The following is a 141,127-nucleotide window of genomic DNA, read 5'->3' on the forward strand; positions in this document are numbered from 1 at the left end:
GTCTGCGCAGGCTCCAGCCCCGGTCTGCGCAGGCTCCAACGCCCCGGTCTGCGCAGGCTCCAACGCCCCGGTCTGCGCAGGCTCCTGCCCCGGTCTGCGCAGGCTCCAGCCCCGGTCTGCGCAGGCTCCAGCCCCGGTCTGCGCAGTCTCCAGCGTCCCGGTCTGCGCAGGCTCCAGCCCCGGTCTGCGCAGACTCCAGCGCCCCGGTCTGCGCAGGCTCCAGCCCGGGTCTGCGCAGGTTCCAGCCCCGGTCTGCGCAGACTCCAGCGCCCTGGTCTGCGCAGACTCCAGCGCCCCGGTCTGCGCAGGCTCCTGCGCCCCGGTCTGCGCAGGCTCCAGCGCCGCGGTCTGCGCAGGCTCCAGCCCCGGTCTGCGCAGGCTCCAACGCCCCGGTCTGCGCAGGCTCCAACGCCCCGGTCTGCGCAGGCTCCTGCCCCGGTCTGCGCAGGATCCAGCCCCGGTCTGCGCAGGTTCCAGCCCCGGTCTGCGCAGACTCCAGCGCCCTGGTCTGCGCAGACTCCAGCCCCGGTCTGCGCAGGCTCCTGCGCCCCGGTCTGCGCAGGCTCCAGCGCCGCGGTCTGCGCAGGCTCCAGCCCCGGTCTGCGCAGGCTCCTGCGCCCCGGTCTGCGCAGGCTCCAGCCCCGGTCTGCGCAGGCTCCTGCGCCCCGGTCTGCGCAGGCTCCAGCGCCGCGGTCTGCGCAGGCTCCAGCGCCGCGGTCTGCGCAGGCTCCAGCCCCGGTCTGCGCAGGCTCCAACGCCCCGGTCTGCGCAGGCTCCAACGCCCCGGTCTGCGCAGGCTCCTGCCCCGGTCTGCGCAGGCTCCAGCTCCCCGGTCTGTGCAGGCTCCAGCGCCCCGGTCTGCGCAAGCTCCAGCCCCGGTCTGCGCAGGCTCCAGCCCCGGTCTGCGCAGGCTCCAGCGCCCCGGTCTGCGCAGGCTCCTGCCCCGGTCTGCGCATTCTCCAGCGCCCCGGTCTGCGCAGTCTCCAGCGCCCCGGTCTGCGCAGGCTCCAGCCCCGGTCTGCGCAGGCTCCAGCCCCGGTCTGCGCAGGCTCCAGCCCCGGTCTGCGCAGTCTCCAGCCCCGGTCTGCGCAGGCTCCAGCCCCGGTCTGCGCAGGCTCCAGCCCCGGTCTGCGCAGGCTCCAGCGCCCCGGTCTGCGCAGGCTCCAGCGCCCCGGTCTGCGCAGTCTCCTGCGTCCCGGTCTGCGCAGGCTCCAGCCCTGGTCTGCGCCGGCTCCAGCGCCCCGGTCTGCGCAGTCTCCAGCCCCGGTCTGCGCAGGCTCCAGACCCGGTCTGCGCAGGCTCCAGCCCCGGTCTGCGCAGGCTCCAGCCCCGGTCTGCGCAGACGCCAGCGCCCCGGTCTGCGCAGGCTCCTGCGCCCCGGTCTGCGCAGGCTCCAGCGCCGCGGTCTGCGCAGGCTCCAGCCCCGGTCTGCGCAGGCTCCAACGCCCCGGTCTGCGCAGGCTCCAACGCCCCGGTCTGCGCAGGCTCCTGCCCCGGTCTGCGCAGGCTCCAGCTCCCCGGTCTGTGCAGGCTCCAGCGCCCCGGTCTGCGCAGGCTCCTGCCCCGGTCTGCGCAGGATCCAGCCCCGGTCTGCGCAGGTTCCAGCCCCGGTCTGCGCAGACTCCAGCGCCCTGGTCTGCGCAGACTCCAGCCCCGGTCTGCGCAGGCTCCTGCGCCCCGGTCTGCGCAGGCTCCAGCGCCGCGGTCTGCGCAGGCTCCAGCCCCGGTCTGCGCAGGCTCCTGCGCCCCGGTCTGCGCAGGCTCCAGCCCCGGTCTGCGCAGGCTCCTGCGCCCCGGTCTGCGCAGGCTCCAGCGCCGCGGTCTGCGCAGGCTCCAGCGCCGCGGTCTGCGCAGGCTCCAGCCCCGGTCTGCGCAGGCTCCAACGCCCCGGTCTGCGCAGGCTCCAACGCCCCGGTCTGCGCAGGCTCCTGCCCCGGTCTGCGCAGGCTCCAGCTCCCCGGTCTGTGCAGGCTCCAGCGCCCCGGTCTGCGCAAGCTCCAGCCCCGGTCTGCGCAGGCTCCAGCCCCGGTCTGCGCAGGCTCCAGCGCCCCGGTCTGCGCAGGCTCCTGCCCCGGTCTGCGCATTCTCCAGCGCCCCGGTCTGCGCAGTCTCCAGCGCCCCGGTCTGCGCAGGCTCCAGCCCCGGTCTGCGCAGGCTCCAGCCCCGGTCTGCGCAGGCTCCAGCCCCGGTCTGCGCAGTCTCCAGCCCCGGTCTGCGCAGGCTCCAGCCCCGGTCTGCGCAGGCTCCAGCCCCGGTCTGCGCAGGCTCCAGCGCCCCGGTCTGCGCAGGCTCCAGCGCCCCGGTCTGCGCAGTCTCCTGCGTCCCGGTCTGCGCAGGCTCCAGCCCTGGTCTGCGCCGGCTCCAGCGCCCCCGGTCTGCGCAGTCTCCAGCCCCGGTCTGCGCAGGCTCCAGACCCGGTCTGCGCAGGCTCCAGCCCCGGTCTGCGCAGGCTCCAGCCCCGGTCTGCGCAGACTCCAGCGCCCCGGTCTGCGCAGGCTCCTGCGCCCCGGTCTGCGCAGGCTCCAGCGCCGCGGTCTGCGCAGGCTCCAGCCCCGGTCTGCGCAGGCTCCAACGCCCCGGTCTGCGCAGGCTCCAACGCCCCGGTCTGCGCAGGCTCCTGCCCCGGTCTGCGCAGGCTCCAGCTCCCCGGTCTGTGCAGGCTCCAGCGCCCCGGTCTGCGCAAGCTCCAGCCCAGGTCTGCGCAGGCTCCAGCCCCGGTCTGCGCAGGCTCCAGCGCCCCGGTCTGCGCAGGCTCCTGCCCCGGTCTGCGCAGTCTCCAGCGCCCCGGTCTGCGCAGGCTCCAGCGCCCCGGTCTGCGCAGTCTCCAGCGCCCCGGTCTGCGCAGGCTCCAGCCCCGGTCTGCGCAGGCTCCAGCCCCGGTCTGCGCAGGCTCCAGCCACGCTCTGCGCAGGCTCCAGCCACGCTCTGCGCAGGCTCCAGCGTCCCGGTCTGCGCAGGCTCCAGCCCCGGTCTGCGCAGTCTCCAGCGTCCCGGTCTGCGCAGGCTCCAGCCCCGGTCTGCGCAGACTCCAGCGCCCCGGTCTGCGCAGGCTCCAGCCCCGGTCTGCGCAGTCTCCAGCCCCGGTCTGCGCAGGCTTCAGCGCCCTGGTCTGCGCAGGCTCCAGCCCCGGTCTGCGCAGACTCCAGCGCCCCGGTCTGCGCAGGCTCCAGCCCCGGTCTGCGCAGGCTCCAGCGCCCCGGTCTGCGCAGGCTCCAGCTCCCCGGTCTGCGCAGGCTCCAGCCCCGGTCTGCGCAGGCTCCAGCGTCCCTGTCTGCGCAGGTTCCAGCCCCGGTCTGCGCAGGCTCCAGCCCCGGTCTGCGCAGGCTCCAGCCCCGGTCTGCGCAGGCTCCAGCCCCGGTCTGCGCAGTCTCCAGCCCCGGTCTGCGCAGGCTCCAGCCCCGGTCTGCGCAGGCTCCAGCGCCCCGGTCTGCGCAGGCTCCAGCGCCCCAGTCTGCGCAGTCTCCAGCGTCCCGGTCTGCGCAGGCTCCAGCCCTGGTCTGCGCCGGCTCCAGCGCCCCGGTCTGCGCAGTCTCCAGCCCCGGTCTGCGCAGGCTCCAGACCCGGTCTGCGCAGGCTCCAGCCCCGGTCTGCGCAGGCTCCAGCCCCGGTCTGCGCAGACTCCAGCGCCCCGGTCGGCGCAGGCACCAGCCCCGTTCTGCGCAGTCTCCAGCGCCCCGGTCTGCGCAGGCTCCAGTCCCGCTCTGCGCAGACTCCAGCGCCCCGGTCTGCGCAGGCTCCAGCCCCGGTCTGCGCAGGCTCCAGCGCCCCGGTCTGCGCAAGCTCCAGCCCCGGTCTGCGCAGTCTCCAGCCCCTGTCTGCGCAGGCTCCAGCCCCGGTCTGCGCAGGTTCCAGCCCCGGTCTGCGCAGGCTCCAGCCCCGGTCTGCGCAGGCTCCAGCTCCCCGGTCTGTGCAGGCTCCAGCGCCCCGGTCTGCGCAAGCTCCAGCCCCGGTCTGCGCAGGCTCCAGCCCCGGTCTGCGCAGGCTCCAGCCCCGGTCTGCGCAGGCTCCAGCGCCCCGGTCTGCGCAGGCTCCTGCCCCGGTCTGCGCAGTCTCCAGCGTCCCGGTCTGCGCAGGCTCCAGCGCCCCGGTCTGCGCAGTCTCCAGCGCCCCGGTCTGCGCAGGCTCCAGCCCCAGTCTGCGCAGGCTTCAGCCCCGGTCTGCGCAGGCTCCAGCCACGCTCTGCGCAGGCTCCAGCGTCCCGGTCTGCGCAGGCTCCAGCCCGGGTCTGCGCAGGTTCCAGCCACGGTCTGCGCAGACTCCAGCGCCCTGGTCTGCGCAGACTCCAGCGCCCCGGTCTGCGCAGGCTCCTGCGCCCCGGTCTGCGCAGGCTCCAGCGCCGCGGTCTGCGCAGGCTCCAGCCCCGGTCTGCGCAGGCTCCAGCGCCCCGGTCTGCGCAGGCTCCAACGCCCCGGTCTGCGCAGGCTCCTGCCCCGGTCTGCGCAGGCTCCAGCCCCGGTCTGCGCAGGCTCCAGCCCCGGTCTGCGCAGTCTCCAGCGTCCCGGTCTGCGCAGGCTCCAGCCCCGGTCTGCGCAGACTCCAGCGCCCCGGTCTGCGCAGGCTCCAGCCCGGGTCTGCGCAGGTTCCAGCCCCGGTCTGCGCAGACTCCAGCGCCCTGGTCTGCGCAGACTCCAGCGCCCCGGTCTGCGCAGGCTCCTGCGCCCCGGTCTGCGCAGGCTCCAGCGCCGCGGTCTGCGCAGGCTCCAGCCCCGGTCTGCGCAGGCTCCAACGCCCCGGTCTGCGCAGGCTCCAACGCCCCGGTCTGCGCAGGCTCCTGCCCCGGTCTGCGCAGGATCCAGCCCCGGTCTGCGCAGGTTCCAGCCCCGGTCTGCGCAGACTCCAGCGCCCTGGTCTGCGCAGACTCCAGCCCCGGTCTGCGCAGGCTCCTGCGCCCCGGTCTGCGCAGGCTCCAGCGCCGCGGTCTGCGCAGGCTCCAGCCCCGGTCTGCGCAGGCTCCTGCGCCCCGGTCTGCGCAGGCTCCAGCCCCGGTCTGCGCAGGCTCCTGCGCCCCGGTCTGCGCAGGCTCCAGCGCCGTGGTCTGCGCAGGCTCCAGCGCCGCGGTCTGCGCAGGCTCCAGCCCCGGTCTGCGCAGGCTCCAACGCCCCGGTCTGCGCAGGCTCCAACGCCCCGGTCTGCGCAGGCTCCTGCCCCGGTCTGCGCAGGCTCCAGCTCCCCGGTCTGTGCAGGCTCCAGCGCCCCGGTCTGCGCAAGCTCCAGCCCCGGTCTGCGCAGGCTCCAGCCCCGGTCTGCGCAGGCTCCAGCGCCCCGGTCTGCGCAGGCTCCTGCCCCGGTCTGCGCATTCTCCAGCGCCCCGGTCTGCGCAGTCTCCAGCGCCCCGGTCTGCGCAGGCTCCAGCCCCGGTCTGCGCAGGCTCCAGCCCCGGTCTGCGCAGGCTCCAGCCCCGGTCTGCGCAGTCTCCAGCCCCGGTCTGCGCAGGCTCCAGCCCCGGTCTGCGCAGGCTCCAGCCCCGGTCTGCGCAGGCTCCAGCGCCCCGGTCTGCGCAGGCTCCAGCGTCCCGGTCTGCGCAGTCTCCTGCGTCCCGGTCTGCGCAGGCTCCAGCCCTGGTCTGCGCCGGCTCCAGCGCCCCGGTCTGCGCAGTCTCCAGCCCCGGTCTGCGCAGGCTCCAGACCCGGTCTGCGCAGGCTCCAGCCCCGGTCTGCGCAGGCTCCAGCCCCGGTCTGCGCAGACTCCAGCGCCCCGGTCGGCGCAGGCTCCAGCCCCGTTCTGCGCAGTCTCCAGCGCCCCGGTCTGCGCAGGCTCCAGCCCCGCTCTGCGCAGACTCCAGCGCCCCGGTCTGCGCAGGCTCCAGCCCCGTTCTGCGCAGGCTCCAGCGCCCCGGTCTGCGCAAGCTCCAGCCCCGGTCTGCGCAGTCTCCAGCCACGGTCTGCGCAGGCTCCAGCCCCGGTCTGCGCAGGTTCCAGCCCCGGTCTGCGCAGGCTCCAGCCCCGGTCTGCGCAGGCTCCAGCTCCCCGGTCTGTGCAGGCTCCAGCGCCCCGGTCTGCGCAGGCTCCAGCGCCCCGGTCTGCGCAGGTTCCAGCCCCGGTCTGCGCAGGCTCCAGCGCCCCGGTCTGCGCAGGCTCCTGCCCCGGTCTGCGCAGGCTCCAGCCCCGGTCTGCGCAGGCTCCTGCCCCGGTCTGCGCAGGCTCCAGCGCCCCGGTCTGCGCAGGCACCAGCCCCAGTCTGCGCAGTCTCCAGCGTCCCAGTCTGCGCAGTCTCCAGCGTCCCAGTCTGCGCAGTCTCCAGCGCCCCGGTCCGCGCAGTCTCCAGCCCCGGTCTGCGCAGACTCCAGCGCCCCGGTCTGCGCAGGCTCCAGACCCGGTCTGCGCAGACTCCAGCGCCTCGGTCTGCGCAGGCTCCTGCGCCACGGTCTGCGCAGGCTCCTGCGCCCCGGTCTGCGCAGGCTCCAGCCCCGGTCTGCGCAGGCTCCAGCGCCCCGTTCTGTGCAGACACCATCGCCCCGGACTGCGCAGGCTCCAGCGCCCCGGTCTGCGCAGGCTCCAGCGTCCCGGTCTGCGCAGGCTCCAGCCCCGGTCTGCGCAGGCTCCAGCGCCCCGGTCTGCGCAGGCTCCAGCGCCCCGGGCTGCGCAGTCTCCAGCATCCCGTTCTGCGCAGGCTCCAGCCCCGGTCTGCGCAGGCTCCAGCGCCCCGGTCTGCGCAGGCTCCAGCCCCGGTCTGCGCAGGCTCCAGCGCCCCGGTCTGCGCAGGCTCCAGCCCCGGTCTGCGCAGGCTCCAGCGCCCCGGTCTGCGCAGGCTCCAGCCCCGGTCTGCGCAGGCTCCAGCCCCGGTCTGCGCAGGCCCCGGTCTGCGCAGGCTCCAGCGCCCCGGTCGGCGCAGGATCCAGCGCCCCGGTCTGCGCAGTCTCCAGCGCCCCGGTCTGCGCAGGCTCCAGCCCCGGTCTGCGCAGGCTCCAGCCCCGGTCTGCGCAGGCTCCAGCCCCGGTCTGCGCAGTCTCCAGCCCCGGTCTGCGCAGGCTCCAGCCCCGGTCTGCGCAGGCTCCAGCCCCGGTCTGCGCAGGCTCCAGCGCCCCGGTCTGCGCAGGCTCCAGCGCCCCGGTCTGCGCAGTCTCCAGCGTCCCGGTCTGCGCAGGCTCCAGCCCTGGTCTGCGCCGGCTCCAGCGCCCCGGTCTGCGCAGTCTCCAGCCCCGGTCTGCGCAGGCTCCAGACCCGGTCTGCGCAGGCTCCAGCCCCGGTCTGCGCAGGCTCCAGCCCCGGTCTGCGCAGACTCCAGCGCCCCGGTCGGCGCAGGCTCCAGCCCCATTCTGCGCAGTCTCCAGCGCCCCGGTCTGCGCAGGCTCCAGCCCCGCTCTGCGCAGACTCCAGCGCCCCGGTCTGCGCAGGCTCCAGCCCCGTTCTGCGCAGGCTCCAGCGCCCCGGTCTGCGCAAGCTCCAGCCCCGGTCTGCGCAGTCTCCAGCCCCGGTCTGCGCAGGCTCCAGCCCCGGTCTGCGCAGGTTCCAGCCCCGGTCTGCGCAGGCTCCAGCCCCGGTCTGCGCAGGCTCCAGCTCCCCGGTCTGTGCAGGCTCCAGCGCCCCGGTCTGCGCAGGCTCCAGCGCCCCGGTCTGCGCAGGTTCCAGCCCCGGTCTGCGCAGGCTCCAGCGCCCCGGTCTGCGCAGGCTCCTGCCCCGGTCTGCGCAGGCTCCAGCCCCGGTCTGCGCAGGCTCCTGCCCCGGTCTGCGCAGGCTCCAGCGCCCCGGTCTGCGCAGGCTCCAGCCCCGGTCTGCGCAGGCTCCAGCGCCCCGGTCTGCGCAGGCTCCTGCCCCGGTCTGCGCAGTCTCCAGCGCCCCGGTCTGCGCAGGCTCCAGCGCCCCGGTCTGCGCAGTCTCCAGCGCCCCGGTCTGCGCAGGCTCCAGACCCGGTCTGCGCGGACTCCAGCGCCCCGGTCTGCGCAGGCTCCTGCGCCCCGGTCTGCGCAGGCTCCTGCGCCCCGGTCTGCGCAGGCTCCAGCCCCGGTCTGCGCAGGCTCCAGCGCCCCGTTCTGCGCAGACACCATCGCCCCGGACTGCGCAGGCTCCAGCGCCCCGGTCTGCGCAGGCTCCAGCGCCCCGGTCTGCGCAGGCTCCAGCCCCGGTCTGCGCAGGCTCCAGCGCCCCGGTCTGCGCAGGCTCCAGCGCCCCGGGCTGCGCAGTCTCCTGCATCCCGTTCTGCGCAGGCTCCAGCCCCGGTCTGTGCAGGCTCCAGCGCCCCGGTCTGCGCAGGCTCCAGCCCCGGTCTGCGCAGGCTCCAGCGCCCCGGTCTGCGCAGGCTCCAGCCCCGGTCTGCGCAGGCTCCAGCCCCGGTCTGCGCAGGCTCCTGCCCCGGTCTGCGCAGGCTCCAGCCCCGGTCTGCGCAGGCTCCAGCGCCCCGGTCGGCGCAGGATCCAGCGCCCCGGTCTGCGCAGTCTCCAGCGCCCCGGTCTGCGCAGGCTCCAGCCCCGGTCTGCGCAGGCTCCAGCCCCGGTCTGCGCAGGCTCCAGCCCCGGTCTGCGCAGTCTCCAGCCCCGGTCTGCGCAGGCTCCAGCCCCGGTCTGCGCAGGCTCCAGCCCCGGTCTGCGCAGGCTCCAGCGCCCCGGTCTGCGCAGGCTCCAGCGCCCCAGTCTGCGCAGTCTCCTGCGTCCCGGTCTGCGCAGGCTCCAGCCCTGGTCTGCGCCGGCTCCAGCGCCCCGGTCTGCGCAGTCTCCAGCCCCGGTCTGCGCAGGCTCCAGACCCGGTCTGCGCAGGCTCCAGCCCCGGTCTGCGCAGGCTCCAGCCCCGGTCTGCGCAGACTCCAGCGCCCCGGTCGGCGCAGGCTCCAGCCCCGTTCTGCGCAGTCTCCAGCGCCCCGGTCTGCGTAGGCTCCAGCCCCGCTCTGCGCAGACTCCAGCGCCCCGGTCTGCGCAGGCTCCAGCCCCGTTCTGCGCAGGCTCCAGCGCCCCGGTCTGCGCAAGCTCCAGCCCCGGTCTGCGCAGTCTCCAGCCACGGTCTGCGCAGGCTCCAGCCCCGGTCTGCGCAGGTTCCAGCCCCGGTCTGCGCAGGCTCCAGCCCCGGTCTGCGCAGGCTCCAGCTCCCCGGTCTGTGCAGGCTCCAGCGCCCCGTTCTGCGCAGGCTCCAGCGCCCCGGTCGGCGCAGGCTCCAGCCCCGTTCTGCGCAGTCTCCAGCGCCCCGGTCTGCGCAGGCTCCAGCCCCGCTCTGCGCAGACTCCAGCGCCCCGGTCTGCGCAGGCTCCAGCCCCGTTCTGCGCAGGCTCCAGCGCCCCGGTCTGCGCAAGCTCCAGCCCCGGTCTGCGCAGTCTCCAGCCACGGTCTGCGCAGGCTCCAGCCCCGGTCTGCGCAGGTTCCAGCCCCGGTCTGCGCAGGCTCCAGCCCCGGTCTGCGCAGGCTCCAGCTCCCCGGTCTGTGCAGGCTCCAGCGCCCCGGTCTGCGCAGGCTCCAGCGCCCCGGTCTGCGCAGGTTCCAGCCCCGGTCTGCGCAAGCTCCAGCGCCCCGGTCTGCGCAGGCTCCTGCCCCGGTCTGCGCAGGCTCCAGCCCCGGTCTGCGCAGGCTCCTGCCCCGGTCTGCGCAGGCTCCAGCGCCCCGGTCTGCGCAGGCTCCAGCCCCAGTCTGCGCAGTCTCCAGCGTCCCAGTCTGCGCAGTCTCCAGCGTCCCAGTCTGCGCAGTCTCCAGCGCCCCGGTCCGCGCAGTCTCCAGCCCCGGTCTGCGCAGACTCCAGCGCCCCGGTCTGCGCAGGCTCCAGACCCGGTCTGCGCAGACTCCAGCGCCTCGGTCTGCGCAGGCTCCTGCGCCCCGGTCTGCGCAGGCTCCTGCGCCCCGGTCTGCGCAGGCTCCAGCCCCGGTCTGCGCAGGCTCCAGCGCCCCGTTCTGTGCAGACACCATCGCCCCGGACTGCGCAGGCTCCAGCGCCCCGGTCTGCGCAGGCTCCAGCGTCCCGGTCTGCGCAGGCTCCAGCCCCGGTCTGCGCAGGCTCCAGCGCCCCGGTCTGCGCAGGCTCCAGCGCCCCGGGCTGCGCAGTCTCCAGCATCCCGTTCTGCGCAGGCTCCAGCCCCGGTCTGCGCAGGCTCCAGCGCCCCGGTCTGCGCAGGCTCCAGCCCCGGTCTGCGCAGGCTCCAGCGCCCCGGTCTGCGCAGGCTCCAGCCCCGGTCTGCGCAGGCTCCAGCCCCGGTCTGCGCAGGCCCCGGTCTGCGCAGGCTCCAGCGCCCCGGTCGGCGCAGGATCCAGCGCCCCGGTCTGCGCAGTCTCCAGCGCCCCGGTCTGCGCAGGCTCCAGCCCCGGTCTGCGCAGGCTCCAGCCCCGGTCTGCGCAGGCTCCAGCCCCGGTCTGCGCAGTCTCCAGCCCCGGTCTGCGCAGGCTCCAGCCCCGGTCTGCGCAGGCTCCAGCCCCGGTCTGCGCAGGCTCCAGCGCCCCGGTCTGCGCAGGCTCCAGCGCCCCAGTCTGCGCAGTCTCCAGCGTCCCGGTCTGCGCAGGCTCCAGCCCTGGTCTGCGCCGGCTCCAGCGCCCCGGTCTGCGCAGTCTCCAGCCCCGGTCTGCGCAGGCTCCAGACCCGGTCTGCGCAAGCTCCAGCCCCGGTCTGCGCAGGCTCCAGCCCCGGTCTGCGCAGGTTCCAGCCCCGGTCTGCGCAGGCTCCAGCGCCCCGGTCTGCGCAGGCTCCTGCCCCGGTCTGCGCAGGCTCCAGCCCCGGTCTGCGCAGGCTCCTGCCCCGGTCTGCGCAGGCTCCAGCGCCCCGGTCTGCGCAGGCTCCAGCCCCGGTCTGCGCAGGCTCCAGCGCCCCGGTCTGCGCAGGCTCCTGCCCCGGTCTGCGCAGTCTCCAGCGCCCCGGTCTTCGCAGGCTCCAGCGCCCCGGTCTGCGCAGTCTCCAGCGCCCCGGTCTGCGCAGGCTTCAGCCCAGGTCTGCGCAGGCTCCAGCCCCGCTCTGCGCAGGCTCCAGCCACGCTCTGCGCAGTCTCCAGCCACGGTCTGCGCAGGCTCCAGCCCCGGTCTGCGCAGGTTCCAGCCCCGGTCTGCGCAGGCTCCAGCCCCGGTCTGCGCAGGCTCCAGCTCCCCGGTCTGTGCAGGCTCCAGCGCCCCGGTCTGCGCAGTCTCCAGCCCCGGTCTGCGCAGGCTCCAGACCCGGTCTGCGCAAGCTCCAGCCCCGGTCTGCGCAGGCTCCAGCCCCGGTCTGCGCAGGTTCCAGCCCCGGTCTGCGCAAGCTCCAGCGCCCCGGTCTGCGCAGGCTCCTGCCCCGGTCTGCGCAGGCTCCAGCCCCGGTCTGCGCAGGCTCCTGCCCCGGTCTGCGCAGGCTCCAGCGCCCCGGTCTGCGCAGGCTCCAGCCCCAGTCTGCGCAGTCTCCAGCGTCCCAGTCTGCGCAGTCTCCAGCGTCCCAGTCTGCGCAGTCTCCAGCGCCCCGGTCCGCGCAGTCTCCAGCCCCGGTCTGCGCAGACTCCAGCGCCCCGGTCTGCGCAGGCTCCAGACCCGGTCTGCGCAGACTCCAGCGCCTCGGTCTGCGCAGGCTCCTGCGCCCCGGTCTGCGCAGGCTCCTGCGCCCCGGTCTGCGCAGGCTCCAGCCCCGGTCTGCGCAGGCTCCAGCGCCCCGTTCTGTGCAGACACCATCGCCCCGGACTGCGCAGGCTCCAGCGCCCCGGTCTGCGCAGGCTCCAGCGTCCCGGTCTGCGCAGGCTCCAGCCCCGGTCTGCGCAGGCTCCAGCGCCCCGGTCTGCGCAGGCTCCAGCGCCCCGGGCTGCGCAGTCTCCAGCATCCCGTTCTGCGCAGGCTCCAGCCCCGGTCTGCGCAGGCTCCAGCGCCCCGGTCTGCGCAGGCTCCAGCCCCGGTCTGCGCAGGCTCCAGCGCCCCGGTCTGCGCAGGCTCCAGCCCCGGTCTGCGCAGGCTCCAGCCCCGGTCTGCGCAGGCCCCGGTCTGCGCAGGCTCCAGCGCCCCGGTCGGCGCAGGATCCAGCGCCCCGGTCTGCGCAGTCTCCAGCGCCCCGGTCTGCGCAGGCTCCAGCCCCGGTCTGCGCAGGCTCCAGCCCCGGTCTGCGCAGGCTCCAGCCCCGGTCTGCGCAGTCTCCAGCCCCGGTCTGCGCAGGCTCCAGCCCCGGTCTGCGCAGGCTCCAGCCCCGGTCTGCGCAGGCTCCAGCGCCCCGGTCTGCGCAGGCTCCAGCGCCCCAGTCTGCGCAGTCTCCAGCGTCCCGGTCTGCGCAGGCTCCAGCCCTGGTCTGCGCCGGCTCCAGCGCCCCGGTCTGCGCAGTCTCCAGCCCCGGTCTGCGCAGGCTCCAGACCCGGTCTGCGCAAGCTCCAGCCCCGGTCTGCGCAGGCTCCAGCCCCGGTCTGCGCAGGTTCCAGCCCCGGTCTGCGCAGGCTCCAGCGCCCCGGTCTGCGCAGGCTCCTGCCCCGGTCTGCGCAGGCTCCAGCCCCGGTCTGCGCAGGCTCCTGCCCCGGTCTGCGCAGGCTCCAGCGCCCCGGTCTGCGCAGGCTCCAGCCCCGGTCTGCGCAGGCTCCAGCGCCCCGGTCTGCGCAGGCTCCTGCCCCGGTCTGCGCAGTCTCCAGCGCCCCGGTCTTCGCAGGCTCCAGCGCCCCGGTCTGCGCAGTCTCCAGCGCCCCGGTCTGCGCAGGCTTCAGCCCAGGTCTGCGCAGGCTCCAGCCCCGCTCTGCGCAGGCTCCAGCCACGCTCTGCGCAGGCTCCAGCGTCCCAGTCTGCGCAGGCTCCAGCCCCGGTCTGCGCAGTCTCCAGCGTCCCGGTCTGCGCAGGCTCCAGCCCCGGTCTGCGCAGACTCCAGCGCCCCGGTCTGCGCAGGCTCCAGCCCGGGTCTGCGCAGGCTCCTGCGCCCCGGTCTGCGCAGGTTCCAGCCCCGGTCTGCGCAGACTCCAGCGCCCTGGTCTGCGCAGACTCCAGCGCCCCGGTCTGCGCAGGCTCCTGCGCCCCGGTCTGCGCAGGCTCCAGCGCCGCGGTCTGCGCAGGCTCCAGCCACGGTCTGCGCAGGCTCCAACGCCCCGGTCTGCGCAAGCTCCAGCCCCGGTCTGCGCAGTCTCCAGCCCCGGTCTGCGCAGGCTCCAGCCCCGGTCTGCGCAGGTTCCAGCCCCGGTCTGCGCAGGCTCCAGCCCCGGTCTGCGCAGGCTCCAGCTCCCCGGTCTGCGCAGGCTCCAGCGCCCCGGTCTGCGCAGGCTCCAGCGCCCCGGTCTGCGCAGGTTCCAGCCCCGGTCTGCGCAGGCTCCAGCGCCCCATCTGCGCAGGCTCCTGCCCCGGTCTGCGCAGGCTCCAGCCCCGGTCTGCGCAGGCTCCTGCCCCGGTCTGCGCAGGCTCCAGCGCCCCGGTCTGCGCAGGCTCCAGCCCCAGTCTGCGCAGTCTCCAGCGTCCCAGTCTGCGCAGTCTCCAGTGTCCCAGTCTGCGCAGTCTCCAGCGCCCCGGTCCGCGCAGACTCCAGCGCCGGTCTGCGCAGGCTCCAGCACCCCGGTCTGCGCAGTCTGCAGCCCCGGTCTGCGCAGGCTCCAGCCCCGGTCTGCGCAGTCTCCAGCGTCCCAGTCTGCGCAGTCTCCAGCGTCCCAGTCTGCGCAGTCTCCAGCGCCCCGGTCCGCGCAGTCTCCAGCCCCGGTCTGCGCAGACTCCAGCGCCCCGGTCTGCGCAGGCTCCAGACCCGGTCTGCGCAGACTCCAGCGCCTCGGTCTGCGCAGGCTCCTGCGCCCCGGTCTGCGCAGGCTCCTGCGCCCCGGTCTGCGCAGGCTCCAGCCCCGGTCTGCGCAGGCTCCAGCGCCCCGTTCTGTGCAGACACTATCGCCCCGGACTGCGCAGGCTCCAGCGCCCCGGTCTGCGCAGGCTCCAGCGCCCCGGTCTGCGCAGGCTCCAGCCCCGGTCTGCGCAGGCTCCAGCGCCCCGGTCTGCGCAGGCTCCAGCGCCCCGGGCTGCGCAGGTTCCAGCCCCGTTCTGCGCAGGCTCCAGCGCCCCGGTCTGCGCAAGCTCCAGCCCCGGTCTGCGCAGTCTCCAGCCACGGTCTGCGCAGGCTCCAGCCCCGGTCTGCGCAGGTTCCAGCCCCGGTCTGCGCAGGCTCCAGCCCCGGTCTGCGCAGGCTCCAGCTCCCCGGTCTGTGCAGGCTCCAGCGCCCCGTTCTGCGCAGGCTCCAGCGCCCCGGTCGGCGCAGGCTCCAGCCCCGTTCTGCGCAGTCTCCAGCGCCCCGGTCTGCGCAGGCTCCAGCCCCGCTCTGCGCAGACTCCAGCGCCCCGGTCTGCGCAGGCTCCAGCCCCGTTCTGCGCAGGCTCCAGCGCCCCGGTCTGCGCAAGCTCCAGCCCCGGTCTGTGCAGTCTCCAGCCACGGTCTGCGCAGGCTCCAGCCCCGGTCTGCGCAGGTTCCAGCCCCGGTCTGCGCAGGCTCCAGCCCCGGTCTGCGCAGGCTCCAGCTCCCCGGTCTGTGCAGGCTCCAGCGCCCCGGTCTGCGCAGGCTCCAGCGCCCCGGTCTGCGCAGGTTCCAGCCCCGGTCTGCGCAGGCTCCAGCGCCCCGGTCTGCGCAGGCTCCTGCCCCGGTCTGCGCAGGCTCCAGCCCCGGTCTGCGCAGGCTCCTGCCCCGGTCTGCGCAGGCTCCAGCGCCCCGGTCTGCGCAGGCTCCAGCCCCAGTCTGCGCAGTCTCCAGCGTCCCAGTCTGCGCAGTCTCCAGCGTCCCAGTCTGCGCAGTCTCCAGCGCCCCGGTCCGCGCAGTCTCCAGCCCCGGTCTGCGCAGACTCCAGCGCCCCGGTCTGCGCAGGCTCCAGACCCGGTCTGCGCAGACTCCAGCGCCTCGGTCTGCGCAGGCTCCTGCGCCCCGGTCTGCGCAGGCTCCTGCGCCCCGGTCTGCGCAGGCTCCAGCCCCGGTCTGCGCAGGCTCCAGCGCCCCGTTCTGTGCAGACACCATCGCCCCGGACTGCGCAGGCTCCAGCGCCCCGGTCTGCGCAGGCTCCAGCGTCCCGGTCTGCGCAGGCTCCAGCCCCGGTCTGCGCAGGCTCCAGCGCCCCGGTCTGCGCAGGCTCCAGCGCCCCGGGCTGCGCAGTCTCCAGCATCCCGTTCTGCGCAGGCTCCAGCCCCGGTCTGCGCAGGCTCCAGCGCCCCGGTCTGCGCAGGCTCCAGCCCCGGTCTGCGCAGGCTCCAGCGCCCCGGTCTGCGCAGGCTCCAGCCCCGGTCTGCGCAGGCTCCAGCCCCGGTCTGCGCAGGCCCCGGTCTGCGCAGGCTCCAGCGCCCCGGTCGGCGCAGGATCCAGCGCCCCGGTCTGCGCAGTCTCCAGCGCCCCGGTCTGCGCAGGCTCCAGCCCCGGTCTGCGCAGGCTCCAGCCCCGGTCTGCGCAGGCTCCAGCCCCGGTCTGCGCAGTCTCCAGCCCCGGTCTGCGCAGGCTCCAGCCCCGGTCTGCGCAGGCTCCAGCCCCGGTCTGCGCAGGCTCCAGCGCCCCGGTCTGCGCAGGCTCCAGCGCCCCGGTCTGCGCAGTCTCCAGCGTCCCGGTCTGCGCAGGCTCCAGCCCTGGTCTGCGCCGGCTCCAGCGCCCCGGTCTGCGCAGTCTCCAGCCCCGGTCTGCGCAGGCTCCAGACCCGGTCTGCGCAAGCTCCAGCCCCGGTCTGCGCAGGCTCCAGCCCCGGTCTGCGCAGGTTCCAGCCCCGGTCTGCGCAGGCTCCAGCGCCCCGGTCTGCGCAGGCTCCTGCCCCGGTCTGCGCAGGCTCCAGCCCCGGTCTGCGCAGGCTCCTGCCCCGGTCTGCGCAGGCTCCAGCGCCCCGGTCTGCGCAGGCTCCAGCCCCGGTCTGCGCAGGCTCCAGCGCCCCGGTCTGCGCAGTCTCCTGCCCCGGTCTGCGCAGTCTCCAGCGCCCCGGTCTTCGCAGGCTCCAGCGCCCCGGTCTGCGCAGTCTCCAGCGCCCCGGTCTGCGCAGGCTTCAGCCCAGGTCTGCGCAGGCTCCAGCCCCGCTCTGCGCAGGCTCCAGCCACGCTCTGCGCAGGCTCCAGCGTCCCAGTCTGCGCAGGCTCCAGCCCCGGTCTGCGCAGTCTCCAGCGTCCCGGTCTGCGCAGGCTCCAGCCCCGGTCTGCGCAGACTCCAGCGCCCCGGTCTGCGCAGGCTCCAGCCCGGGTCTGCGCAGGCTCCTGCGCCCCGGTCTGCGCAGGTTCCAGCCCCGGTCTGCGCAGACTCCAGCGCCCTGGTCTGCGCAGACTCCAGCGCCCCGGTCTGCGCAGGCTCCTGCGCCCCGGTCTGCGCAGGCTCCAGCGCCGCGGTCTGCGCAGGCTCCAGCCACGGTCTGCGCAGGCTCCAACGCCCCGGTCTGCGCAAGCTCCAGCCCCGGTCTGCGCAGTCTCCAGCCCCGGTCTGCGCAGGCTCCAGCCCCGGTCTGCGCAGGTTCCAGCCCCGGTCTGCGCAGGCTCCAGCCCCGGTCTGCGCAGGCTCCAGCTCCCCGGTCTGCGCAGGCTCCAGCGCCCCGGTCTGCGCAGGCTCCAGCGCCCCGGTCTGCGCAGGTTCCAGCCCCGGTCTGCGCAGGCTCCAGCGCCCCGTCTGCGCAGGCTCCTGCCCCGGTCTGCGCAGGCTCCAGCCCCGGTCTGCGCAGGCTCCTGCCCCGGTCTGCGCAGGCTCCAGCGCCCCGGTCTGCGCAGGCTCCAGCCCCAGTCTGCGCAGTCTCCAGCGTCCCAGTCTGCGCAGTCTCCAGTGTCCCAGTCTGCGCAGTCTCCAGCCCCGGTCCGCGCAGGCTCCAGACCCGGTCTGCGCAAGCTCCAGCACCCCGGTCTGCGCAGTCTGCAGCCCCGGTCTGCGCAGGCTCCAGCCCCGGTCTGCGCAGTCTCCAGCGTCCCAGTCTGCGCAGTCTCCAGCGTACCAGTCTGCGCAGTCTCCAGCGCCCCGGTCCGCGCAGTCTCCAGCCCCGGTCTGCGCAGACTCCAGCGCCCCGGTCTGCGCAGGCTCCAGACCCGGTCTGCGCAGACTCCAGCGCCTCGGTCTGCGCAGGCTCCTGCGCCCCGGTCTGCGCAGGCTCCTGCGCCCCGGTCTGCGCAGGCTCCAGCCCCGGTCTGCGCAGGCTCCAGCGCCCCGTTCTGTGCAGACACTATCGCCCCGGACTGCGCAGGCTCCAGCGCCCCGGTCTGCGCAGGCTCCAGCGCCCCGGTCTGCGCAGGCTCCAGCCCCGGTCTGCGCAGGCTCCAGCGCCCCGGTCTGCGCAGGCTCCAGCGCCCCGGGCTGCGCAGGCTCCAGCCCCGGTCTGCGCAGGCTCCAGCGCCCCGGTCTGCGCAGGCTCCAGCCCCGGTCTGCGCAGGCTCCAGCGCCCCGGTCTGCGCAGGCTCCAGCCCCGGTCTGCACAGGCTCCAGCCCCGGTCTGCGCAGGCCCCGGTCTGCGCAGGCTCCAGCGCCCCGGTCGGCGCAGGATCCAGCGCCCCGGTCTGCGCAGTCTCCAGCGCCCCGGTCTGCGCAGGCTCCAGCCCCGGTCTGCGCAGGCTCCAGCCCCGGTCTGCGCAGGCTCCAGCCCCGGTCTGCGCAGTCTCCAGCCCCGGTCTGCGCAGGCTCCAGCCCCGGTCTGCGCAGGCTCCAGCCCCGGTCTGCGCAGGCTCCAGCGCCCCGGTCTGCGCAGGCTCCAGCGCCCCAGTCTGCGCAGTCTCCAGCGTCCCGGTCTGCGCAGGCTCCAGCCCTGGTCTGCGCCGGCTCCAGCGCCCCGGTCTGCGCAGTCTCCAGCCCCGGTCTGCGCAGGCTCCAGACCCGGTCTGCGCAGGCTCCAGCCCCGGTCTGCGCAGGCTCCAGCCCCGGTCTGCGCAGACTCCAGCGCCCCGGTCGGCGCAGGCTCCAGCCCCGTTCTGCGCAGTCTCCAGCGCCCCGGTCTGCGCAGGCTCCAGCCCCGCTCTGCGCAGACTCCAGCGCCCCGGTCTGCGCAGGCTCCAGCCCCGTTCTGCGCAGGCTCCAGCGCCCCGGTCTGCGCAAGCTCCAGCCCCGGTCTGCGCAGTCTCCAGCCCCGGTCTGCGCAGGCTCCAGCCCCGGTCTGCGCAGGTTCCAGCCCCGGTCTGCGCAGGCTCCAGCCCCGTTCTGCGCAGGCTCCAGCTCCCCGGTCTGTGCAGGCTCCAGCGCCCCGGTCTGCGCAGGCTCCAGCGCCCCGGTCTGCGCAGGTTCCAGCCCCGGTCTGCGCAGGCTCCAGCGCCCCGGTCTGCGCAGGCTCCTGCCCCGGTCTGCGCAGGCTCCAGCCCCGGTCTGCGCAGGCTCCTGCCCCGGTCTGCGCAGGCTCCAGCGCCCCGGTCTGCGCAGGCTCCTGCCCCGGTCTGCGCAGGCTCCTGCCCCGGTCTGCGCAGGCTCCAGCCCCGGTCTGCGCAGGCTCCTGCCCCGGTCTGCGCAGGCTCCAGCGCCCCGGTCTGCGCAGGCTCCAGCGCCCCGGTCTGCGCAGGCTCCAGCCCCGGTCTGCGCAGGCTCCAGCGCCCCGGTCTGCGCAGGCTCCTGCCCCGGTCTGCGCAGTCTCCAGCGCCCCGGTCTGCGCAGGCTCCAGCGCCCCGGTCTGCGCAGTCTCCAGCGCCCCGGTCTGCGCAGGCTTCAGCCCAGGTCTGCGCAGGCTCCAGCCCCGCTCTGCGCAGGCTCCAGCCACGTTCTGCGCAGGCTCCAGCGTCCCAGTCTGCGCAGGCTCCAGCCCCGGTCTGCGCAGTCTCCAGCGTCCCGGTCTGCGCAGGCTCCAGCCCCGGTCTGCGCAGACTCCAGCGCCCCGGTCTGCGCAGGCTCCAGCCCGGGTCTGCGCAGGCTCCTGCGCCCCGGTCTGCGCAGGTTCCAGCCCCGGTCTGCGCAGACTCCAGCGCCCTGGTCTGCGCAGACTCCAGCGCCCCGGTCTGCGCAGGCTCCTGCGCCCCGGTCTGCGCAGGCTCCAGCGCCGCGGTCTGCGCAGGCTCCAGCCCCGGTCTGCGCAGGCTCCAACGCCCCGGTCTGCGCAAGCTCCAGCCCCGGTCTGCGCAGTCTCCAGCCCCGGTCTGCGCAGGCTCCAGCCCCGGTCTGCGCAGGTTCCAGCCCCGGTCTGCGCAGGCTCCAGCCCCGGTCTGCGCAGGCTCCAGCTCCCCGGTCTGTGCAGGCTCCAGCGCCCCGGTCTGCGCAGGTTCCAGCGCCCCGGTCTGCGCAGGTTCCAGCCCCGGTCTGCGCAGGCTCCAGCGCCCCGGTCTGCGCAGGCTCCTGCCCCGGTCTGCGCAGGCTCCAGCCCCGGTCTGCGCAGGCTCCTGCCCCGGTCTGCGCAGGCTCCAGCGCCCCGGTCTGCGCAGGCTCCAGCCCCAGTCTGCGCAGTCTCCAGCGTCCCAGTCTGCGCAGTCTCCAGCGTCCCAGTCTGCGCAGTCTCCAGCGCCCCGGTCCGCGCAGTCTCCAGCCCCGGTCTGCGCAGACTCCAGCGCCCCGGTCTGCGCAGGCTCCAGACCCGGACTGCGCAGACTCCAGCGCCTCGGTCTGCGCAGGCTCCAGCGTCCCGGTCTGCGCAGGCTCCTGCGCCCCGGTCTGCGCAGGCTCCTGCGCCCCGGTCTGCGCAGGCTCCAGCCCCGGTCTGCGCAGGCTCCAGCGCCCCGTTCTGTGCAGACACCATCGCCCCGGACTGCGCAGGCTCCAGCGCCCCGGTCTGCGCAGGCTCCAGCGCCCCGGTCTGCGCAGGCTCCAGCCCCGGTCTGCGCAGGCTCCAGCGCCCCGGTCTGCGCAGGCTCCAGCGCCCCGGGCTGCGCAGTCTCCAGCATCCCGTTCTGCGCAGGCTCCAGCCCCGGTCTGCGCAGGCTCCAGCGTCCCAGTCTGCGCAGGCTCCAGCCCCGGTCTGCGCAGTCTCCAGCGTCCCGGTCTGCGCAGGCTCCAGCCCCGGTCTGCGCAGACTCCAGCGCCCCGGTCTGCGCAGGCTCCAGCCCGGGTCTGCGCAGGCTCCTGCGCCCCGGTCTGCGCAGGTTCCAGCCCCGGTCTGCGCAGACTCCAGCGCCCTGGTCTGCGCAGACTCCAGCGCCCCGGTCTGCGCAGGCTCCTGCGCCCCGGTCTGCGCAGGCTCCAGCGCCGCGGTCTGCGCAGGCTCCAGCCCCGGTCTGCGCAGGCTCCAACGCCCCGGTCTGCGCAAGCTCCAGCCCCGGTCTGCGCAGTCTCCAGCCCCGGTCTGCGCAGGCTCCAGCCCCGGTCTGCGCAGGTTCCAGCCCCGGTCTGCGCAGGCTCCAGCCCCGGTCTGCGCAGGCTCCAGCTCCCCGGTCTGTGCAGGCTCCAGCGCCCCGGTCTGCGCAGGTTCCAGCGCCCCGGTCTGCGCAGGTTCCAGCCCCGGTCTGCGCAGGCTCCAGCGCCCCGGTCTGCGCAGGCTCCTGCCCCGGTCTGCGCAGGCTCCAGCCCCGGTCTGCGCAGGCTCCTGCCCCGGTCTGCGCAGGCTCCAGCGCCCCGGTCTGCGCAGGCTCCAGCCCCAGTCTGCGCAGTCTCCAGCGTCCCAGTCTGCGCAGTCTCCAGCGTCCCAGTCTGCGCAGTCTCCAGCGCCCCGGTCCGCGCAGTCTCCAGCCCCGGTCTGCGCAGACTCCAGCGCCCCGGTCTGCGCAGGCTCCAGACCCGGACTGCGCAGACTCCAGCGCCTCGGTCTGCGCAGGCTCCAGCGTCCCGGTCTGCGCAGGCTCCTGCGCCCCGGTCTGCGCAGGCTCCTGCGCCCCGGTCTGCGCAGGCTCCAGCCCCGGTCTGCGCAGGCTCCAGCGCCCCGTTCTGTGCAGACACCATCGCCCCGGACTGCGCAGGCTCCAGCGCCCCGGTCTGCGCAGGCTCCAGCGCCCCGGTCTGCGCAGGCTCCAGCCCCGGTCTGCGCAGGCTCCAGCGCCCCGGTCTGCGCAGGCTCCAGCGCCCCGGGCTGCGCAGTCTCCAGCATCCCGTTCTGCGCAGGCTCCAGCCCCGGTCTGCGCAGGCTCCAGCGCCCCGGTCTGCGCAGGCTCCAGCCCCGGTCTGCGCAGGCTCCAGCGCCCCGGTCTGCGCAGGCTCCAGCCCCGGTCTGCGCAGGCTCCAGCCCCGGTCTGCGCAGGCCCCGGTCTGCGCAGGCTCCAGCGCCCCGGTCGGCGCAGGATCCAGCGCCCCGGTCTGCGCAGTCTCCAGCGCCCCGGTCTGCGCAGGCTCCAGCCCCGGTCTGCGCAGGCTCCAGCCCCGGTCTGCGCAGGCTCCAGCCCCGGTCTGCGCAGTCTCCAGCCCCGGTCTGCGCAGGCTCCAGCCCCGGTCTGCGCAGGCTCCAGCCCCGGTCTGCGCAGGCTCCAGCGCCCCGGTCTGCGCAGGCTCCAGCGCCCCAGTCTGCGCAGTCTCCAGCGTCCCGGTCTGCGCAGGCTCCAGCCCTGGTCTGCGCCGGCTCCAGCGCCCCGGTCTGCGCAGTCTCCAGCCCCGGTCTGCGCAGGCTCCAGACCCGGTCTGCGCAGGCTCCAGCCCCGGTCTGCGCAGGCTCCAGCCCCGGTCTGCGCAGACTCCAGCGCCCCGGTCGGCGCAGGCTCCAGCCCCGTTCTGCGCAGTCTCCAGCGCCCCGGTCTGCGCAGGCTCCAGCCCCGCTCTGCGCAGACTCCAGCGCCCCGGTCTGCGCAGGCTCCAGCCCCGTTCTGCGCAGGCTCCAGCGCCCCGGTCTGCGCAAGCTCCAGCCCCGGTCTGCGCAGTCTCCAGCCCCGGTCTGCGCAGGCTCCAGCCCCGGTCTGCGCAGGTTCCAGCCCCGGTCTGCGCAGGCTCCAGCCCCGGTCTGCGCAGGCTCCAGCTCCCCGGTCTGCGCAGGCTCCAGCACCCCGGTCTGCGCAGGCTCCAGCGCCCCGGTCTGCGCAGGTTCCAGCCCCGGTCTGCGCAGGCTCCAGCGCCCCGGTCTGCGCAGGCTCCTGCCCCGGTCTGCGCAGGCTCCAGCCCCGGTCTGCGCAGGCTCCTGCCCCGGTCTGCGCAGGCTCCAGCGCCCCGGTCTGCGCAGGCTCCAGCCCCGGTCTGCGCAGGCTCCAGCGCCCCGGTCTGCGCAGGCTCCTGCCCCGGTCTGCGTAGTCTCCAGCGCCCCGGTCTGCGCAGGCTCCAGCGCCCCGGTCTGCGCAGTCTCCAGCGCCCCGGTCTGCGCAGGCTTCAGCCCAGGTCTGCGCAGGCTCCAGCCCCGCTCTGCGCAGGCTCCAGCCACGCTCTGCGCAGGCTCCAGCGTCCCAGTCTGCGCAGGCTCCAGCCCCGGTCTGCGCAGTCTCCAGCGTCCCGGTCTGCGCAGGCTCCAGCCCCGGTCTGCGCAGACTCCAGCGCCCCGGTCTGCGCAGGCTCCAGCCCGGGTCTGCGCAGGCTCCTGCGCCCCGGTCTGCGCAGGTTCCAGCCCCGGTCTGCGCAGACTCCAGCGCCCTGGTCTGCGCAGACTCCAGCGCCCCGGTCTGCGCAGGCTCCTGCGCCCCGGTCGGCGCAGGCTCCAGCCCCGTTCTGCGCAGTCTCCAGCGCCCCGGTCTGCGCAGGCTCCAGCCCCGCTCTGCGCAGACTCCAGCGCCCCGGTCTGCGCAGGCTCCAGCCCCGTTCTGCGCAGGCTCCAGCGCCCCGGTCTGCGCAAGCTCCAGCCCCGGTCTGCGCAGTCTCCAGCCCCGGTCTGCGCAGGCTCCAGCCCCGGTCTGCGCAGGTTCCAGCCCCGGTCTGCGCAGGCTCCAGCCCCGGTCTGCGCAGGCTCCAGCTCCCCGGTCTGCGCAGGCTCCAGCACCCCGGTCTGCGCAGGCTCCAGCGCCCCGGTCTGCGCAGGTTCCAGCCCCGGTCTGCGCAGGCTCCAGCGCCCCGGTCTGCGCAGGCTCCTGCCCCGGTCTGCGCAGGCTCCAGCCCCGGTCTGCGCAGGCTCCTGCCCCGGTCTGCGCAGGCTCCAGCGCCCCGGTCTGCGCAGGCTCCAGCCCCGGTCTGCGCAGGCTCCAGCGCCCCGGTCTGCGCAGGCTCCTGCCCCGGTCTGCGTAGTCTCCAGCGCCCCGGTCTGCGCAGGCTCCAGCGCCCCGGTCTGCGCAGTCTCCAGCGCCCCGGTCTGCGCAGGCTTCAGCCCAGGTCTGCGCAGGCTCCAGCCCCGCTCTGCGCAGGCTCCAGCCACGCTCTGCGCAGGCTCCAGCGTCCCAGTCTGCGCAGGCTCCAGCCCCGGTCTGCGCAGTCTCCAGCGTCCCGGTCTGCGCAGGCTCCAGCCCCGGTCTGCGCAGACTCCAGCGCCCCGGTCTGCGCAGGCTCCAGCCCGGGTCTGCGCAGGCTCCTGCGCCCCGGTCTGCGCAGGTTCCAGCCCCGGTCTGCGCAGACTCCAGCGCCCTGGTCTGCGCAGACTCCAGCGCCCCGGTCTGCGCAGGCTCCTGCGCCCCGGTCTGCGCAGGCTCCAGCGCCGCGGTCTGCGCAGGCTCCAGCCCCGGTCTGCGCAGGCTCCAACGCCCCGGTCTGCGCAGGCTCCAACGCCCCGGTCTGCGCAGGCTCCTGCCCCGGTCTGCGCAGGCTCCAGCTCCCCGGTCTGTGCAGGCTCCAGCGCCCCGGTCTGCGCAGGCTCCAGCCCCGGTCTGCGCAGGCTCCAGCGCCCCGGTCTGCGCAGGCTCCTGCCCCGGTCTGCGCAGTCTCCAGCGCCCCGGTCTGCGCAGGCTCCAGCGCCCCGGTCTGCGCAGTCTCCAGCGCCCCGGTCTGCGCAGGCTCCAGCCCCGGTCTGCGCAGGCTCCAGCCCCGGTCTGCGCAGGCTCCAGCCCCGCTCTGCGCAGGCTCCAGCCACGCTCTGCGCAGGCTCCAGCGCCCCGGTCTGCGCAGTCTCCAGCGCCCCGGTCTGCGCAGGCTTCAGCCCCGGTCTGCGCAGGCTCCAGCCCCGCTCTGCGCAGGCTCCAGCCACGCTCTGCGCAGGCTCCAGCGTCCCAGTCTGCGCAGGCTCCAGCCCCGGTCTGCGCAGTCTCCAGCATCCCGGTCTGCGCAGGCTCCAGCCCCGGTCTGCGCAGACTCCAGCGCCCCGGTCTGCGCAGGCTCCAGCCCGGGTCTGCGCAGGCTCCTGCGCCCCGGTCTGCGCAGGTTCCAGCCCCGGTCTGCGCAGACTCCAGCGCCCTGGTCTGCGCAGACTCCAGCGCCCCGGTCTGCGCAGGCTCCTGCGCCCCGGTCTGCGCAGGCTCCAGCGCCGCGGTCTGCGCAGGCTCCAGCCCCGGTCTGCACAGGCTCCAACGCCCCGGTCTGCGCAGGCTCCAGCGCCCCGGTCTGCGCAGGCTCCTGCCCCGGTCTGCGCAGTCTCCAGCGCCCCGGTCTGCGCAGGCTCCAGCGCCCCGGTCTGCGCAGTCTCCAGCGCCCCGGTCTGCGCAGGCTTCAGCCCAGGTCTGCGCAGGCTCCAGCCCCGCTCTGCGCAGGCTCCAGCCACGCTCTGCGCAGGCTCCAGCGTCCCAGTCTGCGCAGGCTCCAGCCCCGGTCTGCGCAGTCTCCAGCGTCCCGGTCTGCGCAGGCTCCAGCCCCGGTCTGCGCAGACTCCAGCGCCCCGGTCTGCGCAGGCTCCAGCCCGGGTCTGCGCAGGCTCCTGCGTCCCGGTCTGCGCAGGTTCCAGCCCCGGTCTGCGCAGACTCCAGCGCCCTAGTCTGCGCAGACTCCAGCGCCCCGGTCTGCGCAGGCTCCTGCGCCCCGGTCTGCGCAGGCTCCAGCGCCGCGGTCTGCGCAGGCTCCAGCCCCGGTCTGCGCAGGCTCCAACGCCCCGGTCTGCGCAGGCTCCAACGCCCCGGTCTGCGCAGGCTACTGCCCCGGTCTGCGCAGGCTCCAGCTCCCCGGTCTGTGCAGGCTCCAGCGCCCCGGTCTGCGCAGGCTCCAGCCCCGGTCTGCGCAGGCTCCAGCGCCCCGGTCTGCGCAGGCTCCTGCCCCGGTCTGCGCAGTCTCCAGCGCCCCGGTCTGCGCAGGCTCCAGCGCCCCGGTCTGCGCAGTCTCCAGCGCCCCGGTCTGCGCAGGCTCCAGCCCCGGTCTGCGCAGGCTCCAGCCCCGGTCTGCGCAGGCTCCAGCCACGCTCTGCGCAGGCTCCAGCCACGCTCTGCGCAGGCTCCAGCGTCCCGGTCTGCGCAGGCTCCAGCCCCGGTCTGCGCAGACTCCAGCGCCCCGGTCTGCGCAGGCTCCAGCCCCGGTCTGCGCAGACTCCAGCGCCCCGGTCTGCGCAGGCTCCAGCCCCGCTCTGCGCAGGCTCCAGCCCCGGTCTGCGCAGTCTCCAGCGTCCCGGTCTGCGCAGGCTCCAGCCCCGGTCTGCGCAGACTCCAGCACCCCGGTCTGCGCAGGCTCCAGCCCGGGTCTGCGCAGGCTCCTGCGCCCCGGTCTGCGCAGGTTCCAGCCCCGGTCTGCGCAGACTCCAGCGCCCTGGTCTGCGCAGACTCCAGCCCCGGTCTGCGCAGTCTCCAGCGCCCCGGTCTGCGCAGGCTCCAGCGCCGCGGTCTGCGCAGGCTCCAGCCCCGGTCTGCGCAGGCTCCAACGCCCCGGTCTGCGCAGGCTCCAACGCCCCGGTCTGCGCAGGCTCCTGCCCCGGTCTGCGCAGGCTCCAGCCCCGGTCTGCGCAGGCTCCAGCCCCGGTCTGCGCAGGCTCCAGCCCCGGTCTGCGCAGGCTCCTGCCCCGGTCTGCGCAGGCTCCAGCCCCGGTCTGCCAGGCTCCAGCGGCCCGGTCTGCGCAGGCTCCAGCGCCCCGGTCTGCGCAGGCTCCAGCGTCCCGGTCTGCGCAGTCTCCAGCGCCGCGGTCTGCGCAGGCTCCAGCCCCGGTCTGCGCAGGCTCCAGCCCCGGTCTGCGCAGGCTCCAGCGCCGCGGTCTGCGCAGGCTCCAGTCCCGGTCTGCGCAGGCTCCAACGCCCCGGTCTGCGCAGGCTCCAACGCCCCGGTCTGCGCAGGCTCCAGCGCCCCGGTCTGCGCAGGCTCCAGTCCCGGTCTGCGCAGGCTCCAGCGCCCCGGTCTGCGCAGGCTCCAGCCCCGGTCTGCGCAGGCTCCAGCACCCCGGTCTGCGCAGTCTCCAGCCCCGGTCTGCGCAGTCTCCAGCGCCCCGGTCTGCGCAGGCTCCAGCCCCGGTCTGCGACGCCCCGGTCTGCGCAGGCTCCAGCCCCGGTCTGCCAGGCTCCAGCGCCCCGGTCTGCGCTGGCTCCAGTCCCGGTCTGCGCAGGCTCCAGCGCCCCGGTCTGCGCAGGCTCCAGCCCCGGTCTGCGCAGGCTCCAGCACCCCGGTCTGCGCAGTCTCCAGCCCCGGTCTGCGCAGGCTCCAGTCCCGGTCTGCGCAGTCTCCAGCCCCGGTCTGCGCAGGCTCCAGCCCCGGTCTGCGCAGGCTCCAGCGCCCCGGTCTGCGCAGGCTCCAGCGCTCCGGTCTGCGCAGTCTCCAGCGTCCCGGTCTGCGCAGGCTCCAGTGCCCCGGTCTGCGCAGGCTCCAGCCCCGGTCTGCGCAGGCTCCAGCGCCCCGGTCTGCGCAGGCTCCTGCCCCGGTCTGCGCAGTCTCCAGCGCCCCGGTCTGCGCAGTCTCCAGCGCCCCGGTCTGCGCAGGCTTCAGCCCCGGTCTGCGCAGGCTCCAGCCCCGCTCTGCGCAGGCTCCAGCCACGCTCTGCGCAGGCTCCAGCGTCCCAGTCTGCGCAGGCTCCAGCCCCGGTCTGCGCAGACTCCAGCGCCCCGGTCTGCGCAGGCTCCAGCCCCGCTCTGCGCAGGCTCCAGCCACGCTCTGCGCAGGCTCCAGCGTCCCAGTCTGCGCAGGCTCCAGCCCCGGTCTGCGCAGACTCCAGCGTCCCGGTCTGCGCAGGCTCCAGCCCCGGTCTGCGCAGTCTCCAGCGTCCCGGTCTGCGCAGGCTCCAGCCCCGGTCTGCGCAGTCTCCAGCGTCCCGGTCTGCGCAGGCTCCAGCCCCGGTCTGCGCAGACTCCAGCGCCCCGGTCTGCGCAGGCTCCAGCCCCGGTCTGCGCAGGCTCCTGCGCCCCGGTCTGCGCAGGTTCCAGCCCCGGTCTGCGCAGACTCCAGCGCCCTGGTCTGCGCAGACTCCAGCGCCCCGGTCTGCGCAGGCTCCTGCGCCCCGGTCTGCGCAGGCTCCAGCGCCGCGGTCTGCGCAGGCTCCAGCCCCGGTCTGCGCAGGCTCCAACGCCCCGGTCTGCGCAGGCTCCAACGCCCCTGTCTGCGCAGGCTCCTGCCCCGGTCTGCGCAGGCTCCAGCTCCCCGGTCTGAGCAGGCTCCAGCGCCCCGGTCTGCGCAGGCTCCAGCCCCGGTCTGCGCAGGCTCCAGCGCCCCGGTCTGCGCAGGCTCCTGCCCCGGTCTGCGCAGTCTCCAGCGCCCCGGTCTGCGCAGGCTCCAGCGCCCCGGTCTGCGCAGTCTCCAGCGCCCCGGTCTGCGCAGGCTCCAGCCCCGGTCTGCGCAGGCTCCAGCCCCGGTCTGCGCAGGCTCCAGCCCCGCTCTGCGCAGGCTCCAGCCACGCTCTGCGCAGGCTCCAGCGTCCCGGTCTGCGCAGGCTCCAGCCCCGGTCTGCGCAGACTCCAGCGCCCCGGTCTGCGCAGGCTCCAGCCCCGGTCTGCGCAGACTCCAGCGCCCCGGTCTGCGCAGGCTCCAGCCCCGCTCTGCGCAGGCTCCAGCCCCGGTCTGCGCAGTCTCAACTTCCCGGTCTGCGCAGGCTCCAGCCCCGGTCTGCGCAGACTCCAGCGCCCCGGTCTGCGCAGGCTCCAGCCCGGGTCTGCGCAGGCTCCTGCGCCCCGGTCTGCGCAGGTTCCAGCCCCGGTCTGCGCAGACTCCAGCGCCCTGGTCTGCGCAGACTCCAGCCCCGGTCTGCGCAGTCTCCAGCGCCCCGGTCTGCGCAGGCTCCTGCGCCCCGGTCTGCGCAGGCTCCAGCGCCGCGGTCTGCGCAGGCTCCAGCCCCGGTCTGCGCAGGCTCCAACGCCCCGGTCTGCGCAGGCTCCAACGCCCCGGTCTGCGCAGGCTCCAGCCCCGGTCTGCGCAGGCTCCAGCCCCGGTCTGCGCAGGCTCCAGCCCCGGTCTGCGCAGGCTCCTGCCCCGGTCTGCGCAGTCTCCAGCGCCCCGGTCTGCGCAGGCTCCAGCGCCCCGGTCTGCGCAGGCTCCAGCGTCCCGGTCTGCGCAGGCTCCAGCCCCGGTCTGCGCAGGCTCCAGCCCCGGTCTGCCAGGCTCCAGCGGCCCGGTCTGCGCAGGCTCCAGCGCCCCGGTCTGCGCAGGCTCCAGTCCCGGTCTGCGCAGGCTCCAGCGCCCCGGTCTGCGCAGGCTCCAGCCCCGGTCTGCGCAGGCTCCAGCACCCCGGTCTGCGCAGTCTCCAGCCCCGGTCTGCGCAGTCTCCAGCGCCCCGGTCTGCGACGCCCCGGTCTGCGCAGGCTCCAGCCCCGGTCTGCCAGGCTCCAGCGGCCCGGTCTGCGCAGGCTCCAGCGCCCCGGTCTGCGCAGGCTCCAGCGTCCCGGTCTGCGCAGTCTCCAGCGCCGCGGTCTGCGCAGGCTCCAGCCCCGGTCTGCGCAGGCTCCAGCCCCGGTCTGCGCAGGCTCCAGCGCCGCGGTCTGCGCAGGCTCCAGTCCCGGTCTGCGCAGGCTCCAGCGCCCCGGTCTGCGCAGGCTCCAGCCCCGGTCTGCGCAGACTCCAGCCCCGGTCTGCGCAGACTCCAGCGCCCCGGTCTGCGCAGGCTCCAGCGTCCCGGTCTGCGCAGACTCCAGCGCCCCGGTCTGCGCAGACTCCAGCGCCCGGTCTGCGCAGGCTCCAGCGCCCCGGTCTGCGCAGGCTCCAGCCCCGGTCTGCGCAGACTCCAGCGCCCCGGTCTGCGCAGGCTCCAGCCCCGGTCTGCGCAGACTCCAGCCCCGGTCTGCGCAGGCTCCAACGCCCCGGTCTGCGCAGGCTCCAACGCCCCGGTCTGCGCAGGCTCCTGCCCCGGTCTGCGCAGGCTCCAGCCCCGGTCTGCGCAGGCTCCAGCCCCGGTCTGCGCAGGCTCCAGCCCCGGTCTGCGCAGGCTCCTGCCCCGGTCTGCGCAGGCTCCAGCGTCCCGGTCTGCGCAGGTTCCAGCCCCGGTCTGCGCAGGCTCCAGCGCCCCGGTCTGCGCAGGCTCCAGCGTCCCGGTCTGCGCAGGTTCCAGCCCCGGTCTGCGCAGACTCCAGCGCCCCGGTCTGCGCAGGCTCCAGCCCCGGTCTGCGCAGACTCCAGCCCCGGTCTGCGCAGGCTCCAACGCCCCGGTCTGCGCAGGCTCCAACGCCCCGGTCTGCGCAGGCTCCTGCCCCGGTCTGCGCAGGCTCCAGCCCCGGTCTGCGCAGGCTCCAGCCCCGGTCTGCGCAGGCTCCAGCCCCGTTCTGCGCAGGCTCCTGCCCCGGTCTGCGCAGGCTCCAGCGTCCCGGTCTGCGCAGGTTCCAGCCCCGGTCTGCGCAGGCTCCAGCGCCCCGGTCTGCGCAGGCTCCAGCGCCCCGGTCTGCGCAGGCTCCAGCGCCCCGGTCTGCGCAGGCTCCAGCGTCCCGACCTGCGCAGGTTCCAGCCCCGGTCTGCGCAGGCTCCAGCGCCCCGGTCTGCGCAGGCTCCAGCGCCCCGGTCTGCGCAGGCTCCAGCCCCGGTCTGCCAGGCTCCAGCGGCCCGGTCTGCGCAGGCTCCAGCGCCCCGGTCTGCGCAGGCTCCAGCCCCGGTCTGCGCAGGCTCCAGTCCCGGTCTGCGCAGGCTCCAGCCCCGGTCTGCGCAGGCTCCAGCCCCGGTCTGCGCAGGCTCCAGCCCCGGTCTGCCAGGCTCCAGCGGCCCGGTCTGCGCAGGCTCCAGCGCCCCGGTCTGCGCAGGCTCCAGTCCCGGTCTGCGCAGGCTCCAGTGCCCCGGTCTGCGCAGGCTCCAGCCCCGGTCTGCGCAGGCTCCAGCACCCCGGTCTGCGCAGGCTCCAGCCCCGGTCTGCGACGCCCCGGTCTGCGCAGGCTCCAGCCCCGGTCTGCCAGGCTCCAGCGCCCCGGTCTGCGCTGGCTCCAGTCCCGGTCTGCGCAGGCTCCAGCGCCCCGGTCTGCGCAGGCTCAAGCCCCGGTCTGCGCAGGCTCCAGCGCCCCGGTCTGCGCAGGCTCCAGCACACCGGTCTGCGCAGGCTCCAGCGCCCCGGTCTGCGCAGGCTCCAGCCCCGGTCTGCGCAGGCTCCAGTCCCGGTCTGCGCAGTCTCCAGACCCGGTCTGCGCAGGCTCCAGCCCCGGTCTGCGCAGGCTCCAGCGCCCCGGTCTGCGCAGGCTCCAGCGCTCCGGTCTGCGCAGTCTCCAGCGTCCCGGTCTGTGCAGGCTCCAGCGTCCCGGTCTGCGCAGGCTCCAGCATCCCTGTCCGCGCAGTCTCCAGCCCCGGTCTGCGCAGGCTCCAGCCCCGGTCTGCGCAGGCTCCAGTCCCGGTCTGCGCAGGCTCCAGCGCTCCGGTCTGCGCAGTCTCCAGCGTCCCGGTCTGTGCAGGCTCCAGCGTCCCGGTCTGCGCAGTCTCCAGCGTCCCGGTCTGTGCAGGCTCCAGCGTCCCGGTCTGCGCAGGCTCCAGCGCTCCGGTCTGCGCAGTCTCCAGCGTCCCGGTCTGTGCAGGCTCCAGCGTCCCGGTCTGCGCAGGCTCCAGCCCCGGTCTGCGCAGGCTCCAGCGCCGCGGTCTGCGCAGGCTCCAGCCCCGGTCTGCGCAGGCTCCAACGCCCCGGTCTGCGCAGGCTCCAACGCCCCTGTCTGCGCAGGCTCCTGCCCCGGTCTGCGCAGGCTCCAGCTCCCCGGTCTGAGCAGGCTCCAGCGCCCCGGTCTGCGCAGGCTCCAGCCCCGGTCTGCGCAGGCTCCAGCGCCCCGGTCTGCGCAGGCTCCTGCCCCGGTCTGCGCAGTCTCCAGCGCCCCGGTCTGCGCAGGCTCCAGCGCCCCGGTCTGCGCAGGCTCCAGCGCCCCGGTCTGCGCAGGCTCCAGCCCCGGTCTGCGCAGGCTCCAGCCCCGGTCTGCGCAGGCTCCAGCCCCGCTCTGCGCAGGCTCCAGCCACGCTCTGCGCAGGCTCCAGCGTCCCGGTCTGCGCAGGCTCCAGCCCCGGTCTGCGCAGACTCCAGCGCCCCGGTCTGCGCAGGCTCCAGCCCCGGTCTGCGCAGACTCCAGCGCCCCGGTCTGCGCAGGCTCCAGCCCCGCTCTGCGCAGGCTCCAGCCCTGTTCTGCGCAGTCTCAACTTCCCGGTCTGCGCAGGCTCCAGCCCCGGTCTGCGCAGACTCCAGCGCCCCGGTCTGCGCAGGCTCCAGCCCGGGTCTGCGCAGGCTCCTGCGCCCCGGTCTGCGCAGGTTCCAGCCCCGGTCTGCGCAGACTCCAGCACCCTGGTCTGCGCAGACTCCAGCCCCGGTCTGCGCAGTCTCCAGCGCCCCGGTCTGCGCAGGCTCCTGCGCCCCGGTCTGCGCAGGCTCCAGCGCCGCGGTCTGCGCAGGCTCCAGCCCCGGTCTGCGCAGGCTCCAACGCCCCGGTCTGCGCAGGCTCCAACGCCCCGGTCTGCGCAGGCTCCAGCCCCGGTCTGCGCAGGCTCCAGCCCCGGTCTGCGCAGGCTCCAGCCCCGGTCTGCGCAGGCTCCTGCCCCGGTCTGCGCAGTCTCCAGCGCCCCGGTCTGCGCAGGCTCCAGCGCCCCGGTCTGCGCAGGCTCCAGCGTCCCGGTCTGCGCAGGCTCCAGCCCCGGTCTGCGCAGGCTCCAGCCCCGGTCTGCCAGGCTCCAGCGGCCCGGTCTGCGCAGGCTCCAGCGCCCCGGTCTGCGCAGGCTCCAGTCCCGGTCTGCGCAGGCTCCAGCGCCCCGGTCTGCGCAGGCTCCAGCCCCGGTCTGCGCAGGCTCCAGCGCCCCGGTCTGCGCAGGCTCCAGCGCCCCGGTCTGCGCAGTCTCCAGCCCCGGTCTGCGCAGTCTCCAGCGCCCCGGTCTGCGACGCCCCGGTCTGCGCAGGCTCCAGCCCCGGTCTGCGCAGTCTCCAGCCCCGGTCTGCGCAGTCTCCAGCGCCCCGGTCTGCGACGCCCCGGTCTGCGCAGGCTCCAGCCCCGGTCTGCCAGGCTCCAGCGGCCCGGTCTGCGCAGGCTCCAGCGTCCCGGTCTGCGCAGTCTCCAGCGCCGCGGTCTGCGCAGGCTCCAGCCCCGGTCTGCGCAGGCTCCAGCCCCGGTCTGCGCAGGCTCCAGCGCCGCGGTCTGCGCAGGCTCCAGTCCCGGTCTGCGCAGGCTCCAGCGCCCCGGTCTGCGCAGGCTCCAGCCCCGGTCTGCGCAGACTCCAGCGCCCCGGTCTGCGCAGGCTCCAGCCCCGGTCTGCGCAGACTCCAGCCCCGGTCTGCGCAGGCTCCAACGCCCCGGTCTGCGCAGGCTCCAACGCCCCGGTCTGCGCAGGCTCCTGCCCCGGTCTGCGCAGGCTCCAGCCCCGGTCTGCGCAGGCTCCAGCCCCGGTCTGCGCAGGCTCCAGCCCCGGTCTGCGCAGGCTCCTGCCCCGGTCTGCGCAGTCTCCAGCGCCCCGGTCTGCGCAGGCTCCAGCGTCCCGGTCTGCGCAGGCTCCAGCCCCGGTCTGCGCAGGCTCCAGCCCCGGTCTGCGCAGGCTCCAGCCCCGGTCTGCGCAGGCTCCTGCCCCGGTCTGCGCAGTCTCCAGCGCCCCGGTCTGCGCAGGCTCCAGCGTCCCGGTCTGCGCAGGTTCCAGCCCCGGTCTGCGCAGGCTCCAGCCCCGGTCTGCCAGGCTCCAGCGGCCCGGTCTGCGCAGGCTCCAGTCCCGGTCTGCCAGGCTCCAGCGCCCCGGTCTGCGCAGGCTCCAGCCCCGGTCTGCGCAGGCTCCAGCACCCCGGTCTGCGCAGTCTCCAGCCCCGGTCTGCGCAGTCTCCAGCGCCCCGGTCTGCGCAGACTCCAGCCCCGGTCCGCGCAGGCTCCAGCCCCGGTCTGCCAGGCTCCAGCGGCCCGGTCTGCGCAGGCTCCAGCGCCCCGGTCTGCGCAGGCTCCAGCACCCCGGTCTGCGCAGTCTCCAGCCCCGGTCTGCGCAGTCTCCAGCGCCCCGGTCTGCGCAGACACCAGCCCCGGTCTGCGCAGGCTCCAGCCCCGGTCTGCCAGGCTCCAGCGCCCCGGTCTGCGCTGGCTCCAGTCCCGGTCTGCGCAGGCTCCAGCACCCCGGTCTGCGCAGTCTCCAGCCCCGGTCTGCGCAGGCTCCAGTCCCGGTCTGCGCAGTCTCCAGCCCCGGTCTGCGCAGGCTCCAGCCCCGGTCTGCGCAGGCTCCAGCGCCCCGGTCTGCGCAGGCTCCAGCGCTCCGGTCTGCGCAGTCTCCAGCGCCCCGGTCTGCGCAGGCTCCTGCGCCCCGGTCTGCGCAGGCTCCAGCGCCGCGGTCTGCGCAGGCTCCAGCCCCGGTCTGCGCAGGCTCCAACGCCCCGGTCTGCGCAGGCTCCAACGCCCCGGTCTGCGCAGGCTCCAGCCCCGGTCTGCGCAGGCTCCAGCCCCGGTCTGCGCAGGCTCCAGCCCCGGTCTGCGCAGGCTCCTGCCCCGGTCTGCGCAGTCTCCAGCGCCCCGGTCTGCGCAGGCTCCAGCGCCCCGGTCTGCGCAGGCTCCAGCGTCCCGGTCTGCGCAGGCTCCAGCCCCGGTCTGCGCAGGCTCCAGCCCCGGTCTGCCAGGCTCCAGCGGCCCGGTCTGCGCAGGCTCCAGCGCCCCGGTCTGCGCAGGCTCCAGTCCCGGTCTGCGCAGGCTCCAGCGCCCCGGTCTGCGCAGGCTCCAGCCCCGGTCTGCGCAGGCTCCAGCGCCCCGGTCTGCGCAGGCTCCAGCGCCCCGGTCTGCGCAGTCTCCAGCCCCGGTCTGCGCAGTCTCCAGCGCCCCGGTCTGCGACGCCCCGGTCTGCGCAGGCTCCAGCCCCGGTCTGCGCAGTCTCCAGCCCCGGTCTGCGCAGTCTCCAGCGCCCCGGTCTGCGACGCCCCGGTCTGCGCAGGCTCCAGCCCCGGTCTGCCAGGCTCCAGCGGCCCGGTCTGCGCAGGCTCCAGCGTCCCGGTCTGCGCAGTCTCCAGCGCCGCGGTCTGCGCAGGCTCCAGCCCCGGTCTGCGCAGGCTCCAGCCCCGGTCTGCGCAGGCTCCAGCGCCGCGGTCTGCGCAGGCTCCAGTCCCGGTCTGCGCAGGCTCCAGCGCCCCGGTCTGCGCAGGCTCCAGCCCCGGTCTGCGCAGACTCCAGCGCCCCGGTCTGCGCAGGCTCCAGCCCCGGTCTGCGCAGACTCCAGCCCCGGTCTGCGCAGGCTCCAACGCCCCGGTCTGCGCAGGCTCCAACGCCCCGGTCTGCGCAGGCTCCTGCCCCGGTCTGCGCAGGCTCCAGCCCCGGTCTGCGCAGGCTCCAGCCCCGGTCTGCGCAGGCTCCAGCCCCGGTCTGCGCAGGCTCCTGCCCCGGTCTGCGCAGTCTCCAGCGCCCCGGTCTGCGCAGGCTCCAGCGTCCCGGTCTGCGCAGGCTCCAGCCCCGGTCTGCGCAGGCTCCAGCCCCGGTCTGCGCAGGCTCCAGCCCCGGTCTGCGCAGGCTCCTGCCCCGGTCTGCGCAGTCTCCAGCGCCCCGGTCTGCGCAGGCTCCAGCGTCCCGGTCTGCGCAGGTTCCAGCCCCGGTCTGCGCAGGCTCCAGCCCCGGTCTGCCAGGCTCCAGCGGCCCGGTCTGCGCAGGCTCCAGTCCCGGTCTGCCAGGCTCCAGCGCCCCGGTCTGCGCAGGCTCCAGCCCCGGTCTGCGCAGGCTCCAGCACCCCGGTCTGCGCAGTCTCCAGCCCCGGTCTGCGCAGTCTCCAGCGCCCCGGTCTGCGACGCCCCGGTCTGCGCAGGCTCCAGCCCCGGTCTGCCAGGCTCCAGCGGCCCGGTCTGCGCAGGCTCCAGCGTCCCGGTCTGCGCAGTCTCCAGCGCCGCGGTCTGCGCAGGCTCCAGCCCCGGTCTGCGCAGGCTCCAGCCCCGGTCTGCGCAGGCTCCAGCGCCGCGGTCTGCGCAGGCTCCAGTCCCGGTCTGCGCAGGCTCCAGCGCCCCGGTCTGCGCAGGCTCCAGCCCCGGTCTGCGCAGACTCCAGCGCCCCGGTCTGCGCAGGCTCCAGCCCCGGTCTGCGCAGACTCCAGCCCCGGTCTGCGCAGGCTCCAACGCCCCGGTCTGCGCAGGCTCCAACGCCCCGGTCTGCGCAGGCTCCTGCCCCGGTCTGCGCAGGCTCCAGCCCCGGTCTGCGCAGGCTCCAGCCCCGGTCTGCGCAGGCTCCAGCCCCGGTCTGCGCAGGCTCCTGCCCCGGTCTGCGCAGTCTCCAGCGCCCCGGTCTGCGCAGGCTCCAGCGTCCCGGTCTGCGCAGGCTCCAGCCCCGGTCTGCGCAGGCTCCAGCCCCGGTCTGCGCAGGCTCCAGCCCCGGTCTGCGCAGGCTCCTGCCCCGGTCTGCGCAGTCTCCAGCGCCCCGGTCTGCGCAGGCTCCAGCGTCCCGGTCTGCGCAGGTTCCAGCCCCGGTCTGCGCAGGCTCCAGCCCCGGTCTGCCAGGCTCCAGCGGCCCGGTCTGCGCAGGCTCCAGTCCCGGTCTGCCAGGCTCCAGCGCCCCGGTCTGCGCAGGCTCCAGCCCCGGTCTGCGCAGGCTCCAGCACCCCGGTCTGCGCAGTCTCCAGCCCCGGTCTGCGCAGTCTCCAGCGCCCCGGTCTGCGCAGACTCCAGCCCCGGTCCGCGCAGGCTCCAGCCCCGGTCTGCCAGGCTCCAGCGGCCCGGTCTGCGCAGGCTCCAGCGCCCCGGTCTGCGCAGGCTCCAGCACCCCGGTCTGCGCAGTCTCCAGCCCCGGTCTGCGCAGTCTCCAGCGCCCCGGTCTGCGCAGACACCAGCCCCGGTCTGCGCAGGCTCCAGCCCCGGTCTGCCAGGCTCCAGCGCCCCGGTCTGCGCTGGCTCCAGTCCCGGTCTGCGCAGGCTCCAGCACCCCGGTCTGCGCAGTCTCCAGCCCCGGTCTGCGCAGGCTCCAGTCCCGGTCTGCGCAGTCTCCAGCCCCGGTCTGCGCAGGCTCCAGCCCCGGTCTGCGCAGGCTCCAGCGCCCCGGTCTGCGCAGGCTCCAGCGCTCCGGTCTGCGCAGTCTCCAGCGTCCCGGTCTGTGCAGGCTCCAGCGTCCCGGTCTGCGCAGTCTCCAGCGTCCCGGTCTGTGCAGGCTCCAGCGTCCCTGTCCGCGCAGTCTCCAGCCCCGGTCTGCGCAGGCTCCAGCCCCGGTCTGCCAGGCTCCAGCGGCCCGGTCTGCGCAGGCTCCAGCGCCCCGGTCTGCGCAGGCTCCAGCACCCCGGTCTGCGCAGTCTCCAGCCCCGGTCTGCGCAGTCTCCAGCGCCCCGGTCTGCGCAGACACCAGCCCCGGTCTGCGCAGGCTCCAGCCCCGGTCTGCCAGGCTCCAGCGCCCCGGTCTGCGCTGGCTCCAGTCCCGGTCTGCGCAGGCTCCAGCACCCCGGTCTGCGCAGTCTCCAGCCCCGGTCTGCGCAGGCTCCAGTCCCGGTCTGCGCAGTCTCCAGCCCCGGTCTGCGCAGGCTCCAGCCCCGGTCTGCGCAGGCTCCAGCGCCCCGGTCTGCGCAGGCTCCAGCGCTCCGGTCTGCGCAGTCTCCAGCGTCCCGGTCTGTGCAGGCTCCAGCGTCCCGGTCTGCGCAGTCTCCAGCGTCCCGGTCTGTGCAGGCTCCAGCGTCCCTGTCCGCGCAGTCTCCAGCCCCGGTCTGCGCAGGCTCCAGCCCCGGTCTGCGCAGGCTCCAGCGCTCCGGTCTGCGCAGTCTCCAGCGTCCCGGTCTGTGCAGGCTCCAGTCCCGGTCTGCGCAGGCTCCAGTCCCGGTCTGCGCAGGCTCCAGCGCTCCGGTCTGCGCAGTCTCCAGCGTCCCGGTCTGTGCAGGCTCCAGCGTCCCGGTCTGCGCAGTCTCCAGCGTCCCGGTCTGTGCAGGCTCCAGCGTCCCGGTCTGCGCAGGCTCCAGCGCTCCGGTCTGCGCAGTCTCCAGCGTCCCGGTCTGTGCAGGCTCCAGCCCCGGTCTGCGCAGGCTCCAGCACCCCGGTCTGCGCAGTCTCCAGCGCCCCGGTCTGCGCAGGCTCCAGCCCCGGTCTGCGCAGGCTCCAGCCCCGGTCTGCGCAGGCTCCAGCGCCCCAGTCTGCGCAGTCTCCAGCCCCGGTCTGCGCAGGCTCCAGCCCCGGTCTGCGCAGGCTCCTGCCCCGGTCTGCGCAGTCTCCAGCGCCCCGGTCTGCGCAGGCTCCAGCGCCCCGGTCTGCGCAGGCTCCAGCGCCCCGGTCTGCGCAGTCTCCAGCCCCGGTCTGCGCAGGCTCCAGCCCCGGTCTGCGCAGTCTCCAGCCCCGGTCTGCGCAGTCTCCAGTGCCCCGGTCTGCGCAGACTCCAGCGCCCCGGGGGCCGCGCGATGCTCTGGGTCCGCTGGGCCGGGATTCCCCGGGGGCTCCGTGATGCTCCGGCTCCGCTTGGCCGGGATTCTCCGGGGCCTCCGCGATGCTCCGGCTCCGCTGGGCCAGGATTCTCCGGGGCCTACGCGATGCTCCGGCTCCGCTTGGCCGGGATTCTCCAGGGACTCCGCGATGCTCCGGCTCCGCTGGGCCGGGATTCTCCGGGGCCTCCGCGATGCTCCGGCTCCGCTTGGCCGGGATTCTCCAGGGACTCCGCGATGCTCCGGCTCCGCTTGGCCGGGATTCTCCAGGATTCCCCGGGGACTCCGCGATGCTCCGGCTCCGCTGGGCCGGAATTCTCCAGGATTCTCCGGGGACTCCTCGATGCTCCGGCTCCGCTGGGCCGGGATTCTCCGGGGCCCCCGCGATGCTCCGGCTCCGCTGGGCCGGGATTCTCTGGGGCCTCCGCGATGCTCCGGCTCCGCTGGGCCGGGATTCTCTGGGGCCTCCGCGATGCTCCGCTGGGCCGGGATTCTCCGGGGACTCCGCGATGCTCCGTCTCCGCTGGGCCGGGGGTCTCCGGGGACTCCGCGATGCTCCGTCTCCGCTGGACCGGGATTCTCCGGGGCCTCCGCGATGCTCGGGCTCCGCTGGGCTGGGATTCTCCGGGGCCACTGCGATGTTCCGGCTCCGCTGGCCCGGGATTCTCCGGGGCCTCCGCGATGCTCTGGCTCCATTGTCCGGGATTCACCAGGATTCTCCGGGGCCTCTGCGATGCTCCGGCTCCGCTGGGCCGGGATTCTCCGGGGCCCCCGCGATGCTCCGGCTCCGCTGGGCCGGGATTCTCCAGGATTCTCCGGGGCCTCTGCGATGCTCCGGCTCCGCTGGGCCGGGATTCTCCGGGGCCTCCGCAATGCTCCGGCTCCGCTGGGCCGGGATTCACCAGGATTCTCCGGGGCCTCTGCGATGCTCCGGCTCCGCTGGGCCGGGATTCTCCGGGGCCTCTGCGATGCTCCGGCTCCGCTGGGCCGTGATTCTCCGGGGCCTCCGCGATGCTCCGGCTCCGCTGGGCCGGGATTCACCAGGATTCTCCGGGGCCTCTGCGATGCTCCGGCTCCGCTGGGCCGGGATTCTCCGGGGCCTCCGCGATGCTCCGGCTCCGCTGGGCCGGGATTCTCCGGGGTCTCCGCGATGCTCCGGCTCCGATGGGCCGGGATTCTCCGGGGCCTCCGCGATGCTCCGGCTCCGCTGGGCCGGGATTCACCAGGATTCTCCGGGGCCTCCGCGATGCTCCGGCTCCGCTGGGCCGGGATTCTCCGGGGCCTCCGCGATGCTCCGGCTCCGCTGGGCCGGGATTCTCCGGGGCCTCCGCGATGCTCCGGCTCCGCTGGGCCGGGATTCTCCGGGGCCTCCGCGATGCTCCGGCTCCGCTGGGCCGGGATTCTCCGGGGCCTCCGCGATGCTCCGGCTCCGCTGGGCCGGGATTCTCCGGGGGCCCCGCGATGCTCCGGCTCCGCTGGACCGGGATTCTCCGGGGCCCCCGCGATGCTCCGGCTCCGCTGGGCCGGGATTCTCCGGGGCCTCCGCGATGCTCCGGCTCCGCTGGGCCGGGATTCTCCGGGGCCTCAGCGATGCTCCGGCTCCACTGGGCAGGGATTCTCCGGGGGCCTCAGTGATGGGCTGTGGGTGGTGACAGGTGGGGGGGGGGGAGATGCCTGCCAGTCCCGGTGGGGGGTGATGGGGGTGTCCAGTGAGTGGGCTAGTGCGCCCCCACGGGATCGGAGAGTCCAAACACGGACCCCCATTGTCGCGGCTGCAGGCCTCCACCTTGCTGCACAGGCCTCTGACCGTCCACCTGGTGGTGCAGTGACTCCGGCTGTATGGGTGCCCCCCCCCCACCCCATACCCCCCACCGACTGTCTGCCTCCCCATCACCTCCCACCCCCCCCGGTCGGCACCAGCCAGCGGGCAGCATGCGGCCCACCCAAGGACAACGTCCCACAGTAGCCGAAGGGGCTGCGGAGTGTACAACCACCATAGCTGGGCCAGACAGCGGTGCCCCTGGCAGCAGGGACGGGTGCCAAGGCCCTGGGCCCCCGCAGTGCCCGGCTCCGACGGGGCCAGGGGTGTGAAGGGCAGAGTGCCGGGGGAGCGGCTGGGTGTGGGAGTGGGAATGGGGGGGGAGGGAGAGGTTGAAGGAGGGGGACATGCGGGGAAGGGTCTGCAGTGCTGACTGGGGGCTTGGTGCAGCCCGATGGACCTAGTTTGCCTGGGGGTACGCACCACGCTAACATCTGGGGGTACGCACCACGCTAACATCTGGGGGTACGCACCACGCTAACATCTGGGGGTACGCACCACGCTAACATCTGGGGGTACGCACCATGCTAACATCTGGGGATACGCACCACGCTAACATCTGGGGATACGCACCACGCTAACATCTGGGGATACGCACCACGCTAACATCTGGGGATACGCACCACGCTAACATCTGGGTGTACGCACCAAGCTAACATTTGGGGGTACGCACCATGCTAACTTCTGGGGGTATGCACCATGCTAACATCTGGGGGAACGCTCCATGCTAACATCTGGGGGTACGCACCATGCTAACATCTGGGGGTATGCACCATGCTAACATCTGGGGGTACGCACCAAGCTAACTTCTGGGGATATGCACCATGCTAACATCTGGGGATATGCACCACGCTAACATCTGGGGGAACACTCCATGCTAACATCTGGGAGAACGCACCTTGCTAATATCTTGGGGTACGCACCATGCTAACATCTGGGGGTATGCACCATGCTAACATCTGGGGGGACACACCATGCTAACATCTGGGGGTACGCACCATGCTAACATCTGGGGGTTCGCACCACGCTAACATCTGGGAGTACACACCATGCTAACATCTGGGGATACGCACCATGCTAACATCTGGGGGTACGCACCATTCTAACATCTGGGGGTATGCACCATGCTAACATCTGGGGGTACACACCATGCTAACATCGGGGGTACGGACCATGCTAACATATGGGGGTATGCACCATGCTAACATTTGGGGGTTCGCACCACGCTAACATCTGGGGGTACACACCGTGCTAACATCTGGAGTTACGCACCATGCTAATATCTGGGGGAATACACCATGCTAACATCTGGGGATATGCACCATGCTAACATCTGGGGGTACACACCGTGCTAACATCTGGAGTTACGCACCATGCTAATATCTGGGGGAACACACCATGCTAACATCTGGGGATATGCACCATGCTAACATCTGGGGGTACACACCATGCTAACATCTGGGGGGTACGCACCATGCTAACATCTGGGGAAATGCACCATGCTAACATCTTGGGGTACACACCATGCTAACATCTGGGGGTTCACACCATGCTAACATCTGGGGGCATGCACCATGCTAACATCTGGGGTACGCACCATGCTAACATCTGGAGGTACGTACCATGCTAACATCTGGGGGGTACACACAATGCTAACAACTAGGGGTACACACCACGCTAACATCTGGGGGTACACACCGTGCTAACATCTGGAGGTACGCACCATGCTAACATCTGGGGGAACACACCATGCTAACATCTGGGGGTACACACCACGCTAACATCTGGGGAAATGCACCATGCTAACATCTGGGGGTACGCACCACGCTAACATCTGGGGAAATGCACCATGCTATCATCTGGGGAGACACACCATGCTTACCTTTGGGGGTTCGCACCATGCTAACATCTGGGGGTTCGCACCATGCTAACATCTGGGGGTATGCACCATGCTAACATCTGGGGTACGCACCATGCTAACATCTGGAGGTACGTACCATGTTAGCATCTGGGGGCATGCACCATGCTAACATCTGGGGTACGCACCATGCTAACATCTGGGGGTACACACCACGCTAACATCTGGGGTACACACCATGCTAACATCTGGAGGTACGCACCATGCTAACATCTGGGGGAACACACCATGCTAACATCTGGGGGTATGCACCATGCTAACATCTGGGGGTACGCACCACGCTAACATCTGGGGAAATGCGCCATGCTAACATCTGGGGGTACACACCATGCTAACATCTGGGGATACACACCATGCTAACATCTGGGGTACGCACCATGCTAACATCTGGAGGTACGTAGCATGTTAACATCTGGGGGTACGCACCATGCTAACATCTGGAGGTATGTAGCATGTTAACATCTGGGGGTACGCACCACGCTAACATCTCTGACTGTCACCCTCTGCAGAATAGAGACTTCGGAATCCCACCAGGAATTGTGGCCCTCATCCTGGTCTCCGCAGCCCTGGGGGGGCCCTTTGGCTGTCCGAGTTGGAGCTGCTCAAGGGGGACCCTGCAACAGCAGAACCTGCCCCAGAGGACCAGGAGGCAGAGGGTGAGGATGGAGAGCCGGCCGCCCAACAGGCCGAGGAGGAGGAGGTGGAGGAGGAGTCCCCTGTGCACGGGTAGTGCCTGTCACTCGGGGACCTGCCTGGCTGGGCAGGGGGACTGTGCAACATATGGAGCTCTGGAGCTGCGGATGGACTCACTTTGCAGCATCCGCGATGCTGAGGACGGCGTGGATAGCACGTTTAGCGAGTTGGTCACACCTCAGGTGAAAGTTACTGAGGGAGATAGAAAATGGGTGACCAAAGGTCAGAGCAAGAGGAGGAAGGCAGTGCAGGTGTCCCCTGCGGTCATCTTCCTGCAAAACAGATATCCAGCTTTGGATACTGTTGGGGGAGATGGCTCACCGGGGGAAGGCAGCAGCAGCCAGGTGAGTGGGGTCTCTCAGGGATCAGCGTTGGGCCCACAATTGTTCACAATTTACACAGATGGTCTGGAGTTGGGGACCAAGGGCAATGTGTCCAAGTTTGCAGACGACACTAAGATAAGTGGTAAAGCAAAAAGTGCAGAGGATACTGGAAGTCTGCAGAGGGATTTGGATAGGCTAAGTGAATGGGCTAGGGTCTGGCAGATGGAAAACAATGTTGACAAATGTGAGGTTATCCATTTTGGTAGGAATAACTGCAAAAGGGATAATTATTTAAATGATAAAATATTAAAACATGCTGCTATGCAGAGAGACCTGGGTGCGCTAGTGCATGAGTCACAAAAAGTTGGTTTTCAGGTGCAACAGGTGATTAAGAAGGCAAATGGAATGTTGTCCTTCATTGCTAGAGGGATGGAGTTTAAGACCAGGGAGGTTATGCTGCAATTGTATAAGGTGTTAGTGAGGCCACACCTGGAGTATTGTGTTCAGTTTTGGTCTCCTTACTTGAGAAAGGACGTACTGGCACTGGAGGGTGTGCAGAGGAGATTCACTAGGTTAATCCCAGAGCTGAAGGGGTTGGATTATGAGGAGAGGTTGAGTAGACTGGGACTGTACTCGTTGGAATTTAGAAGGATGAGGGGGGATCTTATTGAAACATATAAGATTATGAAGGGAATAGATAGGATAGATGTGGGCAGGTTGTTTCCACTGGCGGGTGAAAGCAGAACTAGGGGGCAGAGCCTCAAAATAAGGGGAAGTAGATTTAGGACTGAGTTTAGGAGGAACTTCTTCACCCAAAGGGTTGTGAATCTCTGGAATTCCTTGCCCAGTGAAGCAGTAGAGGCTCCTTCATTAAATGTTTTTAAGATAAAGATAGATAGTTTTTTGAAGAATAAAGGGATTAAGGGTTATGGTGTTCGGGCCGGAAAGTGGAGCTGAGTCCACAAAAGATCAGCCACGATCTCATTGAATGGTGGAGCAGGCTCGAGGGGCCAGATGGCCGACTCCTGCTCCTAGTCCTTATGTTCTTATTATGTTCCTATGTTCTTTCTCTGCCAGACCATTGGTCATCTGGCACCGTTGGGGTATGGGGGAGGCAACCTGCTCCCGGTGGCCGTCAAGGTGACAGTTGCCCTGAACGTTTACGCCATGAATTCCTTCCAGGGACCTTTATTTTATTAATTTACGGGATGTGGGTGTCGCTGGTCAGACCAGCGATTATTGCCCATCCCCAGTTGCCCTTCAGAAGGTGGGGGTGAGTTTCCTCCTTGAACCGCTGCAGTCCCTGAGGTGTAGGTACACCCACTGTGCAGTTAGGGAGGGTGGTCGAGGATGTTGCCCCAGCGACAGTGAAGGAATGGCGATATGGGCAGCAAGGTAGCACAGTGGTTAGCACTGTTGCTTCACAGCTCCAGGGTCCCAGATTCGATTCCCGGCTTGGGTCACTGTCTGTGCGGAGTCTGCACGTTCCCCCCGTGTCTGCGTGGGTTTCCTCCGGGTGCTCCGGTTTCCTCCCACACTCCAAAGGTTCGGTGGATTGGCTGTGCTAAATTGCTCTTCGTGTCCAGAGAATGGTTGGGTGGGGTGACTGGGTTACGGGGATAGGGTGGAGGTGTGGGCTTGGGTAGGGTGCTCTTTCCAAGGGCCAGTGCAAACTCGATGGGCCGAATGATCTCCTTCTGCACTGTACATTCTATGAGAACACGACCCTGAGGAACCCCCGCAGTGATGTCCTGGAGCTGAGATGATTGACCTCCAACCACCACATCCATCTTCCTTTGTGCCGGGTATGACTCCCCCAGCGGAGAGCTTTCCCCCTGATTCCATTGGCTCCAGTTTAGCTCGGGCTCCGTGATGCCACACTCGGTCAAACGCTGCCTTGGTGTCGAGGGCAGTCACTCTCACCTCACCTCTGGCAGTCAGCTCTCTTGTCCATGTTTGAACCAAGTGTCGTGTTGGGTGCTCTGGTCCACAAACAAGCCAACAATGCTGGAAGTGGTGTAACGCTATTTTATTAACTGTTCAACTATGTAAACGTGGGTATAGCAATACCAGCTTAACTGGGGATCCTTTCCTACCACTCGCTATGGTGAGGCACTCAGGACATGGTGACTGTCTGTGTTGCAGGCTGTGAGCTCTGTGCTCTGAGCTGGCTGCTGCTAGAATGAGCGGGAACTCTCCTGTCCCCTGTCTTTATAGTGCGTGTGCTCTCACTGGTGATTGGCTGCGGTGTTCTGTATGCTGGTTGGTCCGACTGCATGTCCATCAGTGTGAGTGTGATTGCACCATAATGTACTGATGTATATTATGACACCAAGGTTGTAATGAGGTCAGGAGCTGAGTGACCCTGACGGAACCCACACTGAGCGTCCGTGGGCAGGTTATTGCTGAGTAAGTGCCGCTGGATAGCTCTGTTGATGACTCCTCCCGTCACTGTGCTGATGATGGAGAGGAGACTGATAGGGCGGTAATTGGCTGGGCTGGATTTGTCCTGTTTCTTGTGTACAGGACACACCTGGGCACTTTTCCACATTGCCGGGTAGATGCCAGTGTTGTAGCCGTACTGGAACAGCGTGGCTAGGGGCGCGGCAAGTTCTGGAGCACAAGTCTTCAGTACTATTGCTGGGATATTGTCAGGGCCCACAGCCTTTGCCGTATCCAGAGCCTTCAGCTATTTCTTAAAATGTGAAAAGACATAATTGAAATGAGGATGTGTTACAGATGTAGCCAAGTGGCTGCCAGGACATTTAACCTCCAAGTTGGCCAACCCAGGTGGATGATGGGATGTAAAAGCAGACTTGTCCAAACACTGCTGAAATACACAATGTTGTAAAAGCAGACAGAGAACAGCCCCACCAGAATTCAGCAGTAAGGTTTGATGCACAATCAATACTCTCGAGACCACGAGGAGTCATATCGATTCAGCTTCAATCAGATAGAACTGTACCCAGCAGCGATGTTACAGAAGTGAAGGCTGCTGGGACGGCATTGGTTCTTATACCCCGCCTCTCAGGGCGGGGCTATGTACATTACCCAATGGTAGACCCCGCGGTCTAGCCAATGGTCATTCACCTCTCAGGTACTGCAATACCTGGTATTACCACATTCACCCCCTGTTAAAAAAGGACCCAGCGGGGTGATGGCCAGTGTCACTGTCGCCTGTGCATGGTCAGACCAGGTATTGCAGGTACCACGCTGTCGAGGGTCACGGAGAAAGTTCTTGTGTTGTTTATTTTCTTCATGGTGCTGCAATCAGACGATCGGGTGGCCTGGTCGTCCTTCTGGAGCGTCTGAGTTTCGGCAGCGATCCTGGTGAGGGCCCCGGCGGTTGTGACTCCGGGAACGTGGTGTCTTCCTCCCAGGCAGTTTCGTCACCCCTAGGCGGCGTTGGAGGGGCGAAAAATGGGCAGGGGGAGGGGTGCCGGTAGGGGGCGTCGGTGCCTGTTTGGCTCTGGGTAGGGGTTCCGGCGGCAGTACTGACCCTCCGGTCAGGTGCTGCGGGGGGGGGGGGGGGGTAGTGGCGTGGGCGAGCGTGGTGCTCCAGCGGGCGCCAGGTCCCAAAGGGAGACTGTATCTTGGCGTCCATCGGGGAACGCTACGTAGGCGTACCGGGGGTTGGCATGCAGCAGGTGGACCCTCTCGACCAACGGGTCCGACTTGTGCGCCCTCGCATGTTTCCGCAGCAGGACGGGTCCGGGTGTCGCTAGCCAGGTGGGGAGCGAGGTCCCCGAGGAGGACTTCCTGGGGAAAACAAGGGGACGTTCGTGAGGTGTCGGGTTTGTGGTAGTACAGAGCAGCGACCGGATGGAGTGAAGGGCCACTGGGAGGACTCCTTGCCAACGGGATTCCTGGACCGAAGGGCCAGCGGGACCGTCTTCCAGACCGTTCCGTTCTCCCTTTCTACCTGCCCGTTTCCCCGGGGGTTGTAACTGGTCGTCCTGCTCGAGGCGATGCCTTTGCTAAGCAGGAACTGACGCAGCTCGTCGCTCATAAAGGAGGACCCCCTGTCACTGTGGATGTAGGCGGGGAAACCGAACAGTGTAAAAATACTTTGGAGGGCCTTGATGACGGTGGTTGTGGTCATGTCTGGGCAGGGGATGGCGAATGGGAACCGGGAGTACTCGTCAGTCACGTTCAGGAAGTACGTGATGCGGTCGGTGGAGGGGAGGGGGCCTTTGAAGTCCATGCTGAGGCGTTCAAAGGGACGGGAAGCCTTTATCAGATGCGCCCTCTCTGGCCGGTAGAAGTGCGGTTTGCACTCCGCGCAGATTCGGCAGTCCCTGGTGACTGTCCTGACCTCCTCGATGGAGTAGGGCAGGTTTCGGGACTTAACGAAATGGAAGAACCGGGTGACTCCCGGGTGGCAGAGGTCCTCGTGGAGGGCTCGGAGGCGGCCTACTTGTGCGGTGGCACAAGTGCTGCGGGACAGGGCATCACGAGGCTCGTTCAGCTTCCCCGGACGGTACAAGATCTCGTAATTGTAGGTGGAGAGTTCGATCCTCCACCGCAAGATCTTGTCGTTTTTGATCTTGCCCTGCTGCGCATTATCGAACATGAAGGCTACCGACCGTTGGTCGGTGAGGAGAGTGAATCTCCTGCCGGCCAGGTAATGCCTCCAGTGTCGCACAGCTTCCACTATGGCTTGGGCTTCCTTTTCCACTGAGGAGTGGCGAATTTCGGAGGCGTGGAGGGTTCGGGAGAAAAAGGCCACGGGCCTGCCCGCTTGGTTGAGGGTGGCGGCCAGAGCTACGTCGGACGCGTCGCTCTCGACCTGGAAGGGGAGGGACTCGTCGATGGCGCGCATCGTGGCTTTTGCAATGTCCGCTTTGATGCGGCAGAAGGCCTGGCGGGCCTCTATCGACAGGGGGAAGGTTGTGGATTGGATCAGGGGTCGAGCCTTGTTGGTGTAATTAGGGGCCCGTTGTGCATAGTCGCTGAAGAACCCGAGGCAGCGCTTTAGGGTCTTGGGGCAGTGAGGGAGGGGGAACTCCATGAGGGGACGCATGCGCTCAGGTCGGGGCCTATGGCTCCATATCGCACTGTGTAGCCTAGGATGGCTAGACGGTCGGTGCTAAACACGCACTTCTCCTTATTGTCGGTCAGATTGAAGAGGGCGATCTGGAGAAATTTACGGAGGTTGGTGTTGTGACACCGAAGGGAACCCTTAAAAAGTGGTAGAGCCGCCCACCTGCTTCGAAGGCAGTGTACTGGCGGTCGCTATTACGGAGGGGTAGCTGGTGGTAGACAGACGTGAGATCCACCGTGGAGAAGACCTTGTATTGCGTGATCCTGTTTACAAGATCGGCAATACGGGGGAGAGGGTACGCGTCCAGCTGCGTAAACCTGTTGATGGTCTGACTGTAGTCGATGACCATCCTATGTTTCTCCCCGGTCTTTACCACCACGACTTGAGCCCTCCAGGGACTGTTGCTCGCTTCGATGACCCCTCCCTTCAGCAGCCTTTGGACCTCGGACCTGATGAAGGTCCGGTCCTGGGCACTGTACCGTCTGCTCCTGGTGGCGACGGGTTTGCAATCCGGGGTGAGGTTCACAAACAGGGAAGGCGGGTCGACCTTAAGGGTCGCGAGGCCGCAAACCGTAAGGGGGGGTATAGGGCCGCCAAATTTAAAGGTCAGGCTTTGTAGGTGGCACTGGAAGTCCAGTCCCAGAAGGGTGGCTGCGCAGAGCTGCGGCAGCACGTATAGGCGGAAATTGCGGAATTCCCTGCCTTGGACAGTGAGGTTCGCGAGGCAGAACCCTTTATCTACACCGCGTGTGACCCGGAGGCCAGGGCGATCCTTTGTTGGGTGGGATAGGTGACCAGAGAACAGCGCCTTACCGTGTCGGGGTGGACGAAGCTCTCCGTGCTCCCGGAGTCGATGAGGCACGACGTCACGTGGCCGTTGATGGCGATCGTCGTGGTGGCCTTCGCTAGCGTCCGGGGCCGACTCTGGTCCAGGGTAACGGAGGCCAGCTGCAGCAAGGAGTTTAGATCGGGCAGCGCGTAGTCAGCCGTGCTGGGGGCTTGAACATAGAAAATACAGCACAGAACAGGCCCTTCGGCCCACGATGTTGTGCCGAACCTTTGTCCTAGATTAATCATAGATTATCATTGAATTTACAGTGCAGAAGGAGGCCATTCGGCCCCCTGAGTCTGAACCGGCTCTTGGAAAGAGCCCCCTATCCAAACTCAACACCTCCACCCAACACCAAGGGCAATTTTGGACACTAAGGGCAATTTATCCTGGCCAATCCACCTATCCTGCACATCTTTGGACTGTGGGAGGAAACCGGAGCACCCGGAGGAAACCCACGCAGACACTGGGAGGACGTGCAGACTCCGCACAGACAGTGACCCAAGCCGGAATCGAACCTGGGACCCTTGAGCTGTGAAGCAATTGTGCTTTCCACAATGCTACCGTGCTGCCCTTAAGAACAAATAAATCTACACTATATCATTTTCCCGTAATCCATGTACCTATCCAATAGCTGCTTGAAGGTCCCTAATGTTTCCGACTCAACTACTTCCACAGGCAGTGCATTCCATGCCCCCACTACTCTCTGGGTAAATAACCTACCTCTGATATCCCTCCTATATCTTCCACCTTTCACCTTAAATTTATGTCCCCTTGTAATGGTTTGTTCCACCCGGGGAAAAAGTCTCTGACTGTCTACTCTATCTATTCCCCTGATCATCTTATAAACCTCTATCAAGTCGCCCCTCATCCTTCTCCGTTCTAATGAGAAAAGGCCTAGCACCCTCAATCTTTCCTCGTAAGACCTACTCTCCATTCCAGGTAACATCCTGGTAAATCTTCTTTGCACCTTTTCCAAAGCTTCCACATCCTTCCTAAAATGAGGCGACCAGAACTGTACACAGTACTCCAAATGTGGCCGTACCAAAGTTTTGTACAACTGCATCATCACCTCACGGCTCTTAAATTCAATCCCTCTGTTAATGAACGCGAGCACACCATAGGCCTTCTTCACAGCTCTATCCACTTGAGTGGCAACTTTCAAAGATGTATGAACATAGACCCCAAGATCTCTCTGCTCCTCCACATTGCCAAGAACTCTACCGTTAACCCTGTATTCCGCATTCATATTTGTCCTTCCAAAATGGACAACCTCACACTTTTCAGGGTTAAACTCCATCTGCCACTTCTCAGCCCAGCTCTGCACCCTATCTATGTCTCTTTGCAGCCAACAACAGCCCTCCTCACTAACCACAACTCCACCAATCTTCGTATCGTCTGCAAATTTACTGACCCACCCTTCAACTCCCTCATCCAAGTCATTAATGAAAATCACAAACAGCAGAGGACCCAGAACTGATCCCTGCGGTACGCCACTGGTAACTGGGATCCAGGCTGAATATTTGCCATCCACCACCACTCTCTGACTTCTATCGGTTAGCCAGTTCGTTATCCAGCTGGCCAAATTTCCCACTATCCCATGCCTCCTTACTTTCTGCAGAAGCCTACCATGGGGAACTTTATCAAATGCCTTACTAAAATCCATGTACACTACATCCACTGCTTTACCTTCATCCACATGCTTGGTCACCTCCTCAAAGAATTCAATAAGATTTGTAAGGCAAGACCTACCCCTCAAGATGGCGTCGGCCATGGATCGCACATGGAGTCCGGGGACTCCGAAGATGCCGGCGGCAAGGGACAAAATGGCGGCGCCCACTCCTCCAGCGTGGTTGCCGGGGCAAACTGGCCGCGGCTGCGGGTCGCACGCTGCCTGGAGGGACAAAGGCTGCGGTGCGCGTTGGGCCGGCGGGGCTGGGAAAAAGGACTGCGGTGGGCCTTGAACAGCAGGGACCTGGAAACACAGCTGTGGGTACTCGCTGGATACCGCGGCCACAGCGCGCGCTAGGCAGGCTGCGGCATAGTGGCCATTCTTGCCGCACCCTTTGCAGGTGACGGTGCGGGCCGGGCAGCGCGCGCGCGGGTGATTCGCCTGGCCGCAGAAGCAGCAGCGTTGGCCGGTGGCGGTAGCGGGTCGCCTTGCCGCGCAGGCCTGCGGAGTTAGCGGTTAAGTCTGGGGGGCTGCCGCGGCGGGGTGACACGCAGCCCAGGGGGGCGCGGTGCGTGCGGGGGCGTACGCAAGGGCGTTTTTGTACGCCACGTCCATGGACCCTGCCAGGGCCCGGGCCTCGGGGAGGTCCAGTGTGTCTATTTCGAGGAGCCTTCGGCGGATGTCGGGGGAAACCATACCTGCCACGAAAGCGTCTCGGATTAAAAGTTCAGTGTGCTCATTCCCCGTCATCGCTGGGCAGCCGCAGTTTTGGCCCAGCACTATCAGTGCCCGGTAGAAGTCTTCGAGCGTCTCACCTGGGCTCTGCCGTCTCGTTGCCAGCAGGTGACGGGCGTAGACCTGGTTCAGTGAACGAATGTAATGTCCTTCCAGCAGTTCCTTGGCTTTATCATAGTTTGCCGCCCCTTCGATCAGGGGGTAGATCGCCGTGCTGACCCGCGAGCGTAGGAGGTGTATCTTCTGCCTTTCCGTGGGGGTGTCGGCAGCCGGGTCGAGGTAGCTCTGGAAGCATGCCAGCCAATGCTTAGAAATCGCGGTGGGGTTTTCTGCGTGCGGGCTGAGCTGAAGGCACGCCGGCTTGATGCGGAGACCCATCCTTCAAAGTAGTTATCTGATTAAATTGATACGCAATCAATACTCTCGAGACCACGAGGAGTCATATCGATTCAGCTTCAATCAGATAGAACTGTACCCAGCAGCGATGTTACAGAAGTGAAGGCTGCTGGGACGGCATCGGTTCTTATACCCCGCCTCTCAGGGCAGGGCTATGTACATTATCCAATGGTAGACCCCGCGGCCTAGCCAATGGCCATTCACCTCTCAGGTTCTGCAATACCTGGTATTATCACATTGTGCTGACTGGCAGCATCATAACGAACGGGCGCTAATCCACCGAGAGAGAGAGAGAGACAACCTTCGACATTCTGCCAACTTTGCAAGAACCGAACAGGTTTGTGCACAACCCGGGAAGTATTACTGGGAAGGTCCCGGGAAGTATTACTGGGAAGGTCCCGGGAAGTATTACTGGGAAGGTCTGGGGAAGTATTACAGGGAAGGTCCCGGGAAGTATTACAGGGAAGGACGCCCGGGAAGTATTACTGGGAAGGACGCCCGGGAAGTATTACTGGGAAGGACCCGGGAAGTATTACTGGGAAGGTCCCGGGAAGTATTACTGGGAAGGTCTGGGGAAGTATTACTGGTACGGTCTGGGAAAGTATTACTGGGAAGGTCCCGGGAGGTATTACTGGTACGGTCCTGGGAAGTATTACAGGGAAGGTCCCGGGAAGTATTACTGGGAAGGTCCCGGGAAGTATTACAGGGAAGGACGCCCGGGAAGTATTACTGGGAAGGACCCGGGAAGTATTACTGGGAAGGTCCCGGGAAGTATTACTGGGAAGGTCTGGGGAAGTATTACAGGGAAGGTCCCGGGAAGTATTACTGGGAAGGTCTGGGGAAGTATTACAGGGAAGGACGCCCGGGAAGTATTACTGGGAAGGACCCGGGAAGTATTCATAGATCATAGAATTTACAGTGCAGAAGGAGGCCATTCGGCCCATCGAGTCTGCACCGGCTCTTGGAAAGAGCACCCTACCCAAGGTCCACGCTTCCACCCTATCCCCATAACCCAGTAACCTCACCCAACACTAAGGGCAGTTTTGGACACTAAGGGCAATTTATCATGGCCAATCCACCTAACCTGCACATCTTTGGACTGTGGGAGGAAACCGGAGCACCCGGAGGAAACCCACGCACACACGGAGAGGATGTGCAGACTCCGCACAGACAGTGACCCAAGCCGGAATCGAACCTGGGACCCTGGAGCTGTGAAGCATTTGTGCTAACCACTATGCTACCGTGCTGCCCCGTACTTCCCGGGAAGTATTACTGGGAAGGTCCCGGGAAGTATTACTGGGAAGGTCTGGGGAAGTATTACAGGGAAGGTCCCGGGAAGTATTACAGGGAAGGTCCCGGGAAGTATTACAGGGAAGGACGCCCGGGAAGTATTACTGGGAAGGACCCGGGAAGTATTACTGGGAAGGTCCCGGGAAGTATTACTGGGAAGGTCTGGGGAAGTATTACTGGTACGGTCTGGGAAAGTATTACTGGGAAGGTCCCGGGAAGTATTACTGGTACGGTCCTGGGAAGTATTACAGGGAAGGTCCCGGGAAGTATTACTGGGAAGGTCCCGGGAAGTATTACAGGGAAGGCCCCGGGAAGTATTACTGGGAAGGTCCCGGGAAGTATTACAGGGAAGGTCCCGGGAAGTATTACTGGGAAGGTCCCGGGAAGTATTACTGGGAAGGACCCGGGAAGTATTACTGGGAAGGTCCCGGGAAGTATTACTGGGAAGGTCTGGGGAAGTATTACTGGTACGGTCTGGGAAAGTATTACTGGGAAGGTCCCGGGAAGTATTACTGGTACGGTCCTGGGAAGTATTACAGGGAAGGTCCCGGGAAGTATTACTGGGAAGGTCCCGGGAAGTATTACAGGGAAGGTCCCGGGAAGTATTACTGGGAAGGTCCCGGGAAGTATTACTGGGAAGGTCCCGGAAAGTATTACTGGGAAGGACCCGGGAAGTATTACTGGGAAGGTCCCGGGAAGTATTACTGGGAAGGTCTGGGGAAGTATTACTGGTACGGTCTGGGAAAGTATTACTGGGAAGGTCCCGGGAAGTATTACTGGTACGGTCCTGGGAAGTATTACAGGGAAGGTCCCGGGAAGTATTACTGGTACGGTCCTGGGAAGTATTACTGGGAAGGTCCCGGGAAGTATTACTGGGAAGGTCCCGGAAAGTATTACTGGGAAGGTCCCGGGAAGTATTACTGGTACGGTCCTGGGAAGTATTACTGGGAAGGTCCCGGGAGGTATTACTGGGAAGGTCCCGGGAAGTATTACTGGGAAGGTCCCGGGAAGTATTACTGGGAAGGTCCCGGGAAGTATTACTGGGAAGGTCCCGGGAAGTATTACTGGTACGGTCTGGGGAAGTATTACTGGGAAGGTCCCGGGAAGTATTACAGGGAAGGTCCCGGGAAGTATTACTGGTACGGTCTGGGGAAGTATTACTGGTACGGTCCTGGGAAGTATTACTGGGAAGGTCCCGGGAAGTATTACTGGTACGGTCCTGGGAAGATAGACAGAAGTTTTTTAGTCAATGTTAAATGGATTCTCGTGCTTTCCCTATTTGATGAATAAAGTTGTGACTGTTTCATGTCCGACGTGTGAGGTTTCTTGTTGGTTTCAATGGGACAGATTTCCTGGGCAAACGTCATTCAGCATCGTATCGAGTGTGTGACTGCGGGCGTTTTGCCACCGTCTACATTGGCGTCCCTGGGTCATGTCCAATTCGAAATGGTCACAAGGCCCCGGACCCCAAATCCATCAACCTCCCCTCGTGCTCTTGAATATTCAGCCGGAACGTTGAACCCGGGTTCGATTCCCCGCTGGGTCACTGTCTGTGTGGAGTCTGCGCATCCTCCCCGTGTGTGCGTGGGTTTCCTCCGGGTGCTCCGGTTTCCTCCCACAGTCCAAAGATGTGCAGGTTAGGTGGATTGGCCAGGATAAATTGCCCTTCGTGTCCACAGGTTAGGTGGGTTTCCGGGGAAGGGGGCTTGGGCCGAGGTAGGGGCTCTTTCAGAGGGTCAGTGCAGACTCAATGGGCCGAGTGTCCTCCATCTGAACTATAGGGATTCTATGTCTGCTCTATTAACAGGCAGCCCATTGACAGGGTTTTCCTGGGGAGTAAATTAAACAATGTCTTGGAACCTTTGTCTGTATTTTGCTTTTCTAAAGGCTGGGATTGGATTCTCGCTGTTAAAAACAGAGGTTGATGCATCGTAACAGGCGGTGTCACCAAACCCTCAGAGATGGGGAGGAGGTGGCACAGTGGCATTGTCACTGGACGGGTAATCCAGAGACCCAGGGGGAAGCTCTGGGTTCCCCGGATCGAATCCCACTCTGGCACATGGTGAAATTGGAATTAACTTTAAAAATCTGGAAGTTAAAGTCTAATAATGACCATAAAACCATTGTTGATTATCGTAAAACCCACCTGGTTCACTAATGCAGGGGCTGTTTAGCACAGGGCTAGATCGCTGTCTTTGAAAGCAGACCAAGGCAGGCCAGCAGCATGGTTCAATTCCTGTAACAGCCTCCCTGAACAGGCGCCGGAATGTGGCGACTAGGGGCTTTTCACAGTAACTTCATTTGAAGCCTACCTGTGACAATAAGCGATTTTCATTTCATTTCATTTTCATAATTTCCTTTAGGGAAGGAAATCTGCCGACCTTACCTGGTCTGGCCTACACGTAACTCCAGACCCACAGCAATGCGGTTTCCTCTCAGCAAACCACTCAGTTCCAGGGCAATTAGAGACGGGCAACTAATGCCGGCCCCGCCCAGCAACACCCACATCCCAAGAATGAATAAAAAAAGATTGGAGCTGGAGTAGATCAATCAGCCCCTCCAACCTGCTCCATCGTTCCATTAGATCATGTCTGATCAAACTGTGGCCTTAACTCCACTTTGCTGCCTGTCCCCATAACCCTCGACTTCCTTTCCCACCAGAAACCTGTCTAACTCAGGCAGGGGGGTCAATGCTGAGTGTGTGAACTGGAATCAATAGTGAAATATCTGCCCCGGGCGGTTCACATTTCCTGTCTAACTCAGGCAGGGGGGTCAATGCTGAGTGTGTGAACTGGAATCAATAGTGAAATATCTGCCCCGGGCGGTTCACATTTCCTGTCTAACTCAGGCAGGGGGTCAATGCTGAGTGTGTGAACTGGAATCAATAGTGAAATATCTGCCCCGGGCGGTTCACATTTCCTGTCTAACTCAGGCAGGGGGGTCAATGCTGAGTGTGTGATCTGGAATCAATAGTGAAATTTATCTGCCCCGGGCGGTTCACATTTCCTGTCTAACTCAGGCAGGGGGATCAATGCTGAGTGTGTGAACTGGAATCAATAGTGAAATATCTGCCCCGGGCGGTTCACATTTCCTGTCTAACTCAGGCAGGGGGATCAATGCTGAGTGTGTGAACTGGAATCAATAGTGAAATATCTGCCCCGGGCGGTTCACATTTCCTGTCTAACTCAGGCAGGGGGGTCAATGCTGAGTGTGTGAACTGGAATCAATAGTGAAATATCTGTCCCGCGCGGTTCACATTTCCTGTCTAACTCAGGCAGGGGGATCAATGCTGAGTGTGTGAACTGGAATCAATAGTGAAATATCTGCCCCGGGCGGTTCACATTTCTTGCCTAACTCAGGCAGGGGGGTCAATGCTGAGTGTGTGAACTGGAATCAATAGTGAAATATCTGCCCCGGGCGGTTCACATTCCCTGTCTAACTCAGGCAGGGGGGTCAATGCTGAGTGTGTGAACTGGAATCAATAGTGAAATATCTGCCCCGGGAGGTTCACATTTCCTGCCTAACTCAGGCAGGGGGGTCAATGCTGAGTGTGTGAACTGGAATCAATAGTGAAATATCTGCCCCGGGCTGTTCACATTCCCTGTCTAACTCAGGCAGGTGGGTCAATGCTGAGTGTGTGAACTGGAATCAATAGTGAAATATCTGCCCCGGGCTGTTCACATTTCCTGTCTAACTCAGGCAGGGGGATCAATGCTGAGTGTGTGAACTGGAATCAATAGTGAAATATCTGCCCCGGGCGGTTCACATTTCCTGTCTAACTCAGGCAGGGGGGTCAGTGCTGAGTGAAATATCTGCCCCAGGCGGTTCACATTTCCTGTCTAACTCAGGCAGGTGGGTCAATGCTGAGTGTGTGAACTGGAATCAATAGTGAAATATCTGCCCCGGGCGGTTCACATTTCCTGTCTAACTCAGGCAGGGGGGTCAATGCTGAGTGTGTGAACTGGAATCAATAGTGAAATATCTGCCCCGGGCGGTTCACATTTCCTGTCTAACTCAGGCAGGGGGGTCAATGCTGAGTGTGTGAACTGAAATCAATAGTGAAATATCTGACCTGGGCGGTTCACATTTCCTGTCTAACTCAGGCAGGGGGATCAATGCTGAGTGTGTGAACTGGAATCAATAGTGAAATATCTGTCCCGGGCGGTTCACATTTCCTGTCTAACTCAGGCAGGGGGGTCAATGCTGAGTGTGTGAACTGGAATCAATAGTGAAATATCTCCCCGGGCGGTTCACATTTCCTGTCTAACTCAGGCAGGGGGGTCAATGCTGAGTGTGTGAACTGGAATCAATAGTGAAATATCTGCCCCGGGCGGTTCACATTTCCTGTCTAACTCAGGCAGGGGGGTCAATGCTGAGTGTGCGAACTGGAATCAATAGTGAAATATCTGCCCCGGGCGGTTCACATTTCCTGTCTAACTCAGGCAGGGGGGTCAATGCTGAGTGTGTGAACTGGAATCAATAGTGAAATATCTGCCCCGGGCGGTTCACATTTCCTGTCGAATTCAGGCAGGGGGGTCAATGCTGAGTGTGTGAACTGGAATCAATAGTGAAATATCTGCACCGGGCGGTTCACATTTCCTGTCTAACTCAGGCAGGGGGGTCAATGCTGAGTGTGTGAACTGGAATCAATAGTGAAATATCTGCCCCGGGCAGTTCACATTTCCTGTCTAACTCAGGCAGGGGGATCAATGCTGAGTGTGTGAACTGGAATCAATAGTGAAATTTATCTGCCCCGGGCGGTTCACATTTCCTGTCTAACTCAGGCAGGGGGATCAATGCTGAGTGTGTGAACTGGAATCAATAGTGAAATATCTGCCCCGGGCGGTTCACATTTCCTGCCTAACTCAGGCAGGGGGGTCAATGCTGAGTGTGTGAACTGGAATCAATAGTGAAATATCTGCCCCGGGGGGTTCACATTCCCTGTCTAACTCAGGCAGGGGGGTCAATGCTGAGTGTGTGAACTGGAATCAATAGTGAAATATCTGCCCCGGGCGGTTCACATTCCCTGTCTAACTCAGGCAGGTGGGTCAATGCTGAGTGTGTGAACTGGAATCAATAGTGAAATATCTGCCCCGGGCTGTTCACATTTCCTGTCTAACTCAGGCAGGGGGATCAATGCTGAGTGTGTGAACTGGAATCAATAGTGAAATATCTGCCCCGGGCGGTTCACATTTCCTGTCTAACTCAGGCAGGGGGGTCAGTGCTGAGTGAAATATCTGCCCCAGGCGGTTCACATTTCCTGTCTAACTCAGGCAGGTGGGTCAATGCTGAGTGTGTGAACTGGAATCAATAGTGAAATATCTGACCTGGGCGGTTCACATTTCCTGTCTAACTCAGGCAGGGGGATCAATGCTGAGTGTGTGAACTGGAATCAATAGTGAAATATCTGTCCCGGGCAGTTCACATTTCCTGTCTAACTCAGGCAGGGGGGTCAATGCTGAGTGTGTGAACTGGAATCAATAGTGAAATATCTCCCCGGGCGGTTCACATTTCCTGTCTAACTCAGGCAGGGGGGTCAATGCTGAGTGTGTGAACTGGAATCAATAGTGAAATATCTGCCCCGGGCGGTTATCATTTCCTGTCTAACTCAGGCAGGGGGGTCAATGCTGAGTGTGCGAACTGGAATCAATAGTGAAATATCTGCCCCGGGCGGTTCACATTTCCTGTCTAACTCAGGCAGGGGGGTCAATGCTGAGTGTGTGAACTGGAATCAATAGTGAAATATCTGCCCCGGGCGGTTCACATTTCCTGTCGAATTCAGGCAGGGGGGTCAATGCTGAGTGTGTGAACTGGAATCAATAGTGAAATATCTGCACCGGGCGGTTCACATTTCCTGTCTAACTCAGGCAGGGGGGTCAATGCTGAGTGTGTGAACTGGAATCAATAGTGAAATATCTGCCCCGGGCAGTTCACATTTCCTGTCTAACTCAGGCAGGGGGGTCAATGCTGAGTGTGTGAACTGGAATCAATAGTGAAATATCTGCCCCGGGCGGTTCACATTTCCTGTCTAACTCAGGCAGGGGGGTCAATGCTGAGTGTGTGAACTGGAATCAATAGTGAAATATCTGCCCCGTGCGGTTCACATTTCCTGTCTAACTCAGGCAGGGGGATCAATGCTGAGTGTGTGAACTGGAATCAATAGTGAAATATCTGTCCCGGGCGGTTCACATTTCCTGTCTAACTCAGGCAGGGGGATCAATGCTGAGTGTGTGAACTGGAATCAATAGTGAAATATCTGCCCCGGGCGGTTCACATTTCCTGTCTAACTCAGGCAGGGGGATCAATGCTGAGTGTGTGAACTGGAATCAATAGTGAAATATCTGCCCCGGGCGGTTCACATTTCCTGTCTAACTCAGGCAGGGGGTCAATGCTGAGTGTGTGAACTGGAATCAATAGTGAAATATCTGCCCCGGGCGGTTCACATTTCCTGTCTAACTCAGGCAGGGGGGTCAATGCTGAGTGTGTGAACTGGAATCAATAGTGAAATATCTGTCCCGGGAGTTTCACATTTCCTGTCTAACTCAGGCAGGGGGATCAATGCTGAGTGTGTGAACTGGAATCAATAGTGAAATATCTGTCCCGGGAGTTTCACATTTCCTGTCTAACTCAGGCAGGGGGATCGTTGCTGCGTGTGTGAACTGGAATCAATAGTGAAATATCTGTCCCGGGCGGTTCACATTTCCTGTCTAACTCAGGCAGGGGGGTCAATGCTGAGTGTGTGAACTGGAATCAATAGTGAAATATCTGCCCCGGGCGGTTCACATTTCCTGTCTAACTCAGGCAGGGGGGTCAATGCTGAGTGTGTGAACTGGAATCAATAGTGAAATATCTGCCCCGGGCGGTTCACATTTCCTATCTAACTCAGGCAGGACGATCAATGCTAAGTGTGTGAACTGGAATCAATAGTGAAATATCTGCCCCGGGCGGTTCACATTTCCTGTCTAACTCAGGCAGGGGGATCAATGCTGAGTGTGTGAACTGGAATCAATAGTGAAATATCTGCCCCGGGGGGTTCACATTTCCTGTGTAACTCAGGCAGGGGGGTCAATGCTGAGTGTGTGAACTGGAATCAATAGTGAAATATCTGCCCCGGGCGGTTCACATTTCCTGTTTAACTCAGGCAGGGGGATCAATGATGAGTGTGTGAACTGGAATCAATAGTGAAATATCTGCCCAGGGCGGTTCACATTTCCTGTCTAACTCAGGCAGGGGAGTCAATGCTGATTGTGTGAACTGGAATCAATAGTGAAATATCTGCCCCGGGCGTTCACATTTCCTGTCTAACTCAGGCAGGGGGGTCAATGCTGAGTGTGTGAACTGGAATCAATAGTGAAATATCTGCCCCGGGCGGTTCACATTTCCTGTCTAACTCAGGCAGGGGGGTCAATGCTGAGTGTGTGAACTGGAATCAATAGTGAAATATCTGCCCCGGGCGGTTCACATTTCCTGTCTAACTCAGGCAGGGGGGTCAATGCTGAGTGTGTGAACTGAAATCAATAGTGAAATATCTGACCTGGGCGGTTCACATTTCCTGTCTAACTCAGGCAGGGGGGTCAATGCTGATTGTGTGAACTGGAATCAATAGTGAAATATCTGCCCCGGGCGGTTCACATTTCCTGTCTAACTCAGGCAGGGGGATCAATGCTGAGTGTGTGAACTGGAATCAATAGTGAAATATCTGCCCCGGGGGGTTCACATTTCCTGTGTAACTCAGGCAGGGGGGTCAATGCTGAGTGTGTGAACTGGAATCAATAGTGAAATATCTGCCAAGGGCGGTTCACATTTCCTGTCTAACTCAGGCAGGGGGATCAATGATGAGTGTGTGAACTGGAATCAATAGTGAAATATCTGCCCCGGGCAGTTCACATTTCCTGTCTAACTCAGGCAGGGGAGTCAATGCTGAGTGTGTGAACTGGAATCAATAGTGAAATATCTGCCCCAGGCGGTTCACATTTCCTGTCTAACTCAGGCAGGGGGGTCAATGCTGAGTGTGTGAACTGGAATCAATAGTGAAATATCTCCCCGGGCGGTTCACATTTCCTGTCTAACTCAGGCAGGGGGGTCAATGCTGAGTGTGTGAACTGGAATCAATAGTGAAATATCTGCCCCGGGCGGTTCACATTTCCTGTCTAACTCAGGCAGGGGGGTCAATGCTGAGTGTGTGAACTGGAATCAATAGTGAAATATCTGCCCCGGGCAGTTCACATTTCCTGTCTAACTCAGGCAGGGGGATCAATGCTGAGTGTGTGAACTGGAATCAATAGTGAAATTTATCTGCCCCGGGCGTTTCACATTTCCTGTCTAACTCAGGCAGGGGGATCAATGCTGAGTGTGTGAACTGGAATCAATAGTGAAATATCTGCCCCGGGCGGTTCACATTTCCTGCCTAACTCAGGCAGGGGGGTCAATGCTGAGTGTGTGAACTGGAATCAATAGTGAAATATCTGCCCCGGGGGGTTCACATTCCCTGTCTAACTCAGGCAGGGGGGTCAATGCTGAGTGTGTGAACTGGAATCAATAGTGAAATATCTGCCCCGGGCGGTTCACATTTCCTGCCTAACTCAGGCAGGGGGGTCAATGCTGAGTGTGTGAACTGGAATCAATAGTGAAATATCTGCCCCGGGCGGTTCACATTCCCTGTCTAACTCAGGCAGGTGGGTCAATGCTGAGTGTGTGAACTGGAATCAATAGTGAAATATCTGCCCCGGGCTGTTCACATTTCCTGTCTAACTCAGGCAGGGGGATCAATGCTGAGTGTGTGAACTGGAATCAATAGTGAAATATCTGCCCCGGGCGGTTCACATTTCCTGTCTAACTCAGGCAGGGGGGTCAGTGCTGAGTGAAATATCTGCCCCAGGCGGTTCACATTTCCTGTCTAACTCAGGCAGGTGGGTCAATGCTGAGTGTGTGAACTGGAATCAATAGTGAAATATCTGACCTGGGCGGTTCACATTTCCTGTCTAACTCAGGCAGGGGGATCAATGCTGAGTGTGTGAACTGGAATCAATAGTGAAATATCTGTCCCGGGCAGTTCACATTTCCTGTCTAACTCAGGCAGGGGGGTCAATGCTGAGTGTGTGAACTGGAATCAATAGTGAAATATCTCCCCGGGCGGTTCACATTTCCTGTCTAACTCAGGCAGGGGGGTCAATGCTGAGTGTGTGAACTGGAATCAATAGTGAAATATCTGCCCCGGGCGGTTATCATTTCCTGTCTAACTCAGGCAGGGGGGTCAATGCTGAGTGTGCGAACTGGAATCAATAGTGAAATATCTGCCCCGGGCGGTTCACATTTCCTGTCTAACTCAGGCAGGGGGGTCAATGCTGAGTGTGTGAACTGGAATCAATAGTGAAATATCTGCCCCGGGCGGTTCACATTTCCTGTCGAATTCAGGCAGGGGGGTCAATGCTGAGTGTGTGAACTGGAATCAATAGTGAAATATCTGCACCGGGCGGTTCACATTTCCTGTCTAACTCAGGCAGGGGGGTCAATGCTGAGTGTGTGAACTGGAATCAATAGTGAAATATCTGCCCCGGGCAGTTCACATTTCCTGTCTAACTCAGGCAGGGGGGTCAATGCTGAGTGTGTGAACTGGAATCAATAGTGAAATATCTGCCCCGGGCGGTTCACATTTCCTGTCTAACTCAGGCAGGGGGGTCAATGCTGAGTGTGTGAACTGGAATCAATAGTGAAATATCTGCCCCGGGCGGTTCACATTTCCTGTCTAACTCAGGCAGGGGGATCAATGCTGAGTGTGTGAACTGGAATCAATAGTGAAATATCTGTCCCGGGCGGTTCACATTTCCTGTCTAACTCAGGCAGGGGGATCAATGCTGAGTGTGTGAACTGGAATCAATAGTGAAATATCTGTCCCAGGCGGTTCACATTTCCTGTCTAACTCAGGCAGGGGGGTCAATGCTGAGTGTGTGAACTGGAATCAATAGTGAAATATCTGCCCCGGGCGGTTCACATTTCCTGTCTAACTCAGGCAGGGGGTCAATGCTGAGTGTGTGAACTGGAATCAATAGTGAAATATCTGCCCCGGGCGGTTCACATTTCCTGTCTAACTCAGGCAGGGGGGTCAATGCTGAGTGTGTGAACTGGAATCAATAGTGAAATATCTGTCCCGGGAGTTTCACATTTCCTGTCTAACTCAGGCAGGGGGATCAATGCTGAGTGTGTGAACTGGAATCAATAGTGAAATATCTGTCCCGGGAGTTTCACATTTCCTGTCTAACTCAGGCAGGGGGATCGTTGCTGCGTGTGTGAACTGGAATCAATAGTGAAATATCTGTCCCGGGCGGTTCACATTTCCTGTCTAACTCAGGCAGGGGGGTCAATGCTGAGTGTGTGAACTGGAATCAATAGTGAAATATCTGCCCCGGGCGGTTCACATTTCCTGTCTAACTCAGGCAGGGGGGTCAATGCTGAGTGTGTGAACTGGAATCAATAGTGAAATATCTGCCCCGGGCGGTTCACATTTCCTATCTAACTCAGGCAGGACGATCAATGCTAAGTGTGTGAACTGGAATCAATAGTGAAATATCTGCCCCGGGCGGTTCACATTTCCTGTCTAACTCAGGCAGGGGGATCAATGCTGAGTGTGTGAACTGGAATCAATAGTGAAATATCTGCCCCGGGGGGTTCACATTTCCTGTGTAACTCAGGCAGGGGGGTCAATGCTGAGTGTGTGAACTGGAATCAATAGTGAAATATCTGCCCCGGGCGGTTCACATTTCCTGTCTAACTCAGGCAGGGGGATCAATGATGAGTGTGTGAACTGGAATCAATAGTGAAATATCTGCCCCGGGCAGTTCACATTTCCTGTCTAACTCAGGCAGGGGAGTCAATGCTGAGTGTGTGAACTGGAATCAATAGTGAAATATCTGCCCCAGGCGGTTCACATTTCCTGTCTAACTCAGGCAGGGGGGTCAATGCTGAGTGTGTGAACTGGAATCAATAGTGAAATATCTCCCCGGGCGGTTCACATTTCCTGTCTAACTCAGGCAGGGGGGTCAATGCTGAGTGTGTGAACTGGAATCAATAGTGAAATATCTGCCCCGGGCGGTTCACATTTCCTGTCTAACTCAGGCAGGGGGGTCAATGCTGAGTGTGTGAACTGGAATCAATAGTGAAATATCTGCCCCGGGCGGTTCACATTTCCTGTCTAACTCAGGCAGGGGGGTCAATGCTGAGTGTGTGAACTGAAATCAATAGTGAAATATCTGACCTGGGCGGTTCACATTTCCTGTCTAACTCAGGCAGGGGGGTCAATGCTGATTGTGTGAACTGGAATCAATAGTGAAATATCTGCCCCGGGCGGTTCACATTTCCTGTCTAACTCAGGCAGGGGGATCAATGCTGAGTGTGTGAACTGGAATCAATAGTGAAATATCTGCCCCGGGGGGTTCACATTTCCTGTGTAACTCAGGCAGGGGGGTCAATGCTGAGTGTGTGAACTGGAATCAATAGTGAAATATCTGCCCCGGGCGGTTCACATTTCCTGTCTAACTCAGGCAGGGGGATCAATGATGAGTGTGTGAACTGGAATCAATAGTGAAATATCTGCCCCGGGCAGTTCACATTTCCTGTCTAACTCAGGCAGGGGAGTCAATGCTGAGTGTGTGACCTGGAATCAATAGTGAAATATCTGCCCCAGGCGGTTCACATTTCCTGTCTAACTCAGGCAGGGGGGTCAATGCTGAGTGTGTGAACTGGAATCAATAGTGAAATATCTCCCCGGGCGGTTCACATTTCCTGTCTAACTCAGGCAGGGGGGTCAATGCTGAGTGTGTGAACTGGAATCAATAGTGAAATATCTGCCCCGGGCGGTTCACATTTCCTGTCTAACTCAGGCAGGGGGGTCAATGCTGAGTGTGTGAACTGGAATCAATAGTGAAATATCTGCCCCGGGCGGTTCACATTTCCTGTCTAACTCAGGCAGGGGGGTCAATGCTGAGTGTGTGAACTGGAATCAATAGTGAAATATCTGCCCCGGGCGGTTCACATTTCCCGTCTAACTCAGGCAGGGGGATCAATGCTGAGTGTGTGAACTGGAATCAATAGTGAAATATCTGCCCCGGGCGGTTCACATTTCCTGTCTAACTCAGGCAGGGGGGTCAATGCTGAGTGTGCGAACTGGAATCAATAGTGAAATATCTGCCCCGGGCGGTTCACATTTCCTGTCTAACTCAGGCAGGGGGGTCAATGCTGAGTGTGTGAACTGGAATCAATAGTGAAATATCTGCCCCGGGCGGTTCACATTTCCTGTCTAACTCAGGCAGGTGGATCGATGCTGAGTGTGTGAACTGGAATCAATAGTGAAATATCTGCCCCGGGCGGTTCACATTTCCTGTCTAACTCAGGCAGGGGGATCAATGCTGAGTGTGTGAACTGGAATCAATAGTGAAATATCTGCCCCGGGCGGTTCACATTTCCTGTCTAACTCAGGCAGGACGATCAATGCTGAGTGTGTGAACTGGAATCAATAGTGAAATATCTGCCCCGGGCGGTTCACATTTCCTGTCTAACTCAGGCAGGGGGGTCAATGCTGAGTGTGTGAACTGGAATCAATAGTGAAATATCTGCCCCGGGCGGTTCACATTTCCTGTCTAACTCAGGCAGGGGGGTCAATGCTGAGTGTGTGAACTGAAATCAATAGTGAAATATCTGACCTGGGCGGTTCACATTTCCTGTCTAACTCAGGCAGGGGGGTCAATGCTGATTGTGTGAACTGGAATCAATAGTGAAATATCTGCCCCGGGCGGTTCACATTTCCTGTCTAACTCAGGCAGGGGGATCAATGATGAGTGTGTGAACTGGAATCAATAGTGAAATATCTGCCCCGGGCAGTTCACATTTCCTGTCTAACTCAGGCAGGGGAGTCAATGCTGAGTGTGTGAACTGGAATCAATAGTGAAATATCTGCCCCAGGCGGTTCACATTTCCTGTCTAACTCAGGCAGGGGGGTCAATGCTGAGTGTGTGAACTGGAATCAATAGTGAAATATCTCCCCGGGCGGTTCACATTTCCTGTCTAACTCAGGCAGGGGGGTCAATGCTGAGTGTGTGAACTGGAATCAATAGTGAAATATCTGCCCCGGGCGGTTCACATTTCCTGTCTAACTCAGGCAGGGGGGTCAATGCTGAGTGTGTGAACTGGAATCAATAGTGAAATATCTGCCCCGGGCGGTTCACATTTCCTGTCTAACTCAGGCAGGGGGGTCAATGCTGAGTGTGTGAACTGGAATCAATAGTGAAATATCTGCCCCGGGCGGTTCACATTTCCCGTCTAACTCAGGCAGGGGGATCAATGCTGAGTGTGTGAACTGGAATCAATAGTGAAATATCTGCCCCGGGCGGTTCACATTTCCTGTCTAACTCAGGCAGGGGGGTCAATGCTGAGTGTGCGAACTGGAATCAATAGTGAAATATCTGCCCCGGGCGGTTCACATTTCCTGTCTAACTCAGGCAGGGGGGTCAATGCTGAGTGTGTGAACTGGAATCAATAGTGAAATATCTGCCCCGGGCGGTTCACATTTCCTGTCTAACTCAGGCAGGTGGATCGATGCTGAGTGTGTGAACTGGAATCAATAGTGAAATATCTGCCCCGGGCGGTTCACATTTCCTGTCTAACTCAGGCAGGGGGATCAATGCTGAGTGTGTGAACTGGAATCAATAGTGAAATATCTGCCCCGGGCGGTTCACATTTCCTGTCTAACTCAGGCAGGACGATCAATGCTGAGTGTGTGAACTGGAATCAATAGTGAAATATCTGCCCCGGGCGGCTCACATTTCCTGTCTAACTCAGGCAGTGGGGTCAATGCTGAGTGTGTGAACTGGAATCAATAGTGAAATATCTGCCCCGGGCGGTTCGCATTTCCTGTCTAACTCAGGCAGGGGGGTCAATGCTGAGTGTGTGAACTGGAATCAATAGTGAAATATCTGCCCCGGGCGGTTCACATTTCCTGTCTAACTCAGGCAGGGGGGTCAATGCTGAGTGTGTGAACTGGAATCAATAGTGAAATATCTGCCCCGGGATTTTCACATTTCCTGTCTAACTCAGGCAGGGGGGTCAATGCTGAGTGTGTGAACTGGAATCAATAGTGAAATATCTGCCCCGGGCGGTTCACATTTCCTGTCTAACTCAGGCAGGGGGGTCAATGCTGAGTGTGTGAACTGGAATCAATAGTGAAATATCTGCCCCGGGCTGTTCACTTTTCCTGTCTAACTCAGGCAGGGGGATCGATGCTGAGTGTGTGAACTGGAATCAATAGTGAAATATCTGCCCCGGGTGCTTCACATTTCCTGTCTAACTCAGGCAGGGGGGTCAATGCTGAGTGTGTGAACTGGAATCAATAGTGAAATATCTGCCCCGGGCTGTTCACATTTCCTGTCTAACTCAGGCAGGGGGGTCAATGCTGAGTGTGTGAACTGGAATCAATAGTGAAATATCTGCCCCGGGCTGTTCACATTTCCTGTCTAACTCAGGCAGGGGGATCGATGCTGAGTGTGTGAACTGGAATCAATAGTGAAATATCTGCCCCGGGCGGTTCACATTTCCTGTCTAACTCAGGCAGGGGAGGTCAATGCTGAGTTTGTGAACTGGAATCAATAGTGTAATATCTGCCCCGGGCGGTTCACATTTCCTGTCTAACTCAGGCAGGGGGGTCAATGCTGAGTGTGTGAACTGGAATCAATAGTGAAATATCTGCCCCGGGCGGTTCACATTTCCTGTCTAACTCAGGCAGGGGGGTCAATGCTGAGTGTGTGAACTGGAATCAATAGTGAAATATCTGCCCCGGGCGGTTCACATTTCCTGTCTAACTCAGGCAGGGGGATCAATGCTGAGTGTGTGAACTGGAATCAATAGTGAAATATCTGCCCCGGGCGGTTCACATTTCCTCTCTAACTCAGGCAGGGGGGTCAATGCTGAGTGTGTGAACTGGAATCAATAGTGAAATATCTGCCCCGGGCGGTTCACATTTCCTGTCTAACTCAGGCAGGGGGGTCAATGCTGAGTGTGTGAACTGGAATCAATAGTGAAATATCTGCCCCGGGCGGTTCACATTTCCTGTCTAACTCAGGCAGGGGGATCAATGCTGAGTGTGTGAACTGGAATCAATAGTGAAATATCTGCCCCGGGCGGTTCACATTTCCTGTCTAACTCAGGCAGCGGGATCAATGCTGAGTGTGTGAACTGGAATCAATAGTGAAATATCTGCCCCGGGCGGTTCACATTCCCTGTCTAACTCAGGGAGGTGGGTCAATGCTGAGTGTGTGAACTGGAATCAATAGTGAAATATCTGCCCCGGGCTGTTCACATTTCCTGTCTAACTCAGGCAGGGGGATCAATGCTGAGTGTGTGAACTGGAATCAATAGTGAAATATCTGCCCCGGGCGGTTCACATTTCCTGTCTAACTCAGGCAGGGGGGTCAGTGCTGAGTGAAATATCTGCCCCAGGCGGTTCACATTTCCTGTCTAACTCAGGCAGGTGGGTCAATGCTGAGTGTGTGAACTGGAATCAATAGTGAAATATCTGACCTGGGCGGTTCACATTTCCTGTCTAACTCAGGCAGGGGGATCAATGCTGAGTGTGTGAACTGGAATCAATAGTGAAATATCTGTCCCGGGCGGTTCACATTTCCTGTCTAACTCAGGCAGGGGGGTCAATGCTGAGTGTGTGAACTGGAATCAATAGTGAAATATCTCCCCGGGCGGTTCACATTTCCTGTCTAACTCAGGCAGGGGGGTCAATGCTGAGTGTGTGAACTGGAATCAATAGTGAAATATCTGCCCCGGGCGGTTCACATTTCCTGTCTAACTCAGGCAGGGGGGTCAATGCTGAGTGTGCGAACTGGAATCAATAGTGAAATATCTGCCCCGGGCGGTTCACATTTCCTGTCTAACTCAGGCAGGGGGGTCAATGCTGAGTGTGTGAACTGGAATCAATAGTGAAATATCTGCCCCGGGCGGTTCACATTTCCTGTCGAATTCAGGCAGGGGGGTCAATGCTGAGTGTGTGAACTGGAATCAATAGTGAAATATCTGCACCGGGCGGTTCACATTTCCTGTCTAACTCAGGCAGGGGGGTCAATGCTGAGTGTGTGAACTGGAATCAATAGTGAAACATCTGCCCCGGGCAGTTCACATTTCCTGTCTAACTCAGGCAGGGGGGTCAATGCTGAGTGTGTGAACTGGAATCAATAGTGAAATATCTGCCCCGGGCGGTTCACATTTCCTGTCTAACTCAGGCAGGGGGGTCAATGCTGAGTGTGTGAACTGGAATCAATAGTGAAATATCTGCCCCGGGCGGTTCACATTTCCTGTCTAACTCAGGCAGGGGGGTCAATGCTGAGTGTGTGAACTGGAATCAATAGTGAAATATCTGCCCCGGGCGGTTCACATTTCCTGTCTAACTCAGGCAGGGGGATCAATGCTGAGTGTGTGAACTGGAATCAATAGTGAAATATCTGCCCCGGGCGGTTCACATTTCCTGTCTAACTCAGGCAGCGGGATCAATGCTGAGTGTGTGAACTGGAATCAATAGTGAAATATCTGCCCCGGGCGGTTCACATTCCCTGTCTAACTCAGGGAGGTGGGTCAATGCTGAGTGTGTGAACTGGAATCAATAGTGAAATATCTGCCCCGGGCTGTTCACATTTCCTGTCTAACTCAGGCAGGGGGATCAATGCTGAGTGTGTGAACTGGAATCAATAGTGAAATATCTGCCCCGGGCGGTTCACATTTCCTGTCTAACTCAGGCAGGGGGGTCAGTGCTGAGTGAAATATCTGCCCCAGGCGGTTCACATTTCCTGTCTAACTCAGGCAGGTGGGTCAATGCTGAGTGTGTGAACTGGAATCAATAGTGAAATATCTGACCTGGGCGGTTCACATTTCCTGTCTAACTCAGGCAGGGGGATCAATGCTGAGTGTGTGAACTGGAATCAATAGTGAAATATCTGTCCCGGGCGGTTCACATTTCCTGTCTAACTCAGGCAGGGGGGTCAATGCTGAGTGTGTGAACTGGAATCAATAGTGAAATATCTCCCCGGGCGGTTCACATTTCCTGTCTAACTCAGGCAGGGGGGTCAATGCTGAGTGTGTGAACTGGAATCAATAGTGAAATATCTGCCCCGGGCGGTTCACATTTCCTGTCTAACTCAGGCAGGGGGGTCAATGCTGAGTGTGCGAACTGGAATCAATAGTGAAATATCTGCCCCGGGCGGTTCACATTTCCTGTCTAACTCAGGCAGGGGGGTCAATGCTGAGTGTGTGAACTGGAATCAATAGTGAAATATCTGCCCCGGGCGGTTCACATTTCCTGTCGAATTCAGGCAGGGGGGTCAATGCTGAGTGTGTGAACTGGAATCAATAGTGAAATATCTGCACCGGGCGGTTCACATTTCCTGTCTAACTCAGGCAGGGGGGTCAATGCTGAGTGTGTGAACTGGAATCAATAGTGAAACATCTGCCCCGGGCAGTTCACATTTCCTGTCTAACTCAGGCAGGGGGGTCAATGCTGAGTGTGTGAACTGGAATCAATAGTGAAATATCTGCCCCGGGCGGTTCACATTTCCTGTCTAACTCAGGCAGGGGGGTCAATGCTGAGTGTGTGAACTGGAATCAATAGTGAAATATCTGCCCCGGGCGGTTCACATTTCCTGTCTAACTCAGGCAGGGGGATCAATGCTGAATGTGTGAACTGGAATCAATAGTGAAATATCTGTCCCGGGCGGTTCACATTTCCTGTCTAACTCAGGCAGGGGGATCAATGCTGAGTGTGTGAACTGGAATCAATAGTGAAATATCTGTCCCAGGCGGTTCACATTTCCTGTCTAACTCAGGCAGGGGGGTCAATGCTGAGTGTGTGAACTGGAATCAATAGTGAAATATCTGCCCCGGGCGGTTCACATTTCCTGTCTAACTCAGGCAGGGGGTCAATGCTGAGTGTGTGAACTGGAATCAATAGTGAAATATCTGCCCCGGGCGGTTCACATTTCCTGTCTAACTCAGGCAGGGGGGTCAATGCTGAGTGTGTGAACTGGAACCAATAGTGAAATATCTGTCCCGGTAGTTTCACATTTCCTGTCTAACTCAGGCAGGGGGATCAATGCTGAGTGTGTGAACTGGAATCAATAGTGAAATATCTGTCCCGGGAGTTTCACATTTCCTGTCTAACTCAGGCAGGGGGTTCGTTGCTGCGTGTGTGAACTGGAATCAATAGTGAAATATCTGTCCCGGGCGGTTCACATTTCCTGTCTAACTCAGGCAGGGGGGTCAATGCTGAGTGTGTGAACTGGAATCAATAGTGAAATATCTGCCCCGGGCGGTTCACATTTCCTGTCTAACTCAGGCAGGAGGGTCAATGCTGAGTGTGTGAACTGGAATCAATAGTGAAATATCTGCCCCGGGGGGTTCACATTTCCTGTCTAACTCAGGCAGGGGGGTCAATGCTGAGTGTGTGAACTGGAATCAATAGTGAAATATCTACCCCGGGCGGTTCACATTTCCTGTCTAACTCAGGCAGGGGGGTCAATGCTGAGTGTGTGAACTGGAATCAATAGTGAAATATCTGCCCCGGGCAGTTCACATTTCCTGTCTAACTCAGGCAGTGGGGTCAATGCTGAGTGTGTGAACTGGAATCAATAGTGAAATATCTGCCCCGGGCGGTTCACATTTCCTGTCTAACTCAGGCAGGGGCATCAATGCTGAGTGTGTGAACTGGAATCAATAGTGAAATATCTGCCCCGGGCGGTTCACATTTCCTGCCTAACTCAGGCAGGGGGGTCAATGCTGAGTGTGTGAACTGGAATCAATAGTGAAATATCTGCCCCGGGCGGTTCACATTTCCTGTCTAACTCAGGCAGGTGGTTCAATGCTGAGTGTGTGAACTGGAATCAATAGTGAAATATCTGCCCCGGGCGGTTCACATTTCCTGTCTAACTCAGGCAGGGGGATCAATGCTGAGTGTGTGAACTGGAATCAATAGTGAAATATCTGCCCCGGGCGGTTCACATTTCCTGTCTAACTCAGGCAGGGGGATCAATGCTGAGTGTGTGAACTGGAATCAATAGTGAAATATCTGCCCCGGGCGGTTCACATTTCCTGTCTAACTCAGGCAGGGGGGTCAATGCTGAGTGTGTGAACTGGAATCAATAGTGAAATATCTGCCCCGGGCGGTTCACATTTCCTGTCTAACTCAGGCAGGGGGGTCAATGCTGAGTGTGTGAACTGAAATCAATAGTGAAATATCTGACCTGGGCGGTTCACATTTCCTGTCTAACTCAGGCAGGGGGGTCAATGCTGATTGTGTGAACTGGAATCAATAGTGAAATATCTGCCCCGGGCGGTTCACATTTCCTGTCTAACTCAGGCAGGGGGATCAATGATGAGTGTGTGAACTGGAATCAATAGTGAAATATCTGCCCCGGGCAGTTCACATTTCCTGTCTAACTCAGGCAGGGGGGTCAATGCTGAGTGTGTGAACTGGAATCAATAGTGAAATATCTGCCCCAGGCGGTTCACATTTCCTGTCTAACTCAGGCAGGGGGGTCAATGCTGAGTGTGTGAACTGGAATCAATAGTGAAATATCTCCCCGGGCGGTTCACATTTCCTGTCTAACTCAGGCAGGGGGGTCAATGCTGAGTGTGTGAACTGGAATCAATAGTGAAATATCTGCCCCGGGCGGTTCACATTTCCTGTCTAACTCAGGCAGGGGGGTCAATGCTGAGTGTGTGAACTGGAATCAATAGTGAAATATCTGCCCCGGGCGGTTCACATTTCCTGTCTAACTCAGGCAGGGGGGTCAATGCTGAGTGTGTGAACTGGAATCAATAGTGAAATATCTGCCCCGGGCGGTTCACATTTCCCGTCTAACTCAGGCAGGGGCATCAATGCTGAGTGTGTGAACTGGAATCAATAGTGAAATATCTGCCCCGGGCGGTTCACATTTCCTGTCTAACTCAGGCAGGGGGGTCAATGCTGAGTGTGTGAACTGGAATCAATAGTGAAATATCTGCCCCGGGTGCTTCACATTTCCTGTCTAACTCAGGCAGGGGGGTCAATGCTGAGTGTGTGAACTGGAATCAATAGTGAAATATCTGCCCCGGGCTGTTCACATTTCCTGTCTAACTCAGGCAGGGGGGTCAATGCTGAGTGTGTGAACTGGAATCAATAGTGAAATATCTGCCCCGGGCTGTTCACATTTCCTGTCTAACTCAGGCAGGGGGATCGATGCTGAGTGTGTGAACTGGAATCAATAGTGAAATATCTGCCCCGGGCGGTTCACATTTCCTGTCTAACTCAGGCAGGGGAGGTCAATGCTGAGTTTGTGAACTGGAATCAATAGTGTAATATCTGCCCCGGGCGGTTCACATTTCCTGTCTAACTCAGGCAGGGGGGTCAATGCTGAGTGTGTGAACTGGAATCAATAGTGAAATATCTGCCCCGGGCGGTTCACATTTCCTGTCTAACTCAGGCAGGGGGGTCAATGCTGAGTGTGTGAACTGGAATCAATAGTGAAATATCTGCCCCGGGCGGTTCACATTTCCTGTCTAACTCAGGCAGGGGGATCAATGCTGAGTGTGTGAACTGGAATCAACAGTGAAATATCTGCCCCGGGCGGTTCACATTTCCTGTCTAACTCAGGCAGGGGGGTCAATGCTGAGTGTGTGAACTGGAATCAATAGTGAAATATCTGCCCCGGGCGGTTCACATTTCCTGTCTAACTCAGGCAGGGGGGTCAATGCTGAGTGTGTGAACTGGAATCAATAGTGAAATATCTGCCCCGGGCGGTTCACATTTCCTGTCTAACTCAGGCAGGGGGGTCAATGCTGAGTGTGTGAACTGGAATCAATAGTGAAATATCTGCCACGGGCGGTTCACATTTCCTGTCTAACTCAGGCAGGGGGGTCAATGCTGAGTGTGTGAACTGGAATCAATAGTGAAATATCTGCCCCGGGCGGTTCACATTTCCTATCTAACTCAGGCAGGACGATCAATGCTAAGTGTGTGAACTGGAATCAATAGTGAAATATCTGCCCCGGGCGGTTCACATTTCCTGTCTAACTCAGGCAGGGGGATCAATGCTGAGTGTGTGAACTGGAATCAATAGTGAAATATCTGCCCCGGGGGGTTCACATTTCCTGTCTAACTCAGGCAGGGGGGTCAATGCTGAGTGTGTGAACTGGAATCAATAGTGAAATATCTACCCCGGGCGGTTCACATTTCCTGTCTAACTCAGGCAGGGGGGTCAATGCTGAGTGTGTGAACTGGAATCAATAGTGAAATATCTGCCCCGGGCAGTTCACATTTCCTGTCTAACTCAGGCAGTGGGGTCAATGCTGAGTGTGTGAACTGGAATCAATAGTGAAATATCTGCCCCGGGCGGTTCACATTTCCTGTCTAACTCAGGCAGGGGCATCAATGCTGAGTGTGTGAACTGGAATCAATAGTGAAATATCTGCCCCGGGCGGTTCACATTTCCTGCCTAACTCAGGCAGGGGGGTCAATGCTGAGTGTGTGAACTGGAATCAATAGTGAAATATCTGCCCCGTGCGGTTCACATTTCCTGTCTAACTCAGGCAGGTGGGTCAATGCTGAGTGTGTGAACTGGAATCAATAGTGAAATATCTGCCCCGGGCGGTTCACATTTCCTGTCTAACTCAGGCAGGGGGATCAATGCTGAGTGTGTGAACTGGAATCAATAGTGAAATATCTGCCCCGGGCGGTTCACATTTCCTGTCTAACTCAGGCAGGGGGATCAATGCTGAGTGTGTGAACTGGAATCAATAGTGAAATATCTGCCCCGGGCGGTTCACATTTCCTGTCTAACTCAGGCAGGGGGGTCAATGCTGAGTGTGTGAACTGGAATCAATAGTGAAATATCTGCCCCGGGCGGTTCACATTTCCTGTCTAACTCAGGCAGGGGGGTCAATGCTGAGTGTGTGAACTGAAATCAATAGTGAAATATCTGACCTGGGCGGTTCACATTTCCTGTCTAACTCAGGCAGGGGGGTCAATGCTGATTGTGTGAACTGGAATCAATAGTGAAATATCTGCCCCGGGCGGTTCACATTTCCTGTCTAACTCAGGCAGGGGGATCAATGATGAGTGTGTGAACTGGAATCAATAGTGAAATATCTGCCCCGGGCAGTTCACATTTCCTGTCTAACTCAGGCAGGGGAGTCAATGCTGAGTGTGTGAACTGGAATCAATAGTGAAATATCTGCCCCAGGCGGTTCACATTTCCTGTCTAACTCAGGCAGGGGGGTCAATGCTGAGTGTGTGAACTGGAATCAATAGTGAAATATCTCCCCGGGCGGTTCACATTTCCTGTCTAACTCAGGCAGGGGGGTCAATGCTGAGTGTGTGAACTGGAATCAATAGTGAAATATCTGCCCCGGGCGGTTCACATTTCCTGTCTAACTCAGGCAGGGGGGTCAATGCTGAGTGTGTGAACTGGAATCAATAGTGAAATATCTGCCCCGGGCGGTTCACATTTCCTGTCTAACTCAGGCAGGGGGGTCAATGCTGAGTGTGTGAACTGGAATCAATAGTGAAATATCTGCCCCGGGCGGTTCACATTTCCCGTCTAACTCAGGCAGGGGCATCAATGCTGAGTGTGTGAACTGGAATCAATAGTGAAATATCTGCCCCGGGCGGTTCACATTTCCTGTCTAACTCAGGCAGGGGGGTCAATGCTGAGTGTGCGAACTGGGATCAATAGTGAAATATCTGCCCCGGGCGGTTCACATTTCCTGTCTAACTCAGGCAGGGGGGTCAATGCTGAGTGTGTGAACTGGAATCAATAGTGAAATATCTGCCCCGGGCGGTTCACATTTCAAAAACAAAAAAGAACAAAGAAATGTACAGCACAGGAAGAGGCCCTTCGGCCCTCCAAGCCCGTGCCGACCATACTGCCCGACTAAACTACAATCTTCTACACTTCCTGGGTCCGTATCCTTCTATTCCCATCCTATTCATATATTTGTCAAGATGCCCCTTAAATGTCCCTATCGTCCCTGCCTCCACTACCTCCTCCGGTAGTGAGTTCCAGGCACCCACTACCCTCTGCGTAAAAAACTTGCCTCGTACATCTACTCTAAACTTTGCCCCACTCACCTTAAACCTATGCCCCCTAGTAATTGACCCCTCTACCCTGGGGAAAAGCCTCTGACTATCCACTCTGTCTATGCCCCTCATAATTTTGTATACCTCTATCAGGTCGCCCCTCAACCTCCTTCGTTCCAGTGAGAACAAACCGAGTTTATTCAATCGCTCCTCATAGCTTATGCCCTCCATACCAGGCAACATTCTGGTAAATCTCTTCTGCACCCTCTCTAAAGCCTCCACATCCTTCTGGTAGTGTGGCGACCAGAATTGAACACTATACTCCAAGTGTGGCCTAACTAAGGTTCTATACAGCTGCAACATGACTTGCCAATTCTTATACTCAATGCCCCGGCCAATGAAGGCAAGCATGCCGTATGCCTTCTTGACTACCTTCTCCACCTGTGTAGCCCCTTTCAGTGATCTGTGGACCTGTACTCCTAGATCTCTTTGACTTTCAATACTCTTGAGGGTTCTACCATTCACTGTATATTCCCTACCTGCATTAGCCCTTCCAAAATGCATTACCTCACATTTGTCCAGGTTAAACTCCATCTGCCATCTCTCCGCCCAAGTCTCCAGACAATCTAAATCCTGCTGTATCCTCAGACAGTCCTCATCGCTATCCGCAATTCCACCAACCTTTGTGTCGTCTGCAAACTTACTAATCAGACCAGTTACATTTTCCTCCAAATCATTTATATATACTACAAAGAGCAAAGGTCCCAGCACTGATCCCTGTGGAACACCACTGGTCACAGCCCTCCAATTAGAAAAGCATCCCTCCATTGCTACCCTCTGCCTTCTATGGCCTAGCCAGTTCTGTATCCACCTTGCCAGTTCACCCCTGATCCCGTGTGACTTCACCTTTTGTACTAGTCTACCATGAGGGACCTTGTCAAAGGCCTTACTGAAGTCCATATAGACAACATCTACTGCCCTACCTGCATCAATCATCTTAGTGACCTCCTCGAAAAACTCTATCAAGTTAGTGAGACACGACCTCCCCTTCACAAAACCGTGCTGCCTCTCACTAATACGTCCATTTGCTTCCAAATGGGAGTAGATCCTGTCTCGAAGAATTCTCTCCAGTAATTTCCCTACCACTGAAGTAAGGCTCACCGGCCTGTAGTTCCCGGGATTATCCCTGCCACCCTTCTTAAACAGAGGAACAACATTGGCTATTCTCCAGTCCTCCGGGACATCCCCTGAAGACAGCGAGGATCCAAAGATTTCTGTCAAGGCCTCAGCAATTTCCTCTCCAGCCTCCTTCAGTATTCTGGGGTAGATCCCATCCGGCCCTGGGGACTTATCTACCTTAATATTTTTTAAGACACCCAACACCTCGTCTTTTTGGATCACAATGTGACCCAGGCTATCTACACCCCCTTCTCCAGACTCAACATCTACCAATTCCTTCTCTTTGGTGAATACTGATGCAAAGTATTCATTTAGTACCTCGCCCATTTCCTCTGGCTCCACACATAGATTCCCTTGCCTATCCTTCAGTGGGCCAACCCTTTCCCTGGCTACCCTCTTGCTTTTTATGTAAGTGTAAAAAGCCTTGGGATTTTCCTTAACCCTATTTGCCAATGACTTTTCATGACCCCTTCTAGCCCTCCTGACTCCCTGCTTAAGTTCCTTCCTACTTTCCTTATATGCCACACAGGCTTCGTCTGTTCCCAGCCTTTTAGCCCTGACAAATGCCTCCTTTTTCTTTTTGACGAGGCCTACAATATCATTCGTCATCCAAGGTTCCCGAAAATTGCCGTATTTGTCTTTCTTCCTCACAGGAACATGCCTGTCCTGTATTCCTATCAACTGACACTTGAAAGCCTCCCACATGTCAGATGTTGATTTGCCCTCAAACATCCGCCCCCAATCTATGCTCTTCAGTTCCCGCCTAATATTGTTATAATTAGCCTTCCCCCAATTTAGCACATTCATCCTCGGACCACTCTTATCCTTGTCCACCAGTACTTTAAAACTTACTGAATTGTGGTCACTGTTACCGAAATGCTCCCCTACTGAAACATCTACCACCTGGCCGGGCTCATTCCCCAATACCAGGTCCAGTACCGCCTCTTCCCTAGTTGGACTGTTTACATATTGTTTTAAGAAGCCCTCCTGGATGCTCCTTACAAACTCTGCCCCGTCAAAGCCCCTGGCACTAAGTGAGTCCCAGTCAATATTGGGGAAGTTGAAGTCTCCCATCACCACAACCCTGTTGTTTTTACTCTTTTCCAAAATCTGTCTACCTATCTGCTCCTCTATCTCCCGCTGGCTGTTGGGAGGCCTGTAGTATACCCCCAACATTGTGACTGCACCCTTCTTATTCCTGATCTCTACCCATATAGCCTCACTGCCCTCTGAGGTGTCCTCTCGCTGTATAGCTGTGATACTCTCCTGAACAAGTAGCGCAACTCCGCCTCCCCTTTTACATCCCCCTCTATCCCGCCTGAAACATCTAAAACCTGGAACGTTTAGCTGCCAATCCTGCCCTTCCCTCAACCAGGTCTCTGTAATGGCAACAACATCATAGTTCCAAGTAGTAATCCAAGCTCTAAGTTCATCTGCCTTACCCGTAATGCTCCTTGCATTAAAACATATGCACTTCAGGCCACCAGACCCGCTGTGTTCAGCAACTTCTCCCCGTCTGCTCTGCCTCAGAGCCACACTGTCCATATTCCCTAGTTCTCCCTCAACGCTCTCACCTTCTGACCTATTGCTCCCGTGCCCACCCCCCTGCCATACTAGTTTAAACCCTCCCGTGTGACACTAGCAAATCTCGCGGCCAGGATATTTATGCCTCTCCGGTTTAGATGCAACCCGTCCATCTTATACAGGTCACACCTGCCCCGGAAGAGCTCCCAGTGGTCCAGATAACCGAAACCCTCCCTCCTACACCAGCTGTTTAGCCACGTGTTTGTCTGCTCTATCTTCCTATTTCTAGCCTCACTGGCACGTGGCACAGGGAGTAATCCCGAGATTACAACCCTCGAGGTCCTGTCTTTTAACTTTCTGCCTAGCTCCCTGAACTCCTGCTGCAGGACCTCATGCCTCTTCCTGCCTATGTCGTTAGTACCAATATGTACAACGACCTCTACCTGTTTGCCCTCCCCCTTCAGGATTCCCTCTACCCGTTCGGAGACATCCTGGACCCTGGCACCAGGGAGGCAACATACCATCCTGGAGTCTCTTTCACGTCCACAGAAGCGCCTATCTGTTCCCCTGACTATAGAGTCCCCTATAACTATTACTCTTCTGCGCTTTGACCCTCCCTTCTGAACATCAGAGCCAGCCGTGGTGCCACTGCTCTGGCTGCTGCTGTTTTCCCCTGATAGGCTATCCCCCCCGACAGTATCCAAAGGGGTATATCTGTTCGAGAGGGGGACAACCACAGGGGATTCCTGCACTGACTGCCTGCCCTTTCTGGTGGTCACCCATTTCTCTGCCTGCACCTTGGGTGTGACCACACTTACATAACTGCGATCTATGACGCTTGCTCATAGCGTCATATAACCGCCACCTGCATGCTCCTAAGTGCATCCAATTGCTGCTCCAACCGAACCATGCGGTCTGTGAGGAGCTGCAGTTGGGTGCACTTTCTGCAGATGAAGCCATCCAGGACGCTGGAAGCCTCCCGGACCTGCCACATCTCACAGTCAGAGCACAGCACCCCTCTAACTGACATTGCGTCAATTAATTAAAATTTGTCTTTTTTTTTTTTTAATAAATACTTTTTTTTAAATTACAAAGTTACTGTCAACTACCTGTTTCCTAGCACTAGATTTCTAATAGAAATGCGATAGCTAACTATAATATCCTCCGATCTCTGGCTTAGATATCCTCTAAATTATAATTAAGTTATTATGTTTAATTAGTTCCCAAATAGTCAAAAAAAAAAATTAGGTTAGAATCCCAACCAGCCACTCAGGTCACAGCTTTTCTGTCCCCCCCGACACACACAATTTGAAAAAAGGTATAAAAGTAAAAATCACTTGCTTACCTTCTGAGATGTTCTCAGGTTCTCTCGCTGACAGAGACTGCTCCTCCACCTCCAATCCTTGGCCTGCACAATGCTAATAATATATAATATAATATGGCACTTACCTTACACCAATGGGTCTTATTATTAGGTTAGAGGAGGAGGGTGGGTGGGAGACACTACACGTGTAGTGTCTCGGGTTTCCTCTCCACCAGAATTTATTGGGGGGGGGGGGGGGGGGGGACTTGCCAGAGGTCGAACTTCCGGTTCCCGCCGAAATCCAATGGGCTGCTCCTGTAAAGGTAAGTGCTTTTAAACTAACTACTCACCTCCAAGAAGGCCCCTGCGCACCGCTGCCGCCGAAATCCAATGGGCTGCTCCTGTAAAGGTAAGGTTTTTAAACTCACTACTCACCTCCAAGAAGGCCCCTGCGCACCGCTGCCGCCGAAATCCAATGGGCTGCTCCTGTAAAGGTAAGTGCTTTTAAACTAACTACTCACCTCCCAGAAGGCCCCTGCGCACCGCTGCCGCCGAAATCCAATGGGCTGCTCCTGTAAAGGTAAGGTTTTTAAACTCACTACTCACCTCCAAGAAGGCCCCTGCGCACCGCTGCCGCCGAAATCCAATGGGCTGCTCCTGTAAAGGTAAGTGCTTTTAAACTAACTACTCACCTCCCAGAAGGCCCCTGCGCACCGCTGCCGCCGAAATCCAATGGGCTGCTCCTGTAAAGGTAAGGTTTTTAAACTCACTACTCACCTCCAAGAAGGCCCCTGCGCACCGCTGCCGCCGAAATCCAATGGGCTGCTCCTGTAAAGGTAAGTGCTTTTAAACTAACTACTCACCTCCCAGAAGGCCCCTGCGCACCGCTGCCGCCGAAATCCAATGGGCTGCTCCTGTAAAGGTAAGGTTTTTAAACTCACTACTCACCTCCAAGAAGGCCCCTGCGCACCGCTGCCGCCGAAATCCAATGGGCTGCTCCTGTAAAGGTAAGTGCTTTTAAACTCACTACTCACCTCCAAGAAGGCCCCTGCGCACCGCTGCCGCCGAAATCCAATTTCCTGTCTAACTCAGGCAGGTGGATCGATGCTGAGTGTGTGAACTGGAATCAATAGTGAAATATCTGCCCCGGGCGGTTCACATTTCCTGTCTAACTCAGGCAGGGGGATCAATGCTGAGTGTGTGAACTGGAATCAATAGTGAAATATCTGCCCCGGGCGGTTCACATTTCCTGTCTAACTCAGGCAGGACGATCAATGCTGAGTGTGTGAACTGGAATCAATAGTGAAATATCTGCCCCGGGCGGCTCACATTTCCTGTCTAACTCAGGCAGTGGGGTCAATGCTGAGTGTGTGAACTGGAATCAATATTGAAATATCTGCCCCGGGCGGTTCGCATTTCCTGTCTAACTCAGGCAGGGGGGTCAATGCTGAGTGTGTGAACTGGAATCAATAGTGAAATATCTACCCCGGGCGGTTCACATTTCCTGTCTAACTCAGGCAGGGGGATCAATGCTGAGTGTGTGAACTGGAATCAATAGTGAAATATCTGCCCCGGGCGGTTCACATTTCCTGTCTAACTCAGGCAGGGGGGTCAATGCTGAGTGTGTGAACTGGAATCAATAGTGAAATATCTGCCCCGGGCGGTTCACATTTCCTGTCTAACTCAGGCATGGGGATCAATGCTGAGTGTGTGAACTGGAATCAATAGTGAAATATCTGCCCCGGGCTGTTCACATTTCCTGTCTAACTCAGGCAGGGGGATCGATGCTGAGTGTGTGAACTGGAATCAATAGTGAAATATCTGCCCCGGGTGCTTCACATTTCCTGTCTAACTCAGGCAGGGGGGTCAATGCTGAGTGTGTGAACTGGAATCAATAGTGAAATATCTGCCCCGGGCTGTTCACATTTCCTGTCTAACTCAGGCAGGGGGGTCAATGCTGAGTGTGTGAACTGGAATCAATAGTGAAATATCTGCCCCGGGCTGTTCACATTTCCTGTCTAACTCAGGCAGGGGGATCGATGCTGAGTGTGTGAACTGGAATCAATAGTGAAATATCTGCCCCGGGCGGTTCACATTTCCTGTCTAACTCAGGCAGGGGGGGTCAATGCTGAGTTTGTGAACTGGAATCAATAGTGTAATATCTGCCCCGGGCGGTTCACATTTCCTGTCTAACTCAGGCAGGGGGGTCAATGCTGAGTGTGTGAACTGGAATCAATAGTGAAATATCTGCCCCGGGCGGTTCACATTTCCTGTCTAACTCAGGAAGGGGGGTCAATGCTGAGTGTGTGAACTGGAATCAATAGTGAAATATCTGCCCCGGGCGGTTCACATTTCCTGTCTAACTCAGGCAGGGGGATCAATGCTGAGTGTGTGAACTGGAATCAACAGTGAAATATCTGCCCCGGGCGGTTCACATTTCCTGTCTAACTCAGGCAGGGGGGTCAATGCTGAGTGTGTGAACTGGAATCAATAGTGAAATATCTGCCCCGGGCGGTTCACATTTCCTGTCTAACTCAGGCAGAGGGGTCAATGCTGAGTGTGTGAACTGGAATCAATAGTGAAATATCTGCCCCGGGCGGTTCACATTTCCTGTCTAACTCAGGCAGGGGGGTCAATGCTGAGTGTGTGAACTGGAATCAATAGTGAAATATCTGCCCCGGGCGGTTCACATTTCCTGTCTAACTCAGGCAGGGGGGTCAATGCTGAGTGTGTGAACTGGAATCAATAGTGAAATATCTGCCCCGGGCGGTTCACATTTCCTGTCTAACTCAGGCAGGGGGATCAATGCTGAGTGTGTGAACTGGAATCAATAGTGAAATATCTGCCCCGGGCGGTTCACATTTCCTGTCTAACTCAGGCAGGGGGGTCAATGCTGAGTGTGTGAACTGGAATCAATAGTGAAATATCTGTCCTGGGCGGTTCACATTTCCTGTCTAACTCAGGCAGGGGGGTCAATGCTGAATGTGTGAACTGGAATCAATAGTGAAATATCTGCCCCGGGCGGTTCACATTTCCTGTCTAACTCAGGCAGGGGGGTTAATGCTGAGTGTGTGAACTGGAATCAATAGTGAAATATCTGCCCCGGGCGGTTCACATTTCCTGTCTAACTCAGGCAGGGGGGTTAATGCTGAGTGTGTGAACTGGAATCAATAGTGAAATATCTGCCCCGGGCGGTTCACATTTCCTGTCTAACTCAGGCAGGGGGGTCAATGCTGAGTGTGTGAATTGAAATCAATAGTGAAATATCTGCCCCGGGCGGTTCACATTTCCTGTCTAACTCAGGCAGGGGGATCAATGCTGAGTGTGTGAACTGGAATCAATAGTGAAATATCTGCCCCGGGCGTTTCACATTTCCTGTCTAACTCAGGCAGGGGGGTCAATGCTGAGTGTGTGAACTGGAATCAATAGTGAAATATCTGCCCCGGGCGGTTCACATTTCCTCTCTAACTCAGGCAGGGGGGTCAATGCTGAGTGTGTGAACTGGAATCAATAGTGAAATATCTGCCCCGGGCGGTTCACATTTCCTGTCTAACTCAGGCAGGGAGATCAATGCTGAGTGTGTGAACTGGAATCAATAGTGAAATATCTGCCCCGGGCGGTTCACATTTCCTGTCTAACTCAGGCAGGGGGATCAATGCTGAGTGTGTGAACTGGAATCAATAGTGAAATATCTGCCCCGGATGGTTCACATTTCCTGTCCAACTCAGGCAGGGGGATCAATGCTGAGTGTGTGAACTGGAATCAATAGTGAAATATCTGCCCCGGGCGGTTCACATTTCCTGTCTAACTCAGGCAGGGGGGTCAATGCTGAGTGTGTGAACTGGAATCAATAGTGAAATATCTGCCCCGGGGGGTTCACATTTCCTGTCTAACTCAGGCAGGGGGATCAATGCTGAGTGTGTGAACTGGAATCAATAGTGAAATATCTGCCCCGGGTGGTTCACATTTCCTGTCCAACTCAGGCAGGGGGATCAATGCTGAGTGTGTGAACTGGAATCAATAGTGAAATATCTGCCCCGGGCGGTTCACATTTCCTGTCTAACTCAGGCAGGGGGGTCAATGCTGAGTGTGTGAACTGGAATCAATAGTGAAATATCTGCCCCGGGCGGTTCACATTTCCTGTCTAACTCAGGCAGGGGGGTCAATGCTGAGTGTGTGAACTGGAATCAATAGTGAAATATCTGCCCCGGGCGGTTCACATTTCCCGTCTAACTCAGGCAGGGGGATCAATGCTGAGTGTGTGAACTGGAATCAATAGTGAAAAATCTGCCCCGGGCGGTTCCCATTTCCTGTCTAACTCAGGCATGGGGATCAATGCTGAGTGTGTGAACTGGAATCAATAGTGAAAAATCTGCCCCGGGCGGTTCACATTTCCTGTCTAACTCAGGCAGGGGGGTCAATGCTGAGTGTGTGAACTGGAATCAATACTGAAATATCTGCCCCGGGCGGTTCACATTTCCTGTCTCACTCAGGCAGGGGGGTCAATGCTGAGTGTGTGAACTGGAATCAATAGTGAAATATCTGCCCCGGGCGGTTCACATTTCCTGTCTAACTCAGGCAGGGGGGTCAATGCTGAGTGTGTGAACTGGAATCAATAGTGAAATATCTGCCCCGGGCGGTTCACATTTCCTGTCTAACTCAGGCAGGGGGGTCAATGCTGAGTGTGTGAACTGGAATCAATCGTGAAATATCTGCCCCGGGCGGTTCACATTTCCTGTCGAACTCAGGCAGGGGGGTCAATGCTGAGTGTGTGAACTGGAATCAATAGTGATATATCTGCCCCGGGCGGCTCACATTTCCTGTCTAACTCAGGCAGGGGGGTCAATGCTGAGTGTGTGAACTGGAATCAATAGTGAAATATCTGCCCCGGGCGGTTCACATTTCCTGTCTAATCAGGCAGGGGGATCAATGCTGAGTGTGTGAACTGGAATCAATAGAGAAATATCTGCCCCGGGCGGTTCACATTTCCTGTCTAACTCAGGCAGGGGGGTCAATGCTGAGTGTGTGAACTGGAATCAATAGTGAAATACCTGCCCCGGGCGGTTCACATTTCCTGTCTATCTCAGGCAGGGGGATCGATGCTGAGTGTGTGAACTGGAATCAATAGTGAAATATCTGCCCCGGGCGGTTCACATTTCCTGTCTAACTCAGGCAGGGGGGTCAATGCTGAGTGTGTGAACTGGAATCAATAGTGAAATATCTGCCCCGGGCTGTTCACATTTCCTGTCTAACTCAGGCAGGGGGATCGATGCTGAGTGTGTGAACTGGAATCAATAGTGAAATATCTGCCCCGGGCGGTTCACATTTCCTGTCTAACTCAGGCAGGGGGGTCAATGCTGAGTGTGTGAACTGGAATCAATAGTGAAATATCTGCCCCGGGCGGTTCACGTTTCCTGTCTAACTCAGGCAGGGGGGTCAATGCTGAGTGTGTGAACTGGAATCAATAGTGAAATATCTGCCCCGAGCGGTTCACATTTCCTGTCTAACTCAGGCAGGGGGGTCAATGCTGAGTGTGTGAACTGGAATCAATAGTGAAATATCTGCCCCGGGCGGTTCGCATTTCCTGTCTAACTCAGGCAGGGGGGTCAATGCTGAGTGTGTGAACTGGAATCAATAGTGAAATATCTGCCCAGGCGGTTCACATTTCCTGTCTAACTCAGGCAGGGGGATCGATGCTGAGTGTGTGAACTGGAATCACTAGTGAAATATCTGCCCCGGGCGGTTCACATTTCCTGTCTAACTCAGGCAGGGGGGTCAATGCTGAGTGTGTGAACTGGAATCAATAGTGAAATATCTGCCCCGGGCGGTTCACATTTCCTGTCTAACTCAAGCAGGGGGGTCGATGCTGAGTGTGTGAACTGGAATCAATAGTGAAATATCTGCCCCGGGCGGTTCACATTTCCTGTCTAACTCAAGCAGGGGGGTCGATGCTGAGTGTGTGAACTGGAATCAATAGTGAAATATCTGCCCCGGGCGGTTCACATTTCCTGTCTAACTCAGGCAGGGGGGTCGATGCTGAGTGTGTGAACTGGAATCAATAGTGAAATATCTGCCCCGGGCGGTTCACATTTCTTGTCTAACTCAGGCAGGGGGGGTCAATGCTGAGTTTGTGAACTGGAATCAATAGTGTAATATCTGCCCCGGGCGGTTCACATTTCCTGTCTAACTCAGGCAGGGGGGTCAATGCTGAGTGTGTGAACTGGAATCAATAGTGAAATATCTGCCCCGGGCGTTTCACATTTCCTGTCTAACTCAGGCAGGGGGGTCAATGCTGAGTGTGTGAACTGGAATCAATAGTGAAATATCTGCCCGGGCGGTTCACATTTCCTGTCTAACTCAGGCAGGGGGATCGATGCTGAGTGTGTGAACTGGAATCACTAGTGAAATATCTGCCCCGGGCGGTTCACATTTCCTGTCAAACTCAGGCAGGGGGGTCAATGCTGAGTGTGTGAACTGGAATCAATAGTGAAATATCTGCCCCGGGCGGTTCACATTTCCTGTCTAACTCAAGCAGGGGGGTCGATGCTGAGTGTGTGAACTGGAATCAATAGTGAAATATCTGCCCCGGGCGGTTCACATTTCCTGTCTAACTCAGGCAGGGGGGTCGATGCTGAGTGTGTGAACTGGAATCAATAGTGAAATATCTGCCCCGGGCGGTTCACATTTCTTGTCTAACTCAGGCAGGGGGGGGTCAATGCTGAGTTTGTGAACTGGAATCAATAGTGAAATATCTGCCCCGGGCGGTTCACATTTCCTGTCTAACTCAGGCAGGGGGGTCAATGCTGAGTGTGTGAACTGGAATCAATAGTGAAATATCTTCCCCGGGTGGTTCACTTTTCCTGTCTAACTCAAGCAGGGGGGTCAATGCTGAGTGTGTGAACTGGAATCAATAGTGAAATATCTGCCCCGGGCGGTTCACATTTCCTGTCTAACTCAGGCAGGGGGGTCAATGCTGAGTGTGTGAACTGGAATCAATAGTGAAATATCTGCCCCGGGCGGTTCACATTTCCTGTCTAACTCAGGCAGGGGGGTCAATGCTGAGTGTGTGAACTGGAATCAATAGTGAAATATCTGCCCCGGGCGGTTCACATTTCCTGTCTAACTCAGGCAGGGGGGTCAATGCTGAGTGTGTGAACTGGAATCAATAGTGAAATATCTTCCCCGGGTGGTTCACTTTTCCTGTCTAACTCAGGCAGGGGGGTCAATGCTGAGTGTGTGAACTGGAATCAATAGTGAAATATCTGCCCCGGGTGGTTCACATTTCCTGTCTAACTCAGGCAGGGGGGTCAATGCTGAGTGTGTGAACTGGAATCAATAGTGAAATATCTGCCCCGGGCGGTTCACATTTCCTGTCTAACACAGGCAGGGGGGTCAATGCTGAGTGTGTGAACTGGAATCAATAGTGAAATATCTGCCCCGGGCGGTTCACATTTCCTGTCTAACTCAGGCAGGGGGGTCAATGCTGAGTGTGTGAACTGGAATCAATAGTGAAATATCTGCCCCGGGCGGTTCACATTTCCTCTCTAACTCAGGCAGGGGGATCGATGCTGAGTGTGTGAACTGGAATCAATAGTGAAATATCTGCCCCGGGCGGTTCACATTTCCTGTCTAACTCAGGCAGGGGGGTCAATGCTGAGTGTGTGAACTGGAATCAATAGTGAAATATCTGCCCCGGGCGGTTCACATTTCCTGTCTAACTCAGGCAGGGGGGTCAATGCTGAGTGTGTGAACTGGAATCAATAGTGAAATATCTGCCCCGGGCGGTTCACATTTCCCGTCTAACTCAGGCAGGGGGATCAATGCTGAGTGTGTGAACTGGAATCAATAGTGAAATATCTGCCCCGGGCGGTTCCCATTTCCTGTCTAACTCAGGCATGGGGATCAATGCTGAGTGTGTGAACTGGAATCAATACTGAAATATCTGCCCCGGGCGGTTCACATTTCCTGTCTCACTCAGGCAGGGGGGTCAATGCTGAGTGTGTGAACTGGAATCAATAGTGAAATATCTGCCCCGGGCGGTTCACATTTCCTGTCTAACTCAGGCAGGGGGGTCAATGCTGAGTGTGTGAACTGGAATCAATAGTGAAATATCTGCCCCGGGCGGTTCACATTTCCTGTCTAACTCAGGCAGGGGGGTCAATGCTGAGTGTGTGAACTGGAATCAATCGTGAAATATCTGCCCCGGGCGGTTCACATTTCCTGTCGAACTCAGGCAGGGGGGTCAATGCTGAGTGTGTGAACTGGAATCAATAGTGATATATCTGCCCCGGGCGGCTCACATTTCCTGTCTAACTCAGGCAGTGGGGTCAATGCTGAGTGTGTGAACTGGAATCAATAGAGAAATATCTGCCCCGGGCGGTTCACATTTCCTGTCTAACTCAGGCAGGGGGGTCAATGCTGAGTGTGTGAACTGGAATCAATAGTGAAATACCTGCCCCGGGCGGTTCACATTTCCTGTCTATCTCAGGCAGGGGGATCGATGCTGAGTGTGTGAACTGGAATCAATAGTGAAATATCTGCCCCGGGCGGTTCACATTTCCTGTCTAACTCAGGCAGGGGGGTCAATGCTGAGTGTGTGAACTGGAATCAATAGTGAAATATCTGCCCCGGGCTGTTCACATTTCCTGTCTAACTCAGGCAGGGGGATCGATGCTGAGTGTGTGAACTGGAATCAATAGTGAAATATCTGCCCCGGGCGGTTCACATTTCCTGTCTAACTCAGGCAGGGGGGTCAATGCTGAGTGTGTGAACTGGAATCAATAGTGAAATATCTGCCCCGGGCGGTTCACGTTTCCTGATAACTCAGGCAGGGGGGTCAATGCTGAGTGTGTGAACTGGAATCAATAGTGAAATATCTGCCCCGAGCGGTTCACATTTCCTGTCTAACTCAGGCAGGGGGGTCAATGCTGAGTGTGTGAACTGGAATCAATAGTGAAATATCTGCCCCGGGCGGTTCGCATTTCCTGTCTAACTCAGGCAGGGGGGTCAATGCTGAGTGTGTGAACTGGAATCAATAGTGAAATATCTGCCCAGGCGGTTCACATTTCCTGTCTAACTCAGGCAGGGGGATCGATGCTGAGTGTGTGAACTGGAATCACTAGTGAAATATCTGCCCCGGGCGGTTCACATTTCCTGTCTAACTCAGGCAGGGGGGTCAATGCTGAGTGTGTGAACTGGAATCAATAGTGAAATATCTGCCCCGGGCGGTTCACATTTCCTGTCTAACTCAAGCAGGGTGGTCGATGCTGAGTGTGTGAACTGGAATCAATAGTGAAATATCTGCCCCGGGCGGTTCACATTTCCTGTCTAACTCAAGCAGGGGGGTCGATGCTGAGTGTGTGAACTGGAATCAATAGTGAAATATCTGCCCCGGGCGGTTCACATTTCCTGTCTAACTCAGGCAGGGGGGTCGATGCTGAGTGTGTGAACTGGAATCAATAGTGAAATATCTGCCCCGGGCGGTTCACATTTCTTGTCTAACTCAGGCAGGGGGGGTCAATGCTGAGTTTGTGAACTGGAATCAATAGTGTAATATCTGCCCCGGGCGGTTCACATTTCCTGTCTAACTCAGGCAGGGGGGTCAATGCTGAGTGTGTGAACTGGAATCAATAGTGAAATATCTGCCCCGGGCGTTTCACATTTCCTGTCTAACTCAGGCAGGGGGGTCAATGCTGAGTGTGTGAACTGGAATCAATAGTGAAATATCTGCCCCGGGCGGTTCACATTTCCTGTCTAACTCAGGCAGGGGGGTCAATGCTGAGTGTGTGAATTGAAATCAATAGTGAAATATCTGCCCCGGGCGGTTCACATTTCCTGTCTAACTCAGGCAGGGGGATCAATGCTGAGTGTGTGAACTGGAATCAATAGTGAAATATCTGCCCCGGGCGTTTCACATTTCCTGTCTAACTCAGGCAGGGGGGTCAATGCTGAGTGTGTGAACTGGAATCAATAGTGAAATATCTGCCCCGGGCGGTTCACATTTCCTCTCTAACTCAGGCAGGGGGGTCAATGCTGAGTGTGTGAACTGGAATCAATAGTGAAATATCTGCCCCGGGCGGTTCACATTTCCTGTCTAACTCAGGCAGGGAGATCAATGCTGAGTGTGTGAACTGGAATCAATAGTGAAATATCTGCCCCGGGCGGTTCACATTTCCTGTCTAACTCAGGCAGGGGGATCAATGCTGAGTGTGTGAACTGGAATCAATAGTGAAATATCTGCCCCGGATGGTTCACATTTCCTGTCCAACTCAGGCAGGGGGATCAATGCTGAGTGTGTGAACTGGAATCAATAGTGAAATATCTGCCCCGGGCGGTTCACATTTCCTGTCTAACTCAGGCAGGGGGGTCAATGCTGAGTGTGTGAACTGGAATCAATAGTGAAATATCTGCCCCGGGGGGTTCACATTTCCTGTCTAACTCAGGCAGGGGGATCAATGCTGAGTGTGTGAACTGGAATCAATAGTGAAATATCTGCCCCGGGTGGTTCACATTTCCTGTCCAACTCAGGCAGGGGGATCAATGCTGAGTGTGTGAACTGGAATCAATAGTGAAATATCTGCCCCGGGCGGTTCACATTTCCTGTCTAACTCAGGCAGGGGGGTCAATGCTGAGTGTGTGAACTGGAATCAATAGTGAAATATCTGCCCCGGGCGGTTCACATTTCCTGTCTAACTCAGGCAGGGGGGTCAATGCTGAGTGTGTGAACTGGAATCAATAGTGAAATATCTGCCCCGGGCGGTTCACATTTCCCGTCTAACTCAGGCAGGGGGATCAATGCTGAGTGTGTGAACTGGAATCAATAGTGAAAAATCTGCCCCGGGCGGTTCCCATTTCCTGTCTAACTCAGGCATGGGGATCAATGCTGAGTGTGTGAACTGGAATCAATAGTGAAAAATCTGCCCCGGGCGGTTCACATTTCCTGTCTAACTCAGGCAGGGGGGTCAATGCTGAGTGTGTGAACTGGAATCAATACTGAAATATCTGCCCCGGGCGGTTCACATTTCCTGTCTCACTCAGGCAGGGGGGTCAATGCTGAGTGTGTGAACTGGAATCAATAGTGAAATATCTGCCCCGGGCGGTTCACATTTCCTGTCTAACTCAGGCAGGGGGGTCAATGCTGAGTGTGTGAACTGGAATCAATAGTGAAATATCTGCCCCGGGCGGTTCACATTTCCTGTCTAACTCAGGCAGGGGGGTCAATGCTGAGTGTGTGAACTGGAATCAATCGTGAAATATCTGCCCCGGGCGGTTCACATTTCCTGTCGAACTCAGGCAGGGGGGTCAATGCTGAGTGTGTGAACTGGAATCAATAGTGATATATCTGCCCCGGGCGGCTCACATTTCCTGTCTAACTCAGGCAGGGGGGTCAATGCTGAGTGTGTGAACTGGAATCAATAGTGAAATATCTGCCCCGGGCGGTTCACATTTCCTGTCTAATCAGGCAGGGGGATCAATGCTGAGTGTGTGAACTGGAATCAATAGAGAAATATCTGCCCCGGGCGGTTCACATTTCCTGTCTAACTCAGGCAGGGGGGTCAATGCTGAGTGTGTGAACTGGAATCAATAGTGAAATACCTGCCCCGGGCGGTTCACATTTCCTGTCTATCTCAGGCAGGGGGATCGATGCTGAGTGTGTGAACTGGAATCAATAGTGAAATATCTGCCCCGGGCGGTTCACATTTCCTGTCTAACTCAGGCAGGGGGGTCAATGCTGAGTGTGTGAACTGGAATCAATAGTGAAATATCTGCCCCGGGCTGTTCACATTTCCTGTCTAACTCAGGCAGGGGGATCGATGCTGAGTGTGTGAACTGGAATCAATAGTGAAATATCTGCCCCGGGCGGTTCACATTTCCTGTCTAACTCAGGCAGGGGGGTCAATGCTGAGTGTGTGAACTGGAATCAATAGTGAAATATCTGCCCCGGGCGGTTCACGTTTCCTGTCTAACTCAGGCAGGGGGGTCAATGCTGAGTGTGTGAACTGGAATCAATAGTGAAATATCTGCCCCGAGCGGTTCACATTTCCTGTCTAACTCAGGCAGGGGGGTCAATGCTGAGTGTGTGAACTGGAATCAATAGTGAAATATCTGCCCCGGGCGGTTCGCATTTCCTGTCTAACTCAGGCAGGGGGGTCAATGCTGAGTGTGTGAACTGGAATCAATAGTGAAATATCTGCCCAGGCGGTTCACATTTCCTGTCTAACTCAGGCAGGGGGATCGATGCTGAGTGTGTGAACTGGAATCACTAGTGAAATATCTGCCCCGGGCGGTTCACATTTCCTGTCTAACTCAGGCAGGGGGGTCAATGCTGAGTGTGTGAACTGGAATCAATAGTGAAATATCTGCCCCGGGCGGTTCACATTTCCTGTCTAACTCAAGCAGGGGGGTCGATGCTGAGTGTGTGAACTGGAATCAATAGTGAAATATCTGCCCCGGGCGGTTCACATTTCCTGTCTAACTCAAGCAGGGGGGTCGATGCTGAGTGTGTGAACTGGAATCAATAGTGAAATATCTGCCCCGGGCGGTTCACATTTCCTGTCTAACTCAGGCAGGGGGGTCGATGCTGAGTGTGTGAACTGGAATCAATAGTGAAATATCTGCCCCGGGCGGTTCACATTTCTTGTCTAACTCAGGCAGGGGGGGTCAATGCTGAGTTTGTGAACTGGAATCAATAGTGTAATATCTGCCCCGGGCGGTTCACATTTCCTGTCTAACTCAGGCAGGGGGGTCAATGCTGAGTGTGTGAACTGGAATCAATAGTGAAATATCTGCCCCGGGCGTTTCACATTTCCTGTCTAACTCAGGCAGGGGGGTCAATGCTGAGTGTGTGAACTGGAATCAATAGTGAAATATCTGCCCGGGCGGTTCACATTTCCTGTCTAACTCAGGCAGGGGGATCGATGCTGAGTGTGTGAACTGGAATCACTAGTGAAATATCTGCCCCGGGCGGTTCACATTTCCTGTCAAACTCAGGCAGGGGGGTCAATGCTGAGTGTGTGAACTGGAATCAATAGTGAAATATCTGCCCCGGGCGGTTCACATTTCCTGTCTAACTCAAGCAGGGGGGTCGATGCTGAGTGTGTGAACTGGAATCAATAGTGAAATATCTGCCCCGGGCGGTTCACATTTCCTGTCTAACTCAGGCAGGGGGGTCGATGCTGAGTGTGTGAACTGGAATCAATAGTGAAATATCTGCCCCGGGCGGTTCACATTTCTTGTCTAACTCAGGCAGGGGGGGGTCAATGCTGAGTTTGTGAACTGGAATCAATAGTGAAATATCTGCCCCGGGCGGTTCACATTTCCTGTCTAACTCAGGCAGGGGGGTCAATGTTGAGTGTGTGAACTGGAATCAATAGTGAAATATCTTCCCCGGGTGGTTCACTTTTCCTGTCTAACTCAAGCAGGGGGGTCAATGCTGAGTGTGTGAACTGGAATCAATAGTGAAATATCTGCCCCGGGCGGTTCACATTTCCTGTCTAACTCAGGCAGGGGGGTCAATGCTGAGTGTGTGAACTGGAATCAATAGTGAAATATCTGCCCCGGGCGGTTCACATTTCCTGTCTAACTCAGGCAGGGGGGTCAATGCTGAGTGTGTGAACTGGAATCAATAGTGAAATATCTGCCCCGGGCGGTTCACATTTCCTGTCTAACTCAGGCAGGGGGGTCAATGCTGAGTGTGTGAACTGGAATCAATAGTGAAATATCTTCCCCGGGTGGTTCACTTTTCCTGTCTAACTCAGGCAGGGGGGTCAATGCTGAGTGTGTGAACTGGAATCAATAGTGAAATATCTGCCCCGGGTGGTTCACATTTCCTGTCTAACTCAGGCAGGGGGGTCAATGCTGAGTGTGTGAACTGGAATCAATAGTGAAATATCTGCCCCGGGCGGTTCACATTTCCTGTCTAACACAGGCAGGGGGGTCAATGCTGAGTGTGTGAACTGGAATCAATAGTGAAATATCTGCCCCGGGCGGTTCACATTTCCTGTCTAACTCAGGCAGGGGGGTCAATGCTGAGTGTGTGAACTGGAATCAATAGTGAAATATCTGCCCCGGGCGGTTCACATTTCCTCTCTAACTCAGGCAGGGGGATCGATGCTGAGTGTGTGAACTGGAATCAATAGTGAAATATCTGCCCCGGGCGGTTCACATTTCCTGTCTAACTCAGGCAGGGGGGTCAATGCTGAGTGTGTGAACTGGAATCAATAGTGAAATATCTGCCCCGGGCGGTTCACATTTCCTGTCTAACTCAGGCAGGGGGGTCAATGCTGAGTGTGTGAACTGGAATCAATAGTGAAATATCTGCCCCGGGCGGTTCACATTTCCCGTCTAACTCAGGCAGGGGGATCAATGCTGAGTGTGTGAACTGGAATCAATAGTGAAATATCTGCCCCGGGCGGTTCCCATTTCCTGTCTAACTCAGGCATGGGGATCAATGCTGAGTGTGTGAACTGGAATCAATACTGAAATATCTGCCCCGGGCGGTTCACATTTCCTGTCTCACTCAGGCAGGGGGGTCAATGCTGAGTGTGTGAACTGGAATCAATAGTGAAATATCTGCCCCGGGCGGTTCACATTTCCTGTCTAACTCAGGCAGGGGGGTCAATGCTGAGTGTGTGAACTGGAATCAATAGTGAAATATCTGCCCCGGGCGGTTCACATTTCCTGTCTAACTCAGGCAGGGGGGTCAATGCTGAGTGTGTGAACTGGAATCAATCGTGAAATATCTGCCCCGGGCGGTTCACATTTCCTGTCGAACTCAGGCAGGGGGGTCAATGCTGAGTGTGTGAACTGGAATCAATAGTGATATATCTGCCCCGGGCGGCTCACATTTCCTGTCTAACTCAGGCAGTGGGGTCAATGCTGAGTGTGTGAACTGGAATCAATAGAGAAATATCTGCCCCGGGCGGTTCACATTTCCTGTCTAACTCAGGCAGGGGGGTCAATGCTGAGTGTGTGAACTGGAATCAATAGTGAAATACCTGCCCCGGGCGGTTCACATTTCCTGTCTATCTCAGGCAGGGGGATCGATGCTGAGTGTGTGAACTGGAATCAATAGTGAAATATCTGCCCCGGGCGGTTCACATTTCCTGTCTAACTCAGGCAGGGGGGTCAATGCTGAGTGTGTGAACTGGAATCAATAGTGAAATATCTGCCCCGGGCTGTTCACATTTCCTGTCTAACTCAGGCAGGGGGATCGATGCTGAGTGTGTGAACTGGAATCAATAGTGAAATATCTGCCCCGGGCGGTTCACATTTCCTGTCTAACTCAGGCAGGGGGGTCAATGCTGAGTGTGTGAACTGGAATCAATAGTGAAATATCTGCCCCGGGCGGTTCACGTTTCCTGTCTAACTCAGGCAGGGGGGTCAATGCTGAGTGTGTGAACTGGAATCAATAGTGAAATATCTGCCCCGAGCGGTTCACATTTCCTGTCTAACTCAGGCAGGGGGGTCAATGCTGAGTGTGTGAACTGGAATCAATAGTGAAATATCTGCCCCGGGCGGTTCGCATTTCCTGTCTAACTCAGGCAGGGGGGTCAATGCTGAGTGTGTGAACTGGAATCAATAGTGAAATATCTGCCCAGGCGGTTCACATTTCCTGTCTAACTCAGGCAGGGGGATCGATGCTGAGTGTGTGAACTGGAATCACTAGTGAAATATCTGCCCCGGGCGGTTCACATTTCCTGTCTAACTCAGGCAGGGGGGTCAATGCTGAGTGTGTGAACTGGAATCAATAGTGAAATATCTGCCCCGGGCGGTTCACATTTCCTGTCTAACTCAAGCAGGGGGGTCGATGCTGAGTGTGTGAACTGGAATCAATAGTGAAATATCTGCCCCGGGCGGTTCACATTTCCTGTCTAACTCAAGCAGGGGGGTCGATGCTGAGTGTGTGAACTGGAATCAATAGTGAAATATCTGCCCCGGGCGGTTCACATTTCCTGTCTAACTCAGGCAGGGGGGTCGATGCTGAGTGTGTGAACTGGAATCAATAGTGAAATATCTGCCCCGGGCGGTTCACATTTCTTGTCTAACTCAGGCAGGGGGGGTCAATGCTGAGTTTGTGAACTGGAATCAATAGTGTAATATCTGCCCCGGGCGGTTCACATTTCCTGTCTAACTCAGGCAGGGGGGTCAATGCTGAGTGTGTGAACTGGAATCAATAGTGAAATATCTGCCCCGGGCGTTTCACATTTCCTGTCTAACTCAGGCAGGGGGGTCAATGCTGAGTGTGTGAACTGGAATCAATAGTGAAATATCTGCCCGGGCGGTTCACATTTCCTGTCTAACTCAGGCAGGGGGATCGATGCTGAGTGTGTGAACTGGAATCACTAGTGAAATATCTGCCCCGGGCGGTTCACATTTCCTGTCAAACTCAGGCAGGGGGGTCAATGCTGAGTGTGTGAACTGGAATCAATAGTGAAATATCTGCCCCGGGCGGTTCACATTTCCTGTCTAACTCAAGCAGGGGGGTCGATGCTGAGTGTGTGAACTGGAATCAATAGTGAAATATCTGCCCCGGGCGGTTCACATTTCCTGTCTAACTCAAGCAGGGGGGTCGATGCTGAGTGTGTGAACTGGAATCAATAGTGAAATATCTGCCCCGGGCGGTTCACATTTCCTGTCTAACTCAGGCAGGGGGGTCGATGCTGAGTGTGTGAACTGGAATCAATAGTGAAATATCTGCCCCGGGCGGTTCACATTTCTTGTCTAACTCAGGCAGGGGGGGGTCAATGCTGAGTTTGTGAACTGGAATCAATAGTGAAATATCTGCCCCGGGCGGTTCACATTTCCTGTCTAACTCAGGCAGGGGGGTCAATGCTGAGTGTGTGAACTGGAATCAATAGTGAAATATCTTCCCCGGGTGGTTCACTTTTCCTGTCTAACTCAAGCAGGGGGGTCAATGCTGAGTGTGTGAACTGGAATCAATAGTGAAATATCTGCCCCGGGCGGTTCACATTTCCTGTCTAACTCAGGCAGGGGGGTCAATGCTGAGTGTGTGAACTGGAATCAATAGTGAAATATCTGCCCCGGGCGGTTCACATTTCCTGTCTAACTCAGGCAGGGGGGTCAATGCTGAGTGTGTGAACTGGAATCAATAGTGAAATATCTGCCCCGGGCGGTTCACATTTCCTGTCTAACTCAGGCAGGGGGGTCAATGCTGAGTGTGTGAACTGGAATCAATAGTGAAATATCTTCCCCGGGTGGTTCACTTTTCCTGTCTAACTCAGGCAGGGGGGTCAATGCTGAGTGTGTGAACTGGAATCAATAGTGAAATATCTGCCCCGGGTGGTTCACATTTCCTGTCTAACTCAGGCAGGGGGGTCAATGCTGAGTGTGTGAACTGGAATCAATAGTGAAATATCTGCCCCGGGCGGTTCACATTTCCTGTCTAACACAGGCAGGGGGGTCAATGCTGAGTGTGTGAACTGGAATCAATAGTGAAATATCTGCCCCGGGCGGTTCACATTTCCTGTCTAACTCAGGCAGGGGGGTCAATGCTGAGTGTGTGAACTGGAATCAATAGTGAAATATCTGCCCCGGGCGGTTCACATTTCCTCTCTAACTCAGGCAGGGGGATCGATGCTGAGTGTGTGAACTGGAATCAATAGTGAAATATCTGTCCCGGGCGGTTCACATTTCCCGGCAACCGGCATCACCGAGATCATGATTTCTAAACAATTTCTAAATTGAAGGTTGCGACCAAAAAACATTTCCATATTGAATCATCCAAGACATTTCTTCAACATGTGATGTTCCTGTCGCTAAACTTTATTCAAAATCATCCCCTTAAAACTGTATAAAAATCCCTGAGCTCTCTGCTCAAACTGCAGATCGAGCTGAAGGTGCTGAGGGGCATTCAGTGAATTCACCAGTGACCTGTACCGACACCAAGATGCTGAGAATCGTCTTAACCGTGTGTGTCCTCTTCTGGAACCAACTCGCTGCACAGGATGCGGTAGACAAGGTGATCAAACTCTGTGAACAAGAGGAATGCCTTAAACCTGAAGTCGTCATTGAGGACAAGGTGAGTATAGTTCAGAGTTTACTTCATTCTGTAACGTTCGTACCAGTGGAAATTATTTAATGGCTGTGTTTTTGGGTCGAGTCCCCTTTATTCTCTTTACTCTCAAACATCTGTCTGACTCAGGCAGGGAGGCTTGTCAATGCTGAGCGTGTGAACTGGAATAAACAGTGAAATATCTGCCCCGGGCGGTTCACACATCCCGGGACCCGGCACTCACACAGTTAATGGTTTCTAAATTCAAGGCTGGGATCAGGAAAGTATTCTGAGGAGCAGAATCTATCTGTACTTTAGACACGGATTAATCAGGGATAGTCAGCGTGGAAGGTCTTTCTTGACAAATACAGTTGAATTATTTGAGGCGGTGAGCAGGAGTGTTGATGAGGGGAATGCATTTGGAGTGGTCGATATGGGCTTTAGCCAGGCTTTTGATAGGGTCCCTCGTGGCAGACTGATCCAGTCAGGGCCCATGGGACCCAAGGCAAAGAGACACATTGGACCCACAATTGGCTGAGAGGCAGGAAGCTGAGGGTGGTCTCTGAAGGCAGAGGGCAGGTTAATAGGGGGGTGGAAAAGGCAAATGGGACACTGGCTTTTCTCAATCGGGACAGAGATTACAAAAGCAGGGAGGTGATGTTGGAGTTGTACAGAACATTGGTGAGGACACAGCTGGAGTACTGTGTGTAATTCTGGGCACCACATTATAGGAAGGAGGGGGTGCTGGAGGGGGTGCAGAGGAGATTCACCAGGATGGTGCCTGGGACGGAACATTTCAGTTATGAAGAGAGGTTGGGGCTTGGGTTGTTTTCGCTGGAGCAGAGAAGACTGAGGGGCAATCTGATCGAGGTGGACAAGATTATGAGGGGCATGGAGAGGATAATAATAATAATGTTTATTATTATCACAAGCAGGCTTACATTAACACTGCCATGAAGTTACTGTGAAAATCCCCTAGTCGCCACATTCCGGCACCTGTTCGGGTCACAGAGGGAGAATTCAGAATGTCCAATTCACCAACAGCACATCTTTCGGGGCTTGTGGGAGGAAACGGGAGCACCCGGAGGAAACCCACACAGACACGGGGAGAACGTGCAGACTCCACACAGACAGTGAGTCAAGCCGAGAATCAAACCCAGGATCATGGCGCTGTGAAGCAACAGTGCTAACCACTGACGTCTGTTTTTGAAAACTCACCACTATTCTTAGAAGTCCCCCTATACCAAAAAGGGCCGACATTCTAAATGGTGATCAGGGATTCTCACTCCCCGACTCCGATGCAAACTTCAGTGGGTGCTATTCAGGTCAAACTATATTTTCAAGTTATCCCCTGGTATAACCCATACCTTCACCGAAGATTTCATCTACTTACCACTTAGTAGCATCGATCCTGGGTCCCGCATTGCTAATAAGTAAAGTAGACTAATAACCACCGTTTCAGGTTCAAACTTTTAAGTTATTTTATTATTATAATTTTTTCTCTTTTTAAAAGATGCAATCACTGTCTTTACAGAAAGTAAAACGATCTTGCTTCTGGGTCCTTCTGGTTGGTTGAAGGGACCTTCAGGCCCGACTTGACAATCAATCTTCTTTAAAGTCTGGTCTTCTTTAGATGTATTTAGCTATTGTAGCTCGGCTGCTCTGCCCTGTCCATTTCCCATGACCGAGCTGATTGTAATCTGAGTCTAGCTGCTTGTTCCTTCTCTGCTTCTCTCGCTCTCGCTCTGAGCTCTGGTTCTGAATCTGGATCTGAGTCTGATAGTTCCTGCCCTGGTCTCGAGGTTTATATTTGCTTTCTAACAATTACGTTTTTTGATGTTATTGTAAAGTAACTCTTATTTTCTTTGATTGTAAAAAGGAACTTTGATCTAAACTTTCTAATCCAACGAAGTATTCATTTTGACATGACTTCATCTCATAGTTCTGATTACATTGTGTCCTTTGTGATGTTCAAAATGCTTTGGTTTCAATAGGTGTTACTTTTAATTCCTGTCATTTCTATAGTTTTATTTTCCAATTGTGTCCTCGCTCAATGTTGACTTTGATTTTGGCTTTGAATTATGTTTCTCGTAGACTGATAAACCTGGTATTAGCAAATTTTCACACCTAGAACCTCATCCTTTCTTTTCTAGATCCTTACTAAGTTAGTTACTTTCAATGAAGGTGTGAGCCATTGTTTTTGGCTTCATTCAAAATCCTGTTTGTCTTGTTTGCGAACCTACTTGACCAAGGATATCTGCATTTTACAATCCTTCCCTGGCAGCTGCTGTTAACCCTTTGTGGGATCTTTCCCTGTATCCTCTCTTGTTTCTCTCAGACCAGATATTGCCAGACTTCCATGTTTCAAATGACACACCTTTCCATATTTTCAATTACAGGTCCCACTCCCCACCCCGCCCCAACACTCCCCCCCACAACCCCCACCCCAACTCCTCCGTGACACTCCCACCCACCCCCAAGCCTGACCCCTCCCCGACACTCCCCGCAATCCCTGACCCCTCCCCAACATGCCCCACACCCCCTATCCTGACCCCTCCCTGACACACACCCCCTACCACCACCCCCGACCCCTCCCCAACCCTCCCCCCCACCCCGACCCCTCCCAGACACTCCCACCCACCCCCAACCCCATACCCCTCCCCAACATCCCCCCCACCCCGACCCCTCCCAGACACTCCCACCCACCCCCAACCCCTGACCCCTCCCCAACACTCCCCCCACCCTGACCCCTCCCTGACACTCCCCCCCACCCTGCCCCTTCCCCGACACTCCCCCCACCCCGACCCCTCCCCGACACTTCCCCCACCCCGACCCCTCCCCGACACTGCCCCCACCCCCGACCCCTCCCCGACACTCCCCCCACCCCGACCCCTCCCCGACACTCCCCCCACCCCGACCCCTCCCAGAAACTCCCACCCAACCCCAACCCCTGACCCCTCCCCAACACTCCCCCCACCCTGACCCCTCCCTGACACTCCCCCCCACCCTGACCCTTCCCCGACACTCCCCACCAACCCCGGCCTCTCCCCGACACTCCCCCCCACACCCGACCCCTCCCCGACACTCCCCCCACCCTGACCCCTCCCCGACACTCCACCCACCCCGACCCCTCCCCGACACTGCCCCCACCCCCGACCCCTCCCCGACACTCCCTCACCCCAACCCCTCCCCGACACTCCCCCACCCCCGACCCCTCCCCGACACTCCCACACACCCGACCCCTCCCCGACACTCCCCCCCACCCCGACCCCTCCCCAACACTCCCCCACACCCGACCCCTCCCCGACACTCCCCCACACCTGACCCCTCCTCGACACTCCCACACACCCGACCCCTCCACGACACTCCCTCATCCCCGACCCCTCCCCAACACTCCCCCACCCCCGACCCCTCCCCGACACTGCCCCCACACCCGACCCCTCCCCGACACTCCCCCCCAACCACCACCCCCGACAACTCCGCGACACTCCCACCCACACCCAACCCCTGACCCCTCCCCAACACTCCCACCCACCCCGACCCCTCCCCAATGCTCCCCCCCACCCCGGCCCCTCCCCAACACTCCCCCCCACCCTGCCCCCTCCCCGACACTCCCCCACCGTCCTACCTCCGACCCCTCCCCAACACTAACCCACCATCCTACCCCCGACCCCTCCCCGACACTCCCTCCATCCCTGACCCCTCCCGGACACTCCCCCGATCCCCGGCCCCCTCCACAACACTCCCGCCACCCCGAGCCCTCCCAGACACTCCCCCCTACCCCGACCCCTCCCAACACTCCCCCCCACCCCGCCCCCTCCCCGACACTCCCCCACCGTCCTACCCCCGACCCCTCCCCGACACTCCCCCGATTCCCGACCCCCTCCCCCCCACCCCGACCCCTCCCAGCCATTCCCACCCTCCCCCGACCCCTCCCCAACCATTCCCCCCTGCACCCGTGCCAACTTAACTGGTGTCTAACGTTCTGGCCTTCCAGCCCTAACACTGCGCCTAGGTAGTTCCCCAGACGGTACAGCAGGAGTGGAGGAGGCCCTGCTGTTAGTCCCGCCCTGCCACCTGGGTCCCGGTTGGCGGGTGCCTTCTGCGGCGATCGGGCCTGGATGGGCCCGGCTCCTGCCCGTGTGTCCCAGGTGGTGTGGTGCCGGCCTGTTCTGCCTGCTGCCCACTGGAGGCTCCAGGGACAGGAGGGGTGGAGTCTGGGGCTGCGGTGTTCTGATACCTCCCCTGCGGGAGTCTCCGGCACAGCCCCAGCACCTCCTCCTCCCTCGGGGTGCCCGGTGGCCCCCAGGCATCTCCATGGGACTAGGGTGCGGGTAATCCCTGAGACTCCCCCGCCACCTGGCACTGCCAGTCCTGGAGGCCCACTCTGGCCTCGACCAGGGTACGCACGCTCGCACCGGATCCAAAACAGGACGTCCATTCCTTGGAGATGATGCAGTGAAGATTCACTGGGTTGATTCCTGGGTCACAGAGTTGTCCAATACTGAAAGGAATCATATTGTCGGGAACTCTCTGGAATTTAGGAGAATGAGAGCGATCTCATTGAAACAGACAAGATAACAAGGTAAATTTAGGATTCCAGGTTCCTCGGGGTGTAGTATAATGGAGTATATTCGGACAGGTCCTGTGAAGGGTTAACCCTGTGATGTCACTAGCAGGAAGTGACATCTACTTGTGATCTGAGAGTCTCGCAGAAAGCAGCACGAAAAGAAGCTCGTGTCGGGGGGGTCCCGGGAATTGTATAGCCAGCTATACGAGTCGGAACCCCCGGATGGGGAGGAGGGCATGAATCAATTCCTGGGGAGTGTAGTTTTTACCTCACCACTATTCTTAGAATTTCCCTCGATACCAGAAAAGGGTCAATATATTCTTTTTTTTGACGATTTTTTAGATTTTAGATTTTAGATTTTAGAGTACCCAATTCATTTTTTCCAATTAAGGGGCAATTTAGCGTGGCCAATCCACCTAGCTTGCACAGTTTTGGGTTGTGGGGGTGAAACCCACACAGACACGGGGAGAACGTGCAAACTCCACACGGACAGTGACCCAGAGCCGGGATCGAACCCGGGACCTCAGCGCCGTGATGCAGCAGTGCTAACCCACTGTGCCACCGTGATGCCCGGGTCAATATATTCTAACTGGTGAGCAGGGATTTGAACTCCCTGACTCCTATGCAGACTTAAGCGGGTGCTATTCGGGTCAAACTAATGTTTCAAGTTATCCCCCAGCATAACCTGTATCTTCAGAGAAGAATTTTATTTACTTACCACCTAGGAGCTCACCTACGGGTCCGGCTTGCTAAGTAAAGTACAGTAAACTTTCAAAATGGTAATAATAACCACTCTTTCAGGTTAACAACTTGAACTTAACTTTACTTTCACGTTAAAAAGATTAAATTACTTTTGTTAGAAAGGCAAATAAGGTCTTGTCTTGTGGGCACCAGTTGTAGACTTTAAGTCTTTCTTGACAATCAGTTAATTTTGGATCTTCTGCTAGTTTCTCTGGGTTGCTCGGTCCCCCGATGGTGCTTTCCCGTCACCGAGTAAGGTTCTCTCTCTCTCTGAGTTCTCTCTGAGTTCTGGTAGTTCCTGCTCTGGTCTCTGGGTTTATATTCTCTTTCTCACAGTTATTATGTTTTTATGGCTTTCTCATAAAGTAACCTTTATTTCACTTGGATTATAAAATGTATCTTTGATCTAAACCCTGCGATCTCGCCGGCTCGGTGCTCCTCAAGCCCTGTGGTGGTGGCAGCCCTGAGGGTGTGGGGGCAATGGAGGCAGCATATGAGACTGGAGGGGGCATCAGTGTGGTCACCGATCTGTGACAATCCCCGGTTTGTCCCGGGGGGGCTGGATGGGGGCTTTAAGGTATGGCAGCAGGCAGGGATTGAGAGGTTTGGGGATCTATTCATCCAGGAGGGCTTCCCGACCTTGGAGACATTAGAGCAGGAGTTTGACTTGCCCGGTGGGAACGGGTTTCGGTATCTTCAAGTGCGGGACTTTGTACGGAGGCAGGTCCCAAGCGTTCCTCGCCTCCCCCTGAGGGGACTACAGGATAAAGTGCTGTCAAAAACAGGGATTGGAGTGGGAAGGTTTCGGAGATATACAGGGAATTGTTAGGGTGGGAAGGGGCCCCTGTCAGAGAGGTGAAGAGGAAGTGGGAAGAGGAGCTAGGAGGGGAGCTGGGAACTGAACTGTGGGAAAAGCTTTGAAAAGGGTGAATGCATCCTCGTCCTGAGCTAGACTCAGCTTGGTTCAGTTCAAGGTGGCCCACAGGGCCCACATAACGGTAGCCCGGATGAGTAGGTTCTTCGAGGAGGTGGAGGACAGATGTGGGCGGTGTGGGGGTAGCCCTGCCAACTATGTCCATATGTTTTGGGCATGTCCGAAACTGAGGGAATTCTGCCAGGGATTTGCGGATGTTATGTCGAAGTCCGGGAAGGTAGGGTAACTCCGAGTCCAGAATTAACAATATTTGGGGTGTCGGAGGATCCGGGGGCACGGGGGGGGGGGAGGGAGGCTGATATTCTGGCCTCCTCCTCCCTGGTGTCCCGGAGATGGATCTTGCTGAGATGGAGGGACTCGGAGACTCCGAAGTCAGGAGTGTGGGTCAGCGATATGGTAGAGTTTCTCAGTCTGGAGAAAATCAAGTTCGCTCTGAGAGGATCAATACAGGGATTGGCCCGGAGTGGGCAGCCGTTCATCGATTTCTTTGACAAACATTGAACGTCAACAGTAAGGGGGAAAGGGAAAAGGGGGGGGGGGGAGGAAAACAGAAGGCAGGGGAATGTTAAATAAGGACAGGGAGCTTAGTCTCCGGGTAATTGGGGACAGGGCGGGAGAAGAGGGGGACGTGGTTTATTGTTTGTTCTTTTAGGGGGTATTTTGTGCGTCAACCCGCGCGATTGTTTTAGAAATGTCAATATGTTCAATTGTGAAAATTACAAATGCTTCAATAAAATATTTTCTAAAAAAAAGGCTTGAGGAGTTATTGGGCCGATTCCAGCTCCTATTTCTTATGGTCCAATGACATTGTTTTATTTTCATCCTGGATTAGTGCCTGGATACGAGGACCAATTCCTAACCCATTGAAACCTTTCTGTTTCAGTAATGTGGTAAAACAGCCAAAGGGAAACACAATTACTGGACATGATTCAGTGTCGATGGCCTTCCAGAACATTCTCTATATTTGTTTCATTGAAAGCCCAAGGGGAAGGTGTGAGGCCCAATGGGCAGGATAACTCTAAAGTTGAAAGAGTGCATGAGGGGGTCAGGAAAATCAATCTGGAAGTGGTGATGCCAAGACTCCCATCAAAAATTCCAAACCCTTTTACCAGGTCAGTCCATGCAGGACATGAATACTGCTCCCACACCTGGGAACGAGGACAGTCCCCTCAACACTGATGTGTTTTGGTGCGAGTTCAGTTGTGTCACATGGTAATGGATTTTATTTTCTTGTTTTAGAATTATGTTGAGATGGAATTCAAATTTCGCCAATGGGTTCAAACTGAAGTTGATGCCGTGGATATTGAAAGTGCGCTGGCGATCGGTCAGGAGAAACTATTCAGTTATGCACGTTGTGGGAATGTTGCAGGTATGTCAGATGTTCCTTCAAAGTAACAACAGATTCTAAAACAGCCACTCACTCTTTAACCTGTCACGTTTGAAACTTTCTGTACAGACTGACACACTGAGCAAAGAATTGTCAATCCCAGAGCGTTCCTCGCTCACATGTGACTAGTGGGTTGAGGCGCTATTTGGGCTACTTACACACATAGAAACAAACCGAGAAAATAGAAGCAGGAGGAGGCCATTCGGCCCCTCGAGCCTGCTCCGCCATTCATTCTGATCATGGCTGATTATCAAGTTCCCGCCTTCCCCCCATATCCCATGATCCCCTGAGCCCTACTTCTTTGATACCTTCAGGCTTTATGTTTCCAGAATCGGGGAAGGTTTCCCACCTGTGCTGGGAGTGAGATTCCAGCTGTGGTTGCTGAATTTCCCGAGTGTAATAAAGGCTCCTTGTCAGGCATGAACCCGCTCTTGGAGTCGACATGAACCCTTGTGGAAGCTGAGAAACTGCATCTCTCTCAGCTCAGTGGATGCTGTGGGAATGCAGGCTCCTGTCTGAGACTCAGTGACAGGAAATTCTACCTTGTTAAAGAGAAATCCTGTGTAACTAGCTGCGTCCAGTTATTTAATGGTTAATGGTGGTTGAGGGTGAATGTTTAATGGCTAATGGTGGTTGAGGGTGAATGTTTAATGGTTAATGGTGGTTGAGGGTGAATGTTTAATGGTTAATGGTGGTTGACGGTGAATGTTTAATGGTTAATGATGATTGAGGGTGAATGTTTAATGGTTTATGCTGGTTGAGGGTGGATGTTTAATGGTTTATGGTTGTTGAGGATGAATGATTAATGGTTAATGGTGGTTGAGGGTGAATGTTTAATGGTTAATGGTGGTTGAGGGTGAATGTTTAATGGTTTATGGTGGTTGAGGGTGAATGTTTAATGGTTAATGGTCGTTGAGGATGAATGTTTAATGGTTAATGGTGGTTGAGGGTGAATGTTTCATGGTTAATGGTGGTTGAGGGTGAATGTTTAATGGTTAATGGTGATTGAGGGTGAATGTTTAATGGTTAATGGTGTTTGAGGGTGAATGTTTAATGGTTAATGCTGGTTGAGGGTGAATGTTTAATGGTTAATGGTGGTTGAGGGTGAATGTTTAATGGTTTATGGTGGTTGAGGTGAATGTTTAATGGTTAATGGTGGTTGAGGGTGAATGTTTAATGGTTTATGGTGGTTGAGGTGAATGTTTAATGGTTTATGATGGTTGAGGGTGAATGTTTAATGGTTACGGGTGGTTGAGGGTGAATGTTTAATGGTTAATGGTGGTTGAGGGTGAATGTTTAATGGTTTATGATGGTTGAGGGTGAATGTTTAATGGTTACGGGTGGTTGAGTGTGAATGTTTAATGGTTAATGGTGGTTGAGGGTGAATGTTTAATGGTTTATGGTGGTTGAGGTGAATGTTTAATGGTTAATGGTGGTTGAGGGTGAATGTTTAATGGTTAATGCTGGTTGAGGGTGAATGTTTAATGGTTAATGGTGGTTGAGGGTGAATGTTTAATGGTTTATGGTGGTTGAGGGTGAATGTTTAATGGTTAATGGTGGTTGAGGGTGAATGTTTAATGGTTAATGGTGATTGAGGGTGAATGTTTAATGGTTAATGGTGGTTGAGGGTGAATGTTTAATGGTTAATGGTGGTTGAGGGTGAATGTTTAATGGTTAATGGTGGTTGAGGGTGAATGTTTAATAGTTTATGGTGGTTGAGGTGAATGTTTAATGGTTAATGGTGGTTGAGGGTGAATGTTTAATGGTTAATGGTGGTTGAGGGTGAATGTTTAATGGTTTATGGTGGTTGAGGTGAATGTTTAATGGTTAATGGTGGTTGAGGATGAATGTTTAATGGTTAATGCTGGTTGAGGGTGAATGTTTAATGGTTAATGGTGGTTGAGGGTGAATGTTTAATGGTTAATGGTGGTTGAGGGTGAATGTTTAATGGTTAATGGTGGTTGAGGGTGAATGTTTAATGGTTTATGGTGGTTGAGGGTGAATGTTTAATGGTTAATGGTGGTTGAGGTGAATGTTTAATGGTTAATGGTGGTTGAGGGTGAATGTTTAATGGTTAATGGTGGTTGAGGGTGAATGTTTAATGGTTAATACAAAGAAGAACAAAGAGCAAAGGAATGTACAGCACAGTAGCAGGCCCTTCGGCCCTCCAAGCCCGTGCCGACCATGCTGCCCGACTAAACTACAATCTTCTACACTTCCTGGGTCCGTATCCCTCTATTCCCATCCTATTCATATATTTGTCAAGATGCCCCTTAAATGTCACTATCGTCCCTGCTTCCACCACCTCCTCCGGTAGCGAGTTCCAGGCACCCACTACCCTCTGCGTAAAAAACTTGCCTCGTACATCTACTCTAAACCTTGCCCCTCTCACCTTAAACCTATGCCCCCTAGTAATTGACCCCTCTACCCTGGGGAAAAGCCTCTGACTATCCACTCTGTCTATGCCCCACATAATTTTGTATACCTCTATCAGGTCGCCCCTCAACCTCCTTCGTTCCAGTGAGAACAAACCGAGTTTATTCAATCGCTCCTCATAGCTAATGCCCTCCATACCAGGCAACATTCTGGTAAATCTCTTCTGCACCCTCTCTAAAGCCTCCACATCCTTCTGGTAGTGTGGCGACCAGAATTGAACACTATACTCCAAGTGTGGCCTAACTAAGGTTCTATACCGCTGCAACATGACTTGCCAATTCTTATACTCAATGCCCCGGCCAATGAAGGCAAGCATGCCGTATGCCTTCTTGACTACCTTCTCCACCTGTGTTGCCCCTTTCAATAACCTGTGGACCTGTACTCCTAGATCTCTTTGACTTTCAATACTCTTGAGGGTTCTACCATTCACCGTATATTCCCTACCTGCATTAGACCTTCCAAGATGCATTACCTCACATTTGTCCGGATTAAACTCCATCTGCCATCTCTCCGCCCAAGTCTCCAGACAATCTAAATCCTGCTGTATCCTCTGACAGTCCTCATCGCTATCCGCAATTCCACCAACCTTTGTGTCGTCTGCAAACTTACTAATCAGACCAGTTACATTTTCCTCCAAATCATTTATATATACTACAAAGAGCAAAGGTCCCAGCACTGATCCCTGTGGAACACCACTGGTCACAGCCCTCCAATTAGAAAAGCATCCTTCCATTGCATGGTGGTTAATGGTGGTTGAGGGTGAATGTTTAATGGTTTATGGTGGTTGAGGGTGAATGTTTAATGGTTAATGGTGGTTGAGGGTGAATGTTTAATGGTTAATGGTGGTTGAGGGTGAATGTTTAATGGTTAATGGTGGTTGAGGGTGAATGTTTAATAGTTAATGGTGGTTGAGGGTGAATGTTTAATAGTTAATGGTGATTGAGGGTGAATGTTTAATGGTTAATGGTGGTTGAGGGTGAATGTTTAATGGTTTATGGTGGTTGAGGGTGAATGTTTAATGGTTAATGGTGGTTGAGGGTGAATGTTTAATGGTTAATGTTGATTGAGGGTGAATGTTTAATGGTTAATGGTGATTGAGGGTGAATGTTTAATGGTTTATGGTGGTTGAGGGTGAATGTTTAATGGTTAATGGTGGTTGAGGGTGAATGTTTAATGGTTAATGGTGGTTGAGGGTGAATGTTTAATGGTTAATGGTGGTTGAGGGTGAATGTTTAATAGTTAATGGTGGTTGAGGGTGAATGTTTAATAGTTAATGGTGATTGAGGGTGAATGTTTAATGGTTAATGGTGGTTGAGGGTGAATGTTTAATGGTTTATGGTGGTTGAGGGTGAATGTTTAATGGTTAATGGTGGTTGAGGGTGAATGTTTAATGGTTTATGGTGGTTGAGGGTGAATGTTTAATGGTTAATGGTGGTTGAGGGTGAATGTTTAATGGTTTATGGTGGTTGAGGGTGAATGTTTAATGGTTAATGGTGGTTGAGGGTGAATGTTTAATGGTTAATGGTGATTGAGGGTGAATGTTTAATGGTTAATGGTGGTTGAGGGTGAATGTTTAATGGTTAATGGTGGTTGAGGGTGAATGTTTAATGGTTAATGGCGGTTGAGGGTGAATGTTTAATGGTTAATGGTGATTGAGGGTGAATGTTTAATGGTTAATGGTGATTGAGGGTGAATGTTTAATGGTTAATGGTGGTTGAGGGTGAATGTTTAATGGTTTATGGTGGTTGAGGGTGAATGTTTAATGGTTAATGGTGGTTGAGGGTGAATGTTTAATGGTTAATGTTGATTGAGGGTGAATGTTTAATGGTTAATGGTGATTGAGGGTGAATGTTTAATGGTTTATGGTGGTTGAGGGTGAATGTTTAATGGTTAATGGTGGTTGAGGGTGAATGTTTAATGGTTAATGGTGGTTGAGGGTGAATGTTTAATGGTTAATGGTGGTTGAGGGTGAATGTTTAATGGTTAATGGTGATTGAGGGTGAATGTTTAATGGTTAATGGTGGTTGAGGGTGAATGTTTAATGGTTAATGGTGGTTGAGGGTGAATGTTTAATGGTTAATGGCGGTTGAGGGTGAATGTTTAATGGTTAATGGTGATTGAGGGTGAATGTTTAATGGTTAATGGTGATTGAGGGTGAATGTTTAATGGTTAATGGTGGTTGAGGGTGAATGTTTAATGGTTAATGGTGATTGAGGGTGAATGTTTAATGGTTAATGGTGGTTGAGGGTGAATGTTTAATGGTTAATGGTGGTTGAGGGTGAATGTTTAATGGTTTATGGTGGTTGAGGGTGAATGTTTAATGGTGAATGGTGGTTGAGGGTGAATGTTTAATGGTTAATGGTTAATGGTGGTTGAGGGTGAATGTTTAATAGTTAATGTTGATTGAGGGTGAATGTTTAATGGTTTATGGTTGTTGAGGGTGAATGTTTAATGGTTAATGGTGGTTGAGGGTGAATGTTTAATGGTTAATGGTGATTGAGGGTGAATGTTTAATGGTTTATGGTGGTTGAGGGTGAATGTTTAATGGTTAATGGTGGTTGAGGGTGAATGTTTAATGGTTTATGGTGGTTGAGGGTGAATGTTTAATGGTTTATGGTGATTGTGGGTGAATGTTTAATAGTTAATGGTGGTTGAGGGTGAATGTTTAATGGTTAATGGTGGTTGAGGGTGAATGTTTAATGGTTAATGGTTGTTGTGGGTGAATGTTTAATGGTTTATGGTGGTTGAGGGTGTACAATGATGTTATGTATGGAAACTTTCAAAACGAGTTTGACAAATTACCATTTTTACAACAGACTTAGCAAAATTTAAACTCATGTGATGGAAGGGGACGGCAGCACGGATCCAGAATTGATCCATTGATTGGTTGATTGATATTTATTGTCACATGTAACTCAGTACAGTGAAAAGTAGTTTTCTGCGGCCAGGGGAACAAATGGTACATCAACAAATAGTGATTGGTTACAGTGCAGAACAAGGCCAAACAAGAGCAGCATAGGGCGTCGTGAATAGTGTTCTTACAGGGAATAGATCAGTCCGAGGGGGAGTCGTTGAGGAGTCTTGTAGCTGTGGGGAAGAAGCTGTTTCTATGTCTGGATGTGCGGGTCTTCAGACTTCTGTACCTTCTGCATGATGGAAGGGTCTGGAAGAAGGCAATGCCTGGGTGGGAGGGGTCTCTGATAATGCTGCCTGCCTTCCTGAGGCAGCGGGAGGTGTAGACAGAATCAATGTGGGGGTGGCAAGCTGGTGTGATGCGTTGGGCTGAGTTCACCACACTCTGCAGTTTCTTGCGATCGTGGACTGAGCAGTTTCCATACCAGGCTGTGATGCAGCTGGATAGGATGCTCTCTATCGCACATCTGTAGAAGTTTGTGAGAGTTGATGCAGATATGCTGAATTTCTTTAGCTTCCGTAGGAAGTAGACACGTTGTTGGGCTTTCTTGACTGTTGCATCAACGTGAGTGGACCAGGGCAGACTGTTGGTGATGGTGACCCCCAGGAACTTAAAGCTATCGACCATCTGGTTTAGGGGCTGGTTTAGCACAGTGGGCTAAACAGCTGGCTTGTAATGCCAAACAAGACCAGCAACACGGGTTCAATTCCCATACAGGCCTCCCCGAACAGATGCCGGAATGTGGCGACTAGGGGCTTTTCACAGTATCTTCATTGAAGCCTACTTGTGACAATAAGCGATTATTATTATTATCTCCCCTTCGGAGCCATTGATGCAGACGGGAGTGTGTGCCGTGCTGTGCTTCCTGCAGTCGCTGATCAGTTCCTTGGTCTTCCCAACATTTAGAGAGGGTGTTTTCGGTACACTATGCAACCAAGTGATCTCCCTCCTGTAGTCTGATTCGTCGTTGTTTGAGATACGGCCCACCACAGTCATATCATCCGCAAACTTCCAGATTGAGTTGGAGTTAAATCTTGCCACACAGCCGTGTGTGTGCAGGGAGTACAGTAGAGGACTGAGCACACATCCTTGCGGGGCCCCGGTGTTGGGGACTATTGCGGAGGAGGGGCTGTTACCTATCCTGACAGATTGGGGTCTGTTGGTGAGGAAGTCGAGGCTCCAGCTGCACAGGGAGGGGTCAAGTCCAAGGTTGCGGAGTTTGGTTATTAGTCTTGTTGGGATAATGGTGTTGAAGGCGGAGCTGTAGTCGATGAATAGCAGTCTTACACAGGTGTCCTTGTTGTCGAGGTGTTCGAGTGTTGATTGCAGAGCCAGGGAAACAGCATCTGCTGTGGACCGGTTGCGGTGATCGGCGAACTGCAGTGGATCGAGACCGTCTGGGAGGCTGGCGTGGATCCGTCTCATGACTGGCCGCTCGAAGCATTTCATGATAGCAGACGTCAGGGCCACCGGTCGGTAGTCGTTGAGGCAGGCTACCTTGTTCTTCTTTGTTGCTGGTATTGTGGTGGTCTTCGTGAAGGAGGTGGGGACCTCAGAGCGGGGGAGTGAGGTGGTGAAGATATCTGCGAATACACTCGCCAGCTGGTCTGCGCAGGCTCTGAGTGCTCGCCCAGGGACTCCGTCGGGGCTCGTCGCTTTCTGCGGATTCACTTTCAAGAAGGCAGCTCTTACCCCTGAGGCTGTAATAGTGGGTACGGGTGTGTCCAGGGCTGTTGGGGCGGGAGGCACTGATACATTGGCTGACTGCTCAAAGCGGGCATTGAACCTGTTCAGTTCCTCGAGTAGAGATGCTCCAGCCCCAGATATTCCGCCCGGCCTTGCTTTATAGCCTGTTATCTTGTGTAGGCCCGGCCATAGTCGCCGTGGGTTAGTGTCGTTGGCCTGGGACTCTGGTTTCATGTGGTATTGTCTTTTTGCATCCCCAATGGCTTTCCGTACGTCGTACCTGGATTTCTTATCGAGGTCAGGGGGGTCAGACTTGAACGCCTCCGTCCGGGACCTCAGCAGCGAGTGGGCCTTTTGGTTGAGCCAGGTTTCCGCTTGGGGAATACCCGTATTGTCTTCTTTGCGACACCGTCCTCGACACACTTCCTGGTGAAGTCTGTGACGGTGGTTGCGTATTCGTCCAGGTTCGCTGCCGGGGCCTTGAATATGGACCAGTCCACAGACTACAAGCAGTCGTGGAGAATGGCCTCAGATTCCTCGGACCAGCACTGCGCGGTTTTCCTGACTGGCTCAGCGCGCTGGAGTTGCTGTTTGTCAGCCGGAAGTAGGAATACCGACCTGTGGTCGGATTTGCCAAAGTGTGGTTGGGGAATGGAGCGGTCGGCCCCTTTGATGCCCGTGTAGCAGTGTCCAGGGTGTTCGCACCTCTGGTGGAGCAGGAGACATGTTGATGGAGTTTGGGTGGAACCTTCCTGAGGTTGGCCTGGTTGAAGTCTCCAGCCACGATTGTCAGGGCTTCGGGGTGATTTGTTTCTTGGTTGTTGATGGTGGAGTTAGTTCGTCACGTGCTGCTCTACATCCTGGCTACTTGTTCATTTGCATATTCCCTTAAAGTGATATCACAACATTTTCCACATCTCACCAAAGTGACCCTGCCCCCTCACCTGTAACTTGTTACTCACCGTAAGCTGATCACCCAGTTAAATGTCGTGTCTCTCTGTCTACAGGTACCGTTATTCCTCTCGCTGCACCTTGGGGAGTTTTTGGATACTTGAAAAATGGCAAAATACAACAAAGATTCAGTGTGTTTGTCCTGATAGTTCCCGAAGTCAACACTCCACCGGAACCAACAGATCCAGCAGTTACATTACAAACTGGACCTCCTGTTTGGTACTATGCCAGGTGAGTTTAGTGACTGATATATTGGGATTGATGTTCCTTTCTGTCAGCTCTTGTATCAACATCAGCCTGGGGCGGGATTCTCCCGTTTTGAGACTAAGTGCTGTGGTGTGGGCAGGAATGTGGAGTGTTCCTGCTGCGGATTCTTGCCGGAAAACACTCCGAATCTTCCCACCCATCAGTAATTATTCCCCTGGGTGTTTTCCGCTGTTTTCAGCAGTGGGTCAGGCCTGGATGGTGTGTAGTCCGCCCTCCTGCCCGGGTGTCATATTGAAAAGATGTCCAACAACACTGAGCCATGTTGCCAAAAGAAGGTGGACCTCCTGAAAATGCAGATCGATTTCCAGCAACATTGGTCACCCAGAAACAGGCCAGCAGGAGGACCCCTCCAGAACACAGAATACGGAAGATCCAAGGGTCCAATCTCCCCCAACCCACTGTTGTGGTGCTCCAGGGTCCAGGGTTGTGGGCGCTCTCCACCCTCAACTCTGTGGGCAGCGCCACGCATCCTGACTTTGGCACACTACATTGTGGAGAATGTTTCTCACACTGGCGTTTTTCCCGCCGGAATGGCAGAGAATCTATCCTGGGGGGGGGCACCCCGAGGTCCCTCTGCTACTGCACTCTCTTTAGAACTGAGCCATTAAGTCTGGATAGACTCTCTCCACCCTCTCTGTAAAATGCATCACCTCACATTTCTCTGTGTTAAACTCTATCTGCCACTTCTCTGCCCATTTGGCCAGCTTCTCGATGGTCTTACTCCAGCTGTGGACTAACTGACTGGCGGAGGCGGCTCAAAGGGCTGAATTGTCAACTCCTGTCCCTGTTGTCCCGGCAACCGACTTTCCAAACAGGATTTGTCAGAAGTATAAAAATTAAATCCTCTGTTCTTAATCCTGTTGCAGGGTTTTTGACAAGAAAGTTAATGAACAACAAACTGAAGAACTTGTGATTCAATTACTGAAGGATTTGGAACAAGACAACCAGCCCTTCAATAGCACATTTTTTGCCATCGCTTATTTGAGCACACAAGGGTTAATGGAAATGGGTTTTATGAAGACAGGAGAATGAAGGTTTTCTGGAAGGTTCTGTACCTTTCATGGCATCAAACAGTGAGATGTGCTTAATTCTATTCTAAACCTGTTTAACTTTCCATTGGGTTTAATCTGGAATACTGAGCATAGTTTTAATCTCCTTCCCTCAAGAAGGACCTTTTGAGGGAACGCAATGCCTGTTGTGAAAATTAAATAAAAACAGAGAATCTTCAATCCGCTCCACCATTCAGGAAGATCATGGCTGATCTTCGACCTGAACTCCACCTTCCCACACTGTCCCTCGGGTGTGTAATCTGTCTGATAAACAGGGAATGCACTCCCACTAAACTCACTTCACCCACCCTTAACTAAGGAGCCCAAACATCACCACATCATATTCTACCTGCCAAGTTCTTAACCACTCACTTAACCAACCAAATGTGGAGCAAACACGTGATCGTCCACCCACACGTGAACCGTACATGTGACTCCAGCCCTGATATATTTGACTGTCTCTGAGTCCCGCCTTCTCTATTTCCCGTTAATATTATTTATAATTAGGTCTCCCTTCAACATCTGAAATTCATTGCTGAACACGTCTCCACACTGCACAGATACAGGGCAAAACTCAATTGTACCGGGTGGTGGGCCCTCTATTGGGGAACGGAGATTAATCACTGCACTAATTTGCTTTTTCTGTAATCTTGCTTTCAATGAATTGTGAGACTGAGACTGAGATGGTCCTAGTGTCAGATATAGTTCCAGAATTTTCTATCTTCACACAGCCATGGAATATATTAATATTTATCCATCATACTGACCAGAATGTTTCAAGTTGATGTGAAAAGAGTTGGGATTTGTGACAGAGCACAGAGTATTGAAGCTGTTAAATGTGAAATCATGGAGTGATCAGATGTGGGACTGTTCCTGGGCTCTCTCACTCGGAGTTAGTTCCAGATGGAATTATTTAATTACAAGGGAATGTTTAAACTGTAAAGAGACAGTGTGTTCACCATTTGTAAAATAATGAGATTTTCATCACACCATCGGGAAGATTTTGCTTCAATGTTTGAATAGTTCTGTGTCCTGTGCTCTGAAATATAATGGGAATGGACCAGAGAACAGACTGTGTGGAATAGACACTGGACACTGTAGGAAGAACACGTCACTCACTGGAGAAACCTGCTAATGGAGACCACACCCTGTGTGGGCAGTAAAATATTCCCTTTTCCTGCCAGTCCTGAGAATCAAACACTGGACATTGTGGTGGGGATGATTAAAAAGGTTGTTTCTCAATCCGGTTTGGTCTGACTCAGATCAGTCCAAGTTCAGGAAACAAATGGGCCCAGGTCAGGAAAGTGAAAGTGGGAGTTTTGTGACCCAGGTGTGAAGCAGCTTAAAACTGGTCCTTAAACCGGAGAAAGAATCCCAATCTAAAATTAGAATCCAGAGACTGAAGGTGGAATAAAGTTTCCATTCCGATCTCCTCAAACCCACACTGGGAGCTGACTTTGGGAATATCGACAGACTGAATCTGTGACTGAGAAAATGATCGATTCAGATCTGACTCCCGTTAACAGGTGAACCATTCACAGGTTTGTCTGGTGCAGTAAATAATCCATCGTCTTCTAGTCTTTGTTTGTCTTTTGTTTTTCAAACTGCTGGGAATGGATTCTCACTGTGAAATAAAGAGGGTGATGCATTTACACATTTGGTCTCGTGTTAGATTCTTCCTCACAAATAAATCTGGGTCAATGATCACATCGCTAGTTTCATATCAGATAAACTCTGCACATTTCAGTGAAATGATTCTGTTAAGATGTTGAGGTGTAAAGTTAAAGAATGAGAAAGAATGAAGAGACGGAGAGTAATTTATTGGGAGATGTGACACTTGGAGAGCGAGCTCCATATTGGTCAGGTGACAGCTCACACCGCGTGCAGTCCGACACTTCAATCTGTCACACTCCACTCTGAGCAGTCTTTCTAACTCTGTCAATGGGATATCACTGGAGAGATAGACGCCAACACACAACAATTCATGGATCAGTCATCGAGCTGGTGTTGGGAATTTCTTCCCTGTTTGGAAAATCTCCCCAATCTGGGTGGGGCGGGGAGGAATTTAATTTGGGATCTGGTTCATAGAATCCCTGCATAGAAACAGACAGAGATACAGGAGGAGGCCATTCGGCCCTTCGAGCCTGCTCCGCTAATCATTGTGATCATGGCTGATCATCAAGTTCAATACCCTGATCCCGCCTTCCCCCATATCCCTCGATCCCTTTAGCCCCAAGAGCAAATATAATTCCTTCTTCAAATTCCACAGATTCACCGCTCTCTGGGTGGAGAAAGTTCCCCTCACCTCAGTCCTAAAAGGTTTACCCCTTATCCTCAAACTATGACCCCTCGTTCTGGACTCCCCCACCATCGGGAACGTTCTTTCTGAATCTGTCTAATCCTGGTAGAATTGTGTAAGTTTCTATGAGACCCCCTCATTCTCTAAACTCCAATGAATATAATCCTAACCGACTCAGTCTCTCCTCATATGACAGTCCCGCCATCCCAGGAATCAGCCTGGTTAACCTTCGCTGCTCTCCCTCCATAGCAAGAACATCCTTCCTCAGATCAGGACACCAAAACTGCCCACAATACTCCAGGTGTGGCCTCACCAATGCCCGATACAATTGCAGTAATACATCTCTGTTCATAGACTCCAATCCTCTCGCTATGAAGGCCAACATACCATTTGCCTTCTTTCCTGCCGGCTGTACCTGCGTGGTTACTTTCAGCGACTGAACACAGAACATATAACATTACAGCGCAGTACAGGCCCTTCGGCCCACGATGTTGCGCCGACCTGTGAAAGCACTCCAAAGCCCAACTACACTATTCCCTTATCGTCCATATGTCTATCCAATGACCATTCGAATGTCCTTAGTGTTGGCGAGTCCACTACTGTTGCAGGCAGGGCATTCCACACCCTTACTACTCTCTGAGTAAAGAACCTACCTCTGACATCTGTCCTATATCTATCTCCCCTCAATTTAAACTATGTCCCCTCGTGCTAGACATCACCATCCGAGGAAAAAGGCTCTCACTGTCCACCCTATCCAATCCTCTGATCATCTTGTATGCCTCAATTAAGTCACCTCTTAACCTTCTTCGCTCTAACGAAAACAGCCTCAAGTCCCTCAGCCTTTCCTCATAAGATCTTCCCTCCATACCAGGCAACATTCTGGTAAATCTCCTCTGCACCCTTTCCAATGCTTCCACATCCTTCCTATAATGCAGCGACCAGAATTGCACGCAATACTCCAAATGCAGCCGCACCAGAGTTTTGTACAGCTGCAACGTGACCTCATGGCTCCGAAACTCAATCCCTCTACCAATAAAAGCTAACACACCGTACGCCTTCTTAACAACCCTCTCAACCTGGGTGGCAACTTTCAGGGATCTATGTACATGGACACCGAGATCTCTCTGCTCATCCACACTGCCAAGAATCTTACCATTAGCCCAGTACTCTGTCTTCCTGTTATTCCTCCCAAAATGAATCACCTCACACTTTTCTGCATTAAACTCCATTTGCCACCTCTCAGCCCAGCGCTGCAGCTGATCTATGTCCCTCTGTAACTTGTAGCATCCTTCCGCACTGTCCACTGGCTTGTCTTAGCAAACCACTCAGTTCCAGGGCAATTAGGGTCGGGCAACAAATGCCGGCCCCGCCCAGCAACACCCACATCCCAAGAATGAATAAAAAAAGATTGGAGCTGGAGTAGATCAATCAGCCCCTCCAACCTGCACCATCGTTCCATTAGATCATGTCTGATCAAACTGTGGCCTGAACTCCACTTTGCTGCCTGTCCCCATAACCCTCGACTTCCTTTCCCACCAGAAACCTGTCTAACTCAGGCAGGGGGGTCAATGCTGAGTGTGTGAACTGGAATCAATAGTGAAATATCTGCCCCGGGCGGTTCACATTTCCTGTCTAACTCAGGCAGGGGGGTCAATGCTGAGTGTGTGAACTGGAATCAATAGTGAAATATCTGCCCCGGGCGGTTCACATTTCCTGTCTAACTCAGGCAGGGGGGTCAATGCTAAGTGTGTGAACTGGAATCAATAGTGAAATATCTGTCTCGGGCGGTTCACATTTCCTGTCTAACTCAGGCAGGGGGGTCAATGCTGAGTGTGTGAACTGGAATCAATAGTGAAATATCTACCCCGGGCGGTTCACATTTCCTGTCTAACTCAGGCAGGGGGGTCAATGCTGAGTGTGTGAACTGGAATCAATAGTGAAATATCTGCCCCGGGCGGTTCACATTTCCTGTCTAACTCAGGCAGGGGGGTCAATGCTGAGTGTGTGAACTGGAATCAATAGTGAAATATCTGCCCCGGGCGGTTCAGATTTCCTGTCTAACTCAGGCAGGGGGGTCAATGCTGAGTGTGTGAACTGGAATCAATAGTGAAATATCTGTCCCGGGCGGTTCACATTTCCTGTCTAACTCAGGCAGGGGGGTCAATGCTGAGTGTGTGAACTGGAATCAATAGTGAAATATCTGTCCCGGGCGGTTCACATTTCCTGTCTAACTCAGGCAGGGGGATCAATGCTGAGTGTGTGAACTGGAATCAATAGTGAAATATCTGTCCCGGGCGGTTCACATTTCCTGTCTAACTCAGGCAGGGGGATCAATGCTGAGTGTGTGAACTGGAATCAATAGTGAAATATCGACCCCGGGCGGTTCACATTTCCTGTCTAACTCAGGCAGAGGGATCGATGCTGAGTGTGTGAACTGGAATCAATAGTGAAATATCTGCCCCGGGCGGTTCACATTTCCTGTCTAACTCAGGCAGGGGGATCAATGCTGAGTGTGTGAACTGGAATCAATAGTGAAATATCTGCCCCGGGCGGTTCACATTTTTAACTCAGGCAGGGGGGTCAATGCTGAGTGTGTGAACTGGAATCAATAGTGAAATATCTGCCCCGGGCGGTTCACATTTCCTGTCTAACTCAGGCAGGGGGGTCAATGCTGAGTGTGTGAACTGGAATCAATAGTGAAATATCTGTCCCGGGCGGTTCACATTTCCTGCCTAACTCAGGCAGGGGGGTCAATGCTGAGTGTGTGAGCTGGAATCAATAGTGAAATATCTGCCCCGGGAGGTTCACATTTCCTGTCTAACTCAGGCAGGGGGGTCGATGCTGAGTGTGTGAACTGGAATCAATAGTGAAATATCTGCCCCGGGCGGTTCACATTTCCTGTCTAACTCAGGCAGGGGGATCAATGCTGAGTGTGTGAACTGGAATCAATAGTGAAATATCTGCCCTGGGCGGTTCACATTTCCTGTCTAACTCAGGCAGGGGGATCAATGCTGAGTGTGTGAACTGGAATCATGAGTGAAATATCTGCCCCGGGCGGTTCACATTTCCTGTCTAATTTAGGCAGGGGGGTCAATGCTGAGTGTGTGAACTGGAATCAATAGTGAAATATCTGCCCCGGGCGGTTCACATTTCCTGTCTAACTCAGGCAGGGGGGTCAATGCTGAGTGTGTGAACTGGAATCAATAGTGAAATATCTGCCCCGGGCGGTTCACATTTCCTGTCTAACTCAGGCAGGGGGGTCAATGCTGAGTGTGTGAACTGGAATCAATAGTGAAATATCTGCCCCGGGCGGTTCAGATTTCCTGTCTAACTCAGGCAGGGGGGTCAATGCTGAGTGTGTGAACTGGAATCAATAGTGAAATATCTGCCCCTGGCGGTTCACATTTCCTGTCTAACTCAGGCAGGGGGGTCAATGCTGAGTGTGTGAACTGGAATCAATAGTGAAATATCTGCCCCGGGCGGTTCACATTTCCTGTCTAACTCAGGAAGGGGGGTCGATGCTGAGTGTGTGAACTGGAATCAATAGTGAAATATCTGCCCCGGGAGGTTCACATTTCCTGTCTAACTCAGGCAGGGGGGTCGATGCTGAGTGTGTGAACTGGAATCAATAGTGAAATATCTGCCCCGGGCGGTTCACATTTCCTGTCTAACTCAGGCAGAGGGATCAATGCTGAGTGTGTGAACTGGAATCAATAGTGAAATATCTGCCCCGGGCGGTTCACATTTCCTGTCTAACTCAGGCAGGGGGATCAATGCTGAGTGTGTGAACTGGAATCATGAGTGAAATATCTGCCCCGGGCGGTTCACATTTCCTGTCTAATTCAGGCAGGGGGATCAATGCTGAGTGTGTGAACTGGAATCAATAGTGAAATATCTACCCCGGGCGGTTCACATTTCCTGTCTAACTCAGGCAGGGGGGTCAATGCTGAGTGTGTGAACTGGAATCAATAGTGAAATATCTGCCCCGGGCGGTTCACATTTCCTGTCTAACTCAGGCAGGGGGGTCAATGCAGAGTGTGTGAACTGGAATCAAGAGTGAAATATCTGTCCCGGGCGGTTCACATTTCCTGTCTAACTCAGGCAGGGGGGTCAATGCTGAGTGTGTGAACTGGAATCAATAGTGAAATATCTGCCCCGGGCGGTTCACATTTCCTGTCTAACTCAGGCAGGGGGGTCAATGCTGAGTGTGTGAACTGGAATCAATAGTGAAATATCTGTCCCGTGCGGTTCACATTTCCTGTCTAACTCAGGCAGGGGGGTCAATGCTGAGTGTGTGAACTGGAATCAATAGTGAAATATCTGCCCCGGGCGGTTCACATTTCCTGTCTAACTCAGGCAGGGGGATCAATGCTGAGTGTGTGAACTGAAATCAATAGTGAAATATCTGTCTCGGGCGGTTCACATTTCCTGTCTAACTCAGGCAGAGGGATCGATGCTGAGTGTGTGAACTGGAATCAATAGTGAAATATCTGCCCCGGGCGGTTCACATTTCCTGTCTAACTCAGGCAGGGGGATCAATGCTGAGTGTGTGAACTGGAATCAATAGTGAAATATCTGCCCCGGGCGGTTCACATTTCCTGTCTAACTCAGGCAGGGGGATCAATGCTGAGTGTGTGAACTGGAATCAATAGTGAAATATCTGCCCCGGGCGGTTCACATTTTTAACTCAGGCAGGGGGGTCAATGCTGAGTGTGTGAACTGGAATCAATAGTGAAATATCTGCCCCGGGCGGTTCACATTTCCTGTCTAACTCAGGCAGGGGGGACAATGCTGAGTGTGTGAACTGGAAACAATAGTGAAATATCTGCCCCGGGCGGTTCACATTTCCTGTCTAACTCAGGCAGGGGGGTCAATGCTGAGTGTGTGAACTGGAATCAATAGTGAAATATCTGTCCCGGGCGGTTCACATTTCCTGTCTAACTCAGCAGGGGGGTCAATGCTGAGTGTGTGAACTGGAATCAATAGTGAAATATCTGTCCCGGGCGGTTCACATTTCCTGTCTAACTCAGGCAGGGGGGTCAATGCTGAGTGTGTGAACTGGAATCAATAGTGAAATATCTGCCCCGGGCGGTTCACATTTCCTGTCTATCTCAGGCAGGGGGGTCAATGCTGAGTGTGTGAACTGGAATCAACAGTGAAATATCTGTCCCGGGCGGTTCACATTTCCTGCCTAACTCAGGCAGGGGGGTCAATGCTGAGTGTGTGAACTGGAATCAATAGTGAAATATCTGCCCCGGGAGGTTCACATTTCCTGTCTAACTCAGGCAGGGGGGTCGATGCTGAGTGTGTGAAATGGAATCAATAGTGAAATATCTGCCCCGGGCGGTTCACATTTCCTGTCTAACTCAGGCAGGGGGATCAATGCTGAGTGTGTGAACTGGAATCAATAGTGAAATATCTGCCCCGGGTGGTTCACATTTCCTGTCTAACTCAGGCAGGGGGATCAATGCTGAGTGTGTGAACTGGAATCATGAGTGAAATATCTGCCCCGGGCGGTTCACATTTCCTGTCTAATTCAGGCAGGGGGGTCAATGCTGAGTGTGTGAACTGGAATCAATAGTGAAATATCTGCCCCGGGCGGTTCACATTTCCTGTCTAACTCAGGCAGGGGGGTCAATGCTGAGTGTGTGAACTGGAATCAATAGTGAAATATCTGCCCCGGGCGGTTCACATTTCCTGTCTAACTCAGGCAGGGGGTTCAATGCTGAGTGTGTGAACTGGAATCAATAGTGAAATATCTGCCCCGGGCGGTTCACATTTCCTGTCTAACTCAGGCAGGGGGATCAATGCTGAGTGTGTGAACTGGAATCATGAGTGAAATATCTGCCCCGGGCGGTTCACATTTCCTGTCTAATTCAGGCAGGGGGGGTCAATGCTGAGTGTGTGAACTGGAATCAATAGTGAAATATCTGCCCCGGGCGGTTCACATTTCCTGTCTAACTCAGGCAGGGTGATCGATGCTGAGTGTGTGAACTGGAATCAATAGTGAAATATCTGCCCCGGGCGGTTCACATTTCCTGTCTAACTCAGGCAGGGGGGTTAATGCTGAGTGTGTGAACTGGAATCAATAGTGAAATATCTGCCCCGGGCGGTTCACATTTCCAGTCTAACTCAGGCAGGGGGGTCAATGCTGAGTGTGTGAACTGGAATCAATAGTGAAATATCTGCCCCGGGCTGTTCACATTTCCTGTCTAACTCAGGCAGGGGGATCAATGCTGAGCGTGTGAACTGGAATCAATAGTGAAATATCTGCCCCGGGCGGTTCACATTTCCTGTCAAACTCAGGCAGGACGATCAATGCTGAGTGCGTGAACTGGAATCAATAGTGAAATATCTGCCCCGGGCGGTTCACATTTCCTGTCTAACTCAGGCAGGGGGGTTCAATGCTGAGTGTGTGAACTGGAATCAATAGTGAAATATCTGCCCCGGGCGGTTCACATTTCCTGTCTAACTCAGGTAGGGGGGTCAATGCTGAGTGTGTGAACTGGAATCAATAGTGAAATATCTGCCCCGAGCGGTTCACATTTCCTGTCTAACTCAGGCAGGGGGGTCAATGCTGAGTGTGTGAACTGGAATCAATAGTGAAATATCTGCCCCGGGCGGTTCACATTTCCTGTCTAACTCAGGCAGGGGGATCGATGCTGAGTGTGTGAACTGGAATCAATAGTGAAATATCTGCCCCGGGCGGTTCACATTTCCTGTCTAACTCAGGCAGGGGGATCAATGCTGAGTGTGTGAACTGGAATCAATAGTGAAATATATCTGCCCCGGGCGGTTCACATTTCCTGTCTAACTCAGGCAGGGGGGTCAATGCTGAGTGTGTGAACTGGAATCAGTAGTGAAATATCTGCCCCGGGCGGTTCACATTTCCTGTCTAACTCAGGCAGGGGGGTCAGTGCTGAGTGTGTGAACTGGAATCAATAGTGAAATATCTGACCCGGGCGGTTCACATTTCCTGTCTAACTCAGGCAGGGGGGTCAATGCTGAGTGTGTGAACTGGAATCAATAGTGAAATATCTGCCCCGGGCGGTTCACATTTCCTGTCTAACTCAGGCAGGGGGGTCAATGCTGAGTGTGTGAACTGGAATCAATACTGAAATATCTGCCCCGGGCGGTTCACATTTCCTGTCTAACTCAGGCAGAGGGATCAATGCTGAGTGTGTGAACTGGAATCAATAGTGAAATATCTGTCCCGGGCGGTTCACATTTCCTGTCTAACTCAGGCAGGGGGATTAATGCTGAGTGTGTGAACTGGAATCAATAGTGAAATATCTGTCCCGGGCGATCCACATTTCCTGTCTAACTCAGGCAGGGGGGTCGATGCTGAGTGTGTGAACTGGAATCAATAGTGAAATATCTGCCCCGGGCGGTTCACATTTCCTGTCTAACTCAGGCAGGGGGGTCAATGCTGAGTGTGTGAACTGGAATCAACAGTGAAATATCTGCCCCGGGCGATTCACATTTCCTGTCTAACTCAGGCAGGGGGGTCAATGCTGAGTGTGTGAACTGGAATCAATAGTGAAATATCTGCCCCGGGCGGTTCACATTTTCTGTCTAACTCAGGCAGGGGGATCAATGCTGAGTGTGTGAACTGGAATCAATAGTGAAATATCTGCCCCGGGCGGTTCACATTTCCTGTCTAACTCAGGCAGGGGGATCAATGCTGAGTGTGTGAACTGGAATCAACAGTGAAATATCTGCCCCGGGCGATTCACATTTCCTGTCTAACTCAGGCAGGGGGGTCAATGCTGAGTGTGTGAACTGGAATCAATAGTGAAATATCTGCCCCGGGCGGTTCACATTTTCTGTCTAACTCAGGCAGGGGGATCAATGCTGAGTGTGTGAACTGGAATCAATAGTGAAATATCTGCCCCGGGCGGTTCACATTTCCTGTCTAACTCAGGCAGGGGGGTCAGTGCTGAGTGTGTGAACTGGAATCAATAGTGAAATATCTGCCCTGGGCGGTTCACATTTCCTGTCTAACTCAGGCAGGGGGGTCAATGCTGAGTGTGTGAACTGGAATCAAGAGTGAAATATCTGCCCCGGGCGCTTCACATTTCCTGTCTAACTCAGGCAGGGGGGTCAATGCTGAGTGTGTGAACTGGAATCAATAGTGAAATTTATCTGCCCCGGGCGGTTCACATTTCCTGTCTAACTAAGGCAGGGGGATCAATGCTGAGTGTGTGAACTGGAATCAATAGTGATATATCTGCCCCGGGCGGTTCACATTTCCTGTCTAACTCAGGCAGGGGGGTCAATGCTGAGTGTGTGAACTGGAATCAATAGTGAAATTTATCTGCCCCGGGCGGTTCACATTTCCTGTCTAACTCAGGCAGGGGGGTCGATGCTGAGTGCGTGAACTGGAATCAATAGTGAAATATCTGCCCCGGGCGGTTCACATTTCCTGTCTAACTCAGGCAGGGGGGTCGATGCTGAGTGTGTGAACTGGAATCAATAGTGAAATATCTGCCCCGGGCGGTTCACATTTTCTGTCTAACTCAGGCAGGGGGATCAATGCTGAGTGTGTGAACTGGAATCAAGAGTGAAATATCTGCCCCGGGCGCTTCACATTTCCTGTCTAACTCAGGCAGGGGGGTCAATGCTGAGTGTGTGAACTGGAATCAATAGTGAAATTTATCTGCCCCGGGCGGTTCACATTTCCTGTCTAACTCAGGCAGGGGGGTCGATGCTAAGTGTGTGAACTGGAATCAATAGTGAAATATCTGCCCCGGGCGGTTCACATTTCCTGTCTAACTCAGGCAGGGGGGTCGATGCTGAGTGTGTGAACTGGAATCAATAGTGAAATATCTGCCCCGGGCGGTTCACATTTCCTGTCTAACTCAGGCAGAGGGGTCAATGCTGAGTGTGTGAACTGGAATCAATAGTGAAATATCTGCCCCGGGTGATTCACATTTCCTGTCTAACTCAGGCAGGGGGGTCAATGCTGAGTGTGTGAACTGGAATCAATAGTGAAATATCTGCCCTGGGCGGTTCACATTTCCTGTCTAACTCAGGCAGGGGGATCAATGCTGAGTGTGTGAACTGGAATCAATAGTGAAATATCTGCCCTGGGCGGTTCACATTTCCTGTGTAACTCAGGCAGGGGGGTCAATGCTGAGTGTGTGAACTGGAATCAATAGTGAAATATCTGTCCCGGGCGGTTCACATTTCCTGTCTAACTCAGGCAGGGGGGTCAATGCTGAGTGTGTGAACTGGAATCAACAGTGAAATATCTGCCCCGGGCGGTTCACATTTCCTGTCTAACTCAGGCAGGGGGGTCAATGCTGAGTGTGTGAACTGGAATCAATAGTGAAATATCTGCCCCGGGGGGGTTCACATTTCCTGTCTAACTCAGGCAGGGGGGTCAATGCTGAGTGTGTGAACTGGAATCAATAGTGAAATATCTGCCCCGGGCGGTTCACATTTCCTGTCTAACTCAGGCAGGGGGGTCAATGCTGAGTGTGTGAACTGGAATCAATAGTGAAATATCTGCCCCGGGCGGTTCACATTTCCTGTCTAACTCAGGCAGGGGGGTCAATGCTGAGTGTGTGAACTGGAATCAATAGTGAAATATCTGTCCCGGGCGGTTCACATTTCCTGTCTAACTCAGGCAGGGGGGTCAATGCCGAGTGTGTGAACTGGAATCAATAGTGAAATATCTGCCCCGGGCTGTTCACATTTCCTGTCTAACTCAGGCAGGGGGATCAATGCTGAGTGTGTGAACTGGAATCAATAGTGAAATATCTGCCCCGGGCGGTTCACATTTCCTGTCTAACTCAGGCAGGGGGGTCAATGCTGAGTGTGTGAACTGGAATCAATAGTGAAATATCTGCCCCGGGCGGTTCACATTTCCTGTCCAACTCAGGCAGGAGGGTCAATGCTGAGTGTGTGAACTGGAATCAATAGTGAAATATCTGCCCCGGGCGGTTCACATTTCCTGTCTCACTCAGGCAGGGGGGTCAATGCTGAGTGTGTGAACTGGAATCAATAGTGAAATATCTGCCCCGGGCGGTTCACATTTCCTGTCTAACTCAGGCAGGGGAGTCAATGCTGAGTGTGTGAACTGGAATCAATAGTGAAATATCTGCCCCGGGCGGTTCACATTTCCTGTCTAACTCAGGCAGGGGGTTCAATGCTGAGTGTGTGAACTGGAATCAATAGTGAAATATCTGCCCCGGGCGGTTCACATTTCCTGTCTAACTCAGGCAGGGGGTTCAATGCTGAGTGTGTGAACTGGAATCAATAGTGAAATATCTGCCCCGGGCGGTTCACATTTCCTGTCTAACTCAGGCAGGGGGATCAATGCTGAGTGTGTGAACTGGAATCATGAGTGAAATATCTGCCCCGGGCGGTTCACATTTCCTGTCTAATTCAGGCAGGGGGGTCAATGCTGAGTGTGTGAACTGGAATCAATAGTGAAATATCTGCCCCGGGCGGTTCACATTTCCTGTCTAACTCAGGCAGGGTGATCGATGCTGAGTGTGTGAACTGGAATCAATAGTGAAATATCTGCCCCGGGCGGTTCACATTTCCTGTCTAACTCAGGCAGGGGGGTCAGTGCTGAGTGTGTGAACTGGAATCAATAGTGAAATATCTGTCCCGGGCGGTTCACATTTCCAGTCTAACTCAGGCAGGGGGGTCAATGCTGAGTGTGTGAACTGGAATCAATAGTGAAATATCTGCCCCGGGCGGTTAACATTTCCTGTCTAACTCAGGCAGGGTGATCGATGCTGAGTGTGTGAACTGGAATCAATAGTGAAATATCTGCCCCGGGCGGTTCACATTTCCTGTCTAACTCAGGCAGGGGGGTCAGTGCTGAGTGTGTGAACTGGAATCAATAGTGAAATATCTGCCCCGGGCGGTTCACATTTCCTGTCAAACTCAGGCAGGACGATCAATGCTGAGTGCGTGAACTGGAATCAATAGTGAAATATCTGCCCCGGGCGGTTCACATTTCCTGTCTAACTCAGGCAGGGGGAGTCAATGCTGAGTGTGTGAACTGGAATCAATAGTGAAATATCTGCCCCGGGCGGTTCACATTTCCTGTCTAACTCAGGCAGGGGGGTCAATGCTGAGTGTGTGAACTGGAATCAATAGTGAAATATCTGCCCCGAGCGGTTCACATTTCCTGTCTAACTCAGGCAGGGGGGTCCATGCTGAGTGTGTGAACTGGAATCAATAGTGAAATATCTGCCCCGGGCGGTTCACATTTCCTGTCTAACTCAGGCAGGGGGATCGATGCTGAGTGTGTGAACTGGAATCAATAGTGAAATATCTGCCCCGGGCGGTTCACATTTCCTGTCTAACTCAGGCAGGGGGATCAATGCTGAGTGTGTGAACTGGAATCAATAGTGAAATATATCTGCCCCGGGCGGTTCACATTTCCTGTCTAACTCAGGCAGGGGGGTCAATGCTGAGTGTGTGAACTGGAATCAGTAGTGAAATATCTGCCCCGGGCGGTTCACATTTCCTGTCTAACTCAGGCAGGGGGGTCAGTGCTGAGTGTGTGAACTGGAATCAATAGTGAAATATCTGACCCGGGCGGTTCACATTTCCTGTCTAACTCAGGCAGGGGGGTCAATGCTGAGTGTGTGAACTGGAATCAATAGTGAAATATCTGCCCCGGGCGGTTCACATTTCCTGTCTAACTCAGGCAGGGGGGTCAATGCTGAGTGTGTGAACTGGAATCAATAGTGAAATATCTGCCCCGGGCGGTTCACATTTCCTGTCTAACTCAGGCAGAGGGATCAATGCTGAGTGTGTGAACTGGAATCAATAGTGAAATATCTGTCCCGGGCGGTTCACATTTCCTGTCTAACTCAGGCAGGGGGATTAATGCTGAGTGTGTGAACTGGAATCAATAGTGAAATATCTGTCCCGGGCGATCCACATTTCCTGTCTAACTCAGGCAGGGGGGTCGATGCTGAGTGTGTGAACTGGAATCAATAGTGAAATATCTGCCCCGGGCGGTTCACATTTCCTGTCTAACTCAGGCAGGGGGGTCAATGCTGAGTGTGTGAACTGGAATCAACAGTGAAATATCTGCCCCGGGCGGTTCACATTTCCTGTCTAACTCAGGCAGGGGGGTCAATGCTGAGTGTGTGAACTGGAATCAACAGTGAAATATCTGCCCCGGGCGTTTCACATTTCCTGTCTAACTCAGGCAGGGGGGTCAATGCTGAGTGTGTGAACTGGAATCAATAGTGAAATATCTGCCCCGGGCGGTTCACATTTTCTGTCTAACTCAGGCAGGGGGATCAATGCTGAGTGTGTGAACTGGAATCAAGAGTGAAATATCTGCCCCGGGCGCTTCACATTTCCTGTCTAACTCAGGCAGGGGGGTCAATGCTGAGTGTGTGAACTGGAATCAATAGTGAAATTTATCTGCCCCGGGCGGTTCACATTTCCTGTCTAACTAAGGCAGGGGGATCAATGCTGAGTGTGTGAACTGGAATCAATAGTGAAATATCTGCCCCGGGCGGTTCACATTTCCTGTCTAACTCAGGCAGGGGGGTCAATGCTGAGTGTGTGAACTGGAATCAATAGTGAAATTTATCTGCCCCGGGCGGTTCACATTTCCTGTCTAACTCAGGCAGGGGGGTCGATGCTGAGTGTGTGAACTGGATTCAATAGTGAAATATCTGCCCCGGGCGGTTCACATTTCCTGTCTAACTCAGGCAGGGGGGTCGATGCTGAGTGTGTGAACTGGAATCAATAGTGAAATATCTGCCCCGGGCGGTTCACATTTTCTGTCTAACTCAGGCAGGGGGATCAATGCTGAGTGTGTGAACTGGAATCAAGAGTGAAATATCTGCCCCGGGCGCTTCACATTTCCTGTCTAACTCAGGCAGGGGGGTCAATGCTGAGTGTGTGAACTGGAATCAATAGTGAAATTTATCTGCCCCGGGCGGTTCACATTTCCTGTCTAACTCAGGCAGGGGGGTCGATGCTAAGTGTGTGAACTGGAATCAATAGTGAAATATCTGCCCCGGGCGGTTCACATTTCCTGTCTAACTCAGGCAGGGGGGTCGATGCTGAGTGTGTGAACTGGAATCAATAGTGAAATATCTGCCCCGGGCGGTTCACATTTCCTGTCTAACTCAGGCAGAGGGGTCAATGCTGAGTGTGTGAACTGGAATCAATAGTGAAATATCTGCCCCGGGTGATTCACATTTCCTGTCTAACTCAGGCAGGGGGGTCAATGCTGAGTGTGTGAACTGGAATCAATAGTGAAATATCTGCCCTGGGCGGTTCACATTTCCTGTCTAACTCAGGCAGGGGGATCAATGCTGAGTGTGTGAACTGGAATCAATAGTGAAATATCTGCCCTGGGCGGTTCACATTTCCTGTGTAACTCAGGCAGGGGGGTCAATGCTGAGTGTGTGAACTGGAATCAATAGTGAAATATCTGTCCCGGGCGGTTCACATTTCCTGTCTAACTCAGGCAGGGGGGTCAATGCTGAGTGTGTGAACTGGAATCAACAGTGAAATATCTGCCCCGGGCGGTTCACATTTCCTGTCTAACTCAGGCAGGGGGGTCAATGCTGAGTGTGTGAACTGGAATCAATAGTGAAATATCTGCCCCGGGGGGGTTCACATTTCCTGTCTAACTCAGGCAGGGGGGTCAATGCTGAGTGTGTGAACTGGAATCAATAGTGAAATATCTGCCCCGGGCGGTTCACATTTCCTGTCTAACTCAGGCAGGGGGGTCAATGCTGAGTGTGTGAACTGGAATCAATAGTGAAATATCTGCCCCGGGCGGTTCACATTTCCTGTCTAACTCAGGAAGGGGGGTCAATGCTGAGTGTGTGAACTGGAATCAATAGTGAAATATCTGTCCCGGGCGGTTCACATTTCCTGTCTAACTCAGGCAGGGGGGTCAATGCCGAGTGTGTGAACTGGAATCAATAGTGAAATATCTGCCCCGGGCTGTTCACATTTCCTGTCTAACTCAGGCAGGGGGATCAATGCTGAGTGTGTGAACTGGAATCAATAGTGAAATATCTGCCCCGGGCGGTTCACATTTCCTGTCTAACTCAGGCAGGGGGATCAATGCTGAGTGTGTGAACTGGAATCAATAGTGAAGTATCTGCCCCGTGCGGTTCACGTTTCCTGTCTAACTCAGGCAGGGGGGTCAATGCTGAGTGTGTGAACTGGAATCAATAGTGAAATATCTGCCCCGGGCGGTTCACATTTCCTGTCCAACTCAGGCAGGAGGGTCAATGCTGAGTGTGTGAACTGGAATCAATAGTGAAATATCTGCCCCGGGCGGTTCACATTTCCTGTCTCACTCAGGCAGGGGGGTCAATGCTGAGTGTGTGAACTGGAATCAATAGTGAAATATCTGCCCCGGGCGGTTCACATTTCCTGTCTAACTCAGGCAGGGGAGTCAATGCTGAGTGTGTGAACTGGAATCAATAGTGAAATATCTGCCCCGGGCGGTTCACATTTCCTGTCTAACTCAGGCAGGGGGGTCAATGCTGAGTGTGTGAACTGGAATCAATAGTGAAATATCTGCCCCGGGCGGTTCACATTTCCTGTCGAACTCAGGCAGGGGGGTCAATGCTGAGTGTGTGAACTGGAATCAATAGTGAAATATCTGCCCCGGGCGGTTCACATTTCCTGTCTAACTCAGGCAGGGGGGTCAATGCTGAGTGTGTGAACTGGAATCAATAGTGAAATATCTGCCCCGGGCGTTCACATTTCCTGTCTAACTCAGGCAGGGGGGTCAATGCTGAGTGTGTGAACTGGAATCAATAGTGAAATATCTGCCCCGGGCGGTTCACATTTCCTGCCTAACTCAGGCAGGGGGGTCAATGCTGAGTGTGTGAACTGGAATCAATAGTGAAATATCTGCCCCGGGCGGTTCACATTTCCTGTCTAACTCAGGCAGGGGGGTCAATGCTGAGTGTGTGAACTGGAATCAATAGTGAAATATCTGCCCCGGGCGGTTCACATTTCCTGTCTAACTCAGGCAGGGGGGTCAATGCTGAGTGTGTGAACTGGAATCAATAGTGAAATATCTGCCCCGGGCGGTTCACATTTCCTGTCTAACTCAGGCAGGGGGATCAATGCTGAGTGTGTGAACTGGAATCAATAGTGAAATATCTACCCCGGGCGGTTCACATTTCCTGTCTAACTCAGGCAGGGGGGTCAATGCTGAGTGTGTGAACTGGAATCAATAGTGAAATATCTGCCCCGGGCGGTTCACATTTCCTGTCTATCTCAGGCAGGGGGATCAATGCTGAGTGTGTGAACTGGAATCAATAGTGAAATATCTGCCCCGGGCGGTTCACATTTCCTGTCTAACTCAGGCAGGGGGGTCAATGCTGAGTGTGTGAACTGGAATCAATAGTGAAATATCTGCCCCGGGCGGTTCACATTTCCTGTCTAACTCAGGCAGGGGGATCAATGCTGAGTGTGTGAACTGGAATCAATAGTGAAATATCTGCCCCGGGCGGTTCACATTTCCTGTCTAACTCAGGCAGGGGGGTCAATGCTGAGTGTGTGAACTGGATTCAATAGTGAAATATCTGCCCCGGGCGGTTCACATTTCCTGTCTAACTCAGGCAGGGGGACAATGCTGAGTGTGTGAACTGGAATCAATAGTGAAATATGTGCCCCGGGCGGTTCACATTTCCTGTCTAACTCAGGCAGGGGGACAATGCTGAGTGTGTGAACTGGAATCAATAGTGAAATATCTGCCCCGGGCGGTTCACATTTCCTGTCTAACTCAGGCAGGGGGGTCAATGCTGAGTGTGTGAACTGGAATCAATAGTGAAATATCTGCCCCGGGCGGTTCACATTTCCTGTCTAACTCAGGCAGGGGGGTCACTGCTGAGTGTGTGAACTGGAATCAATAGTGAAATATCTGCCCCGGGCGGTTCACATTTCCTGTCTAACTCAGGCAGGGGGTCAATGCTGAGTGTGTGTACTGGAATCAATAGTGAAATATCTGCCCCGGGGGATTCACATTTCCTGTCTAACTCAGGCAGGGGGGTCAATGCTGAGTGTGTGAACTGGAATCAATAGTGAAATTTATCTGCACCGGGCGGTTCACATTTCCTGTCTAACTCAGGCAGGGGGGTCAATGCCGAGTGTGTGAACTGGAATCAATAGTGAAATATCTGCCCCGTGCGGTTCACATTTCCTGTCTAACTCAGGCAGGGGGGTCAATGCTGAGTGTGTGAACTGGAATCAATAGTGAAATATCTGCCCCGGGCGGTTCACATTTCCTGTCTAACTCAGGCAGGGGGGTCGATGCTGAGGCTGTGAACTGGAATCAATAGTGAAATATCTGCCCCGGGAGGTTCACATTTCCTGTCTAACTCAGGCAGGGGGATCGATGCTGAGTGTGTGAACTGGAATCAATAGTGAAATATCTGCCCCGGGCGGTTCACATTTCCTGTCTAACTCAGGCAGGGGGGTCGATGCTGAGTGTGGGAACTGGAATCAATAGTGAAATATCTGCCCCGGGCGGTTCACATTTCCTGTCTAACTCAGGCAGGGGGGTCAATGCCGAGTGTGTGAACTGGAATCAATAGTGAAATATCTGCCCCGGGCGGTTCACATTTCCTGTCTAACTCAGGCAGAGGGATCAATGCTGAGTGTGTGAACTGGAATCAATAGTGAAATATCTGTCCCGGGCGGTTCACATTTCCTGTCTAACTCAGGCAGGGGGATTAATGCTGAGTGTGTGAACTGGAATCAATAGTGAAATATCTGTCCCGGGCGATCCACATTTCCTGTCTAACTCAGGCAGGGGGGTCGATGCTGAGTGTGTGAACTGGAATCAATAGTGAAATATCTGCCCCGGGCGGTTCACATTTCCTGTCTAACTCAGGCAGGGGGGTCAATGCTGAGTGTGTGAACTGGAATCAACAGTGAAATATCTGCCCCGGGCGATTCACATTTCCTGTCTAACTCAGGCAGGGGGGTCAATGCTGAGTGTGTGAACTGGAATCAATAGTGAAATATCTGCCCCGGGCGGTTCACATTTTCTGTCTAACTCAGGCAGGGGGATCAATGCTGAGTGTGTGAACTGGAATCAAGAGTGAAATATCTGCCCCGGGCGCTTCACATTTCCTGTCTAACTCAGGCAGGGGGGTCAATGCTGAGTGTGTGAACTGGAATCAATAGTGAAATTTATCTGCCCCGGGCGGTTCACATTTCCTGTCTAACTAAGGCAGGGGGATCAATGCTGAGTGTGTGAACTGGAATCAATAGTGAAATATCTGCCCCGGGCGGTTCACATTTCCTGTCTAACTCAGGCAGGGGGACAATGCTGAGTGTGTGAACTGGAATCAATAGTGAAATATCTGCCCCGGACGGTTCACATTTCCTGTCTAACTCAGGCAGGGGGGTCAATGCTGAGTGTGCGAACTGGAATCAATAGTGAAATATCTGCCCCGGGCGGTTCACATTTCCTGTCTAACTCAGGCAGGGGGGTCACTGCTGAGTGTGTGAACTGGAATCAATAGTGAAATATCTGCCGCGGGCGGTTCACATTTCCTGTCTAACTCAGGCAGGGGGTCAATGCTGAGTGTGTGTACTGGAATCAATAGTGAAATATCTGCCCCGGGGGATTCACATTTCCTGTCTAACTCAGGCAGGGGGGTCAATGCTGAGTGTGTGAACTGGAATCAATAGTGAAATTTATCTGCCCCGGGCGGTTCACATTTCCTGTCTAACTCAGGCAGGGGGGTCAATGCCGAGTGTGTGAACTGGAATCAATAGTGAAATATCTGCCCCGTGCGGTTCACATTTCCTGTCTAACTCAGGCAGGGGGGTCAATGCTGAGTGTGTGAACTGGAATCAATAGTGAAATATCTGCCCCGGGCGGTTCACATTTCCTGTCTAACTCAGGCAGGGGGGTCGATGCTGAGGCTGTGAACTGGAATCAATAGTGAAATATCTGCCCCGGGAGGTTCACATTTCCTGTCTAACTCAGGCAGGGGGATCGATGCTGAGTGTGTGAACTGGAATCAATAGTGAAATATCTGCCCCGGGCGGTTCACATTTCCTGTCTAACTCAGGCAGGGGGGTCGATGCTGAGTGTGGGAACTGGAATCAATAGTGAAATATCTGCCCCGGGCGGTTCACATTTCCTGTCTAACTCAGGCAGGGGGGTCAATGCCGAGTGTGTGAACTGGAATCAATAGTGAAATATCTGCCCCGGGCGGTTCACATTTCCTGTCTAACTCAGGCAGAGGGATCAATGCTGAGTGTGTGAACTGGAATCAATAGTGAAATATCTGTCCCGGGCGGTTCACATTTCCTGTCTAACTCAGGCAGGGGGATTAATGCTGAGTGTGTGAACTGGAATCAATAGTGAAATATCTGTCCCGGGCGATCCACATTTCCTGTCTAACTCAGGCAGGGGGGTCGATGCTGAGTGTGTGAACTGGAATCAATAGTGAAATATCTGCCCCGGGCGGTTCACATTTCCTGTCTAACTCAGGCAGGGGGGTCAATGCTGAGTGTGTGAACTGGAATCAACAGTGAAATATCTGCCCCGGGCGATTCACATTTCCTGTCTAACTCAGGCAGGGGGGTCAATGCTGAGTGTGTGAACTGGAATCAATAGTGAAATATCTGCCCCGGGCGGTTCACATTTTCTGTCTAACTCAGGCAGGGGGATCAATGCTGAGTGTGTGAACTGGAATCAAGAGTGAAATATCTGCCCCGGGCGCTTCACATTTCCTGTCTAACTCAGGCAGGGGGGTCAATGCTGAGTGTGTGAACTGGAATCAATAGTGAAATTTATCTGCCCCGGGCGGTTCACATTTCCTGTCTAACTAAGGCAGGGGGATCAATGCTGAGTGTGTGAACTGGAATCAATAGTGAAATATCTGCCCCGGGCGGTTCACATTTCCTGTCTAACTCAGGCAGGGGGGTCAATGCTGAGTGTGTGAACTGGAATCAATAGTGAAATTTATCTGCCCCGGGCGGTTCACATTTCCTGTCTAACTCAGGCAGGGGGGTCGATGCTGAGTGTGTGAACTGGAATCAATAGTGAAATATCTGCCCCGGGCGGTTCACATTTCCTGTCTAACTCAGGCAGGGGGGTCGATGCTGAGTGTGTGAACTGGAATCAATAGTGAAATATCTGCCCCGGGCGGTTCACATTTTCTGTCTAACTCAGGCAGGGGGATCAATGCTGAGTGTGTGAACTGGAATCAAGAGTGAAATATCTGCCCCGGGCGCTTCACATTTCCTGTCTAACTCAGGCAGGGGGGTCAATGCTGAGTGTGTGAACTGGAATCAATAGTGAAATTTATCTGCCCCGGGCGGTTCACATTTCCTGACTAACTCAGGCAGGGGGGTCGATGCTAAGTGTGTGAACTGGAATCAATAGTGAAATATCTGCCCCGGGCGGTTCACATTTCCTGTCTAACTCAGGCAGGGGGGTCGATGCTGAGTGTGTGAACTGGAATCAATAGTGAAATATCTGCCCCGGGCGGTTCACATTTCCTGTCTAACTCAGGCAGAGGGGTCAATGCTGAGTGTGTGAACTGGAATCAATAGTGAAATATCTGCCCCGGGTGATTCACATTTCCTGTCTAACTCAGGCAGGGGGGTCAATGCTGAGTGTGTGAACTGGAATCAATAGTGAAATATCTGCCCTGGGCGGTTCACATTTCCTGTCTAACTCAGGCAGGGGGATCAATGCTGAGTGTGTGAACTGGAATCAATAGTGAAATATCTGCCCCGGGCGGTTCACATTTCCTGTGTAACTCAGGCAGGGGGGTCAATGCTGAGTGTGTGAACTGGAATCAATAGTGAAATATCTGTCCCGGGCGGTTCACATTTCCTGTCTAACTCAGGCAGGGGGGTCAATGCTGAGTGTGTGAACTGGAATCAACAGTGAAATATCTGCCCCGGGCGGTTCACATTTCCTGTCTAACTCAGGCAGGGGGGTCAATGCTGAGTGTGTGAACTGGAATCAATAGTGAAATGTCTGCCCCGGGGGGGTTCACATTTCCTGTCTAACTCAGGCAGGGGGGTCAATGCTGAGTGTGTGAACTGGAATCAATAGTGAAATATCTGCCCCGGGCGGTTCACATTTCCTGTCTAACTCAGGCAGGGGGGTCAATGCTGAGTGTGTGAACTGGAATCAATAGTGAAATATCTGCCCCGGGCGGTTCACATTTCCAGTCTAACTCAGGCAGGGGGGTCACTGCTGAGTGTGTGAACTGGAATCAATAGTGAAATATCTGCCGCGGGCGGTTCACATTTCCTGTCTAACTCAGGCAGGGGGTCAATGCTGAGTGTGTGTACTGGAATCAATAGTGAAATATCTGCCCCGGGGGATTCACATTTCCTGTCTAACTCAGGCAGGGGGGTCAATGCTGAGTGTGTGAACTGGAATCAATAGTGAAATTTATCTGCCCCGGGCGGTTCACATTTCCTGTCTAACTCAGGCAGGGGGGTCAATGCCGAGTGTGTGAACTGGAATCAATAGTGAAATATCTGCCCCGTGCGGTTCACATTTCCTGTCTAACTCAGGCAGGGGGGTCAATGCTGAGTGTGTGAACTGGAATCAATAGTGAAATATCTGCCCCGGGCGGTTCACATTTCCTGTCTAACTCAGGCAGGGGGGTCGATGCTGAGGCTGTGAACTGGAATCAATAGTGAAATATCTGCCCCGGGAGGTTCACATTTCCTGTCTAACTCAGGCAGGGGGATCGATGCTGAGTGTGTGAACTGGAATCAATAGTGAAATATCTGCCCCGGGCGGTTCACATTTCCTGTCTAACTCAGGCAGGGGGGTCGATGCTGAGTGTGGGAACTGGAATCAATAGTGAAATATCTGCCCCGGGCGGTTCACATTTCCTGTCTAACTCAGGCAGGGGGGTCAATGCCGAGTGTGTGAACTGGAATCAATAGTGAAATATCTGCCCCGGGCGGTTCACATTTCCTGTCTAACTCAGGCAGAGGGATCAATGCTGAGTGTGTGAACTGGAATCAATAGTGAAATATCTGTCCCGGGCGGTTCACATTTCCTGTCTAACTCAGGCAGGGGGATTAATGCTGAGTGTGTGAACTGGAATCAATAGTGAAATATCTGTCCCGGGCGATCCACATTTCCTGTCTAACTCAGGCAGGGGGGTCGATGCTGAGTGTGTGAACTGGAATCAATAGTGAAATATCTGCCCCGGGCGGTTCACATTTCCTGTCTAACTCAGGCAGGGGGGTCAATGCTGAGTGTGTGAACTGGAATCAATAGTGAAATATCTGCCCCGGGCGGTTCACATTTCCTGTCTAACTCAGGCAGGGGGGTCAATGCTGAGTGTGTGAACTGGAATCAATAGTGAAATATCTGCCCCGGGCGGTTCACATTTTCTGTCTAACTCAGGCAGGGGGATCAATGCTGAGTGTGTGAACTGGAATCAAGAGTGAAATATCTGCCCCGGGCGCTTCACATTTCCTGTCTAACTCAGGCAGGGGGGTCAATGCTGAGTGTGTGAACTGGAATCAATAGTGAAATTTATCTGCCCCGGGCGGTTCACATTTCCTGTCTAACTAAGGCAGGGGGATCAATGCTGAGTGTGTGAACTGGAATCAATAGTGAAATATCTGGCCCGGGCGGTTCACATTTCCTGTCTAACTCAGGCAGGGGGACAATGCTGAGTGTGTGAACTGGAATCAATAGTGAAATATCTGCCCCGGACGGTTCACATTTCCTGTCTAACTCAGGCAGGGGGGTCAATGCTGAGTGTGCGAACTGGAATCAATAGTGAAATATCTGCCCCGGGCGGTTCACATTTCCTGTCTAACTCAGGCAGGGGGGTCACTGCTGAGTGTGTGAACTGGAATCAATAGTGAAATATCTGCCGCGGGCGGTTCACATTTCCTGTCTAACTCAGGCAGGGGGTCAATGCTGAGTGTGTGTACTGGAATCAATAGTGAAATATCTGCCCCGGGGGATTCACATTTCCTGTCTAACTCAGGCAGGGGGGTCAATGCTGAGTGTGTGAACTGGAATCAATAGTGAAATTTATCTGCCCCGGGCGGTTCACATTTCCTGTCTAACTCAGGCAGGGGGGTCAATGCCGAGTGTGTGAACTGGAATCAATAGTGAAATATCTGCCCCGTGCGGTTCACATTTCCTGTCTAACTCAGGCAGGGGGGTCAATGCTGAGTGTGTGAACTGGAATCAATAGTGAAATATCTGCCCCGGGCGGTTCACATTTCCTGTCTAACTCAGGCAGGGGGGTCGATGCTGAGGCTGTGAACTGGAATCAATAGTGAAATATCTGCCCCGGGAGGTTCACATTTCCTGTCTAACTCAGGCAGGGGGATCGATGCTGAGTGTGTGAACTGGAATCAATAGTGAAATATCTGCCCCGGGCGGTTCACATTTCCTGTCTAACTCAGGCAGGGGGGTCGATGCTGAGTGTGGGAACTGGAATCAATAGTGAAATATCTGCCCCGGGCGGTTCACATTTCCTGTCTAACTCAGGCAGGGGGGTCAATGCCGAGTGTGTGAACTGGAATCAATAGTGAAATATCTGCCCCGGGCGGTTCACATTTCCTGTCTAACTCAGGCAGAGGGATCAATGCTGAGTGTGTGAACTGGAATCAATAGTGAAATATCTGTCCCGGGCGGTTCACATTTCCTGTCTAACTCAGGCAGGGGGATTAATGCTGAGTGTGTGAACTGGAATCAATAGTGAAATATCTGTCCCGGGCGATCCACATTTCCTGTCTAACTCAGGCAGGGGGGTCGATGCTGAGTGTGTGAACTGGAATCAATAGTGAAATATCTGCCCCGGGCGGTTCACATTTCCTGTCTAACTCAGGCAGGGGGGTCAATGCTGAGTGTGTGAACTGGAATCAACAGTGAAATATCTGCCCCGGGCGATTCACATTTCCTGTCTAACTCAGGCAGGGGGGTCAATGCTGAGTGTGTGAACTGGAATCAATAGTGAAATATCTGCCCCGGGCGGTTCACATTTTCTGTCTAACTCAGGCAGGGGGATCAATGCTGAGTGTGTGAACTGGAATCAAGAGTGAAATATCTGCCCCGGGCGCTTCACATTTCCTGTCTAACTCAGGCAGGGGGGTCAATGCTGAGTGTGTGAACTGGAATCAATAGTGAAATTTATCTGCCCCGGGCGGTTCACATTTCCTGTCTAACTCAGGCAGGGGGATCAATGCTGAGTGTGTGAACTGGAATCAATAGTGAAATATCTGCCCCGGGCGGTTCACATTTCCTGTCTAACTCAGGCAGGGGGGTCAATGCTGAGTGTGTGAACTGGAATCAATAGTGAAATTTATCTGCCCCGGGCGGTTCACATTTCCTGTCTAACTCAGGCAGGGGGATCAATGCTGAGTGTGTGAACTGGAATCAATAGTGAAATATCTGCCCCGGGCGGTTCACATTTCCTGTCTAACTCAGGCAGGGGGGTCAATGCTGAGTGTGTGAACTGGAATCAATAGTGAAATTTATCTGCCCCGGGCGGTTCACATTTCCTGTCTAACTCAGGCAGGGGGGTCGATGCTGAGTGTGTGAACTGGAATCAATAGTGAAATATCTGCCCCGGGCGGTTCACATTTCCTGTCTAACTCAGGCAGGGGGGTCGATGCTGAGTGTGTGAACTGGAATCAATAGTGAAATATCTGCCCCGGGCGGTTCACATTTTCTGTCTAACTCAGGCAGGGGGATCAATGCTGAGTGTGTGAACTGGAATCAAGAGTGAAATATCTGCCCCGGGCGCTTCACATTTCCTGTCTAACTCAGGCAGGGGGGTCAATGCTGAGTGTGTGAACTGGAATCAATAGTGAAATTTATCTGCCCCGGGCGGTTCACATTTCCTGACTAACTCAGGCAGGGGGGTCGATGCTAAGTGTGTGAACTGGAATCAATAGTGAAATATCTGCCCCGGGCGGTTCAGATTTCCTGTCTAACTCAGGCAGGGGGGTCGATGCTGAGTGTGTGAACTGGAATCAATAGTGAAATATCTGCCCCGGGCGGTTCACATTTCCTGTCTAACTCAGGCAGAGGGGTCAATGCTGAGTGTGTGAACTGGAATCAATAGTGAAATATCTGCCCCGGGTGATTCACATTTCCTGTCTAACTCAGGCAGGGGGGTCAATGCTGAGTGTGTGAACTGGAATCAATAGTGAAATATCTGCCCTGGGCGGTTCACATTTCCTGTCTAACTCAGGCAGGGGGATCAATGCTGAGTGTGTGAACTGGAATCAATAGTGAAATATCTGCCCCGGGCGGTTCACATTTCCTGTGTAACTCAGGCAGGGGGGTCAATGCTGAGTGTGTGAACTGGAATCAATAGTGAAATATCTGTCCCGGGCGGTTCACATTTCCTGTCTAACTCAGGCAGGGGGGTCAATGCTGAGTGTGTGAACTGGAATCAACAGTGAAATATCTGCCCCGGGCGGTTCACATTTCCTGTCTAACTCAGGCAGGGGGGTCAATGCTGAGTGTGTGAACTGGAATCAATAGTGAAATGTCTGCCCCGGGGGGGTTCACATTTCCTGTCTAACTCAGGCAGGGGGGTCAATGCTGAGTGTGTGAACTGGAATCAATAGTGAAATATCTGCCCCGGGCGGTTCACATTTCCTGTCTAACTCAGGCAGGGGGGTCAATGCTGAGTGTGTGAACTGGAATCAATAGTGAAATATCTGCCCCGGGCGGTTCACATTTCCTGTCTAACTCAGGAAGGGGGGTCAATGCTGAGTGTGTGAACTGGAATCAATAGTGAAATATCTGTCCCGGGCGGTTCACATTTCCTGTCTAACTCAGGCAGGGGGGTCAATGCTGAGTGTGTGAACTGGAATCAATAGTGAAATATCTGCCCCGCGCGGTTCACATTTCCTGTCCAACTCAGGCAGGAGGGTCAATGCTGAGTGTGTGAACTGGAATCAATAGTGAAATATCTGCCCCGGGCGTTCACATTTCCTGTCTAACTCAGGCAGGGGGGTCAATGCTGAGTGTGTGAACTGGAATCAATAGTGAAATATCTGCCCCGGGCGGTTCACATTTCCTGCCTAACTC

This window comes from Scyliorhinus torazame, chromosome 4, assembly GCF_047496885.1.
Source record: "Scyliorhinus torazame isolate Kashiwa2021f chromosome 4, sScyTor2.1, whole genome shotgun sequence".
NCBI lineage: Eukaryota > Metazoa > Chordata > Chondrichthyes > Carcharhiniformes > Scyliorhinidae > Scyliorhinus > Scyliorhinus torazame.